General features: G+C 38.6%; 8 protein-coding genes and 2 long non-coding RNA genes across 16 annotated transcripts in view; 5 read left to right on the top strand and 5 right to left on the bottom strand.

Annotated features, from left to right (window-relative positions):
* LOC124349337 (WSC domain-containing protein 1-like) overlaps positions 1–1,644 on the bottom strand; it is a 2,820-nt gene extending 1,176 nt beyond the window's left edge. Inside the window, exons 1-4 of the mRNA XM_046799817.1 lie at positions 1,130–1,644; positions 417–527; positions 132–274; positions 1–69 (exon numbers count right to left, since the gene is read on the bottom strand). The exon at positions 1–69 is cut by the window's left edge and continues 138 nt beyond it. Coding sequence (XP_046655773.1) covers positions 1–69; positions 132–274; positions 417–527; positions 1,130–1,308 — 502 coding nt within the window. The 5' untranslated portion in view covers positions 1,309–1,644. The remainder of the gene's footprint in view (positions 70–131; positions 275–416; positions 528–1,129) is intronic.
* A 1,516-nt stretch (positions 1,645–3,160) lies between these two features.
* Positions 3,161–7,268, top strand: LOC124349347 (aldehyde dehydrogenase 1A1-like). Its single transcript, XM_046799835.1, has 18 exons — positions 3,161–3,320; positions 3,409–3,513; positions 3,637–3,738; positions 3,811–3,937; positions 4,005–4,043; positions 4,107–4,169; positions 4,244–4,260; positions 4,348–4,458; positions 4,533–4,646; positions 4,712–4,814; positions 4,892–4,957; positions 5,014–5,132; positions 5,192–5,356; positions 5,424–5,502; positions 5,575–5,653; positions 5,718–5,792; positions 5,861–5,988; positions 7,198–7,268. Exons 1-17 carry the CDS (start codon positions 3,288–3,290, stop codon positions 5,931–5,933), a joined length of 1,470 nt encoding a protein of 489 aa, XP_046655791.1. The 5' UTR covers positions 3,161–3,287; the 3' UTR covers positions 5,934–5,988; positions 7,198–7,268.
* Positions 7,269–60,777: 53,509 nt separating this feature from the next.
* On the bottom strand, positions 60,778–61,121 carry LOC124348621. Its single transcript, XR_006920064.1, has 3 exons — positions 61,044–61,121; positions 60,888–60,935; positions 60,778–60,808 (listed from the first exon to the last, which is right to left on the bottom strand). It is a non-coding gene; the product is annotated as an uncharacterized LOC124348621 (long non-coding RNA).
* Positions 61,122–61,544: 423 nt separating this feature from the next.
* On the top strand, positions 61,545–65,760 carry LOC124348692 (putative Dol-P-Glc:Glc(2)Man(9)GlcNAc(2)-PP-Dol alpha-1,2-glucosyltransferase). Its single transcript, XM_046798966.1, has 6 exons — positions 61,545–61,721; positions 61,791–61,979; positions 62,052–62,217; positions 62,278–62,385; positions 65,539–65,569; positions 65,637–65,760. The coding sequence occupies exons 1-6, from the start codon at positions 61,545–61,547 to the stop codon at positions 65,758–65,760; spliced, it is 795 nt and encodes a 264-aa protein (XP_046654922.1).
* An 18,048-nt stretch (positions 65,761–83,808) lies between these two features.
* Positions 83,809–85,109, top strand: LOC124348377. Of its 7 annotated transcripts, none has more exons than XR_006919960.1 (6): positions 83,809–83,977; positions 84,253–84,306; positions 84,364–84,411; positions 84,534–84,609; positions 84,664–84,777; positions 84,843–85,109. XR_006919960.1 is itself a non-coding variant. In XM_046798576.1 (6 exons), exons 1-6 carry the CDS (start codon positions 83,914–83,916, stop codon positions 84,896–84,898), a joined length of 411 nt encoding a protein of 136 aa, XP_046654532.1. In that variant the 5' UTR covers positions 83,809–83,913; the 3' UTR covers positions 84,899–85,109. The 7 variants fall into 7 exon arrangements, 3 of the variants coding, with proteins under 3 accessions (XP_046654532.1, XP_046654531.1, XP_046654530.1); XR_006919959.1 differs by having other exon boundaries at positions 84,364–84,444; positions 84,667–84,777; XR_006919958.1 differs by having other exon boundaries at positions 84,364–84,444.
* A 1,903-nt stretch (positions 85,110–87,012) lies between these two features.
* On the top strand, positions 87,013–89,520 carry LOC124348376 (magnesium transporter NIPA3-like). Its single transcript, XM_046798572.1, has 10 exons — positions 87,013–87,255; positions 87,324–87,446; positions 87,530–87,559; positions 87,684–87,775; positions 87,863–87,883; positions 87,985–88,009; positions 88,086–88,169; positions 88,253–88,301; positions 88,803–89,004; positions 89,065–89,520. The coding sequence occupies exons 1-10, from the start codon at positions 87,186–87,188 to the stop codon at positions 89,326–89,328; spliced, it is 960 nt and encodes a 319-aa protein (XP_046654528.1). The 5' UTR covers positions 87,013–87,185; the 3' UTR covers positions 89,329–89,520.
* Positions 89,521–90,885: 1,365 nt separating this feature from the next.
* Positions 90,886–91,515, bottom strand: LOC124348604. The gene is made up of 3 exons (XR_006920061.1): positions 91,358–91,515; positions 91,171–91,290; positions 90,886–91,098 (listed from the first exon to the last, which is right to left on the bottom strand). It is a non-coding gene; the product is annotated as an uncharacterized LOC124348604 (long non-coding RNA).
* A 384-nt stretch (positions 91,516–91,899) lies between these two features.
* LOC124351063 (staphylococcal nuclease domain-containing protein 1-like) lies at positions 91,900–96,152 on the top strand. The gene is made up of 17 exons (XM_046801828.1): positions 91,900–92,040; positions 92,175–92,341; positions 92,475–92,547; positions 92,609–92,754; positions 92,816–93,150; positions 93,225–93,392; positions 93,450–93,614; positions 93,669–93,793; positions 93,878–94,078; positions 94,160–94,343; positions 94,404–94,711; positions 94,780–95,150; positions 95,223–95,296; positions 95,361–95,498; positions 95,578–95,676; positions 95,736–95,852; positions 95,918–96,152. The coding sequence occupies exons 2-17, from the start codon at positions 92,224–92,226 to the stop codon at positions 96,035–96,037; spliced, it is 2,742 nt and encodes a 913-aa protein (XP_046657784.1). The 5' UTR covers positions 91,900–92,040; positions 92,175–92,223; the 3' UTR covers positions 96,038–96,152.
* A 454-nt stretch (positions 96,153–96,606) lies between these two features.
* Positions 96,607–106,840, bottom strand: LOC124351128 (neuronal PAS domain-containing protein 2-like). Its single transcript, XM_046801888.1, has 12 exons — positions 106,224–106,840; positions 102,984–103,150; positions 102,517–102,581; positions 101,296–101,388; positions 100,754–100,844; positions 100,341–100,508; positions 99,952–100,242; positions 99,724–99,868; positions 99,530–99,632; positions 99,047–99,453; positions 98,384–98,859; positions 96,607–98,301 (listed from the first exon to the last, which is right to left on the bottom strand). The coding sequence occupies exons 1-12, from the start codon at positions 106,241–106,243 to the stop codon at positions 98,264–98,266; spliced, it is 2,064 nt and encodes a 687-aa protein (XP_046657844.1). The 5' UTR covers positions 106,244–106,840; the 3' UTR covers positions 96,607–98,263.
* Positions 106,841–112,096: 5,256 nt separating this feature from the next.
* On the bottom strand, positions 112,097–121,109 carry LOC124351135 (transient-receptor-potential-like protein). Its single transcript, XM_046801894.1, has 24 exons — positions 121,072–121,109; positions 120,270–120,330; positions 119,877–119,998; positions 118,731–118,842; positions 118,583–118,660; positions 118,459–118,515; positions 118,149–118,291; positions 117,807–118,008; positions 117,455–117,640; positions 116,985–117,074; positions 116,764–116,908; positions 116,545–116,697; positions 116,155–116,410; positions 115,934–116,002; positions 115,795–115,859; positions 115,426–115,549; positions 115,160–115,355; positions 114,856–114,871; positions 114,615–114,778; positions 114,351–114,411; positions 114,131–114,283; positions 113,779–114,037; positions 113,131–113,703; positions 112,097–112,871 (listed from the first exon to the last, which is right to left on the bottom strand). Exons 2-24 carry the CDS (start codon positions 120,327–120,329, stop codon positions 112,364–112,366), a joined length of 3,792 nt encoding a protein of 1,263 aa, XP_046657850.1. The 5' UTR covers position 120,330; positions 121,072–121,109; the 3' UTR covers positions 112,097–112,363.
* Positions 121,110–143,315: the final 22,206 nt, after the last annotated feature.

Here is a 143,315-nt window from a genome sequence, read left to right as displayed (position 1 = left end):
CACCGGAATCGTGAGTTTTCTGCGCAACTGTCACGCCAGCGTTCCAGTCTGCAAGCTCACCCCAAAAACCTGGTCGATAGAGAAATCAATTTCATTAGGAATTCCGCTTTTGCGTTATGCACATTACGTACCGTGAAGATAAAGATTGGCATCTTTGTATATACTTCCGGTATAAATCCCCGAGGCTGCTTCAATTAGACCGCGGACCCAAGTGTTTCCACTACCGGGAAAACTAGCGAGAGCCACCGGTGGTAAACTGTTTGTCATCGTCCGTCTATTGAGTAAAAATTAAAATGTTATACTTAATCATATAGCAATTAGAAAAAGCTCCAGGGGTTTTTAATTTTTAAATGGTGCTCAATTCGCAAAAAGTCTTCTCTAATTAGATAAAGAGGGAACATTTTAAAAATGTATACCTGATGGTGAAGTTGGAACAATCCGGTGTGTTTGGCCAAGGTCGACGAATAAAACGTTTCGCTGGGCTGAATCTCAGTTGACGTAACTTTCGGTTGTTAACGACGGTCTTTCTACATCAAGAGAATCAGAGAGTAAAACCGGAAAGTAAATATATGATAGGCAGGTAAATGCTAGACGGTTAATAATGAATGTACTAAGGACCCAAGACATTTCCCCCCCTCGGATGAATGTTGATCCTCTGCAGATTAATGAGGTCATTACGGGTTCTATTCAGCTACTCGTCTACAGAAAGTTACTGAAGCGTTATTTAGCTCCCCCGTCACAGTTCTTTGTCATTGTTCATTCATTAGGCGTCTTTATAAAACAACAACAACAAAGCGCAGTTCATGATGAACTTTGCCGAGTTCAATGTCACCGAAAAGATTTTGTTTTCTAGTCCAAACTCGTTCGTCAGTCAGCTCTGGTTTATCAAAAGTTGCGTACCCATTGGTAGAAGTTTATGTCTATAATATCCCACCATCATTGCATTGTACTATGTAACATATATGCGCTATCATTTACAGAAGATAACAAAAAAATCTCCTTTCAATCGTTCCCGAGCTGAAATCTGGCTGAAATCAATCCAGAAAAATTGTTTACACAAACATCTATAGCACTTGGCAGCCGTAAACTGAACAACGAAACTTGAAACTGTTGGAAGCATTCCATATACTTATAATTGATGCCGGTGTTTTCCGTTTTGTCGGTAGTCTGGTTGGGGTTTAATGATGCCACCGACGAGAAAACAGTATCGCCGAAGAAGACTGTTGTGTTCACGAGAATCATTAGCGTAGAGAACAGAAACAACGCGATCAAAAACCTCCTAAACGATCGCAAATGGTACTGCAGCATTTTTCCAATCTTTATTACGCACTTCGCTATTCGCCTTCTTCACTGCACGGCTTCTGCCTCAAGTCTGAAAGTCCTTTTTATAAAATCGAGTGTAAACTTTATATAGCGGCCCCAAATTACTGGAGAATTACAGGGATTACCGTTATTGCCAGTTACACATCACGAATCACGGACTCGACGTTGTTAGTGTTGACTTGCATTTCTAATAGCGATGGCGCTCCCTACTTGCAATTGCTCTCACGAATCACACTCACTAGCGCGCCTAACTAGCTATAATAATTAATAATAATCTTGGGTCGATATTTTGAGAGAGCGTTGGAAGCTACCTTGTTTGATGATGTAATTTTTTCTCTATTAGGTATCACTAATTTCTTTTTCTTTGACTGAATTAATTGTTTATTTACTTATTTTGTATTTTTTAAATAAATGTAATGTTAGCGTTGTCTCCAAGTACAAACAGATGTTCCTGCTGTACATACTTTCGCATTCATTATATTACTTCCTGACAGCATGTTTCCGGAATGATGGGGACCATTAAAACTGGTTCCAGGAAAAGTAGTCTGTCATCTTCATCTATACTGAAACCAAGAAATGCGGGATTGAAAAAAAAGATAGGCTAATTACTTTCTACGGCGGTAGGTATTGTTTCATTTCGTATATGCGTAATTAAAGAAATTTGGAGAAAAGTAAAAGGAAAAGTTGTGTTTTCCTTATTTGTCTAGTCTGAACATACAGTCACGCTTGTTAATTTCTTGAGCAGGCAAATTGCTCTATGTGTTTTTATTTCAAATTGACGGAAGGTATACTAAGAATCAAACTACTCCCCCATTTTTTAATCCCTTTTTCACCTTTTCTTTCTCTCATTCTTTTCCTTAAAAGGTGAAAAAGGGATTAAAAAATGGGGGAGTAGTTTGATTCTTAGTATACCTTCCGTCAATTTGAAATAAAAACACATAGAGCAATTTGCCTGCTCAAGAAATTAACAAGCGTGACTGTATATGTTCCCCATTGAACAAGTCACACCGCAACAGCACCTATAAATTATTCACAACGACAGTTTGATACGTCTATGGCGACATCGTCAATGATGATAATTTATCACGTGAATTCGTGCAAAATACGTATCTAAAAAAAAAACTACAGCTCTGTATCTACTCCAATCTCCAACTACAGTACCAACCTTGATTGTTATCGTATTTCAAATCAAATCCAGAAACATTGGGCGACCTTAAGGTTTTCAATGCAAAACTACAGATCTCCTCGTGCTTTAGCTAGTCTACGCTAGTCTACTATCCTTCGTAACATGTTCTATTTTTTTCTTCTTGTCCAATTCTAGGGGGATACCCGGTCTGCGCTCGTCTGCGCTGGTCAGCTGGATAACTGCCAAATTAAATATCCGCAGTAGGCCTTGAAATAGGACAGTATGTCCAAATTAGAATAGGAACAACGTTTTGGATGAAGTCGAAATTAAGACGAGGAAAAATAGGAAAATGTTTTTTTCCCCTTATTTTAGACTACCCCGAAAAGGTTAAATTTATCCACAAAGGCTTTTCTCCTGTTGGAATTCGTCTCACATTTGACCATTGGAAATAATTTAATGATAAAAGTAGCGAAAACGTAGCTGATACGTTAAATATAAAATGTCGCTATTTCTACGTTGTTTCTAAATGTAAATGAATATTTTGACTAAAATGCTTTGAAGGACATCGATTGATCGATAGAGAATATCAGTATCCATAGCCATATCTGTTATTTAATATTTGCATAACCCGCCTAACGACAGACAACGCAAACTGTATGAACAAGGACAACTTCATTTCCCGCCTTAGCGTTGACACGCCTTAAAACTCTGCCGGGTAGAATATAGATTATATACACAGCTTCAGCTTGGCAACACGTCTCAGTCTCGATTCTCTCGCCAGACAGAATTGTAGCCTTCAACTTAAACTCGTCTTCTTGCATCCCCCACGTTTGAAAAAATGACTGCTAAACCCGAAATTAAATTCACACAGGTAATAATCACTTGTCTGGTTTCACTTGAAAACAAACAAACAACCTAATAAAAATTGTACTTTTATTTTGTTTCCATACCAACCCAAGTTGTTCATCGATGGCAAGTTTGTTGATTCGGTTAGTGGCAAGAAGTTTGCTGTTATCAATCCATCGACTGGCAAGAAGTTGTGCGACGTAGCTGAAGGCGATAAAGTATATACCGCTACTTTTTATTATCTCCACATTTTTGTTTGTGAAGCAGTTTTGTTTGTATATTGGAGAAGATATGTATTTGATTGCAAACTAAAAATATTTCACGTGATTATCACCACACAGGCTGACGTAGATATCGCCGTTGAGGCAGCTCGACGAGCATTCAAATTTGGTTCGACATGGCGTACTATGGATGCTTCGAATCGTGGCCGTCTCATCAACAAGGTGACATATTAGATATTGCCTGAAAGTGACCTCAGTCCTCAGTTCCAGTAAGGCTTTCATTGAACTATACAGCTAGCGGATCTCATTGAACGAGATGCCGATTATCTGGCTGCCCTGGAAACTCTTAATAATGGAAAACCATTGGCCGAAGCTCAATTTGATATGGTCTGTGCAGTCAACTGTCTTCGTTATTACGCCGGTAATTTCAAAATTTTTTAAATAAAGTAAACTTTAATCTATTAATTTAATTTAAATTAAATGCAAAGGATGGAGCGATAAGATTCACGGGCAAACGATTCCTGCAGGTAATATTTCTTGTCCATTTGTGGTCAACATTGATTAACTCACTTGCATTTCTGAATGCTAAGATGGCAGCATCTTCGTCGTGACGCGTAAGGAACCTGTTGGAGTCGTCGGCCAGATCATCCCATGTATGAAAGTTTATTTTATATTGCCATATACAATAACGGAATTAGTACATTAATTCTTTCGTTTTCCTAAATAGGGAACTACCCAGTGTTGGTAAATATATAACTATTTATGTTGTGCCACATAATTCATATTGTTAATTGTAAAAAAAAAAAAAAATCTTTCTTCGACATCCTAAAGATGTGTGCATGGAAGTTCGGACCGGCGTTAGCTGCTGGGTGCACAGTTGTCCTCAAACCCGCTGAGCAGACCCCATTAACTGCTCTCTATTTGGCTCACTTATCGATTGAGGTTGGTTTGAAACCTATAAATTAAGCTATATTTACGATTATTTAATAAGGCAAATTTACGCTCAACCATCATAGGCCGGTTTTCCCACAGGTGTGATCAACGTTGTCAATGGTTTCGGTGAAACGGCCGGGGCGGCTTTAGCTAATCACCAACATATCCAAAAGATTGCTTTCACTGGTTCAACTCAGGTATAACAATACCTCGTGTGTATTCCTACCTCTAGAGTAGCCTATGTCTAACAAATGTATTTAAGGTGGGAAAAATAATCATGGAGACCGCAGCCAAATCCAACTTGAAGCGAGTCAGCTTAGAACTAGGAGGAAAAAGTCCTATCGTTGTTTTTCCCGATGTCGATTGTAAGAAATTTAAATGTTAAGACATTTTTTTCAATTTTAATATAAAAGTCCTATTTCTCGATGCCTGCTGACTATAGTGGATGAAGCTGTCACCATTTGTTATAATGCAATTTTCGCCAATATGGGACAATGCTGTTGCGCAGGTTGGTCAAATTTTTAGGTTTATTTAAAATATCTTTAACGCACGCTATCAATGTAGGTTCGCGTACGTTTGTTCACGAGGACATTTATGCTGAATTTGTCAAGAAAGCTACCGCTATGGCCGCTGCACGCAAAGTTGGCAATCCTTTTGACGAGGGAGTAGAACAAGGACCTCAGGTTAATAAGCCAACTTTTCACTATTGTAACATCTATACGTGGAATTGTACCGTATGCAGGTTAGCGAAGAGCAATATAATAAAATTCTTGAGCTGCTCGATTCTGGCAAGAAAGAAGGAGCGTCGGTCACGTGCGGTGGTAATAAATGGGGAACCGAAGGGTTTTTCGTTGAACCCACTGTTTTTGCAGATGTGACAGATAACATGCGTATAGCAAGAGAGGAGGTACGTAAGCACGTTTTAATGTTTCGTAATATTGTACGTAATTATTAATAATTTTTTTTGAATTCAGATTTTCGGCCCCGTTCAGACTATTTTCAAATTTCGCACAATGGAGGAGTTAATCGAGCGCGCTAATGACACATGTTACGGTAATAATATTTGTATTTTTTTCCTGTTGATTAAGGCCTTTATGACAACATTTTTCGCGTTTTTTTTTTCAGGTCTTGCTGCTGGTGTACTAACTAAGGATATCAATACGGCCCTTACATTCGCCCAGGCGGTTGAAGCTGGTTCTGTTTGGTAATCGATCTGCGATATATTTTTCGAGCTTCATATTTATGACATCACATTTTTTTGGAAACAGGGTTAATTGTTATGACGCCACCATGCCTCAGACACCATTTGGCGGTTTCAAAATGTCTGGCCAAGGCAGGGAATTGTACGTATTTGTTTTCGACGTTGACTTAACATGCAATTCATAAAATAAAATAAATTTATTATTTGTAGGGGTGAAGAGGGACTGCATCACTACTTGGAAGTCAAGACCATTACCATTGCTGTCCCCCAAAAGAACTCATAAAAGTTCAAATATTATGATGAGCTGTTACAATCCATCGTTAGAACTTTTGTAGAAATCAAATATATTTGAATGAAATTGTTCATGCTCTTATTACCTCATGCTTAAATCGACTAAAATAGGTTAAAAATAATCACATTGCATCAAGAAGAAAGAAAATATGTGGTAAACTGACCAATGTGTAAGTATCAACGGGATTCATTTATAATATTTCGGGTTTTGTTTTTTTTTGCAATTCGCGACCAACATCGTAACCAGTCGCGAAAAACAACAGGGATATTGCCAAACTTCCCACAAGAAAATAGTAAACAGACCATCGGCGTGTGATGAGCGACAAAGGAGTTTTTACTAGACATGCACTGTCGAGTATTAAGCAACGTCGAGCTCTGACGGATGTGTCACAAATGGTCAGTCAACGATTTATAGGTTCAACGTCACTCGCTTTATCGCATGGAGTTTCCCAGACTAAGCGAGACAGAGAAAAAAAAATCTCATACTAAGTGGAAATTTATCGCAGCGAGACACTCTTGCTTCCCTTTAGTGGTGTTAGTGATGCGACGGTGTCGAAAACGGCGATAACCCTCTCTGGCTCGAATGACAAGTTTGACGAAAAAATAAGCGCTGCATAGACGCAACGAGGGAAAAAACGATTGCTGATAACATTTTTAGGAATTGTAATGTAATCTATGGGATTGGGAATGAAAATGTAAATATGGCAAGCGTAATTTCTCGACAGTTGTTGCCAGTCATATTCTAATTTAATGTGGATACAGTGGTGGTTCAAGAGTACAATGCAACGCGGGTTACGCGGCGTCAACTTATAAGCTAACCAGACTTATCTGAATGATTGAACCATAATATGATATGTATTGAACCGGGACAAGAGTAATTTGGCCCTCCGTCACACAAATTTGCAATTTACTGAACCCTTTGAATGTTATTTGGGCATTGAGGAGCATTAGGGCAAAAAAGTGTAGAGTCCCTACATTCCGAGTCCTCTATATAAAACTGTATAACCGCTGATGACTTTCTGGTTTTCTCGACATTTGATTCTGCTATCTTTCGCTTGTCACGGTGCATGTCCTATTGGAATGGTTCCAAGGACCAGTTTTATTCGAAGCCTCCAGGTATACACTTTAAAATCATAATATACTTTAGCTGAAATAATTAAATTTTAAATTTTATAATAGGTTAGTGGATTTAGAGGGATTTGGAGCCCATAATGGATTGCCCTGTCTTCAGTATGGACTGGTATGGAATTCGGGAACTAGTAGGACACATATATTTTCATGAGAGCGAGAGAGAATAAAGAGTAAAGTAGTCTTACTTATTATATTATTCCGTTTCTTTATTTCTTCCCTGAGAAACCCACAAATGCATTGAAAGTCTCGAAAAACACAGTTTCCTTTTGTCCCTTGGAGCCATTGCGGTCAACTTTTTATCGTTTCTTTTCAAAATTAGAAAAAAAAAATTCTGGATTAAGTATTTTTTTTGTTTACTTTCTGCGGAAGGAGCATACGTACAGTCCGTTTTAATTTAGTATGATTAACAAGTTGAGTCACCATTCATTGGAAATCGTGCAAAACTATTGAAATTTATAATTTTGGTACACCTTATTAGCTTTATTGCCTCGATTGATTGTATAATTTCCTTTTATTTCTATTCCAATGAAAAGAGAGAAACTGGAGGATAAATCTCATGAAGATGAACCGGCTGTAGGCCTATATCTATCTGGAAGTCCTTGTACCCGCTTATTTGACCCACTTTAAAGGAGTAGACTTGGGAGTAGACTCTTCCAAGTGATAAAAACGGCGGCAGTACTATCGTTCGTCCGTGTGTGAACGACGGGGAAAACGGAACACTTTCGTTTTCACCTAGCTTCTAGTTTTACGTTATCGACATGTTCCGGCAGAAATACTTGATCCACAACAGGCTGGATCTTAGTCCCTTGATGATACGCTGTGCTCTTGATATGATTATTCCTGGACATAGCCTACGTAAGTTACGGCCACTCAACGTACGTTCGCCCCTGCAAGTGTTGGGGCATGGACTACTTAAGCTAGAGGACGGGTCTCTCGTCCTATCCCGCCGTGTTATAGCTTGTCGGGTGGATTTTTAATCATAATTTTTGAAGAAGGGTCAATCGATAGAGATTTAAAAAGCTATTATAAGTCTCCAATGCACATTTCTTGTGAATATATTAAATTAAAAGATATTTGCGTTTGAATTTTGAGAGGACGGGAGAGGTGTTCGTTGGTTGTCTCCACCTAGCGCCAAGAATTCTAAACTCTTCCATGGTTTTTAGAAAGAAAACAAACAGAATCCATATAATCACCAGAGAATCACAGATAGCAGACGCATCTAATCATACCAAACCAAACCAAAACCAGAGAATCACAGAGTGGTCAACCAACAATCACCGCTAGGCGGCGACAACCAACGAACACCTACGTCAATTTCTAATTAAAATATCACCGAAATTAAATAATTCCCGCATAGGGATAATTTAATAGACTCTAGCTCATTTTTGAAGCTCGATTCATTAAATTAAAAAAAAAAAAATGGTAGCCGACATAGGATTTGTCGAAGAGACCCGTCCTCTAGCTTAAGTAGTCCATGGTTGGGGAAGCTTCCACCCACCCAACATAGCCAGAAGGCATTCTGTGCCTATTACACAGCATTGCCACTTTTGAAAGTGGATAGCCAAGGAACGATTCGAATTCTTATCTTAGCAATTTTTACGAAGTAATGTGATAAAGTATATAAATAAAATAATAGTAATGTAGATAAAGTAAAGTAATAAGATTGGCAGCTTAGTTGGTGGAGCGGTAGATTCCTAAAAGAGTGGTATTAGGTTCAAATCTGTGTAAGTCATTATCCATTTTTCAAAATTTTTCCTTGTTTTTTCTATATTTTTAAAGCGAAGTAGATGGAATGCCTAGATTCTGTAAAAAATGCGAGTTTTTTCACATTTTTAAAAACAAAATCTGAATTTGTTTTCTTTGGCAAGGACTTAGAAGGAAAAATTTTGAAAAATGGATAAAGATTTACACAGATTTGAACCTAATACTAATTCCAGACAGCCTGTCTGGTTTTATTCAGAATTTTTTTTTGGGGGAAGACATAACCAGTGGCTAAATAAGCCTATATGACCAAAAGTTAAACATAGTTTCCCGCAATGTGGGTAGGTGGCTTTCAAAATAAAATCGCTGTTCGGATTTTTTTGGACCATACTGTACAGTTACAACGCTTGTTAATTTCTTGAGCAGGCAAATTGCTCTATGTGTTTTTATTTCAAATTGACGGAAGGTATACTTATAATCTTACTATTTCCCCTTTTTGAATCCCTTTTCGCCTTTTCTAATCAGGAGGGTAAAAATTGAAAGGGTAGAATAAGGGAAGAGAAGAAGAGAAAGAAAAGGTAATTAAAAGCAATGTATAGCTTTCTAATTATTGATTGGCAAAAAAAGTTCTGTTTGAACTTTCCGATTTCTCAAAAATAGCATTAGTACAGGAACTCAACGCCGCGACGACGAGGCGTGAGTTGTCTTGGTTACGAAAGTTTGTCTGATCGGTAAAGTTACTTCGTTTGTTTTAACTCACCAGAAATTGATAATAATGATGATGATATGGTGTAATACAAATATCGTTGATTTCAATTCTCGTTTCTATTTCTTTACTAGTTGCACTAACTTAAAATACAACTTGAACACAAAACAAACGAAGTAACTTTGCCAATCAGACGATTTTTCGTAACGTTTTAATGTAGATTAGGTTTTTTTCTGAATATTCTCTTGTATAGGTCCTAGAGGGCGCTCTGTTGGCGCCTTTTCTGCGTTGGACTTTCAGGCATGTCGGACATTCGTTTTAATGTAGTTTTTTTCTGTATATTCTCTTGCTTATGCCTGGTAGAGGGTGCTTTTATGGTGCCATGCAGGCATGGGTTTTAATTTAGATTTAGATTTTTTTTCGGAAAATATTCCCATGCATAGGTTCTTTTTCGTTCTTTTTTCATATAAATGGTTGTGCATTCAGAAATGTTGGCCATCTGTTTTTATGTTGATTTTGTAGAAAACATTTCTGACAAGGCTGATAATAAGTTGATTCTGTTTGTTTTACAAATCATATCAATAGTGGTTGCTGATTGTAGTAGGGGTTGCTCGCAAGAAATCTTAGGAATTTTAACTTACTTGAATTTCGTCACCAAGGACTATGAAAAAAGAAGTAACGAGGCATTGTTCGACTATTTAAAAAAGTCTTATTTCTGTTTAACACAAGAATGAAGTAGCAAACTTGCAGAGTTTTGTTTTTCGGAACATACAAGGTTAACAAAACAAGGTTGAATGTTTTCAATTTTTCTAAATTTTGTAATGTGCTGGGAAACGTTTTTTCGTAGGCATTTTCACTCATACATTTGTTTCTTGATTTCTGGTTCTTCTTTGATTTCTTCTTTGTCGGTCGTCTCCTCCATATTTCTATTTTCCTGGAAACTGTTTTGGCTGCCGCCGACGTCTCCCATGAATTTATTGTAGAGGGTAGAGGATTGTAATAAGAACTAAATGTGAATTGAAATCAATGTATCTTTTAAATTTATGAGATTTTTGATTAAATCTTACCTCTACGTTGGATTCTTGCTCATCGACGAACAGGAATTCCCCTTCATAATTGCTGATTGGATTGACCCGTGTTATCCGGTTGATGACTGGTTCTTTGGATTTATGGCTTTGGAAAAAACTTTAGTTTGTGGAACAGCGTATCGCCTTTAATGGTCATCGCTACCTGAAAATAATTGAGACAGTGGTAAAGATAAATGCAGGCTGTGTAAATGGTTTTAAACAAAACAACTTGCTTGTTTGGTCTCGTTTTTGATTACATAGTCTTGTTGGATGTTATCGTAGCCGGTTTCTGCGTCAGATCCAACGGTGTCGGGGCAATTCACTAGTTGTCCGATGATATCTAAGGAAAAGATGTACATGTTAAGTACGTTATTTTGTTATCTTAGTATCTAATGTTGTTTGGATACTTACTTAAAAACGTTTGTTGGCTTCCGTCTTCCAAACGGTTGCTAGTCTGGTGTACTCCATATGTCAGGGATGTTTATCGTTGGACGGATATTTATAATCTTCTGTAATGTAAAAAAAAAACAATATTATGTGAGATATGTGCAAATAGATATTTAAAGTTTTCAATTACTTACTTTATCATCAAAGTTGAAATTGATCCACTATTGGTCGTTGTATTCCAAAATGATCTTGAAATCCATATTCGGTGGTTGGATTAGCTGAAAATCGTAGATGGCGTCAATCTGTGAAGAAGAAAAAAAATCGAATTTTGTGGTTTAAAATGAATTAAATAAATGGGTTTTTTACATAAAGATATTTTGCCCAATCGTTGGCCTATTTGGCATAGCAGACTCCTAAGCTTTTCTTGGTTTCGTCTTTCAAAACCATCCACAGACTGGTAGTTTTTTTCCCAGTGAGGTTTTTGATAAGGGACGAAATGTATATCACACGTCCGATAAATGTTATTCCATAAATTACAACAAAATTGAATAATTATAATTATATTGAATTCACCAACAAAAACAGTATTATCGACATGTAAGATGACACTTAATTTTCGCTGTAGGTTTAAATTTCATCCAGTTTCACCATCGGGATTTTGCTGTTCGTAAAGGTTGACGGGATGGGTCGTATGGATTTCGACATTTCAATACAGAAGACAGCAGCGATTTTTAAGGAAAGAAGTTGCTCTGTGCTTGACGCTTGTCCTGTGATAAAGAATGACCCAGTCACTAATTCCCAATTGTAGTTTCTATATCGCTGCGGTGTTCGTTTGTGTTTGAGGAATCCAGGTGCCAGTGGGTCCTTTATGGTTTCTTCCCTAGAAAAAGGAAAACGTTTGTTTTCTTCCCAAACGATTAGTAAGTGGCATGAGGTCGTCGTGAGAAGCGATGGTTCTGAAAAGCGGTTTGGAATCTGGACCGTTGTTCATAAGAGTCAAATGTTGTTTTCCTTTTTGTTATTTTCTGGGAAGGGTCAAGGTCAGTGATTGATCGGTAATAGCGGTATTTCTATTTATTTTTCTTCTTCATAAAATGCGAAAAGCGAAAACGTTTATTTTATGTCTAAACGATGATTAATAAATTACATTGGGCCGTCGTAAGAAGCGATGGTTCTGAAAAGCGGTTTGAAATCTGGGCTGTTGTGTATGAGTCATAAAGTGTATTCCTTGTTTTTTTTTCTGGGAAGGGCTAAGGTCTTGGATTGACTGGTAAAAGAGTAATTTTAGATTTTGTTTTCATCTGTAAAATGTGCGTCTTGATTTCTCGTGAAATGACGTTAATGGCGTGTGACTTGGTATTTCTTTTGAAGTGAAAGAGAACGTTGATTTTTATAATTTTTGTAATGGTATATAAAAATGTCACTATTGTTCCACTTACGCAGAAATCTAGAGATAATGGAGCGCTCCGGTCATTTGATGGAGCCGGGGGATTCTTTTAGCAAATTACAGAGAGTCGACTTAATTTTTAACAACGTTCGCCCAGGAACGAAAAGGTAAGTTTTGAAAATGTCTTTGCTATTGTCTTTTAAGTGTTTGGTTTATCATTTTTTTCAGCTTGCGCATGCGCGTTTAACCTTAAAGTGGTTTTTTAATAATGAATACGGCGTCCTTTTCCTTAACACATCTTGGGTGGACAGATCAGGAGTAGAATTTTGAGGACATATGGAGGATGAGGCGTCCCACCACTTTCACCAGTTACTGGAGGTAAACAAATTTTATCATTCATGTTTGTTTCAGATTTAATGTTTTTAACAAGCTCAACCAGATTTACAGTTTGACTGATGTTAGCGTGTATTATGTTTTGTACGACGAAAGTCGTATTTTGACTCTTCGGAATGTCACTTTTGACGGAGACAGCCAGGAATGTGTTCTTTTTTTTCTATGTTTGCATGTTTTGTATATACTTTTTTAGATTACGGCAGTTGAGAACAGCGGACATGTGGTCCTTTCCTTCTTTGCGCTATGATTATACCACGGTTCCTTTGGCAGTAGAGGTTAAAAAGATATATCGCGATTAGCCATAGGTATTTTTGTTTCTATTATGTTTGTTTGTTTTTTAAATAAAATGTTTTATTTTCTTATTATTTTGGGTTATAGAGAAAGAATCTATGAAATTGATCTCGCACGAGACCAAGATTTTATTAGTTTTTCGAGAATTCATTTTTTTTAATTATTTTTTTAATTATGTTGTTCCTTTTTAGGTTTTGGTGGTAGATCGAATACGCGATTGACCAAATTGGTATCGCTGAAATTTTGCAGCAATACCAGACGGTTGTCAGTTTGAAAGGAGTTCGTGTTACAGGAAGCTGATCTCTTGGGTTACAGTTGTTCTGACACAATTTTAACGGTAATTAAACGCTTTTTTTCTTGTTTGCCGTGTTCATTATTAATTTTTCTTTTTGTAATTTCTGTAAGATTGGTGAAAACTGCCCCAAGATTGTGTTGCACGATGTGACGGAAGAGTTGATCCGAATGAAAAACCAGTGTTATGATGACGCACTCACTGAATATGTGTGAACAAGCGTGAATTTCATGTTTTTTTTTTGTTGCGTGTATTTTTATCTATTTTTGAAATCCCCATGCATAGGTCTGACAGAGGGCGGTTTTTTTTAAATTAATGGTTGCGCATTCAGACAAGTTGTCCAGCTGGTAAAATATTGATTCTGAAGAATACATTTCTTATAAGGCTAAGAAATATGTTGGTTTTACAAAACAGATCAAGATAGTTGCTGATCGTATTAGTAATCGTGTATCGTGATGATCAAATTAACGGGTAACTCTCACATTTGTTATTACTTATTTTGAAGATTTAGTTTTCTTGTTTGATTTAATAGAGATTAAGAGGAACAAGTGTTCTTGTTTGTATCCATCGTTTTCGTATTTTGCAGTGTTTTTTTAAATTCGGATCAAACGTGAAAATAGCATAAGACATTCTTTGCAGTTGATCTTAAGTTAATGTTTTGCTTCCTCAAAATATCCTAGTCTGGTATGTGGTATGTGTTTTTAATTTAAATAAAAAAACAAATAAATAAATTAATTTTTAAAAAGCAACTTTCCCTATTGTTCGCAAGAAATCGTTTGAAAGTGATTTTTGTTTTCGTGTTTTTGGTCAAAAAGGACTATGAAAAAAGAAGTAGGCCTAAAGGGACATTTTTCGACTATAAAAAAAATTGTTTTATTCTGTGTAACCCACTAATAAATTAACGAACTTCAAGAGTTTTGTTATTACGAATCATACAAAGTTAAAAAAAGGGGGGATATTTGAAATTCTTCTAAATTTGAGAATGGGCTGGGAAACGTTTTTTGTAGGAATTTTCACTCGCAAATTTATTTCTTGTTTACTGGTTCTTCTTTGATTTCTTCTTTGTCGGTCACCTCCTCAATTTTTCTTTTTCCCTACAAACTGTTTTATTTGTTAAGAAATGATCTTTAATTGTAATTTGCGCTTTGATTTTATTCCTGTGGTGAATCAAGAGCATTTTCTTAAACGTTCCTGTTCTGTCCAAAAATGGGTAAGTCTTATTTGTTTTTTTTTTGTTTTGTTTTATTTTTTTTTGTGGGGGGGGGGGGGGGTCAACTGGAGTTTTTTACATGTGAAGTACTTTGTCACCACCAAAAAGCCTTGAATCGTCTGAAATGAAAAATAGACGCAACGTTTAGTGAGTTACGTCGGAAGCTGTGAAAGGAGCTAGAAAGTTTAAACAAAACTGATCTTCAAGAAGACGGTGCACAAATACGAGATTATCACAGCGACAATTAAAACAATTCCAAGTGTGATGTACAGCTTAGTTTTTTTCGTTTGTTGAATGGATGCTATTTTGCGATGATGAATGTGGTTGCGAATCTTGCGGACGATTTGGTAAACTGGATTGTGTAATTGAAGAAACTAAAACTTTTTCTACTACTTTGTGGAAAACGCTGTTTTGAATACGACGACCGTAACCATTACAAAGATAACTCGAATCATTTCCGGTTAATAGAAAGAGTAAATGTTGATGATCAACTTATTTCGAAGTGTTAGAGAAAACTGAAGAAACTGGAATGATTTAGGTGAGTGTTACCCCTCCCCCAATATCTAAATGATTCCGAGAATTCCGATCACCGTCGGACAATTTTATTTGTTTTAAGAAATTTGAAGAAAAAAGTTAATGTGCTTGAAATATTTCCGTCTTCTATTTCGGCTAGTGGCACTGGATCTTCTATGAATGGTCGATAGACTTGATATTTATTTCAGAAAATAGCATAACTGTTTTTCTCGTTTTTTATTGTAAAAGAATACAAAAAAGAAGTAAAGAAACATTTTCAGATTAAATTTAAAATTTTTTAAAGAATGAACAAGTTCTTCATCATCACTCATTCGATGATCTTGCTGCATCCAGACGTTTAATGGTTTGCAATTGGATTTTCCGTAAGCGTGTCATTTCTCGTTGGAAATAACTTCTCATGGTGTATTTGGTGTGGTTCTCTTCAATTTTTTTCCATCAGAAATAATACCTTTATCGTTCTTACTCTAGATAGTATGAGATATAACCATCCGGTATTTCCTAATTTGTCTTTTGGTGCTAGCGGTCCCAGTGTAATAGCATCTCTGGAGATGCCTTGCATTTTGTGCCCCGTTAAAACTAAGGAAAGGACGCAGGAGAATTGGAACACTTTGGTTTTCGATTGGAATGACGCATTGACATTGCATTGACTGATTTCGCTCTTCGTATAACGAGAAAACACCCTTTTTGCAAATCGCAAAATAAGGAAACGTTGGTCTACGCTGTATTTTTATTTTTAAACAAGAGACACTCGACGTCTGACAAACACACGGAAGTAGCTTTTTTCACAGTCGGGAGCAATTCTAGAGTCAGTGTTGCCGACGGTTTCATAATTGACGGTTCGGATAAAATCAAGGGCTGATTTTATCCGAATTCGGACGTTGAGGGTCCATTCTAACTTCGATGCCCAATGCTGCGTGCATCCTTCGATGAGCATAGCCGCTACACTAGGAGAAGCACATATAACGGTGGCGGCAACCAAATGCCAACGCTGCGTGAAATCCTTGAAGCATTTGATGATTCGGGATTTTCTCGTTCCACCCGATCCAGCCAAAAACATCCGCAGGTAACGATTAGTTAGAAGTAAACCATCTAAAAACGAGTCAAGTTTCTTGATTTCCGATGTTATACTTGAATTCTTTTCGCTATCCGCCAGTTGGTTGGTGAAATGAATGTGCTGTAACATCGCTGCGCCCATTAAGAGGAAGGCGTTGTGCTGTTCTTTGTTAAGCGACCATACCTGCGATTGGCCCTGCAGACTGGGGAAATTAGAGTCTTGGAGCTTTGGTTCGGTGCAATCGTAAAAAATGTCCTTGTGGAGATGGTCGTCCAGTTCATTTTGCAAATACTCCAGACGAAGATCGACGTGGGTATCTAATAATGCATTTATTTTTACATTACGTAATTTAATTTTGGGCTAAATTGGACGAACAAAAATATATTTAAACTTACCCATCGGTTTGTCCAAATTAGTGTTCACGTTGGGTTTCTGTCCTCGATCGAGAAACTAAGGCTTGCTCGCCCAGGCAAGACGAATTTCTATTTACTTTTCGATGGCAATTGCTGCACGGCTAGGTGAGAGCGTAGTGAGTAGTATCGAAGTGAGTTGTTGTCGGAGGCCAGGTTCTAGTAGGTAGATCCATCGGGTTGTCTTTTTAAAAAGATTCAAGTGCTTGAATGAAGGAATCGTCAGTTAGCACTTGAGCAGCCTCCACCTTGTTGTCGTCCGCTTCATTAAAGTCAATTACGCTGACTTCCTCTTCGTTCATATCAAGGGTTTCCTTTTCTTCTCGAACCATGTCTTCAATGTCAGGCTTACTTAATTCTAATGACTCGCTATCTGACGTCAAAAGGCGGAAACTTTCGTTATTTTAAATACTTTCTATCGTTACTTTCGTCGATTCGTCGGCATGCAGTGTCTTTTTCTGGCGTTGGTAAGCGCCCCACCACGTTTTGCCAACAGCAACCAAATCCTTTTATTCTCGAAACGGAATAAACATAGTAAAACTCCTTTTCGTACTATTCTCTACGCTCTTGTCTTTCTTTTGGAAGAAGATCATTGCTGTCTTCGATGCTCTTGAGATCTGGGAGTCTTTTCGCTAAATATTTGGGCCAGCATGCGTCCATTCTTTCTCTGTGGCCTTCGGTATCGTGTTGTGGATGGTCAGTAAATATTTACGAATGATTCGTGCCGAATTTGATTCATCTTCGCTGTTAGAATCATAGTTTCAGTGTCACATTGCCTGGTTTTTCCTTCAATTTGCATGATTCTTGTTTTTTGGGTAGAAGACCACAAATTCATCTTTTCAATTTGTGAATTTTCTTTTCATCTGAAAACATAAATTGAATTAAATGAATTGAATAATCATATATCGTAGCTTTGGCTTCTCCATACCGTGTGATGTTTGCGTAAATAGTTTCTTTTTCCAAGTACGCGATGGCTTGGGTGGAACCAATGGTGTCCTCATTCGTCGAAGCTCGAATAGCTGAAAGTAACTTCCCTAGACCCAGAGAACATTCTGATCTAAGAGGAGTGGCATTTTCGGTTTTTGATGAATTTTCCCCGTTTTGGTCTCCTCGTTCGTAGGTTTCTTTGTCTTCAATCTGTCGTAGCCAAGCTGGAGAGCTGCACGAACTTTTTTGGTGATGGTCAAGTTTTTTTTTACATATTTTACCAAACAAAATTTTCTGTTCGTACTCTCTTCCGCACGATCGCATGATTCCACTGCCGTTTCTGATAAAATGTCAAATTTTTTATTTGGAAAGGATTCACATTTTAAAACAAATTTGATATCTTCCTTGAATGAACGTCTCGATATTTGCAGCTAACTTTTTCGTTAATTTGTCAACATGGAGATACTTTGTTTTGATTTTTTCCTCTGTTTCCTGCTATTATAAAAAAACGTTCCAGTAAATTGATATTTTCTTATAATGTTATGAAACAAACTTACAGGGTCCGTTTATATTAGGCCTATTGGATGGATGACATAATTACTGCTAGGTGTTGTTGATTATCGGATAACAAAGCACTATTCAACTGGTACTCTATTTTTCGATGTCCATATAACCAAATGAGCATGTGCGTGTGCAGAGTAAGGCGATATTGCTCCTCGACGATACGTAGTCAAGCTTGGGGAACCCCCAAAAGACTCCCGTGCTTGTATGGTTTTCCTTTCTTAAAACACTAGCCAATAATATCTTCAATAATAATATCAAGAACCTGTTGGAAATGTAACGCTGCTACCAAAGGGTGATCGGACAGGATCTTAAAACGTTTTGTTTCCAATGGTATCGCATTGGCATGTGGAATGGCTTCTTCTGGATCAAGGCAAACCACCTAACTCTGTATGATTTGGCGTCATTTGGACTTATAGTTAGCAAAATGTGGGCTTTACCGTTTTTCGCATAAACTGCATACACTTGTTGTCTATTGCGCTGCGCTGCAGCTTGAGAATGTTGAATCGTTGGATTCGCTATTTTTTTATCCGTTAAAACTGAAGATGCAAGACCATTTACAATTTTGAGAGGACGCGGCGCACTTTGCCCTATTCTTTTCCTTTTAATGCACTCAATTTGATATTTAACTGATTTTCTCATGTCTTCCTTTGATACTTTGAATAAGCTACAGCTTGAGGCATAACGCTTCCGTCCTTGTCCACTATTCGCGAGGGTAATTTTGCCCTAACCATAGCTTTGTTGTAAGATGTGTTCGGTATATGTAATCTTACAGAGGCAAAACAAAATTAATTTTCTGAAATTTCCTCCTTCTAAGATTGGCGTAAAATGCAACGAGTCTTTTCTTGGAGATTGGAATTTTTCTGGTTTAACCAAATCCTCCTCGCCGAAAATGGGAATAAATCTGGATAACGAATTTTAAGATAATTGGGATCGGAATCTGAGACTAAATCTTCAGCCGCTCTTATGACGAACGTTTGTGACATAGTTGATGGTTTTTTCGGCAATGCATCGAACATTTCTTCGTGTACGAATTCCCCGTTATCTTTTTCTCTAATTGTAACAGTACACGAAATCATCGTCGAACTGATTTCTTCGTGAGCTGATCTCCCCCGTAGTAGCTATTCTTTTCTTATTCTTTTTTGCTTCGGAATCCACTTCATTTACTTTTTCATGTTTGTCATTATCAAGAAAATAAACTTCTGGTGAAACAGTATTTTTTGGAAGTACCCGAAATGACCGTTCGTCAAAACGCACTTTTTTCATAAACTCGTTATCGACATCGTTCCAAAACTGATAAAGTTGTTTCATTTTTACGGGTTTGATAATATAATCGGTTTTAGTTGCAGCTATTTTCCCCTTGTTCAAAGAAGAGCATCGTTTGTGAACGGAGACTCGAACTTTGACAAGGACTCGAACAGGACTTGGGTCTGGAATGATGGGAATTGTTTTAGTTACAAACGCCGTGTATAGCCTGTTTTAATATACGTAACCTTTCAACCAACTACCTAGCTTAGGGCCTGGACGTTGCACCAAAGTTTTATATTCTTCCGTACGATTGCACTGGTCTTTTAACTTAAAGAACCAAAAGACATTTTACGCAGATCAGGCGAAAGCTCCACAACCCAGTTTCTATTAGCAATAGAAAATTTTTGTAATTTTCCTCTTTTTAATCTCTACAAACAAGATCTATGATTTTGGTCGCAACAATACATCTTGGGGATACATCGACAGTTTTCGGGAGAAGCACATCTTGTCAAATGGCGCAACACACAGTTTGGGGAAAGAAGAACATTTTTAAATTGTAACTGACCAGGAAACATTTCCGAAACATCATATTGCTTGATAAGTGATGGATGTAGTTTATCATTCGATTTCCCAATCCCATATGGTGCTTTTAGCAGCGTGTACATTTTTTTTGGAAACTGACCAACTGACAACAATTTCGTTATTGAAATGTTTGTAAACTGATAGCATACTGCGCAAGTAACGACTTCTTCGTGATATTTCCTGAAAATATCACTAGTTATTTCAGACAACTTCTCGTCTGAATCTGGCATACCTTTTTCATCTAGTTCTAACAGTTCTTTATCAGTATAAAAAATATCAGAATTGCTTTTTCTTTTCCCTAATGTACACATTCATTTTTTTCTTTTGAAATTTGTTGAGACCTATGTAGCTAACTATCAATATCTCCTTTCCTGATTATTACTCCTTTACTTCGATAAAATACTCTTTCAATCCTCATTCTATTATCAGGCTTCCGATTGGTCATATGCCCTCCAAATCTAACAGTCTTCTCTGTTTTTTCTAAACCCATTTTCAATTTGACCACAACCTGAAATTCCGGTTTTTTCAATGCAGAAAACTATGCTTCAATTCACAACTGCTCCAATCAGCACCTATGTCTGTTAACGACACTTTTTGTTTTTCTATTTTTTTGTATCAATTGAAATAACACTAGAACTTAATTTATAGAATTTTTCTACAGTTCCGTATTCGATAATCTTGTCACTAGTCGATGACCATCAATCATTACCTTTTATAGAAAATTGACGCCTCATTTCACTATCACGATCAATTTCAAAAATAATATTCTTATACAAAGATGTATCACAACTACAACTTCCTACAGATGTTAAGGGTGCAAGCGGCTTAAATTTAGTATTACTTTATTCCCCATACCAACGAATTCCATTTTTTTTATTCACTGCTCCTAACAAAAATTTTCTCACTGTGCTACCATTTTCACTAGATTTCCCTTTAACAATTTCGTTCGATACTTCTTCATCCGAAAAACTAATTTCGTTAAAAATGTCTTTGTTGGGTGGCATTTTCCAATATCAATTTAAAACACTGCGTTCGCAACCAATAGAACAAACAAACACTAAAATATATAAAAATAAAAACGATGGAAAACCTTTACTTCAGCAAATAGCACTGAATACTTTCAATCAAAAATAATAACTACGAGCGCCAACATTCCACAATTTTCCCAAAATCGTATTAGGATAGCACATTATTTCCCTCATTGAAAAACTTTAAAAATTTCAAAATAATCGAACGTAATCCAAGACTTATTACACTTAGAAATTTCCAAGAATAAATATAAAAGTCGAAAGTTTCTAGGAAAAACTGTCATACAGACATATAAGAAAGTCCCTTAATATTCTCGTTGGCGAAATTTAAACCAAAGAAAATAAAAATAAATTAAGAAAATCGAACAAAAAAAATTATCTTACTATTTATTAGAATTTACTTTACTTGAAATTTAAGAAAAAACACCCTTTATTCATGTGACATTATCAGATACACGCCATTATTCTTCAAAACATTCATCATCATCATTAGCGTCATTTATTTTTTTTAACGAACAAAATCAATACAAAATCAATTACAGAATAATACATTCATAAACAATCATAAATTTCTCGATATGCACTGTTCCTCATATACCGATGAAAATATTTTACCTTTGAAAAGGTACAAAACGAAACAACTTGTCATTTTGATTTCTAAACCTGCCTCCCTCAGCAATACGTACAACATCAAAAATCATTTTGTGTACACAAATAAACCGTACCTCATCTACACCTATTACAAAATGAAAAACGACAGTTCGTCTTGATTAATTAAGTATGATTCACCAAACAAATTATTGTTTCCAAACATCTCATTCGTATACAACACATATTTTTAATAATAGGGTTCTTCAAAATAAATAAAGTACTGCTTCTAATTCCTACATACTGCTTGGGGTACATATCTACTTATATACCCAATTTCTGCGCAACCTGTAAAACTTTTAAAAAAATCAGGGAAAATATTACTTAACAACAGGATCGATGCACAAATACTACGTTATCATCAATTTTAACTTCACTGAACTATTATCAAACACAACTGAACTTATCAACAACAGCAGTTTTTTCATGTTAATTTCTTTAATAATCATGTATTTAAGGAAAGTGATGTATAGCAAACTGAGAAAACTTGAAGAAAAAATAAAAAAAAAACAGAACTCGAAATTTAAAAAAACTGTGAATTTTTGGTCAAAATTGGAAACCTTAAAAACTTTTACAACCTGTAATAATGTTTCCAGAAAAAGTTTACATAGTAATTGTCATGACAAAATAGCGTTGCAACATGAACAACATGAACAAACATACCAATTCCATCTTCAATTCTCCTATATCAAACAACAATTTAAGAAACACTATCACACTTAAAGCAACATTAAGTGTAGTTATTCTTCATCTGAATGACTGGTTCCATTAACGTTGATCTTCATGGCATGAAACCCTAAATGAGTAAAACTATTACAGAGTAGTACTTTACAGATTTTTTTTCCAAAAATATCCTGCCATCCATTTAAAATAAGTAAATGTTATTACCAACAGTTGACTTAAATATTTTCCAATTCAAATTAAATATTTTTCAATTCCTACTACATTTTCCCTATAAAAAAAAACAAATGATGTAACAATATCACAGTAAACTAACTTCCATGTTCATGTTCAATTATTCTTTATTCGTTACATCAATGAGTTTTTACCATTAGCGTGAACTGACAGGACATAAACACTAAGAGAAACTGTTTCAGATTGTACCAATACAAGAATATCTTTTCACCTATTAATTTTGTAAATATAAAAAACAATTTTAAGAAACCATCTAAGTTAAATTAAACTAAACAAGTATTCTTTAGTTCAACGATTGCTAACATTCTCACCAAAAGTTAACGTAAGCACTCCACATCAAATTCTCAGATTGGTTGGTGAGCTTAGTGTTGTTGTTGATAACTATTCAAACTTTATTAATTATTTACTGACTTTCAAGCAGGTTAATGATCTTTAATTTCCAAAAAAAACTCAATATATTGGCAATGGCAGCAAACATACAGCATACTATTACGGCCTTCAAAAACTAGTTTGCAGAAATTCATGAGAGCCATCTAGTGAAAAAAAAATTATTATTTAAACTCATCATTTTCTCGTACTCCACACTTTCATCAATTACCCTAAGTTAATGGCTAATCAAATATAACTGAAACTGTGATGTTGCACTCCGTTATTAAACCCTCTACAAACTAGTATTAATTCAAATTTCTAAAACTCACCCATTAAAAAACGTACAAAATAAGAATGAAACCCTCCTCGATTTTCGACGTTCTCGTTATACCTGGAATGACTTGGCAATGTCGCCCCCCTCCTCTTGTAGCATAGAGACGGCAGTTGGACTTTGTACTCGGACGAGTGAATACATTCCGTTTCTCTCATCTTAATTCCCCTATTCATTTCACTTCATTCCAATACCTCTGAGAGGACGGAGCTTCTGCTTGAGCGACGTTTGCAAGTCATTTTCATAAACCGATTCCTGGAAAAAAAAATAAAAAAAAATAAGGAATAAATATAAAATACTTCCACCTAAATACTTACTTAATGCGCTGAAATCTGCCCTCATCCGGTTTAGCTGATGGGTGCTGATCTGGGTTTGGTTCCGTCGGGGCCTGCGAGGCAGCGGCTGACTTGTTTCTGATACTCGGGTCCACCGGTGTTGATTGAAAAACTGGATACTAGAGTTCAAACACCACCGCCAAACATACAATGGCCTCAATTGGCTCGAGTGGCGTTAACATAAAAATTATCCGTGCTCATCAAATTTTTACACATGACGGAAAAGAAAACACCGACCCCAGCAATCATGCAGGTTAAATAACTCTGCAATTTTAGCTGAGTGCTGTGCTGGTCCGAGTCGACCGCCAGGATCCAGAAAGCATTCAGAATCTTAAGAAGGGTGGAGAAACAACGGCCAACATTATACGGCATACCATCCCCGGTCAGTCCGCGATGAAAATCAAACACGACGAACGCCAGCTCCTCGCATCCACTCATCACGTTCGCGTTCGCCATCAAGTTGGCCTGGTTGTTAAAAGTCTGTTAAAAAAAAAAAATTTAGGGGGCTTATTCTTAGGCAATGCTTGCCCTTGAGAAAGAGAGTAGAGGAGAGCCAACATCTTCGACCGAGAAACCCCCCCCCAAAAAAAGAAAAAAGGCAAAATAAGAAACTAAATCAAATTAAAATAAATCAAAATTATGATGCTTGTGGCTCTTTCGACGGCCACGTCGAAGAAACGACGATTTATTTTCCGCGGTGTTGGCGAAGCTTCCGTCGCCTCACTCGTTCCAGGCTGTGGCGAGTCCTCCGCGATTTTATTCATGTTTTCCAGTGCTATTATTGTTTCCATCTAAAAATCATTAAACATACGCTGTGAACCAACGCTGTGAACACCACAAGAAAACGACAAATTTTTTTTTCCAAACACCACCGCCAAACATACAAAATACCTGGCCTCAATTGCCTCGAGTGGCGTTGGCATAGAGACCACCTGTCATGGTCAATTGTTTAACCATGCCCGAAAAGAAAGCAACGAAACCAGCAATGATGAACGTGAAAAAACTCTGCCATTTCAGCATTGTCTTATGCTTGTCTGAGTCTACCAGGATGCAGGCAGCAATAGCAATCTTAAAAATAGTGGAGACAAAACTGCCAACATTCATGGCCATACCCATCCCGGTCAGTTGGCGATCAAAATCGAGCATGATGAACAAGAGCCCCTCGAAACCACCAATCACGTCCGATGAGACCAGCAGGTTGGCCTGGGTGTTGAATGTCTGTTTAAAAAAAAAAATATATTAATATTACATAATAGGGGTTACATAGGGGTTGTAGAGGGCAGGGTAATAAGGAGAGGGGAGGTCCCACACACGTAAACACACAAACACCACTTACTTTGCTTCCGCGGCGTACGCTGCCTCTGCTGGAGTGGTGAGAGACGGAGCTTGTCCTTGAGCGAGTTTTGCGAGTGCATTTTGTCAGTCTCATCATTTGATTCCTGGAAAAAAAAATAAATAAATAAGGAATAAATATAAAATCCTATCACTTAAATACTTACTTAATGCGCTGAAATCTGCCCTCATCCGGTTTAGCTGATGGGTGCTGATCTGGGTTTGGTTCCGCCGGGGCCTGCGAGCGGCTGACTTGTTTCGGATACTCGGGTCCACCGGCGGTGTTGGCGAAGCTTCCGTCGCCTCACTCGTTCCAGGCTGTGGCGAGTCCTCCGCGATTTCATTCATGTTTTCCAGTGCTATTATTGTTTCCATCTAAATATACAGAGCAGGCGAAAATAAATATAGACTGTGCGGTCGCATCTAAAAAAGAGAAAAAATGTTGGATCTTTTTTTTTCTTTTTTTTACGCTTATGGCAAACAACCAACTATGGAAGCATGGTCTTCATATGGAATTGGAATTAGTCGAGCTTTTAGACATTGTTGAGGTATTTATTACAAATTTTTCGTTTAAATTCTTGGTAATGTACCAAGTGCTGTCCTACTACTACGTGACCAATGTACTATATTTCTCTACTTCCCAAACACCCAGGGTTATGAAGAGTGCCCTGATGAAATATTCGTAGAGGGGGCTGATTTTGAAAATTAGAAAATTATCCTTTACCAAGAAATATCACAGCTTTGAAAGAGTGGAAGAAAAAGGATTGTATTGCAAGGACCATAGTTTAGTATACAACAAAAACGTCAAAAAGATTGAATGAGTTTATGGAAATAATTCGAGAAAAGCATTATTTGACAAAACATTTTTTCTTCCTTGGGTCTCATTAACTGTCGAACCTCATACAATACTTACGGCGTGCCGCAGACAATTAACATTTACTCCATAGAGAATTTCTGTCACTTGACTACAAGACAGGATACCACATCATGACTCACGTCACAAATATCGAAACCATGTACAGTAGGCACCAAAAGTATCTGGAAACCCGAGGGAACCTAAATATGGAAAAACGCACATTTCGCAATTCGAAAAAGTACTAAAATTTTCATTCGATCCAAATGAAATTTTTGAGTAGGTTTTCTCGGGTGCCAGGAACAACTCTTAATTTTTTTAGAACTACGATTAACGGGAAGGGTGGGATTTTTTCAAAAACAATAGTATTCGGACAGTAGAGAGGCCCATATGGAAAGGGGCTTACTTTGAGCTCGAATTGGCTCACTTGTAAGTGATGAAGAAGCGCAACGGTCTTAAAAAATATCTCCGTTTCCTCTATGGCACCCATGAATCAAGATTTTTTCAATAATTAGTTATCGTTTTAAATCTACCCTTAAAATTGATTTTGTAACGAACTCCGTGTCTGAGAGCAATGCACTGCTGCCGGTCTACGGAATTATCGACTTCTCACCACGTCCCTACTAACCATTTTGTATGAGAAAAACAGGGGGGGGGAGTAAATAGTTCCCAAAATTAACCAGGAAAGTCAGTCTAGACGTAACATTTTTCGGTGAAAAGAGTAATACAAAAACAAGAAAACTCCATAGAAGAGCCCCCACCCCACAACGTCTCTAAAATGCGGTTGTGCTCTTTTCCACTTCTAAAATGCGATTCTCAGTCCTTTCATTACATTTCAGCAATCCATATTGAACCTCAAATAAGGATAAAAAAGAGGCATGGTCCCGAGAAGGCAGTGCTGTATGGGAGGCTATCGTAGGCTGTAGTATGAGGCTACGTTGCCCCAGGCTATGAAAAGCTTGACCAGGAAATCCATATTAAACAACACGAAGGGTACGTTGAAATCTGCGTATGTCTACTCCACAAAGGTCTTTATGGACTGAAACAATCGTCACGACTGGGGTTTCAAAAACTCTAAAGCTCTCATCAAGTTGAACTTCAAGCAGAATGAAGCTGACCCATGTGTATTCAATCGGAACACAGAAAGTGCATTTATGATTCTTGCGGTGTGGCTCGATGTGCTGTTACAAATTTAATTGTCAGTTTTCACTACTATTTTGTTCTTCTCACTGTTGTTGGTTTTGGGAGTCATTCCTTTTACACGGCGATTCAATTCTGTAGGTAGGTCACCAAGAAAACAGCTAAAGTGAGAGGCACTTTTTCTAATTTTTTTTTCTCTCGTGTGGAGGCACATTACTGCCGCCCACTCTACTGAAAAGCCATAAATTTTTTTTCCGACTGTCGAAAAAGGGTTAAGGGAAAGGAAATGTTTCATATTTGTTGGCTACTATTTGTGAAGAGTTTATACAACTGATTGAAAACGCTGCATTGAAGTTTATTTTAAACCAATTGAAAAATATAAATCCTGATCCTTTGTAGTCGATTCAACACCGACATGTCTCACAAAGATCAACTAATTTTCGTCTTTCACTATGTGTAAAAACAGGACTACTATTGAACGTTTTTTTTTTCTTCATACCAATGTCCGGTCATACAGAAACGTTGATGGAAATCTAGTAATGGAAAAGCTTGAAAAACACGCAATGAATAGGGTTACTGTCGTGGAGAGTCTTATGATAATGCATGTGGTTCATTTTGTGGTCATTCTTTAAATCTTCATAAGTTTGGGCGGCTGAAAGCAACTAATGTATTTTTTAATTCAAGAAATCAGCAATTTTTTTCACTTCTTCACATAGCTGGAAAATGTTGTTAAACATGTAGGAAAAAAACTAAAAATTTGAAAATGTCTTCCTGTGACCAGATGATGCGCTCGTGTGGATGCCGTTCAAGCCATCTCAGAAGGCCGGATATCGGCATTATATCAAGGTACTTGGCGAAATCAATGTTGATCCAACGAAAGGTTAGTCAGAGAAAAGAAGCAAAAATTTTGTCAAATAGGATGAGCTTGTTGAAAACCCCTGTCATGACCATTTTCTAACAGACAGTATGAAAGTGGTTCAATAAGACGAGAAAAAATTAGTACCCCGTCGACATTGATCATGTGAAATTTATTCATTTTAACCATTCTCTTGGAAAAAAAGAAAAAAAATCAACATTTTTAATAGATTCGTTGATTAATAATAAATTAAAAATTACGATTGGTAGAGCAAGTGAAGTCATGGTTGTTTGAAATGAAGGAGAGCATTAACTAACTTTGTTTTGACCTATCTATTTGTTTATTTATTTGCGATGATTTCCGCAAAAAAAAACCAAAACGGTCTCTTTGAGTGACGAATCGCAATTCGCTTGTTAAAACAAAACCAAACTAGCCAGATTCTAAATTCGTATTATCCAGAAAGGCTGACCAGAACATTTTCCGTTCAGTTGACAATTCACGACGGTCGAACTTTGAAAATGTGGATTCGTTGAACCAATGCCATAGCTTTTAAATGGCTTGGATAGGGACCCTAAGAAGTGGATTTAAACGCCACTGCCCCTCTGGTAGAGTGCACTAAAAAAATAGGAGTGTCAATGCCAGCTTCCTTCAGTTTACCCTTAATCCATTGCCCTACTGTAGGACTCTTAACTGGATTATGTGGGATGTTAAAACGATAAAAAGCTGTTTTGCGTTATGCGGTTTCCGGAGACCACTGGTTCTCTCTATGTGTGATTACAAACAGATAAGTGGGCGAATAGCTTTGTTTTGGCTCCACTGGCACAGTGACAAACGAATAAGTGCGCCGAAACGCTGGGATTATTTTTGGGTTCCCAGATCAAAATAAACGTTGGGACCAGCAAACTTAATCGTGTCTGTCGGGATAGACGCAATCTCTGTACATCTTAGTAAGGCTAACAGTGTGACCAATTTTTTGCTAGCTGAAAGAGAGACAGGGTATTTCGTGCCGTTATGTATAAATGAGAAAGGACTATTGATGGATGGATGGATGAAGTAGGAGGCTTGGCTTGGAATATACCCTTCATCAGTCGGATGACTAAGGGGTGTTTACCAATTTCTTTGCGGTTGTCAATTCCAATGTTAGGAGTAGAAGAGAGCATGGATCTGGATACATTTACAGAGCGGCTTTCGACGAGACAGCTACCGATAGCCTCCAGGCGACTAGCCGTATTGAGCGGCAGATCTTGTTCCGGGAAGAACATTTGAGGAACATCCACCACCAACTCCAGCAGGATCGGGAACCACGACTTGGTCATTCCATCCCAACTCGAATTTTTCCGTCAATATGGCCATAATTTACTGCTTAAAGTAATAAAGTTAGTTAAAATTGTGATTTTTAGATGGGCTCAGTATGACTATTTTTATTACAGGTATCATTAATCCATTTGATTCAGCAGAAGAATTAAGGTGCCCCATATTTCAGTTAACACTTTAAGATGTCGTTTGGGAGATGGTGGTATTTATGGTCGACGACCAGCTAAAAAAAAGTATTTGACTGATGTGCGGAAGGCGGAATGGTTGCGTTTTGCACAAGAGCATATTCATTACACAATTGAATTTTGGAGAAAAGTCATTTGGCCTGACGAAAAAAACATTTTCTACCGATGGTTATAATGCTCAATGGGTTCATCGTTTACCAGGTGGTAGACATGAACCTTCAAATCTTTCCCGTAGTAGACACAGTACCCGAAACACGATTTATGTGTGGGATGTGCGACTTCTCATAGGCCTGGTGTATTACACAGGACCCGTGGTAAACATGCACAGTTACATGGACATTTTAACTGATCAAATGGTTCAATTCGCCAGAGATACTTTTCCTCTTCCTGACAACGAGGACCCATTACTAAAATGGAAACAATATAGTTGTTTTATGCATGATGGGTTCCGTTAGAATTTAATTTTTTTCAAGTTTTTGGTGCCTTATTCTTTTACTAAGATGCCTAGCCCACACTGCGATAATCGTCCGAGATTTGTTTTCCGGCGAGGCGTTTCTTCAACACCAAATTTGGTGGCCTTTATTTAGTCCTGACCTCAACCCAATTAAGAATTTTTGGGGGTGGATGGTTAATTACGATGGGAAATATTGAAACTGATACTGAAGAGCATTTATGGAACTGGGTTACACAATGCTGGGAAGAAATGAGAGAAGAGAGGGCTTATTGGGAACGTTTGATAAACTCAATGTCTAATAGATTGGCTCGTGTACGGGAACTTGAGGGAGATATGACAAAATTTTAAACCTTACTTCCCTGACTTCGCGTTTTCGTTCTTATTTATTGATAACCACAAATGAAAAATTATAAAAGACAAGTAGTTGCGCAAACCGTAATTAAGACGCTAAAAGGGTGTGGTAAATAAATTGGTGGGAAGCGGAGAATAAAGAAGAAGAGAAAGAAAAGGCGAAAAAGGGATTTAAAAAAGAGGAATAGTTCGATTTTTAGTATACCTTTCGAGAAAAACGGCACTCGACTCACGAGATTCCTCTTAAACTCAGTACCTCACTTGTGTCTCTACGTAATTCTGCTAAGGAATATATACTCTTAAACAGTCACCTAAATCACAGTTGAGCTTTGTTAAATATTCTAGCAATAGTTTTTTTACTAATCAATCCCTAAACAACTTCAATTTTTTTCTTGTTTAGTTCGGACCTCGCTTGTCCAGTTCTTAGGCTCTCAGTTTCGTTTTCCCATTTTTCTACTACGTCTGCTTTCTGCTACGTCAACTAAATTTCTTTTCGAGAGTTATCTACGGAGTTAAACCATGGTAAGTACAGTAGAATTTGTTAAATACTAAAAAATTCAACTTTTAACTTATTTTTGAAAATAGCAAACTGCCACCTTCGTTGGTAGCGCCATGCAATTGGTACTTCCATCTTAGCAAAATTTATGGCGTAGTACACGTCGTAGCGACAGTGCGTGAGGTTGTCAGGAGCAAAGTCCGATTAGGGGCTGATGGGCGACACGGCAGTTGAGTTGGCCAGGAATGTGGTGGTATTACTACTCCAGCAGCCAAGCTGACATGGTTGAGCGTGGGAAATTTTATCGTAGCATTCCTCTCAACTCGACCTGTCTGCCGTCTCTACCAAGACAACCGCTGCAATACCAGAGTTGCCCGTAGCGATGTCATGGTCGTCGTTGGCTGTTTGTTGACTGATCAGGGGCGATGTTGTCGAACAATTGCTGGATCTGAACTGCAAGAGCGGCCACAGCTCCCCAGAACACCCGCGAACCACCACCCAACGTGCAACGTCTACTGACGTGTCGCTTCCCGTAGCGATGTCGTCGTCGTCGGCCTCGTCGAGACTAATCAGATACTGTTCAAAGGCGACGTCACAGATGACCCGCTGAATCTTCGCAGGTATAGCGGCCACAGCTTCCACGAACTACCACTCGTAGATGCACCATTCACTGATGTTCCCTTGCCTGGAAGGGTACAAGTACGGGTAGGGGCCGGTACAAGGCACCGTGATAAGCCGGAAAACTTGAATTTACACGGGACTCATGTCCAGCAAGACTCGCACAAACAATGCGCGTCTATTTTTTGAAATTCTATAGTGTATAGTTATGACATCTGAATCTTTTAAAATATGAAACCAGATAGCCATTAGTAGGTTGATGCTGATGAAACACTAAGTGTGAAAAAAATAAACTGGAAATGACTACTAGTAACAATTACCAGTGATGGTCGATGGTAACGGATGAGGGGCCGTGCGGTGGCCCTGTGTACTGCGAAGAGAGTCGTATGGGTTTGTGTACACTGTTTCTGTAAAGAGCAAAACGTTCCATCCCAGTAGCCACTTCTTGTCGAGCAACGACACACATGTGCAGCAATCAAATGGAAAATCTGAATAAAAGGCTTAACAGTTGTTAATGAAATCCGCGTACGCGACAACAATTTCATTATGGGTTAATTTCAAACCTTCAAGTTGTTCATGAAGTTATTTCAAAAAAATTCTCGTCTGAATCTGGCATACCTTTTTCATCTAGTTCTAACAGTTCTTTATCAGTATGAAAAAATCAGAATTGCTCTTTCTTTTCCCTAATGTACACATTCAATTTCTTTTTCTTTTTAAATTTTTTAAGGCCTATGTAGCTAACTATCAACCTCTCCTTTCCCGATTATTACTCCTTTCCTTCGATAAAATACTCTTTCAATCCTCATTCTATTATCAGGCTTCCGATTGGTCATATGCCCTCCAAATCTAACAGTCTTCTCTGTTTTTTCTAACCTTTTTCAATTTGATCACAACTTGAAATTCTGGTTTTTTCAATGCAGAAAACGAAGTGATGACTAGAAATTTCTCCAACATCAATAGTATCTTCAATTAATCTATAAAAAATCGATAACAACAGTTACAGATTGAATGAATCGACAAAAAATAACTACTGGGAAAAGATCCCAATTCAACATTTCCCACTTAAGTTTCACGTGATGAAATTAAACCATCAACATTATTTACCGGTTATTTACTCTGATAATTTCCCCCAAAAAATTAAAAAAGCCGAATTTATTTTAACCCGTCTTTTTAGAAACTACCTCTTTCAAGATAACAATCTTCTTCTGATGCTTTTCAATTTGTAAAATTTCCAAATTCGAAGGGTTTTCAGAATCCTGTGACGATTGTCCTCTTGACCTCTTCCTAACAATTTACTTCTAATCTCTTGAACTGCAGTAGTTAATCGTTGTCGCACCCGCTTCACGAATGCTACTTTTTCAGGTGGTTTCTCCCCAACTGATGGATCTTTATCTGTTGAACTAATAACTTCAATATCAAAGCATTGTTCCTCGTCTTCATCAACACTACTCTTTTGAGCTAAAAGTTATTTTGTTTCCTCGAAAAGGTTATGACCAACACTTTCCAACGATGCACAAACTAATTTTTCACTTTCATTTTGAGCGGTATCACTTTCATCACAACTTCTCCATTCAGCACCTATGTCTGTTAACGACAGTTTTTGTTTTTCTATTATTTTGTATCAATTGAAATAACACTAGAACTTGATTTATAGAATATTTATACAGTTCCGTATTCGATAATCTTGTCACTAGTCTATGGCCATCCATCATTAACTTCGATAGAAAATTGACGCCTCATTTCACTATCACGATCAATTTCAAAACTAATATTCTTATAAACAGGTGTATCACAACTACAACTTCCTACAGATGTTAAGGGTGCAAGCGGCTTCAATTTAGTATTGTAACGGATGTCTCCCGCATATCATATAGATCCGCTGACCCATGTATCAGTAACGGCTAGATCAATAGCCTTTAGTCAAATAGCATAACACGTGACGGAAGCATGCAGAACAGACCCAAACAAGAAGTGTCAGATAGTTCCGTCAGATAGGACATAAAAGAACATCCAAGCCGGGCAACCGGGATCAGTCTATTGTATCGCATCACGTTGTATACTTCATCTGTCACTCTCGTTACAGTATTACTTTATTCCCCATACCAACGACTTCCTTTGTTTTATTCACTGCTCCTAACAAAAATTTTCTCACTGTGCTACCATTTTTACTAGATTTCCCTTTAACAATTTCGTGCGATACTTCTTCATCCGAAAAACTAATTTCTTTAAAAATGTCTTTGTTGGGTGGCATTTTCCAATATCAATTTAAAACACTGCGTTCGCAACCAATAGATCAAACAAACACTAAAATATACAAAAATAAAAGTGATAGAAAACCTTTACTTCAGCAAATAGCAATGAACACTTCCTATCAAAAATAATAACTACGAGCGCAAACATTCCACAATTTTCCCAAAATCGTATTAGGATAACACATTATCTCCCTCATTGAAGAACTTAAAAGTTTCAAAATAATCGAACGTAATTCTAGACTTGTTACACTTAGAAATTTCCAGGAATAAAAATAAAAGTCGAAAGTTTCTAGGAAAAACTGTCATACAAAGATATACAAGTAAGTCCCTTAATATTCTCGTTGGAGAAATTTTAAACCAAATAAAATAAAATAAATTAAGAAAATCGAACAAAAAAATTATCTTAATTTAAAATTTAAGAAAAAAATATCACACTTGTATGTGATAAACCATATAAACAAAAAAACAACACCCTTTTTTCATGTGACATTATCACATATACGCCATTATTCTTCAAAACATTCATCATCATCATTAGCGTCATTTAGTTTTTTTAACGAACAAAGTCAATAAAAAATCAATTACAGAATAATACATTCATAATTAATCATACATTTAACGATATGCACTGTTTCTCATATACCGATGAAAATATTTTGCCTTTTAAAAGGTACAAGTCGAAACAACGTGTCATTTTGATTTCTTAAACTGCCTCCCTCAGCAATACGCATGTGATGATGGGTCTATCACAAGGAAAGAGTCAACACGAGAGGTGCGGCTAAAAGTGTATTAAGAGTCAGGAACAACCACGACGACAACTGTAACACGATTACAAACAACAAGCAAGTGACCGTACAAGCGAGACCCCAAATGGATCGAATGTTCGGTTTATATACGGGGCGACGGGCGATGGCTTGTCTGATGGTAGCCATGCCTGTTAAAGCAATTAAGAAGATGCATATGGTAAACGCATCAACAAGTGTGAGAACTTGTCAATGGCTTTGCCATATGTTGTGAATTAACATTACACGCACAACATCAAAAATCATTTTGTGTACACAAATAAACCTTACCTCATCTACACCTATTACAAAACGAAAAACGACAGTTCGTCTTGATTAATTAAGTATGATTCACCAAACAAATTATTGTTTCCAAACATCTCATTCGTATACTACACATATTTTTAATAATAAGGTTCTTCAAAATAAATAAAGTACTGCTTCTAATTCCTACATACTACTTGGGGTACATATCTACTTATATACCCAATTCCTGCGCAACCTGTGAAACTTTTAAAAATTTAAAATCAGGGAAAATATTACTTAACAACAGGATCGATGCACAAATACTACGTTATCATCAATTTTAACTTCACTGAACTATTATCAAACACAACTGAACTTATCAACAACAGCAGTTTTTTCATGTTAATTTCTTTAATAATCATGTATTTATGGAAAGTGATGTATAGCAAACTGAGAAAACTTGAAGAAAAAATTAAAAAAAACAGAACTCGAAATTTAAAAAAACTGTGAATTTTTGGTCAAAATTGGAAACCTTAAAAACTTTTACAACCTGTACTAATGTTTCCAGAAAAAGTTTACATAGTAATTGTCATGACAAAATAGCGTTGCAACATGAACAACATGAACAAACATACCAATTCCATCTTCAATTCTCCTATATCAAACAACAATTTAAGAAACACTATCACACTTAAAGCAACATTAAGTGTAGTTATTCTTCATCTGAATGACTGGTTCCATTAACGTTGATCTTCATGGCATGAAACCCTAAATGAGTAAAACTATTACAGAGTAGTACTTTACAGATTTTTTTTTCCAAAAATATCCTGCCATCCATTTAAAATAAGTAAATGTTATTACCAACAGTTGACTTAAATATTTTCCAATTCAAATTAAATATTTTTCAATTCCTACTACATTTTCCCTATAAAAAAAAACAAATGATGTAACAATATCACAGTAAACTAACTTCCATGTTCATGTTCAATCATTCTTTATTCGTTACATCAATGAGTTTTTACCATTAGCGTGAACTGACAGGACATAAACACTAAGAGAAACTGTTTCAGATTGTACCAATACAAGAATATCTTTTCACCTATTAATTTTGTAAATATAAAAAACAATTTTAAGAAACCATCTAAGTTAAATTAAACTAAACAAGTATTCTTTAGCTCAACGATTGCTAACATTCTCACCAAAAGTTAACGTAAGCACTCCACATCAAATTCTCAGATTGGTTGGTGAGCTTAGTGTTGTTGTTGATAACTATTCAAACTTTATTAATTATTTACTGACTTTCAAGCAGGTTAATGATCTTTAATTTCCAAAAAAAACTCAATATATTGGCAATGGCAGCAAACATACAGCATACTATTACGGCCTTCAAAAACTAGTTTGCAGAAATTCATGAGAGCCATCTAGTGAAAAAAAAATTATTATTTAAACTCATCATTTTCTCGTACTCCACACTTTCATCAATTACCCTAAGTTAATGGCTAATCAAATATAACTGAAACTGTGATGTTGCACTCCGTTATTAAACCCTCTACAAACTAGTATTAATTCAAATTTCTAAAACTCACCCATTAAAAAACGTACAAAATAAGAATGAAACCCTCCTCGATTTTCGACGTTCTCGTTATACCTGGAATGACTTGGCAATGTCGCCCCCCTCCTCTTGTAGCATAGAGACGGCAGTTGGACTTTGTACTCGGACGAGTGAATACATTCCGTTTCTCTCATCTTAATTCCCCTATTCATTTCACTTCATTCCAATACCTCTGAGAGGACGGAGCTTCTGCTTGAGCGACGTTTGCAAGTCATTTTCATAAACCGATTCCTGGAAAAAAAAATAAAAAAAAATAAGGAATAAATATAAAATACTTCCACCTAAATACTTACTTAATGCGCTGAAATCTGCCCTCATCCGGTTTAGCTGATGGGTGCTGATCTGGGTTTGGTTCCGTCGGGGCCTGCGAGGCAGCGGCTGACTTGTTTCTGATACTCGGGTCCACCGGTGTTGATTGAAAAACTGGATACTAGAGTTCAAACACCACCGCCAAACATACAATGGCCTCAATTGGCTCGAGTGGCGTTAACATAAAAATTATCCGTGCTCATCAAATTTTTACACATGACGGAAAAGAAAACACCGACCCCAGCAATCATGCAGGTTAAATAACTCTGCAATTTTAGCTGAGTGCTGTGCTGGTCCGAGTCGACCGCCAGGATCCAGAAAGCATTCAGAATCTTAAGAAGGGTGGAGAAACAACGGCCAACATTATACGGCATACCATCCCCGGTCAGTCCGCGATGAAAATCAAACACGACGAACGCCAGCTCCTCGCATCCACTCATCACGTTCGCGTTCGCCATCAAGTTGGCCTGGTTGTTAAAAGTCTGTTAAAAAAAAAAAATTTAGGGGGCTTATTCTTAGGCAATGCTTGCCCTTGAGAAAGAGAGTAGAGGAGAGCCAACATCTTCGACCGAGAAACCCCCCCCCCCAAAAAAGAAAAAAGGCAAAATAAGAAACTAAATCAAATTAAAATAAATCAAAATTATGATGCTTGTGGCTCTTTCGACGGCCACGTCGAAGAAACGACGATTTATTTTCCGCGGTGTTGGCGAAGCTTCCGTCGCCTCACTCGTTCCAGGCTGTGGCGAGTCCTCCGCGATTTTATTCATGTTTTCCAGTGCTATTATTGTTTCCATCTAAAAATCATTAAACATACGCTGTGAACCAACGCTGTGAATTGGTCTATAAGCCAATCAACTATAAGCCGGGATTCAGCTCCGGGTTGAACTCCAGGTTCAGCTCCGGGTTGAGCTCCGGGTTCAGCTACGGGTTCAGCTCCGGGTTGAGCTACAGGTTTAGCTCTGGTTGGAGCTCCGCTTTGAGCTCCGGATTCAGCAACGGGTAGATTTGCGGGTTGAGCGACGGGTCCACGTCCCGGAAAGAATTCGCCTGTCCTGGTCAATTCTTTGACCCCCCCGGCAAAGCAACTAACCATGGCGGCGCTGATGAGGGTTAGCCAACTTTGCCATTTTAGCATGGTCCTATGCTTGTCAGAGTTAGTTCCTAGGATCCAGCAAGAGTTGGCGATCTTCAGAAGTGTGGAAATGAACAGGCCAACATTTGCGGCCATGCCCATTCCGGTCAGTGCGTGGTTAAAGGCGAAAATAATGCTCCCAAAACCGTCAATCAGGTCCGATGAGGTCAGCAGATTTGCCTGGGTATTAAATGTCTGTTTAAAAAAATATTAATGGGGGTAATGGTTCCCACACGCGTAAACCATTCGTGCACCATTGTCGCAATAGATGACGAACGAATCTTTTCCCGGCAACGGGAGCAACGGGTCCAGCATTGGGTCCATAAGCGAGTCCATCAGCGTTGGGAGCAGCGGGTGAGCCCTTTTTCGGAGCCGTTCGCGCTCCTGTTGGCGCTCTTCTTGGTGGTGCTGTTGGCGTTCGTGAACCGCCTCGAATTGGAGATTGCGCCTGCGCTGTAGTCGTCGGACCTGCGCATTCCCCGAATGGCAATGATTTTTCCCGTCATGTAAGTCTTGTCAATTAGGCGACTAGTTTCCGTCAGACATTTCGTTCGGGTGGTGGTGAGGGAGCAAGGGAGTTCTAAATAAATAAAACAAAAATCATTTAAATTACTTCTCTCAAAATAATTTTTTTAAATTAAAAAATACAATAATAAATAAAAGCAACAATTAAAAACTCTAAAACCTCACCAAATTAGGTAAGGGCAAGGGGACAGAAGAGAGAAAAATTTAGTTGAGACTTGTACGAAACCTTATTAAGGGTATTCTTCTTTAGAAACGAAAAAATGAAATAAATATGGCCGTCGCAAATCTGGTGTGACGGTGGCAAATCTGGATTGACTGTCCTTCATTTGGCTACAGGTCGTGACACGTAGTCGAAAAAGTCTCCCTCCCAGTTGTTGCATTTTTTATTTTTCCTGGTTAATGAGTCCAACAGAAGGACTAATGTGATAGTAATCTCAATGTGGGATCCCCTTCACATTATCCCAATGTTGAATCCCTCCCACATTATAACAATGTGGAAAAGCACTCAGCTTTCTCACATCAAGGGTACTATTCCATATGGCGGTTGCCATGTTACACTGCATCCCCTCCATCCAGTGTAACGCCTCAGACCCCCTGTATTTCTTCCCCCTCCTCCTTTTATCGACCATCCATGCATCGGTACTCTACTCCTCAGTTTGTTTCTTTTTATACTTAATATTCGGTACCTGACTGCAAACACTGGCACTACGCGTTACTACATGAAATTGTTGAGACTCGGCCAGAGGAGGCTGCACGACTAGCAGCGGCCTGTTTCAATTAAGTCAAGCTTAGGACGGGGCTTGAAATGATCCCGCAAGACGTTTTCGAGGGGGGAGTGAATTGGACCACCATGAGGAATGAATTCGCGCCACGGCACCAAAGTATCAAATGTTCGTTAGTCATCGTGTGGGTGAGATACAAGCCCTCACGGAGCTAGAAGAGTGGCGCTTCATTCCTGGCCGACAAAATTCAGCAGACTAGGCGTCGTGGTCTACTCAAGTAGTTGTCAGGCTAGAAGGAAATTATATGGAGTTGGTTGGAAGAAACCAGAAAGAAAGCTAAGCCGAATAAATCAATAGGCCCCAAAGAGGGAAATTCCTGCTTTAACGGAATCGCAGGTGTTGTCGCTGTCTTCAGTCATTGAGGAAGACGGAATCCTCCAACTTAGTGGCATAATTGGACGGAAAAAACTTTTTTACAAGTAGTTGCATCCACCCATCCTTTCGACATCTCATGAACGATCAAGATCGTTCGCCTTTTCCATCGAGTGCTAAATCACGTTAGATCGGATTATATGCTTAGTTTCATTTGAAAACACTTCTGGATTCCGCGCGAATGGCAGATGGTGAAGAAGATCCGGCGAACGTGTGGATTGTCCCATTCACATGGATGGCATGTGATTTTTTTTGCTGATGGAAGTTTTACTTTCAAGAAATCGTACCGTAAAAAGATGAGCCATGCTTTTTACGTGTATGGTGACACGCGCCATTTATCTGGAACTGGTGACCAGCCTTTTATCCGACTTCTGTCTTTTCATTTTGCAACCCTGGCTTATATGACCAGCCACGTGTTTTCCACACCGACCATGGCACCAACTTCGTCGGAGACGAGCGGGAACTCCAAGATGGTGGCAGAACTTTATGAAGATACATATCTGGTGGTCATAAAATACATCCAAGACCACTGCATGGAGTGGAAATTCCAACCTCACAGGATGCAGCATTAAATGCAAGGCTCATGAAGTTTTCATCGAATCCACCAAACAGGCTCTCTACGCATCAGTCTCGTAGACTAGACAGAAAACACATCGAAATATTCGATGGCAAACTACCAACAATGGAAGCTTGATCTCTACATGGAATTTGAATTAGTCGAGCTTTTAGACATTGTTGAGGTATTTATTACAAATTTTTCGTTTAAATTCTTAGTAATGTACCAAATGCTGTCCTACTACTAGGTGACCAATGTTCTATATTTCTCTACTTTTCAAACACCCAGGGTTATGAAGAGTGCCCTGATGAAATATTCGCAGAGGGAGCTGATTTTGAAAATGAGAAAATTATCTACCAAGAAAAATCACAGCTTTGAAAGAGTGGAAGAAAAAGGATTGTATTGCAAGGACCATAGTTTAGTATACAAACAACATAGAACGTCAAAAATGTTGAATGAGTTTATGGAAATAATTCGAGAAAAGCATTATTTCACAAAGCATTTTTTCTTCATTGGGTCTCATTAATTGTCGAACCTCATACAATACTTACGGCGTGCCGCAGACAAGAAACATCCATTGAGAATATCTGTCTCTTGACTACAAGACAGGATACTACATCATGACTCACGTCACAAATATCGAAACCATGTACAGTAGGCGCCAAAAGTATCTGGAAACCTAAGGGAACCTAAATATGGAAAAACGCACTTTTCGCAATTTGAAAAAGTTCTAAAATTTTCATTCGATCCAAATGAAATTTATGCGTAGGTTTCTCTGGTGCCAGGAACAACTCTGAATTTTTTTAGAATTTTGAACTAACGGGAAGGGTGGGATTTTTTCTAAGACAATAGTATTCGGACAGTAGAGAGGCCCATATGGAAAGGGGCTTACTTTGAGCTCGAATTCTGGCTCACTGGTAAGTAATGAAGAAACGCCAACGGTCTTAAAAAATATCTGCGTTTCCTCTATGGCACCCATGAGTCAAGATTTTTTCAATAATTAGTTATCGTTTTAAATCTACCCTTAAAATTGATTTTGTAACGAACTCCGTTTCTGAGAGCAATGCACTGCTGCCGGTCTACGGAATTATCGATTGGCGGTGATTTAGGACTAAGCGAAATAGGACAAGTAGAAATAGGACTACGTTTTAGGACTAAGTAGAAATAGGACTGGTCGAAATAGGACTACTTTTTGCAACTGATTGTTGTCAGTCCTATTTCTCCTTACGAGCAGTCCTATTCCTACCATACACTAGTCCTATTTCTACCTGTCCTATTTCAACAGATAAGATATCTGGCATCCTTGTCGGATTTGCTAGAAGTCGATTAAAACGAAAATCCGGCACCGTTCATATACTATTCAGCCTATGAAACTATGTTAGTAATAGTCCAGTTCGTTTTTCATTTGTAACTTGTACATTTCCAAACTTTTTTAACTTTTTTTTCATGAAAAGGTTGAATGCAATCATGTTAATAAAGCCCATTTGTTAGAAATATCAATTTGAAATGCAATTTAAGGTTTATTTTGAAATAAGATATTTCAAGGGGATTTATCTCGCGCTTACTCTGGGACTCACCCCCCTTCATGCTCGCTCTCCCCTTTGAACATCCGTCTATTGAATAATTCTAATGGTTGAATCGAATAATAATCTATAATAACCCAGAATGCGCAAAATTATAAAAAGAACTTTTGAGGTTACGCATCTTTTATTCGAAATTTTAATTTCAAATTCAAATTACATACAATTACAATACAAATTACAACAATTTAATCTTTTGTTGTTGACTTGTCGTCTTCTTCATGTGTCGAACATACTTCAACAGTGCTGTTGCATAAATTAATGAATGAAGGGCTGCATAAATCGATTGTTGACTGTCCGGCAGGGCTGCACAAATCAACAATGTGCCCGCTTTGGTTAGTAGATGAGGGGAGGTGAATATGAGACGAGGTGGTAGAATTTGAGGTACTGGTCCATCCTTCCATGTCGGTGGTTTTTATTTAAAAAAAAATGAAATTTAAAAATTTATACCTTTGTTTGTTTCATCCGCAAGTACGTTAACTGGGCCGCCCACTTCGTTGTATAAACGCTTGTTGATCGTGGACTCCTCCTCGTCCCTCTTCCTTTTTCGTTGTTCCACTTAACATTGCAAATTAAAGGAGGAAATGAAAAAAAAGTAGGAAAAAATAATCTAATAGAAAAAAAAACTCAAATTGACTTACTTAAAATGGAGTCTACTACTCCTGCAAAAGGCTCCAATGGCGTCGAAGCTGCAGCAGGTACATCGTCAAAAAACATTGGGATTTCTTCCAGTGAGAGATTAAGTTGGTTCGACATATTTCCTTGGAGTATTTGCCGTAACTAATCTTGTTACAATTCCGCTTTCCATAAGTAAACTATTTTTAATTTAGAAAACTGCCGCTATGTGTGTTTGCTGATTGCTGCCATTGCTGATTTGAGAGGAAGGAAATAAAGTGTTCAAATGGTAATTTGCTATCCATTACCATAGATATTGACTTATATAATGCAATATGTGATCGATTGATATAACAGTACCTGAGGCTGTTGTAATTTAAAATTTTCGAAATTTAACTTTCATTTATCTCACCTTGACCGAGAATCGAACTTCGATCCTCAAACCATTGGCATGATAGAACGGCTTGCTAACCATTATATCACCGTTGACATTATAAAATAAGGAAAAGATGGTGCCGTATGGTATGGCCCAGGTAAACCCCCCTTCTCTTACCCCTCTCCCATGGGTACGTGCAATCCCCCCCCCGTCCGACCCCCCTTCTGGCCGGCTTGGGCTGCGCGTCAGTCCCGTAAAACTCGAAACTTTTAACACAATATCTTATTTCCAAATAAACCTTAAATTGCATTTCAAATTGATATTTCTAACAAATGGGCTTTATTAACATGATTGCATTCAACCTTTTCATGAAAAAAAAATTAAAAAAGTTTTGAAATGTACAAGTTACAAATGAAAAACGAACTGGACTATTACTAACATAGTTTCATTGGCTATATAGTATATGAACGGTGCCGGATCTTCATTTTAATCGACTTCTAGCAAATCCGACAAGGATGCCAGATATCTTATCTGTTGAAATAAGACAGGTAGAAATAGGACCAGTGGATGGTAGGAATAGGACTGCTCGTAAGGAGAAAAAGGACTGGCAATAATCAGTTGCAAAATGTAGTCCTATTTCGACCAGTCCTAATTGGACTAGTCCTAAAACGTAGTCCTATTTCTACTAGTCCTATTTCGTTTCAGTCCTATTTCACCGACTACCAAATTATCGACTCCTCCCCACGTCCCTACTAACCCTTTTGTATTAGAAAAACGGGGGGGCGAGAGTACAAAGTTCCGTAAACTAACCAGGAAAGTCAGTCTAGACGTAACATTTTTCGGTGAAAAGAGCAATACAAAAACAAGAAAACTCCATAGAAGAGCCCCCACCCCACAACGTCTCGAAAATGCGGTTGTGCTCTTTTCCACTTCTACAAATGCGATTCTCAGTCCTACAATTACATTTCAGCAATCCATGTTGAACCTCAAATAAGGAGAAAAAAAGAGGCATGGTCCCGAGAAGGCAGTGGCCGGCAGCCCTGATAGACCCCCCCCCCCCTTCCCCACACACGAAAACATCGTTGTTCAGCATGACCTGCATGAAGTTCCCCAACTGAAAAGTAACACATTTTTAGTACTTACGGCCCTTGGGTATTCTATATCAAGAGCCAGACAGCTACACAGAAGCAATGAGCCGCATAATGGAAAGAGGGCATTGATTCTAAACTTAAATCTCTTAAAGCCAATAAAACATGGGTAATCGTTAACTATCCCCATCGCGTTTCGCCAACCCAGTAGGTGGCAGTACAAGGCAAAGAGAAATACAGAGTCGATTACAACGAGACATATGCCCCTGTTCTCCGTCACGACTCATTAAGAGTCATCCTAGCCCTCACAGCTTCGCGAAACCTCTACCTTTTACAAATCGATGTCCAAACCGCTTTTCTGTATGGGAGCTGGACCAGGAAATCCATATAAAGCAATCAGAAGGCTACGTTGCCCCAGGCTATGAAAACTGCGAATGTCTACTCCACAAAGGTCTTTATGGACTGAAACAATCGTCACGACTGGGGTTTCAAAAACTCTAAAGCTCTCATCAAGTTGAACTTCAAGCAGAATGAAGCTGACCCATTTGTATTTAATCGGAACACAGAAAATGCATTTATGATTCTTGCGGTGTGACTCGCTGTGCTGTTACAAAATTAATTGTCAGTTTTCACTACTGTTTTGTTCTTCTCACTGTTGTTGGTTTTGCAAGTCATTCCTTTTACACGGTGATTCAATTCCGTAGGTAGGTCATAAAGAAAACAGCGAAAGTGTAAGGCACTTTTTCTGATTTTTTTTCTCTCGTGTGGAGGCACATTACTGCCGCCCACCCTACTGAAAAGCCGTAAATTTTTTTGTCCCGACGTTCAAAAAAAAAAGGTTAAAGAAAGGGAAATGTTTCATATTTGTCGGCTACTATTTGTGAAGAGTTTATACAACTGATTGAAAACGCTGCATTAAAGTTTATTTTAAACCAATTGAAAAAAGATAAATCCTAATCCTTTGTAGTCGATTCAACACCGACATGTCTCACAAAGATCAACTCATTCTCATCTTTCACTATGTGTAAAAACAGGACTAATATTGAACGTTTTTTTTTTGCTTCATACCAATGTCCGGTCATACAGAAACGTTGATGGTAAATCTAGTAATGGAAAAGCTTGAAAAACACGCGATGAATAGGGTGACTGCCGTGGACAGTCTTACGATAATGCATGTGGTTCATTTTGTGGTCATTCTTTAAATCTTCATAAGTTTGGGCGGCTGAAAGCAACTTATGTATTTTTTAATTCAAGAAATCAGCAATTTTTTTCACTTCTTCACATAGCTGGAAAATGTTGTTAATTATGTAGGAAAAAAAAAATTTTGAAAATGTCTTACTGTGACCAGATGATGCGCTCGTGTGAATGCCGTTCAAGCCATCTCAGAAGGCCGCATATCGACATTATATCAAGGCGAAACCAATGTTGATCCAACGAAAGGCTAGTCAGAGAAAAGAAGCAAAAAGTTTGTAAAATAGGATGAGCTTGTTGAAAACCCCTGTCATGACCATTGTCTAACACACAGTATGGAAGTGGTTCAATAAGACGAGAAAAATTTAGTACTCCGTCGACATTGATCATGTGAAATTTATTCATTTAACCATTCTCTTGGGGAAAAAAAATTAACATTTTTAATAGATTCGTTGATTAATAATAAATTAAAAATTAGGATTTGTAGAGCAAGCGAAGTCATGGTTGTTTGAAATGAAGGAGAGCATCAACTAGCTATGTTTTGACCTATCTATTTGTTTATTTATTTGCGATGATTTCCGCAAAATAAAAAAAACCAAAACGGTCTCTTTGACTGACGAATCGCTTGTTTAAACAAAACCAAACTAGCCAGATTCTGAATTCGTATTATCCAGAAAGGCTCACCAGAACATTTTTCGTTCAGTTGACGATTCACGACGGTAGAACTTAGAAAATATTGATTCGTTGAACCAATGCCATAGCTTTATAATGGCTTGGATAGGGACCCCAAGAAGTGGATTTAAACGCCACTGTCCCTCTGGTAGAGTGCGCTAAAAAAATAGGAGTGTCAATGCCAGCTTCCTTCAGTTTACCCTTAATCCATCGCCCTACTGTAGGACTCTTAACTGGATTATGTGGGATGTTAAAACGATAAAAAGCTGTTTTGCGTTATGCGGTTTCCGGAGACCACTGGTTCTCTCTATGTGTGATTACAAACAGATAAGTGGGCGAATAGCTTTGTTTTGGCTTCACTGGCACAGTGACAAATGCATAAGTGCGCCGAAACGCTGGGATTATTTTTGGGTTCCCAGATCAAAGTAAACGTTAGGACCGGCGAACTCAATCGTGTCTGTCGGGATAGACGCAATCTCTGCACATCTTAGTAAAGCCAACAGTGTGACCAATTTTTTTGCTAGCTGAAAGAGAGACAGGGTATTTCGTGCCGTAATGTGTAAATGAGAAAGGACTATTGATGGATTCCTTTTTCTGCTTTACTTTGAAGTAGGAGACTTTGCTTGGAATATAATAATAATAATAATAATAATATATTCGATTTATATAGCGCCCTTTACATAAAATGATCAAAGGCGCTTGGAAGTCATGGGTAAGGTATATATCATGGGTCATGGGTATGGTATATACCCTTCATCAGTCGGATGACTAAGGGGTGTTTATCAATTTTTTTTGCGATTGTCGATTCCAATGTTAGGAGTAGAAGAGAGCATGGATCTGAATACATTTACAGAGCGGCTTTCGACGAGACAGCTCTCGATAGCCTCCAGGCGACTAGCCGTATGGAGCGGCAGATCTTGTTACGGGAAGAACATTTGAGGAACATCCACCACCAACTCCAGCAGGATCGGGACCCACGACTTGGTCATTCCATCCCAACTCGAATTTTTTCGTCGATATGGCCATAATTTACTGCTTGTAATAAAGTTAGTTAAAATTGTGATTTTTAGGTGGGCTCAGTATGACCATTTTTATTACAGGTATCATTAATCCATTTGATTCAGCAGAAGTATTAAGAGAGACGGCTCATATGCCCCATATTTCAGTTAACACTTTAAGATGTCGTTTGGGAGATGATGGTATTAATGGTCGACGACCAGCTAAAAAAAGTATTTGACTGATGTGCGGAAGGTGGAACGGTTGCGTTTCGCATAAGAGCACATTCATTACACAATTGAATTTAGGAGAAAAGTCATTTGACCTGAAGAAAAAAACATTTTCTACCGATGGTTATAACGCTCAATGGGTTCATCGTTTACCAGGTGGTAGAAAAGAACCTTCAAATCTTTCCCGTAGTAGACACAGTACCCGAAACACGATTAATGCGTGGGGATGTGCGACTTATCATGGGCCTGGTGTATTACACAGGACCCGTGGTAAACATGACAGTTACATGGACATTTTAACTGATCAAATGGTTCAATTCGCCAGAGATACTTTTCCTCTTCCTGACATCGAGGACCCATTACTAAAATCGCAACAATATATATTTTTATGCATGATGGGTTCCGTTAAAATTAAATTTTTTTTCAAGTTTTTGAAGGCTTACTCTTTTACTAAGATGCCTAGCCCACACTGTGATAATCGTCCAAAATTGGTTTGCCGGCGAGGCGTTTCTTCAACACCAAATTTGGTGGCCTTCATTTAGTCCTGACCTCAACCCAATTGAGAATTTTTGGGGGTGGATGGTTAATCGGTTGGAAAATATTGAAGCTGATACTGAAGAGCATTTGTGGGACTGGGTTAAACAATGCTGGGAAGAAATGAGAGAATAGAGGGCTTATTGGGAGCGTTTGATAGACTCAATGCCAAATAAATTGTCTCATGTACGGGAACTTGAGGGAGATATGACAAAATATTAAACCTTACTTCCCTGACTTCAAGTTTTCGTTCTTATTTATTGATAACCAGAAATGAAAAATTCTAAAAGACAAGTAGTTGCGCAAACCGTAATTAAGAAGCTAAAAGGGTGTGGGAAATTGGGTGGGAAGTGGAGAATAAAGAAAAAGAAGAAGAGAAAGAAAAGGCGAGAAAGGGATTAAAAAAGGGGCAATAGTTCGATTTTTAGTATACCTTCAATCAACTTAAAATAGAACTATATAGAGCTGTTTGGCTGCTAAAGAAACTTGCAGGCATGACTGTATAGAGCTGTTTGGGGTTGTCTTTTAATAAATCGATGATTTGTCAACACAGTCTGCTGAGAGAGCCAATCCGAGAGCCGAGAGGAGTCGGGAATTCGAATATGAAGGGCGCGGAGAAAATTCGAGAAAAAAGGCACTCGACTTAAAACATTCCTCTTAAACTCAGTACCTCACTTGTTTCTCTACGTAATTCTGCTAAGGAATATTAACTCTTAAACAGTCATCTAAATCACAGTTGAGCTTTGTTAAATATTCCAGTAATAGTTTTTGTTACTAATCAATCCCTAATAATAACTTCAATTTTTTTTCTTGATAACTTCGAACCTCGCTTGTCCGGTTCTTAGGCTCTCAGTTTCGTTTTCCCATTTTTCTACTACGTCTGCGTTCTGTTACGTCAACTAAATTTCTTTTCGAAAGTTATCTACGGAGTTAAGCCATGTACAGTAGAATTAGTTAAATACTAAAAAATTCAACTTTTAACTTATTTTTGAAAATAGCAAACTGCCACCTTCGTTGGGTAGCGCCATGCAATTGGTACTTCCATTTTAGCAAAATTTTTGGCGTAGTACACGTCGTAGCGACAGTGTGTGAGGTTGTCAGGAGCAAAGTCCGATTAGGGGCTGATGGGCGACACGACAGTTGAGTTGGCCAGGAATGTGGTGGTATTACTACTCCAGCAGCCAACTGGCATGGTTGAGCGTGGGAAAAATTATCGTAGCATTCCTTCCAACTCGACCTGTCTGCCGTCTCTACCAAGACAACCGCTGCAATACCAGAGTTGCCCGTAGCGATGTCATCGTCGTCGTTGGCTGTTTGTTGACTGATCAGGGGCGATGTCGTCGAACAATTGCTGGATCTCCACTGCCAGAGTGGCCACTGCTCCTCAGAACACCCGCGAACCACCACCCACCAATGCAACGTCCACTGGCGTGTCGCTTCCCGTAGCGATGTCGTCGTCGTCGGCCTCGTCGAGACTAATCAGATGCTGTTCAAAGGCGACGTCACCGATCATCCGCTGAATCTTCGCAGGTATAGCGGTCATAGCTCCCACGAACTACCACTTGTCAGTGCACCATTCACTGATGTTCCCTTGCCTGGAAGGGTACAAGTACGGGTAGGGGCCGGTACAAGGCACCGTGATAAGCCGGGAAACTTGAATTTACACGGGACTCATGTCCAGCAAGACTCGCACAAACAATGCGCGTCAATTTTTTGAAATTCTACAGTGTATAGTTATGACATCTGAATCTTTTAAAATATGAAACCAGATAGCCATTAGTAGGTTGATGCTGATTAAACACTAAGTGTGAAAAAAATAAACTGGCAATGACTACTAGCAACAATTACCAGTGATGGTCGATGGTAACGGATGAGGGGCCGTGCGGTGGCCCTGTGTACTGCGAAGGGAGTCGTATGGGTTTGTGTACACTGTTTCTGTAAAGAGCAAAACGTTCCATCCCAGTAGCCACTTCTTGTCGAGCAAAGACACACATGTGCAGCAATCGAATGGAAATCTGAATAAAAGGCTTAACAGTTGTTTAAGCCTTTTATTCAGATGAATAAGGAAAACAGAGGAAAGTCCTTACCCACAATATTTATTTTGTTGTTTGATCATTCGGATTCATTTTGTTTTGAATGAAATTTTTGTAATTTAGTTATTACTTTGAAAATACCATAAGCATCTCCCGAAATCACTGCCCCTTAACTATATTAATTTATTACCCTAAGATGTCGTTATGTGTATTTACGTATTGTGTTTTATGCCAGCCGCTAGAGGGCCAAGGTGGGACCTGGGAGTCCGACTAAGCAAAGTGAAGTACACTTATTTTAGATATACCGAGACGAGAGGGCTGTTTAGAGGGAGCTTTGATTATCTGGCCTCCCCTCGCGATATTTATAATTGGGAATATATTTTGTTTGAACCCGTCTTTCCTTATTATATTTATTCAAAGTAGTAACTGGTAAGGGGAGGGGAAATAAGGAAAAAAGAGGTGGGAAAGAAAGAGTAACGCCGAGTGACTTGCAGGCTGCAGGCTCTATGTAAAGTCCAGCAGTCGACATTTTGCCCCCTCCCCCTACTTAGAAGACGAATTCGACTGCGCTGCTCCTTTCGGTGAGCTGCGGAAGATTTGCCTTACTTAGCGGTATGGGCGGTATGGTTCAAATTCTGAAGGGGGAGAACTACTGGTAAATGCTTCCGGAGAACTTACTGGCAGTATAGCCATTGAACAGCAGCAATGTCCATAGGCTTAATTATTGACTCAGTGATTTGGAACGACAACATTTTTGGTGGACCAAAAATCACACACAAAATATTACAAGAAACTGAAATATCAATTATGTTTAGCTTACATTTTGGATGCCTTCCGGGCTTCTGCTTGGATATTCAGCAGTTCCCTTAACACCTTCTGAGCCTGGAATTCAGGTTGGTAGATTGGCTCAACCTCTTCCGCCGCTTGCTTCCGTTTCGTTGACTCTTCCCTCCGTTTCAAGGCTTCTAGCCTATTTTCTTCATTTCTGGCATCTTGAATTTCCTTTAGCTTTGCAGCCACTTCCTTTGCTGTTTTTCCCAGCTCTTGTTGCTGTGCCCTTAATATTTTTTTCTTATATATTCTTATCTATTCTTCTTCTATTCTTTCTCTTGGTTTTTCCTCTGTCTTTTTATCTTCATTGCTTGCCTCTCATTGCTCCTCTGCTTTTCTTTTTCGACTATTTTCCTCTTCCTCCTTCTCTTCTATGAGGTGGAAGGCGGCTCACATCAGCGTCATCAACTTGTGACATGAGCCCTTCTAACTCTTCTTCTTCTGTGATTGGCTTGATCTTTCAGAGCATTACACACCTTTTCGGGAGTAAAAAACAAAAATTTGACACCTATCGAAAACATTACAATAAAGATTTGTTATTGCAACATTCAATTAGACAATAACAATCGAAGATAACACTGCCATGACGAGTATTGAAGTAAATAATTGCATCAAATTTGCTTCGCTCTCAAGTATGTCGCTCATTGCTTTCACCTTATTAATTGAAACCAAAATTTAAAAAAAAAATCTTTAATTAAAATAAATAATTATTTGAATTACTCAAGATTGCTGAGATAATTCATCTGGTCAACGATCAAAGCATTCAAAGGGGATACAACAAGTGTAACACCTTGTTGAAGCAATTCTGGTATGAAAAGAAGCAGACTTTCCTCACCGGTAGGCATGACTGCCAGACAATCTTTACCAGCCAATACAGCATCAATCACTTCATATTTCTAAATACTAAGAAATGGATAACGGTAACTAATCTTAATTTATTCTTTAAAAAATGTGAGAGCCAAGAATCGACGGATAACACATCATCATCGTCATGCATTACTGAAGATGCTGCAGCATCATCTTCCATAAAGATACTGTTAACCAAAAAAAATTTCACAATGACTAGAGAAATCTGTTGTTTGCTAGCAAAGAACTTACCCACTATCTTCATTTTCAACAATTGAGTTTGGTACTACATTTAAGGACATCTTCTTCTCAAGTAGTAGATTTAATAGTAACGAAGCAGGCTCGTGTTTCTCCAATGTCGAAGGGAACATTGGATAAGCGTATAGATTCATTTTCTTCTCCATAGTAAAAGCAACTTGCAGGTGACTGCACTTCATAAGTTTTGCAATCGGTGAAACATCTATAAAGAATCGAATAAGAATAAGGAGAAAACAAAAATACTTTCAAAACACTGACAGACACAGGTATAACGCCTCATCGTGTAACAATCGTAATCTGATCAGAAAATCACACAGAAAACAAAAAGAAAACAAATTTAAATTGCATTTACATTTCGTTTTCTTTTTCGCACCGTTGGTTTGGTGTTGTAAGGATTCCGCCAGGCTCATAGCATGTAAAAAGGGACACTTGACTTTCTAAAGTCACCCTCGCTATTGAAAAGAGTCAAGGCCAAGAGTAACCGACACAAACTAGACCCATAACTTCCAGAACAGTTTAAACCTTATGCCTTTCTAAAAATGCCCCTTTGTTCATGAAAAAGCCAAGGCCAAAAGCTGACGCTACTAAAAATGCGCCCCATTCTTCAACATTTCAAAATGTAATAAATAGAACTAGCAAGTAAAAAGAAGCAGTGACGTTCGCAGTCGTTACAGTCAGTCCGGCAGTTCAGTTACGCCAGTTCATCCCGTCTAAACTGTTCTTCCTCTGCACTACTTGATTCTACCCTATCTGAAATTCTCTCACTGACCAGACTCTTCCTTACATCTTATCTCCACTCTCCTCAACTGTATTTGACCAGACGTACCATCGATTGTCCAGCATTCTCGTATAGTGTAATCATGCGGTAAATACAAGTCTTTAGTAGAATCTTCTTTTATATTTTTATTCTTATGTTAGTAATTTACGCCATCACGCAGCGTAAGTTATTACATTGGTGGCAGCGATCTATCTGAACTCGTGTGTCTTATTTTTCATATATGTTTGCAACTGTGTACCATCACGTCAGGTGCGGTCTCCAATAATTTATTATTGGATGTAAAACTCACAGCCATCGACGTTTATGTATTTTTGGTCCCAGAACCCTCGTGTGGTGGGTACCGAATGAGTAAGATACGAGTCTTACGTCATTCGAAGCGGCTGTCGAAGGTTTAGCGATCGTACCAGGAACACGGCGTGGATCTTGGCAGTCGAGAAGGGATTGATCACGAGAATTTTTCTGGCTTTCAGAAAAAATTCAAACGAGTCAATCAAAAATATTTCTTATTGATTATGTCAAAAAGAAAGTAAAAAATTTAAAACAAACCCTCCAATAATTAAGAAACGGGAATAATGTGCAAAACATATATGTCGTATAGCAGTTCTGTTGGTCTTCGGCCGACTCTGCCTATTTATTTTTTAATTAAAACATAGCAGTCTTGTTGGTTTTCCGCCGACTCTGCCTTTTTTCCTTTTTTCCATAAAACATAGCAGTTTTGTTGGTACTCAGCCGACTCTGCCCCTTTTTCTTTTATATAACAAATAGCAGTTTTGTCGGTATTCAGCCGACTCTGCCGCTTAAATTTATTACAATTATTCATGGCAGTTTTGTTGGTCTTCAGCCGACTCTGTCTACAATTTCATTAATTAAATCGATCCACCGAGCGTCTCAGAGTAAAATTTTGATGAATAGACTTTTTAAATCTGGTTAATGATTTTAACCACACAATCAGAAAAGGTCAACAACCGAATGGAAGGAGTAACTATCGACACTCCTAAGGAGAAATTAGGAACGCCAGGCTTTTTGAAAAGTATAGGGTCGATTTTTAGTAAATTATCGCCTAAACAATTTAAAAGAGCACCAAAATTGCCCCAACCAACTGACGCCATCCAAGTGGACCGCTCGCAACCCTCTTCTGAAGAGGAAGAGGACGAGGAGGAAGAAGAGGAGGAAGACGAGGAGGAAGAAGAGGAGGAGGACGAAAACAGAAAGAATTTAAATAATCGTTCTTCTGAGGAACAAAGAGAAGACTGGGCACAAACGAAAGGGAAAGCGTTGGCTAGAACGCCTATTCAACCGAAACGACTATATCCAAATCTAGAAGAAGTAGAGGAAGACGAACAAAGATTAGGAGCTGATTTAAGAGCTGATTCAGAGGACGGTGACGACGAATCTGTTGACGAAGCTGGACCAAGCAAACCAGTCAGAAGAAATCGCAATCTGCGTGTCAAAGGACAACCACCGACTCGTGTCAGTACACGTATTAGAGGCGAGCCTCCAGCACCACTAGAGAACGAACATATTGAAATAAATGTACTTGTTAATCAAACAGAAACTGTCATTAACGAGCAAGACAATTTGTCAAAAATCAACGAATTGAGCAGTGCAAAATCGTCAGACAGCGAATCTGACGAAGAGGAAATAACGGTAAACAGAAAGAATCTTACAAAAAGAGTAAAACAGAAAGAGAAAGTGGAGACTAGGCCTACAAGCGATTCCGAAGAAGAGCAAGTAACGGTAAAAATAACAAATCCGAGGAAAAAGGTTGAACAAAAAGGGAAAGTAGAAGAAAATAAAAAGACTAAAGTAAGGTCAATAACCCCCGACCGTTTGAGGGAAACAAATACTTTTCGAAAGGTTGAACAAAAAGGGAAAGTAGAAGCAAATAAAAAGACTAAAGTAAGGCCAATAACCCCCGACCGTTTGAGTGAAACGAACCCTTTGAGAGATATTGAATTGTGGGAAACAACAACAACCTTTCCGAAAATGAAAGAAGAAGATGAAACAGTTATCATTAAAAGAAAGTCAGTAACATCACATCAGAGTCATTTTGACAAAATGTATCGATATTTAAGAAATGCAGGGGTCCCAAAAGAAGAAGCGAAGCACGGGGCCTTAATGGCATCAGAGCCACTAAACGATGAAGCCCTTTGCGACAGCGAAGTCGAATCGGAAGAAACCATTTTAGCTAAAGATTGTCGAGTAAAATCAAACCAGAGTTATTATAACAGTCAGAAGCTTTTACAGAATCAACAGCAAATGACTATATCGCTGTTGGCCCAAGTGCCCGCTTTTAACGGAATGGGGTCGACAAAATTTGAAGATTGGATAAAACATTTCGAAAGAGTTATTGACACTTCTGAGTTTGAGGAGGGTAAAAAAATTAAACTGTTGTATTCAAAGCTTTTTGGGTCCGCAGAAGACTGCATAACGACTTTTCAATTATGCTACCCAAAAGAAGCAAAGTCTTTTACGAAGGTAAAGCAATGTCTACATGAGCGTTTTCACGGTGGAGACAGCCGAAAAATGTATTTAACAGAATATAATAACTGTACTCGTAACCCAGGAGAGTCCATCAGAGACTATGCGTGTCGTATACAGAAACTTTATTCGTTTGCTTATCCAACAAAAGCAGGGAAATCCGTAGATCTCGAGATGAGAGAATTAATGATAATGGACAGATTTTTAGACGGGCTCAAATCAAATCTCCGGGAACGTATGAGTTTCAAGGAATTTAAAAGTTTAAAAGATTTAATAAAGGCTACGGAAAACTGTGCTGCTATATTAAACGAAGCGAAACTGGAGAAAAGAAATGTAGAATTTATTAATGCTATATCTACCAACCCCAATTCTCAAGCTTTGTCGGAATCGAAAAAAGAAGCGGAGGTATGGAAAATAGCCTTTGAAAAGAACCAAAAGTTATTAAGCGACCTTCTACAACAAAAGAAAGAGAAAAAGCTGAAAAAACGGGACGAAGGATTTATTAATGCTGTGTCCACCAACACTAATGTTAAATTCAGTAGTGAAAGGCGACTTTGTTATTCTTGTCGTCAACGGGGCCATGAAATCAAAGACTGTCCTGACAGAATATTCATGTAGTGACATAACAAAAAACAAAACAAAACAAAAAATATATATATATAAAAAATAAAAATAAAATCAATCAATCAATCAATCAATCAATCAATCAATCAATCAATCAATCAATCAATCAATCAATCAAAATCAAAAGAAAGAATCCATTGCTGGGTGTTGTTTGTGCTAAATACGTTTTGCACATTTTTTTCTGCATAGGCGCTACGTGCCAATTGCACTTGTTTGTTTTTTCTTTGCTGGGTGTCTAGGGGAATTCAAACAAGCTAAGTGTTTTGGTAATTAAATAAGATGTAAGTGATCTGAGATTTAAGCTACGTGCTCAAGCAATTTAATTACCCCTTTTTTTCATTTTATCTATAATCTAAAACTTATCAGGGTATTATTTTATCATTTATGAGGAAGTGCAATTGTTGACGAACAAGTTAAATGAGATTCACAAAATTTCAAATGATATAATTACAAATCCTCATCAATTCGGAAATATACTGAAATACAGCTTAAAAATCTATTCTCCCTATACTCTCCTCGTTAATTCTCATTTGAAATCTGACGACAAGTCAGAGGCAAAGGAAGAGTTTGATTAGCTTCAAAAATTTTAACTGTCAGAATCGACCTCCTTGCCATTTACTTTTTCCCGTTTTTTACTCCTTTCCGCTCGCATCGCCACTAATTAACCCTCCACTTTTTTTCCGCGCTTTCCGCAGCAGTGGATAAATGCGTTATTTTACTACCCGGTGGCTATTTTAAGAAATGTGGAAACACGTGATCAAGAGCCCTGGGCCTCGCTCGTTCTAGGAAGAGCGAAAGTGATGGATACATCACAAGCTCTCAACGGGGCTGGAAATTATTTTTTATCCAAAGAACTAATAAAAATAAAAATGGAGGATTGTCAATGAATGTCAATGAACTAAAACGATTTATTTTAATCAATCGCCATATGACAAGTCAGAGGCGAAGAAAATTTTTTTTTTTTACTTTCAATTTCAATTTTTATTTTTAACATGCGCCATCTGACGACAAGTCAGAGGCGAAGAAAATTTTGTTTACTTTCAATCTCTATTTTTTATTGTTAACATACGCCATCTGACGACAAGTCAGAGGCGAAGAAAATTTTTTTGTAAACAAACTTTCAATTTTTATTTCTTTCCCACATGCGCCATCTGACGACAAATCAGAGGCGAGGAAAGTTTTGTAATAAACTTCAAATTTTTATTTTTTCAAAAAAGCAACAAATGCCATCTGACGACAAGTCAGAGGCAATGAAAGCTTTATTCAAATTTTCAAAACAAAGAAACGAAAAACAAGCTTAATTTTACAAAGTAGAAATCCTTTTCGACACTGGGAAGGACGGCAAACTGACGAACACGGCGTCAGAACTTAAACTACAATATCGCTGGTTCACTCACATCCCCACTCGGAGCGTGAGTGGAGTAACCAGAGTCCGATCCCCTCAAGGTCTCCACCAAAAGGTTTCTGGGTTAACTTCCGCAGAAGCCCGCGACACAAGAACGGATCAGAGGCACTGGCCTTGCCACTCGCTCACGAAGGGGAGAGAGATCACCATGGATCTGAGCTTACGAGCTGATATATTTAGGGATCAAGCCTTTTATCGGTTAATGCTTATAACCAGACCGGACGGGGTGGAATCTCTACCACACACTTCCTGCTTTAAAAAATTTAAAATATTAACTCGCAACTTACGGCCAACAGGGTAAACACTGTTGATAAATCCAATACCTCAAGGTAAACAAACTACCTACCAAAAGAGAATGAAACAAAAAAACAAATTAAGAAACTGAATACAAGCTTAAGTAAAAAAGATAGGCAAAAGAAACTCCCGAAAGAGATAAAATTCAAAGGCGGTGGGAAGAAAAACAAACAAAAATGATGAAACTATAAAATGAGAAAGTAAACACAAATTCACAACACGATCAACAGATCAGTAGCAGACGACGTCTTGAAACATTAAAAAATGAAGCTCTGCCTACCAGATAACAATAATACGTGCCTAAATCCGTTTTTCGTGAATATCTCACGAACGACTGGAAATACGGCCAAAATAATGGAAAACTCGCCCAAAGGGTCCCGTTTTTCGATTTTGAACGGGATAAAACCTGTTTCGTCCAGAACGTATGACGCGTTCAGAAGAAAAAACTATTTTTTGAAATTTCTCCATTATCTCGTTGCTTATGTTAAAACGCGATTTTCGCGAAACAATTTTGTGTACTAGGAAAATTGTGAAAATTACTACACACGCTCAATTATCATTCCCGAACAGAACAAACATTGTCTGGTTCGAATGAGAGTGTGCGTGCAGGAGTTATTTACAAAAAATTCCGAAAAAATTTGAATTTAGCGCGGGTTGAGAGAATAGTAAGCTTAGAAGCCTCTGCCCACCACGTACCAATTATACGTGCAGGAATCGGTTTTTCGTGAATATCTCACGAACGACTAAAAATACGGCAAAAATAATGGAAAACTCGCCCAAAGGGTTCGATTTTAAGTTTCTGAACGGGACGAACTCGGTTTGGTCCAGATCGTATGACGCGTTCGGAAGAAAAAACGATTTTTTGAAATTTTCCTTGTATCTCATTGCTTATGTTAAAACGCGATTTTCGCGAAACAATTTTGTGTGCTAGGAAAATTGTGAAAAATTCTGCACTCACTCAATTATCATTCCCGAACAGAACAAACATTGTCTCGTGCAGATAAGAGAGTGCGTGCGGGAGTTTTTTACAAAAAATTCCAAAAATTTGAATTGAGCGCTGATCAGGAATAAGGGAAGCTCTGAAGCTCTGCCCACCACTGGAAAACATATACGTTAGAACGGAGAAATCTGTTTTTCTCGTGAATAACTCACGAACGGCTGAACGCTACGAGGAAACAAAATGAAAACCAAAGGGCTCGCAGCAGCCACACCTGCGCCAGTTATCATCATGCCACTTGCCGATACATATTCATCCCGATCAACAGCCGCAGAACAATCAACTGAACCACCACGAAGAAAGAAACCGAGACAACCACGTTAACCACGCCCACAATACGGCCCAGACGGCGAGGCTTTCATCCCAAGAAGACCAAGACCTCAATAAAAAATATCCACATGACATTGTATAATTTTGCAATAGTGCTCCCTTTTAATATCATTAGAATTTTTTTCTTTTACTCTTTTTCCAATCCTTTCATTACGACACGTTCTCTCTTCCCTGTTATGTGAAGAGTAAGGTCTAGCTTGTGGAAGTTAAGGCCATGCAAAAAGCGAGTCTACATTCAATACCCAATTAAAAGGCTAGAACTACATAATGATTTCCAAAAAGAATGCCTGCTATATGGTTCAACTTGGGAGCACGAAACTGACGAAGTCTACAGTCATGGGAAATTGTATCCATGACATCGTGTCCCTAGTCGTAAGCAAGGAATCACATTCAATTGATGTTCAAAAAATTCGGAAGCCAAGATTAATTGTTGCGGGACGCAACAAAAGGGGAGGGGGAGTGATGTAAGGATTCCGCCAGGCTCATAGCATGTAAAAAGGGACACTTGACTTTCTAAAGTCACCCTCGCTATTGAAAAGAGTCAAGGCCAAGAGTAACCGACACAAACTAGACCCATAACTTCCAGAACAGTTTAAACCTTATGCCTTTCTAAAAATGCCCCTTTGTTCATGAAAAAGCCAAGGCCAAAAGCTGACGCTACTAAAAATGCGCCCCATTCTTCAACATTTCAAAATGTAATAAATAGAACTAGCAAGTAAAAAGAAGCAGTGACGTTCGCAGTCGTTACAGTCAGTCCGGCAGTTCAGTTACGCCAGTTCATCCCGTCTAAACTGTTCTTCCTCTGCACTACTTGATTCTACCCTATCTGAAATTCTCTCACTGACCAGACTCTTCCTTACATCTTATCTCCACTCTCCTCAACTGTATTTGACCAGACGTACCATCGATTGTCCAGCATTCTCGTATAGTGTAATCATGCGGTAAATACAAGTCTTTAGTAGAATCTTCTTTTATATTTTTATTCTTATGTTAGTAATTTACGCCATCACGCAGCGTAAGTTATTACAGTGTTTTTGTTTGTTTTGGACAAGGAGTGCCAAAAGAAGGAGCCCACTCCTCTCCCCCCATCACACACACACACAATGGAAAAATGAAAAAAAAAAACATAAGAGAAAAAAAGAGAAAGCAGCTAACAAGTAAAAATAAATGCAAACAAAAAAGGAAATTTGAAGAATTTGAAAGAATTCAAATGAATTTAGGAAGAAAGATGAGCTTTTAGCTATAAAGTTTGAACTCTAAGATTAAAAGTGAAGAATTAATTAAATAAACAATCGTTAATGTCAATTTCTTCCATGGTCATCGATCGTCCTCCTTTTGGTGCTGGATATAGCCCTCTATGTGTTCTTGATAAAGATTCTATTAAAAAAAATACTTAATGAACCATTAGTTAAAAAATCAAAAGAAAATATTATAATAACCATTTAACATGGTGGTTAGGTAGCCATGTACTGTTGGCGTTACTTGTTGAATTAATTCTTTCTCCCTAGTTTCTTCTATTGCCAATACAAATTCTTCACCAGTAAAAAATGTATTACATGGTACTGTTGCAAAACCAAACCCTGTCTTTTTCAACTGTAAACCATCACAAAAAAAAACAATGGAATTCCTTGGAATTCCAAATTTTTCAGCATCAAGAATGAAATTAGCCTAAATAATTAATAAAACAATAAAAGTAACATTTCTTAATTGCAATAAATAGATTACGTACAAAGTGGAATGGACTAATACAAAAGTTGGCCGGATGTATCACTAAAATTGTTAATCGAGAGCCAGGATAATACTTAGATATCACGACATCTAGTAGGTTGGCAATTGGCTGATTTGGCGATTTATTGCAGCACTTATGCATTTCGGATATAGCACTTCGCGCATCGGCATGGGCATCAAACGTTGCGACAAATTTTTGTCGAAATTCAAAATTGATCAGTTGTTGGTTATCCAAACTAAAGAAAAATCAAATGAAAAGTCGATAATGCGAATTAAATAACCTACCCAGGAAAAACGTGAAAAAACTTACTATTTATAGTAGAACCCCTCAGCTCTGAAGCGATGGAAAGTATCCAATGTTTTCCCTTTCGTGTGTCTTCCAACGACGAATAAGTATTCGTGTGGGATTACACTAATCGGATCCATGTTGCTGAATTTAATTTCCTTCGTCGGTTTTTCGAGATGTTTTCGAATTGTTTTACCACCACACTTAGGACATTTCCCAATATAAATATTTGTACAATTGGCAAAACATAAAGAACACGTCATAACCGAAGGTGGATACATCAAATAAAAGTTAGTTTTTGATGCAACTTGTTCAAGTAATTTTTTCTTTGATTGATTTTGTTGCAGAGAATAGTGTTGTTCTATCAAAGAAGTGGCGACCTCACCTTTTGATAACATTTGAGGAATTATTATTGAACTGGAATTGTTGTCCAGCCATGTCACAAAATTAGTAAAACACTCATTGTCATCTAAATTCACCGCCATTTTTAGTTAAATGAAACTACCGACACGTTGCAAAAGTGACGAAACTAGAACACACACTAGTCCTTGGTCAACTGCTCAGTAAAGGCATGGCCTACTCCAGTAACGGCCTAGAGGCTGGCTATCCCTGGATTGCCGAATAGATCCAGCTTAATGTAACTATCACTTATTGTAACCCCCTGGACGTTGCAAACACACACTAAACACACTTGAACCGATGAACGAATAGAGTTTCCAAGATGCGTTTGCTGTAGTGAAACACCCAGCAAATGGCTGCAATGCTGTTAACAGAAACAGGGAAATAGAGGGGGGAAAATAATAGCAATAACTAAGTAAATGAAACCTACTGGCTAACTTGACTCATGGGCTGGCTGGCTGCACGTAGAATGTCTTTCAAACCAAGTGCTGCAACTGTCTTGCTCTCATCCAGTCCTTTGCCACGAGGTTCTTGACGAAACTCTGGCATGTCAGGGTAGAGATGAGATTTCAAGCGGTGAATTTGGGTCTTCAGCTCCTATAGTGTTGAATTTGGGTCAACCTAAAAGAAGAAATACATTTGGTCAATGGTCATTCTAGTGGCAGAGTGCCATACATGTCTGCCACCTAACTCAACTTACCGTTAAAGTTGCCAGCTGTTTTCCCCCTGAAGTACTTAAAATGCCAATCTAAAAGTGAACCCAAAATGAAATGTTATTAGTAAATTTTTAGGTTAATTCAAAATACAAAGCTAGTATTGATAACCAAACTAAATCGACGAGTTATATGATACACACCTCCATTTTGATTTTCGTTTAGTCGAATATCGCTTCTCACGATTCAGAACGAAGCCGACAGAAGATATATAGCAAGTTTTACAACTGAAATTAAAGTTGTCAAGCGAGTGAAGCCTGTGGGCAATTTCAGCTTTTTTAACTAAAAACATATTTTTAATATTTTAAATCTAAAAACATAATGTTTTTCATTATGTTTTTTAAATTAATGCCGGCTAGAAAAAAAGCTAGAAATACTAGTCTGTAATACTCCACACAGTTTTCGTTCACTTGTGACGTTTCCGTGTGTTAAAGTTAAAAATTTTTAACTTGGTTTCAGCAACCTCTTGTGGATTTTATGTTTTATCGGCTATCAGTGGTTACAGCTTACAAGAATAGTCCCTCACGATAAATTTTTTTACAAAAACGTTTTTGAACTTCTGCTGAACTGACTGAACAGATTATATTATTAATATTGCCACAAATTAAAAAAAAACGTCGTTCTTTTAAAATAGAAGAAGAAAAATGAGTGACAAGATAAATAGATTAACTGTTTCTGTGCTGGTTTGTGTATCAGCTGTGTATTTCGCTGCGCTGTTGGTGGTATCCAGTCAAATTAACAAGATTCAACCTGTCCCTTATCTTGACGAGATCTATCATGTGCCACAAGCCCAAGAATATTGCCAAGGAAACTTTTCACATGTAGGGTTTTATATTGTATTCTGATATTTTGTCAACAAATTATCTAACAAAAAATTATTGTTTATGCAGTGGGATAACAGGATTACTACTTTGCCTGGATTGTATCTGATCTCGGTTGGTGTCATTACACCATTATCTAGCTGGTTTAGTAAAAATTTGTGTGAAACACATCACCTACGACTAACCAATGTTGTTCTCAGTTTGAGCAATTTTGTGCTGAACGTTTGGTTGACCAAAAAAATCCATCGAGACTCTGGGGTAAGCTAAAGTGTGTTACCTTGTTTGTTTTTTTAAGTAGAAAGTGCATTGTATTTTCTTTCTGAAATCCAGAAACACGATACATGGAAAGGCATGGCATCAGCACTAAATGTAGCCCTCTTCCCACCTCTTTTCTTTTTTTCATTTCTGTACTACACTGATGTAGCTGCGTCGTTCCTAGTTTTTCTCATGTACGGTCTTCACATGTACGGAAAGAATGCATTAGCGGCTGTTGCTGGTATGGATTTCCAAGTCGTAAATTTAATCGTCTTTGTTAATTTTCACATTTGTCGTGCAGGAATCGCAGCCGTGCTGGTGAGACAAACGTCTATCGTCTGCGTAATCCTTGTAGCTGTTGGATGCTTCTATTTAAGTTTGCAAAAGCTACTGTTGTCAACCAAAGATCGTAAATTCCACATTCTTTCAAGTTGGCATCAAGTTCAAGTAAATAAGAATATGAATAGAATTTTAATTGGAACCATTTTTAAATATTGAATGTTACATTCTAGGTCATTTTGAAAAAGTTTTTAAATTTGAATCCCCCCCAAAAAAAAATTCATACATACGGTACATACATCATCATCGGTACATCATCATTCCATTGTATCTCTTTGGTGCATTTGCAACCTACCGAACGATGTCTACGAGTAAGAGTTTCATATTTGCTTTGGCATTCATTGTCTGTTGTTTTGTCGCTCTGGTGCCTCAACGACTCCTAGAGATTCGCTATTTCTTCATCCCTTTTTTGTTTGTAAGATTGCATATCCGACCCAGTTCTTGGATGGCTTTGTTTTTCAAATTCTCAATGTATATCGCCATTACGATGACATAATCGTGTGCCTCATCGTATAACCATTACAGACAGTTTGTAAACGTCCCCTGTCTTTTTATACGAACCAGCTATTTTTGTTCATGGCGGATTATGGAGAATTGACTGGTCTCACGATAAATTATTTGTTGCAGTACTTCTCCCTTCATTTCCTACCCATTCTTAGTTATTTGATGCTATGGTTTTCTTAGTTATCGGGTGATTTAATAATTTAAATTAAATACATTTCTAGTTAGATCTTTTTTCCGAAATTTCATAGCCCCAATAAAAATCATTTCATGTTTTGTAAAAGGCCTACAATAAGCCTACAATAAGGCTCCGATGCCTGGGCCCCGATACACAGTCCGTATGTCAAACGTCGAAAAATAGGGCCTGTTAATCGTATTTTCGCACAATTTCACCAATATATCTGCTTTTAAAGTAATATTTATTCGTGAAACGACAAGTATATGTTTAATTTGGGCCAAAGACATTCATACCAGTGGTATGAAAGTCCACTGCCACTTGCCTGAATTCCAAATCCTTTCAGGCCAGTGGAGCTAGTAAACATATGTCCGTCTCTACATTAGCTCAACCACACTACTCTAGGGTTGCGATTATCATTGATCAGTGGGCAGTCGCGTGTTGGCGAAGTTGGTTGAAAGGGGGAGGGGCAACTCCGTGAGGGACTTTGGGTCCGAATAATTTAATATTCAGAAAGGCCGACATGGCTTGAGACACTCCCTAAATCGCATTTCATACGTAGAATGACATCTTCACCATCCGTTAATGTGAAAATCCTTTCGCGGGCAAACTCCTTGGTGAAACTTCGCATTTCCGACAACAACGTGCTACCTTTGACAGGAATCAAGCAGGGGGCATGCAGGCTCGCTGTCATCAGCGGATTACGACTGAGTTGTACACTCATTTCTCGGAGACAACAGGGAAAATTTCTATGGAAACAATCTTACCAAAATTCAATCAGCGAGACTGTGGCGTGTTTCGGCAACCCCTCTTCCACTACCGCTGTACACCAGCCAGTCAGCCGTATCAGTTGGAGGTCTTGGCTGAAGTTGCAGACGTAGACGAGGGAAGACTTTCCTACGCGAGGTGTCGTCAGAGGGGGAGGAGTGTCATCAGACAATTCAGTGTAATCAATCAACTTGCAAATTGAAGCGTGATCCTGGACTTGTTGGTGGAAAAACAACTAAAAAAAGAAAAAAAATGTTACTGACGTATTAAAGCACAGCAAACGGTAGCGGTTTATCTTTACTGTCGCATCGTCAGAAGAGTCTGTCAACGTATGTTGGTGGGATTCAGGTCTCAGTTTCTGTTCCAAAATTTTGTGAATGATAACCTATATTTGCATAGTTCACCTATTGACTATGCGAGTTAAATTTTAAACTGACATTTATGCTGGCTACCTGTAACAAGACCATAATTTGGTTTTCTTTCTATTTTTAAGGCTAAAGTGGGGTGCTGTGAGCAACTGATCGAGAAGGAGGAATTTCGAAAAAAAATCGGAGAGCTCGAGAAAGAGCTCTCTAAGCCCATGGTGGTCAAAATCACAGCGTAGTTGCATCAAGACTGCCCAAGTTTTATATTTATCGTTTATTATCTCCACAGTTGATACTTTATATCTATTCTAGTTTAAGAAAGAGTTCTTACTTTACTATATGGCCAGTCACAATTGAAATGTTCCTAACATTCTTAAGAGATGTATTGCTAGTTCTTACTGCCCTCTTCCACTTGAATCATCAGATTATTTAAGAAACCGATAGGAAGAGAAAAAAAGGGAAGAAATACGTAAAAAATTAAATTTAAGTCTTAATTAGGCCTAAAATACATGATTTTAGCATACTCTATGATATCAATCACTGAAGAAAATAAGCAAGACAAAAGTCCTAATAAGAAAATGAAAAAAAACATAAGGTTTGAAATACGTTCTATTATCCTTCTTATCCACATGAAAGAACCCATCAACGTCGCCAAAACTGCATTAAGAACCAGGCATGACAATAACGATGCAGCAATGTCATGCCCCTTTGAAGTCATTTTCCCATTTTGGCAGTCGAAAACGATTTTTGCCATTGCACCGAGAAACTTAGCCACAATTTCACAGAACATCCCGCTGACAGGAATGTTAAGAAGTGACACACGTGATTGTTTCTGAATGAAAAAGGTGAATTTTTGAACCCGTTTAAACCTAATTTTAAACAACATTGAAAGATACTTCCAGCAGGTTCATTTCCTTTTTCAGCGTCATCATTATTTACATCTTATGATTGTTTCTGGATAAAAATATGTGAATTTTTGAACCCATTTAAACCTTATATTAAACAGAATTGAGAATTGAAACTTTCAACAGATTGATTTCCTTTATCAGTGTCATCATTCTTGAAATCTTCCTTTGGAATCAGCGTCAAGGATTCAAAATGTTGTACTCCTAAGAAAAAAATGCATTTTAAACCTAAATTAAAACATAACTAAAAAATCATTTACAGCAGATCCATTTCCTGAAACATTGGAGCTACCATCGATGTCTCCAATTTGGGGTAGGTCAGTAGGCCTATTTAAATTTTCCATTTCTATCAATTTCAAGTAGCATTAATAATGAAAGATTATACAAAATGAGATTTAAAACTTAGAATTTCTTCAGTAGGCCTATGTTTTACAAGACAGAAACGAAACGAAGAACGTCACAAGAGCATACAATATTTTTATTTAAAAATTCCACATTTTACACAACAGAAGTTGCTCTAGCGTTGGAATATTCTCACAAGTAAATTGTTTTGTGTTACACAATTCTTGTTTACATCTTTTATAACAAAATTTCTATGTTCCCATAGGCATGGCATCATTCATCGTGATGTTAAGCCAGACAACATGCTTCAGTCAGATAAATGCCATGTTAAATCGACTGATTTTGGTTCGAGTCGCGTACATATTGACAGAGGTAACGTGCGGGTTTAGTTGGAAAAGATATTTCTTTATATAAGTCGTGCGAGTCTTACTCATTTTTAAAATTGAGTTGAATACGTTAAAAAAGTTCAATCGGTTACTACCGTGTTCCAAAATATTCTGAATTTATGATGATTATATCACTAAGTAATCCAGAAATAGCCAGGTCTTTTTCAATCATGCTTCCATCTATAAAATCGTAGAAGATTTTCGACATTGCTCCAAAAGCTTTGGTTGCATATCCTATGGCGATAAAGTTCACTGTATATTCATTGTTTCCTCGAGTGCCTTTTTCTACTGTATAAAGAAAAAACAAATATTTTTATGGCTCAATTACTTTTCATCCGACTTTCACTTACTTCATTTTTGCGTTCGTGAAGTGGTATATTAATTGCTCTTTCATTTAATGAATTCTTCGGCGTCCATACTGCTGATTCCCTCTGTTGAAAAGTAAGTATATCATCATAAAGGTATGTATCCAAAATTTGATGAAAAATTATGCTCTCTTCAATGTCCATGTTTCTCCAAATGATGATAAACAAATTGAAATGAAAATATATCGAAGACAAAAATGAATGGAAAGCAAAGTGTGAGTTCAGATGCAACTACGTAAAGCATGTATGTTTAAGGCTGCAGAAAAGAAAGAAACAACAACTATTCGATAGAAACCGGTACGAAAACCAAAGAAAAAGCGCAAAATTTTTGTTATAAAAAAACTCTTTGTCTTCGCTCTCTTTTGCTACTCATTTTCTATGAGCTCTGGGTTTTTTAAGGAAAAGCGGTTAAGAAGAATCGTCTACAGTAAGGGCAAACCCTTGCTCTGAGACAAAAGCCAATTGCAAACCTCTTCTGCGGTAATTGCGCTACATACTCTCCGTAAAAATTATATTCGCAGCAATCGATCCCTCAAAAAAGCTGGACGTCCCAGCTATATGTTGCATAGCATCAAATGACCCATTCTGTGTCGAGAAAGTGGAGCGGTATTAAGGTGGAGAAAGGGAATTAAGAGTTCATTCGTAAATTGAAAGAGAGGCAAGTTCTCCCATATTTCGTGAAGACTAATCGACGGGATGCGACTAGGGACCCTAGGACAGGACGTTGCTGCATCAGTTGTATGGATTTGCGTTAGGGTCTGTATCTTACAAAAAACACGATAGTCCGTTGACTGCCGGAGAGCGTGAATCTTCCATCCGAGAAGGCTAGATGCTCACTGTTTCTTTTACCTTGAACGGCTTGCAAAAGTTGGAGGAACCACTAACTACTGCAATTTTCCGCATCCGGATTACTACGCCTTTGGAGACGAAGAGGAGAAAGCCGTCAATATCACGGATGAAAATCAAATAACGTCATTTCACTCGTTTTCCCGATTAAAATTTTTTTATTTATTTCTAATTTCTAATTTTGTTTTCCTTGATTTCATTTCCTGTAATTATCCGGCTACGTTACAGACGATACGTATTATTCAAAAGGTCTTTCACGACTTTGCATTCGAAAACGATGTAGTAAAACTCGAGGTACGCTGAAAGGATTTTTTCATCGTTGAATTTCAATTTTTCGTCCAACTATGCTGATAAACTAATGGCAATGAGCTGCAGGTAAGATCAGCTTACTTAATGGTGTGGTGGTCGTCACTAGGAAGAGGTCTCGTAAGCCAAATTACTTTATGACAGTTTTTTCTAGTTCTGCACATCTATGGCTCTTTTTCTCCAACATTCATCCAGGCTGTCCCCGAGTCGCGGTCTGAAATCAAACGGCACCTTTGCCAAGGGCGGCTGCAAAATCATTGATTTCACCTGTGTCTTGCACCCTTGACCTAGCATCACAAGGCCGAAGACATGTGAAAGTCCATTAAAGGAAATGTTCATGCACTTTGTGAGAAATTTGCAAGGTAATCCGTGTTGGGGTAAATTATCAACGGTTCAAGGTAACGGTGAACGACTTTCCGACACTTACCTGGTCTACACGAAGAGAGTGACAGTGTCTGGTGAAAGTCGATGCGTGATAGTGTTCTGTATTAATTTCGCTATCAAGACATCCCCACCCACCCCCTACCCTTGTCGCTGCCCTTTCAAGTTGAAATTCCTTGTACAAGGTCGCATTTGTGACAAATATTCAACAAGTCACTGTAATCCTTTTCTTCGTAAATGACCTTTTCAAGATTCACATATTATTCTTCTTCCATCCACGGGCTTCACCGCCAGTCATCACCAAACAGTTATCCGATTACGGGTTCCCTTTTTGGGAGAAGAAATCGGCTAGTCTAATCTCAAGCGTGGAATGTTCGACAGTTAGACCATAGGTCGTGACAAAGTGGTGTAATGATTATTTTGTTATTTTCAGTTACAACTCATTTTTAAAATTTGGTTTTTAATGGAAGGTAGAGGGTGGCATTCGGTGGCAACTATTTAATTTGGAATCCAGATTTCCAAGTATCTGTACAACACTCGACGAGTGAGCCGAGTTCAGACAAGCAGGCGCGGTATTGCAGCAACCGAGGATCCACTCTATCAATTGTTACCAACACAGCCAGGGAGTTTGAAGAATCCTGTGAACGTGCTTTTGCATGTCAGTGCACCTAGCCAAAAGAGTGACGTGGACGAAATTTTTTTCAGTCGCGTAATTTCGAGTGAACGTTCGCACGTAACGGAACGGAAAAACCCGAAAATATTTGCATAATGAAGGTTATTTAGCGGTCTTGTCATGAAATCTAGATTAGCTTTTAACTGGACCCAATTGGCATTCCTTTTGAGTGAGTAATCGTTTGCCGAAATCCCTGTGAAATATTTATTAACCCCATCCAATGGCTTAAATTTGTATCGTTAAATTTCACCCAAGTTGGTGGGGAAGGGGTTGAAGGTTTGCTCCGCCACGAATAACCAACATTAAATGTAAATGCTTCCTAAACGAAGATAAAAACTTATATAGTAATAGGCAACGAGTATCAATCTGAGTAATGTTAAAGTTCACAATGTGGTGGATCCATCAGTGGCAGTGTAATCAAAATGTATGCATTCTCGAAGTATGTAAAGGAGAAGTCACTGGTGAGACATCCGGTTAAACAATAGACAGATGCCTTTACCTAATCGCAGTTTGAGCAATCCTCTGTACTTCATATTCACTTCTCTGATTTTCCGCGTTGTTCAAGTATCTGAGTTTCCTTACACTTAAGGCCCAAAAGAAATACTCTACAGCCTGACGCTAACGAAGGCTGATCACACCGACTACATTTATAAAAACCAATTCTGCTCTGATCTACGTGACCGTAAACGCGACAAAATAGAGTCGAGAAGTCCCAAAGCCACCAACCTACTCCTCGGTGGGTGCTCCTTCAAACAAACGAATTTAAATGGAACGAAACTTAAGGGATACCTTTCAGATTACTGAAATGTATTTGTGCCAATTGAGCGATACATGTTTTCGGGTTTACGCAAATAAAATAATTTCATGTAATGTATTCAAAAGATTCAGAAACGCAACTCGTGATTGGTTTGAATATGATAATCCACATCTACAATATAAAAAACAGGTAAAACAGACCAATGTTAACTTTTGATGATATTTGATGTCTTGGCAGATGGGCTCGACTGAAAAAAAATTAATGAAACCTTCAATATTCCAGAGACAAATGAAAAGCCTTCTAACAAAAACAAACGTATTATGATAGTGCTAACCCTGTCAATTTTGGATACTACAGTGATCACCCTGTAGAAGTGAGTTGCGAGTTACCCCTTTCAAATTTTACAAAGCAGGAAGGGAGTGGTATCAATTCCACCCCGTCCGGTAAGGTTGCAACCACACAACCGAAAAAAGTGCTTGGTCCCCATTATTATCCTGAGACGCTCGAAAGTGGCATTGCATTTTCCCCCAATCTCGAAAAGTTAGAATTGGGTCTACGCTTCACCATTTTTTTTTTGTCATTGGGGGGCGTTCTCGTGGTCGCGGTCATTGCTTCCCCCACGCGGGATCCTTTATGCCCAACCCCCCCCCCCCACTTCCTCCGATTCCACTTATAGCTACTTTGTCCGTGCCATCAATGGTCCCTATTCATCGTTCACAAGCGTAATTCACATAATTCACATAGAAACACGGGTCCAGGGGCAGACATCTAGGTTGTTTCTCCTACTTCTTCACGCCTCTCTCTTCACCGTATGCAACATAAAACTTGTATCACAGTCGTGATCGTAACACATTTCGCTGTCATGGAATTATTTGAAATTAGAACATGGAGTTTGGGAATTATTGGCATGGTGCCTCTTTATTTCGACTGGTGCAATAAAAAAGCTCCTTCTCGTCTTCCGCTACCCCACGGCAAGTTCGTTTCCCACAGGCGAACCGCGGAAGAAAAGGGGTAACAAAACACTTTTTATAAGAAAAGGGGGCGCCAATTATCATCAAGCCTGCGTCTAAATCTCAGCGAACAGTTCCACCGATGCGAAACTCCGATTTCGTCTATATTCCAAACACCAGACATCAGAAGCCGAGATAATCATCCTATAAGCCACCCTAAAGGCAAAGAGAACATTTTGTTTTAGCGAGCGCTAGGTGGCTTATAGGATGAAGCCCGGCATGGCCGAAAAACGAAGTTATTTTTAGAATTTTTTTCCTAAATTTCAATCGTTGATACTCGTTAAGAAAACGCCCCCCATTTAAACTGAAGGAATTTCAAAAGGCCTTCCAAAAAAGGAAAAAATTGAGACCGACAAATATAAGTCAATCAAGTTCAACTTGGTGAGCCGATCCGCTCCCGAATTGCGTGTCGAAACGAGGTCGAAACGAGGGTCCTCTTTGGCTGAATCGAGAATTGGACGGGCTCACAATTAGAATCTAGTTGTAGACTTTGAGCTACCGTTGATAAATTCCACCGATCGAAAGTCGGTCTTGACCATTTAACATAAAAACGCGCTATGTGTCCAAAAGAAAAACCATAACAGGAAAAGAGAATAGATTTGACATACTGGGATCCTTTAAAATGGAATAACGACCACCTAAAGATGAACGAGGGTGGCTGAAATCGCGATAAAATTGGCGTTGATCGTGACCACCTTTAGATCCGGACGCGCGAGGGGCTCCCGCGTTTTCGAGAGCGTTCAGAGTTGTCACCTGCTCGACCAGGGCCTGGGTGAACTTCGGACCGAAGAGGTGTTCCCCACCCGTTGGCAGGACAGCCTTGTCGTCTAGTAGCCCAATATTCTGTGGGTAGATTTGAGCCAGAATGTTGCGGCGTCGCGCGCTCTTGATGTCGTGGTACACCACCGCCCAGAGCTCAGAGCTGTTTTGACCGCCTTGGCGTCGGCTCGAGATTTCTTCTTCTTCTTGAGTCGACTTGCTAGAAACATGATGGGCTTGACTAAGTTAAGGATTCTTAAAGGTTTGGTTTCTGTATATCTTCTCGATTGGGTCGATGTTGGCCTTAGCTGCCGAAGATGACTTAATTGCCTTCAGCCGGATGTAGAATGCCTCATCTAGATTGGGGTTGATCAGCAGGTCGGCGTTCTTATTTAGTTTGGGTCTTAAGGCCTCTCTAGCACTTTTCGCTCAAGTGTCATGTAAGCCTGATACAACCCAGCCGGCCAAACTAGCTGACTTTTCACTTGAGAGACGAAATTTCTTTACGTCTCCCCTTCTTGATGAATCGGAGCCTGAACTACTAGAACTTGAGCTAGAATCGCTTGACTGTTCGGGATCCGACATGATGTTTGCACAACGAGAGCGAAAAGAGATCTGATGTGTTTGAGAGGGAGATCCGCCCACCTGAGCGCCATCTCTCACCTATCCCACGTTTTTGTTGTTCTTTCGTTTGCTGAGAAGCAGCTGAAATATAGAGGTCGCACACAGTCAATGTCGAACAAATTTACCGACAATTATGAAAACCTGCAAAAACCTGAAACATAGTCATATGATGCTTGCTTAGTAGGCCTAGAGTATGGGTTGATCACACTCGTAGACCCGATATATTCCGGATAAAGTTACGGAAATCGTGCATTATTATCCACGAAATCAGACTTTAGGAATAAATATAACCGATTTTGGGTTTTCGGTAATTTTAATTGACTTAATCACCGTTTTCCAAATTTCGGTACCTAGGCTATTGTCTCAATTGTCGTTGATACTATACTATCGATAATCGGTTTAATAATTTAAAAACAATATACGTATCAAAAAGTTCTTCATACTAATGAAATTTTGCTAAGAACATATTAATAATATAATTTAAATTCAGAAGTAATTCACCAAAATAAGTTAAAAGTAACAAATTAATCAATATTTGACGTTGTAAAGTATTTGACGTTGTAATTTCCAGAAATTTCTCAAAATTTCTCAGAAATCTGAGATTTCTACCTTTTTCTTCCTTTTTCTCAGGACTGCACATCGAGAAAAAGAGTGGGTAACCCCTTGTTCATCGTGTCCCCCACTGGACCACGCGAGTCCTGACCAGGGCACTCACTAGATAGCTTCCAGTTGCCGTCGGCTCCCGGTAAGGGCGCCTCTGAAGTTGTTCCGTTTCCCCCCTGCGGTCTCAATCGGCCTCGGAGATTTAGTTTGGGCGTATATCCCAGGCTACTCACTATGGCAAGCACTCATCACCAAGGATCCTGTCTCTTCTGTACACACCAAAACGAAATCCGTCGGAAGAAACAAAATTTGATTTTTCCATGTCGAGTTATACAATGGGACACGGAGTTGGCTGTCGGCCAAAATGTTGTTCCGTTTTAGCGGTGGCGTAGAAGAACTTCTTGCAGAAAATGGCGAATTCTACAAGCACGTCCAAACCAGAGATAATGAGATGGCTTACTCTTTCTAAAGTCCAGCAGTCGGCATTGCCCCCTCCCCCTACTGAGAAGACGAATTCGACTGCGCTGCTCCTTTCGGCGAGCTCAGGAAGCTTTGCCTTACTTGGCGGTAGGGGCGATCCTCAAGGGGGAGAACTACTGGGAAATGCTTCCCTAACCGCCCTAATCTCAAGTTCTTTCTTGAAAAGCCGCGCGATGGAAATCCATAATAGCGGCTAAAAATGAAAAAAGTCCCATCACCGAAATTCAATGGTGCTAGATGAACACTCGATAAGTTGTTGGCTTAATATATTGTTAGCAAGCTCTTTAATTCAATAATTATTGCAATCAATAGCAATCTTGAAATTAGAAATTTCTTTCTCTGCCCTAAGAATTATTGAGCATTATAAGCTTCCTAAGTATAGTACATTAGTTGGTGGCACAGCAGACAAATACTGGCTTGTAAATCTAAAGTTCTGGGTTCGACTTCCGAAAAACCAAATATGATTTGACAACAGAATTGAAACAGTCTTAAGAAAGCAAATGAGTTACGAAATGTGAAGGAGGCTAATATCACATTATGAGATTAAATCCTATACTATAAAAGAATAAGCGTTTTGGGAGGAGGAGTTTACTATGTGCTCACGCGCTGATTGGTCGCCGGAGTTTCTACCTGTTTTGGGTTCTTTACCCTCAAGGGAAAATCCTCGAGTTGCAGCAGGGGAGGCTGAGTCGCTGAAGGGGGGGATCGAGCTAGGGAAGAAAATGTAGCGAAGTTGAACACGGAAATTCGTTCGTTTTTTTACTTACGATAGTTCTTAAGCGAAAATGACGTTTGTAAAAAATGAACTTCATATTTGACGCTAAGGGAAATGTGTTTAAGAAATAATAAAGACTAAAATCGGCTTACTAAAATATAAATAACGAGACGGCAGTATGTGAATCTCACTCACCACGGTTAGAGCTACGGCAAAGTATGTAAAGGGTGGCAGAAAAAGAATAATTTGAAATTGTTTTCCTCATAAGGAAAAAGTTGAAATTAAATCAGCATTTAATTCAAAGTTTCTTATGGAACTTAGAATTAAAAAGGAGAATAGGCCCGCTGGCCCGTTTTCAAGGAGAAAGAAAATCGCTTAAATTTGTTAAAAGCGGGTCTTCTATGTCGAGTCTAATACTATGGCTACTATATCTAATTCATCGCGAAAAATATTGTTCCCTCTAATTAATTATAAAACCGGGGAATTAACGGATAATAATAAAAATAAAAGACAGAAGAAAACGAATTTGATTCACGGTCAAACACAATGCAATTGACTCAATTGCCACTCGGAAAAACGTGAGTGACGAGTAACAATTCAATACCAGTCTTAAAATGAATAAAACCGGAGAATTAAAGTATAAGAAAAAAAATACAGAAGAAAACGAATTTGATGATCAAACACAATGCAGTTGAATCAATTGCTACTCGGAAAAACGTGAGTGACGGGTAACTAATGTAACAGATGGTTACGGAGGGTAAAGATGATTAAGTAGAGATGACGATTCGTTGGGATGATGCACTTTGTATTAGAGTACTAACATTGACAGTACATACAATAATACTGGAGATACAAAGGTGTACGAATGCGTGCGCGAACTCTGCTGGAGTTGCGCTTATATACCTACGAATGTGTGCAGGTTATAACTGGCGACTTTCTATAATATTAGAAAGTCTAAGATCTTACAGCCTAGACACGCGATCATGTCGTTAACAATGAATTAGATATCAGTCCCGAGGCTGCGCTCGTTCTTGATACTAATAGCCTTATGGCGATTGCTCCCATTACATTCCTTCCCTTTTTAAAGAAGAATGAAAACTATATGATAGGGGTAACAACAGAATATTTTTTTTTTTTTTTTTAATTTTGCCCATAGTTTTCCTTTACCAGAAGAATATGCATCTAAATTTTTACTACAATTATACTACACATAGATATATGGTTGTTAGGGTGCATCTTCTACTTCCTTCCCTTTTTAAAGAAGAAACTGCTTCCAGGTGAAGATCAGTTGTTGTTCGTCGTTAAATCCTGCAACATGTCCGTTACGCCGGCTAGTTGGTTCTTGATGTCGCCAGAAATTTTAATGGAGAAAAAAAGCTCCAAGTGGACAGTGGGCTTTTTGTGGCTCTTTCGGCTTTTGAGGGTCATAACTTTTGGGGAAAGTTAGAAGATAGGCATCGTGTGCTCTTCCTGGAAGGTTTCGATGCTGCCGAACCGGGGATGCTGTATCCGGCTTGTCGGCATCATTTCAGTGCGGTGCACGTTAATGATTTTTATTATAAGAAAGAATTTTACAATTTTGTATGCATAATATGATTTAATTGTTAGTTGTTTGTTAGTAGAATTAGTAGAACGGAAGAATACATCTGTAAAGAGAATGTAATTCTTATTGTGGTAAACGTATTGTTTTTCGAAAATTATGAGTATGAGGAGTAGGGATTATGTTAGAGTTAGGTGCTGTAGGATTCTTTCTTGGCCTACCCCTTCTTCGTTTTATCATACCCTGAGGCTCCTCAGGTAACACTACTGGGGTTGTTATCTCATTTGTTTCTGTTGGTGCTGTTTGAATTACGTTTTCGACAGTGGTTTCGGTGTTTTGTTGTGCTCCTGTGTTGGCACCATATATAGGTTCAATTGCGTCATTTGCGTTGGCTATAGTAGGTTGGTGGCCAGCAGTTGCATTATTTTCATTGTTCTCAGGATCTTTTGTTGATGATTTTGCAGTATTTTCTCTTTTTCCGGCGTTGTAGGTGTTGTAGTGGTTGGTTTTTCGTTGTCGGTGTTTGAGTTCTCGTTCTCGGTGTCTGAATTTTCGTTGTTAAATGTTGTTTCACCTCTCCACTTTCGCATTCTGTTTACGTGTACAACTACCGGATACGTATCGTTTTGGTGGCGTATTAAATAGTTTAGGTTAGACAGTTTTTCAATGACTACATATGGTCCGTTCCATCTCATTTTGAATTTACCTTTTTGAGCTTTTAATATCTTTAAAAGCACTACGTCGTTTGGCTCGAAAGAACATTCTTGGAGGTTACGGTCGTAGTAATGCTTTTGTCGCGCTTGTGCAACGATTAAATTCGCTTTTGCCAACTCGATGGCTTCTTGCCATTGTTGAGCGTAGACGTTATTTTGATCTTCCAAGTATCTGTTCCTTAAAGGGGGCCTTAAATCCGTTGGTTCAATGGCATCTCTGCCTTTGAGTAGAAAAAAGGGTGTGTCTCCTGTACTGGAATGAGGCGTCGTGTTGTAAGCTGCGACGATATATCCGAGGTGTTCGTCCCATTCTCGAGGATTGTTATGCGTGTGGGTGGTTAGCATGTTTCCTAGAGTTTGGTTGAACCTCTCGACTGCTCCGTCGGTTTGAGGGTGGTAGGATGTAGTCCTGAGTTGTTTGGTTCCTAACTGTTTACATAGCTCAGCCATTGTTTCGGATTGGAAGTTTGAACCTTGGTCCGTTAAAATTTGAGCTGGAATGCCTTCTTTTGTAATTACATGTTTTATGAACTTTTTTACTATAGTCTGTGCAGTGGTTTCTTTTAATGGGAAAGCAATTACATATCTGGTGACGTATTCCATCAGAACCAGAATGTATTTGTTTCCTCTGTAGCTTTCTGTCACAGGTCCCACAATGTCCATTGCTACTCGTTGCCAGAGGTACTCGGCAACTGGGAAAGGCTGGAGGGGGGCTTTACATGCTTTAGCAGCTTTTCTTTTTGCACAGATTAAGCAGTTGGTTACATGAATTCTGACATCCCTAGCCATTTTAGGCCAAAAGTATTTATTTCGGATATTTGCTAGCGTCTTCTCAATACCCATGTGAGCTGCTAGTTTATGGTCGTGGTATCTTACCATAATTTCTTTCTGGAATTCCATCGGCACGACTATCTTCTCTCGTGATGTGGCCCACAAGCCACTTGGTAATATTTTAAAGGAATCTTCTTCCCCGAAGTGGTCCGGGCGCTCTTTTCCGGTTTGTTTTTCCATGAGCATTTTGCAAAATTTGTCTTCTTGTTGTGCAATGATCCAGTCGTCGACGAAGAATTTAGGGGTAACGATAGCGTAGACAGGACACCTACTTAATGCATCTGCATTTTGGTGTAGCTTTCCAGGTCTATAGTGTATTTCCATATCGAACTGTTGAAGATAGAGAGACCAACGAGCGAGTCTTCCCGTAGGTTCTCTTTTACCCATTAAATATTTTAGAGAAGCGTGATCAGTCACAATAGTGAAAGTTGTTCCAAAAAGGTATGGAAAAAATGTTTTCACCGTGTGGTAAATTGCGTACGCTTCTTTTTCCGTCGTGCACCATTTTATTTGTAGATCGTTTAGATGTTTTGACGTATATGCAATTGGATGCTCTTTTGAGTCCATGATGGACTCTTGTACAGACTCTGGTTCACTGGGGGCACTCGGCATTTGTGATAAAATTCCGCCTACGCCGTAGCCGCACGCATCCGTATGAATGATGAAAGGTTTCGCGAAGTTTGGATACGCGAGCACGGGCGCTGAGCAGAGGAGCTCCTTTATCTTGTCGAACGCTGTCTGTGCCGCAGTTCCCCATTGCCATTGCACTTTGCTGCGTGTGAGCTGGGTGAGTGCATGGACGATGTCTGCAAATTGTTCGATGAATTTCCTGTAATACCCTGCAATTCCTAAAAACGATCGTATATGTTCCATTTTCTTGGGGAGGGGAAAGTCGCGAACGGCTTTTACTTTAGCCGGATCGACTTTCACACCTTCTTCTGAAACTATGTGTCCCAAATATTCCACTTCGCTTTTGGCAAATTTACATTTTTGTATTTTAATTTTCAAGCCAGCATCTAGTAATAAAGTAAAAACTTGTTCCAGATGGTAGATATGGTCTTGAATATTTTTGCTGAACACAATAATGTCGTCGATGTATACCATGACAAATTTGTTAATGATAGAACGTAAGATGATTTCCATTGCACGTTGAAACGAACTGGGTGCGTTGCATAGTCCGAATGGCATGCGCGCGTACTGAAAATGACCGAATTCGCATGAGAAGGCAGTTTTGAATTTGTCTTCGTCTGCGATTTCTATTTGCCAGTATCCACTGAAAAGATCGAGTGTGGTAAACAGTTTCGCTCCGTGCAGTAAATGAAGGATGTCCTCGATGAGTGGTAACGGGTAGCGATCTTTGATTGTTACGCTGTTGAGATTTCTGAAGTCGTTGCAAACTCGGAGTTCTCCAGATTTCTTCTTTACCATTAACAATTGTGCACGATAGGGGCTGGTACTTCTTTCGATAATGCCGTGTTTTTCCATTTCATTTAACTGTTTTTCAAGGAAAGGGCGTAGGGCGAAGGGGGTTTTAAATGGGCGCATCGATACTGCGGTACCGTTTGTTGGTATTGTGTGTTTTAATACATTTGTTTTACCTAGCTCTGTTAATTTACTTGCAAAAATTGACATGAATTTTACTAACACTCCTAAAAATTTATTTCTAACAGGGAGGTCTTTAATGTGTTTTATATCAAAATCTATGCGCGGCTGGTCTACTATACGATATAGAGGGAATGTTTTCTTTTTCAATTGATTAAGTTTAATTATTTTAACAGTTTCGTTTGTGCCTAATCGCATTTCTTTTTTAGTTACGTCTAATGTTATGTTATGTAAATGCAAAAAATCTATTCCCAAAATACAACCTTCTTCTAGTTTTGGTAATACGTAAAAAGTGTGGTGCACATTACATTCGGGGGACAGGTGTAATAACAATTGAAAAATTCCTGTAACGGGCATACTCTCTCCTGATGCACTTTGAAAAATTCTTTTTGTGGTACATGCAAATTCATTTAATACTGCTGCGTCTGGGATTATGGCAAGATATTCATCTGAAATAAAACTAGCAGCCGCGCCAGTGTCTATTAGGGCAAAAGTTTTTAAATGACTAAAAGCTACGGGTACACGCAAAAGGCTATATGATTTGTGTTTAAAATTTATTTCTCTTGTTTTCGGAACTTCCTGGGGTCCCTGGTGCGACATTCTGAAGCGTAATGTCCTATTCCTTCACAACGGTAACATCTAACCTGTGATTTATCTCTGGGGGGTTTGTTTCCGTCTTCCTTTGGTGTAGGGGGGCGTCTGAAAGGGCTTTTGGATCGGTCACGATTTCTCTGATCGTCTTGTGGTTTATCCCGTTGTCCGCTTGAACTTCGGTAGTTGCCGCTGTTAGATCGTTGACGGTTGTGTTGTTGGTTGTCTGTATTGTGGTATTGTTTTTGTTGTTGGTCTTTCCATTGGACTGAACTGGAATTTGAGTTGTTGTACTGGCGTTGTGATGTTCTGCTTCTGGAGTCGTCTCCCATGTAGTTTACGGATGATTCAGTTGTGTTTGATTTGTCACCTAAGAAATTTATGCTGTTAAGTCTCTTTTCTAGTTCCTCTAATTTCTTTTGTTGCTGTTGCATTATTGTGACTGTTAACAGATCCACGTTGGGGTTTTGCTGCGTCGGAGTGGAGGATGCTTGTGGTTCTAATGCCAATTGCTTAAACATCATAGATTCGGCCATAATAGCTGCTTCTTGTGCTTGTTTCCATGTGACATTGGAAGAAGGGAGTCGTTGGAAAATGAGTTCGCGAATGGGTTTAATTGCGCCTTTAAGAAGTATTTGAACTAATTTATCGTTTTTTAATGAATCTAATTCTGGGTCAGCGTTTTGAGGGTTGCGACCGTCGTTGTAAATGGCGTTGTATAGGGCGTTAATTTTATCTATGAAATTTCTTATTGGTACGTTTGGGGTTTGTTGTAAGTTTTCTAATTTAATTATCTGCTTATCTCTGTCGGCGGGATGCTTGAAGTGATCCTTTAAAGCTTGCTTCCAAGCCGTGTATTCTTCATCAGGAGCCTGTATTAGTCGTTGCGTATGCCATTTTAAGGCTGGTCCGCGTAGTCGTGATGCTAAGTTTGTTTTTTTTATTTCTGCTGACCATTTGTGTATGGTAGCTATGGAGTCAGCCTCTGATAACCAAGAAGAAATATATTGGTCTGTTGCCGTTCCGCTGAAAAGTGGTATTGCTTGTATGTCGTCTCGGCGATTCAATGCCGTGATGAGGTCGTTTAAAGCGGTGTTTGCCATGTTGTCGATGTCGTCTGGTAGTGGTTGCTCGTTCAATAGGACGTTGAGGGTAGGTGATGGTGATTGTTGATTTGATACGTTATGAGCTTCAGCGGAGGAGATTGAAGGTAAATCGACGTCTAATTGGTCTTGATAACCTTGAATGACGTTTTGTAATTTTATGTGCTCTTGTTGTATATCGGCTAATGTTGTGTTTAATGTAATTAGTTGAAGTGAAAGTGTTCTAGTTTCGTTTTTTTCGATTTGGAGTGCTTGCTCTACCTGGTGTAATTTGTTTACTCGAGTTTCTAGTTCTTCAATTTGGTTTTCTTGAAAGGTAGCTTGTTTCTGGTAGTTGGAATTGGAAATTTGGAGTTGTGTGTTTGATTGTTTTAATGTAATGATGTCGTTTTCTAGGGTGAAAGTATAATTTGTGGCGGCTGTTTGGTTTTCTCCTGTTAGTTGGTTTTGAAGTCGTTCAGACTGTTGTGTAAGTAAGGATATTTGTTCGTTGAGAGTACTATTTTTTATTTTAATTGTTTCACAAAAGCTATTTGTAGTATCGAGTTCTGATTTAGTTGTGTTAAACAGTTGTAAGAGTTCTTTGTGTGAAATCTGTATATCTTTTAATTCTTTATTTGTATCAATGAGTTGGAGTTTGGTATTTCCTAAGTCAGAGATAGTAGTTTGGAGTTGTTGGAGTAGGTTCTTATGAGCTTTTTCTAATGTAGAGTGGTCTGAAGATTTTAATTGGATTTCGTTTTTGCTAACGGCTAATTCTGATTGTATGTTTTGATATTGTTGAAGGATTTCTTTGTGAGCTTTTTCTAGTTGCTGTGTTTCTTTTTGGAGGTCAGTTATTTGCGCTTGAAGGATAATTACTGTGCTGGAGGTGTCTTGTAGTTCTGAGTTTCTTTTTGTTAATTGCAGTTGGAGTTTTTGTAGTTCCGCTTGAAGGGTTTGTTCTTGATTAGTTTTAGATTGGTTTGAATTTCTAAGTACTTTGATATCTGCCTGAAGTGATTTATTTTCTGTTGTAAATTTTAAGAGATCGGTTTCTAATTGAGTTGCGGCCCTGGTTTTGAGTTCTAAGGCTGAGATTAAATTCCTGTTTTCTGATATTGTGACCTGGAGCTGTGAATCGAGATTAGTTTTTTGGATTTCAGACGTTCGAAATGCAGATTCTGCTGCTACCTGGTACGTCTGAGAACGATACTCTAGGCGGTTTATTTCTAATTCGGCAGTATGTAATTTTTTTGTTAGTTTTCTTTGTTCTTTTTCTTTTGATTTGATTTCAGTATTTAACTTTTTTCTATATTTTTTCGAAGTAGTTTCGGCTGCTTTTATTTTGGCTTCTGCTAACGTTGAGAGGGATTCGGCTAAAGCTGTTTGGTAGGTGTTGAATTCTAAGATTAGTCTGTTTCTTTTTTCGGTTGGATAGATGTCTTGCGAATAATACTGTGATATTGTAGTTCTATCCGAGTCTGATTGTGGGCTATCAGCACTACGGGAGCGTTTAAATGGTAGCGGGCTGGGTTGATTTCTCAAGGGAGTTGGAGGTCTTATTATACGTGGACGTACTGCTAGAGGGAGATTTGTTCGAACGATTGATAGATCCGGGTAGGTGGTAGGGATTGGAAAAGTTATGGCAGAGTATTGAGGAGGGGATTCGATGGAAGGTATCGGGTGGAAAGATATTTCTTGCAAATTGGGATATGCGGTTGGGCTACTAACTGTATGGGGTTCGTGGTCAGGGTAGGTAATGGCTCTGATTTCGTTCTCTCTGGGAGCGGATGCCCCGTGAGGGTCAACTGGGTCAAAATGAGATGGTATATCTGACATTGACTTACTACTATGTGTAGCTAATCCCGCTGTGGGAGCAGCTGGACGTAGGTGGTGATGAATGAAGAGTTGTGTGGTTGTCCGGAAGAGATGATGGGTCGTATAGCAAGGTCGCCAATTGTAACAGATGGTTACGGAGGGTAAAGATGATTAAGTAGAGATGACGATTCGTTGGGATGATGCACTTTGTATTAGAGTACTAACATTGACAGTACATACAATAATACTGGAGATACAAAGGTGTACGAATGCGTGCGCGAACTCTGCTGGAGTTGCGCTTATATACCTACGAATGTGTGCAGGTTATAACTGGCGACTTTCTATAATATTAGAAAGTCTAAGATCTTACAGCCTAGACACGCGATCATGTCGTTAACAATGAATTAGATATCAGTCCCGAGGCTGCGCTCGTTCTTGATACTAATAGCCTTATGGCGATTGCTCCCATTACACTAATCAAAAGACAACAATAGCTACCAGTCTTAAATTAAACTGTTTGATTACGCATCCGAGACTAACACAGACCAAAATTTCGGGGAAAAGACGAATACCTCTAACACTAATATTAAGCGAGGGGCAGACAGAATATCAGGCGACGAATCGACGGGCAGGCAACGAATATTGGGTAATAAATAAACTACGGACAAGAAATGAACAGGCTAATCAAGATATCACGCAATTCAAATAAATTGCAAATAAAAAAGTCTGTACAACTTAAAACGAATAAAAGTGATCAAAAAACGGAAATGGCCTATCAAGAAGAAAATTAACTGGCAAGTGGCAACAAGGTGACAATAAGTTTGCCAGGCAAGATGTCAACAGGGGGAAAAAATTTAAATCACTCTGAATCAAAATAAAACATCAATAAAATCAATTGTAACTAAAAAATCTTCGCAACTTAAAATGAATAAATGAAAAAGGTGACCAAAAAACGAAAAAGGTCTAGCAAGAAGAAAACTAACAAGGCAACAATGAAATTGACTGGCAAGATGTCAACAGGAGAGAAAAATATAAAAAAAATGGCCAAGCAAGCACGGAAATTTGTTAATTTTTTAAATTTACGACAGCTATCAAGTGAAAACGACATTTGTAAAAAATGAACTTCATGGTTAAAACCAAGAGGAATATGTTCATGAAATAATAAATACGGGAATCGGCCATCTAACTTATAATTAACCAAACGACAATGTGTGAAATTCACTCATGTTGATTTGAGCTAGGCAAAATATATAAAGGGTCATGGTGATAAAAATAATTGAACCGCTCTATTTCTATTGTAATACGCTTATTTGACTGAGAAATAGGGCCCCTATGAATGCTTATAAAATTAGTCCTATTTCGTATGGTTCTATAGGACTGTCTATAGTAAAAAGAAATTTACCTGGCAAAAGGAGAATGACAAGGAGACGATAAGTCGGATAAGATTTACGGGCAAGATGTAAAATGGGGGGGGGAGGAAATAATTAAATCACTATGATTCAAAATAAAAAATATTCAGCAATTCCAAAATTGCAACATCGACGACTCTGTAAAAAAAAAACTAACTGCCACTAACTTTTCCGATACAAGCGGAAGCGGAACGGATGTCGCGAGCCTCTCTCGCGGCCGCGGGGGTGCCCCTCCGAGGCCCCCACCCCCGCGGGCTTGAGTCACGCTGGAGATCCTCGCGGCTAAAGAGTGGAGCCCGCGCCAAAAGTTGCAACATTGACCACTCCATAAATAAAAACAAATAACTGCCACTAACTTTGGTTAGGATAGGTAAGGTTAGGTAATGCTATTGTTAGGTTAGGTTAGGTTAGATTAGGTTAGGTTACGAAGTGTAGTAGCTCCGGAACAACCATCACGGCGAAGCCGTGAACAGAAAATTTAGGATCATCACGGTGAAGCCGGGAAATTCACATTCTGTATCATCACGGCGAAGCCGTGAAATTCTTATTCGGGATCATCACGGTGGAACCGTGAAATTCAAATTCGCAATCAGCACGGCGGAGCCGTGAAAATCGGTAAAAGGTTAGGTTAATATAAGTTATGGGTATATTTTCGAAGTAAACGACGGGAAAAGTAAAAGTCCAAATCGCTTACGAAAAACACGAATCCACGTTGCCTTGGAAAATCATTTACGCACCAAATTCTTATGTTTCCGTTGCGTTAGCTTACAACAACGCCAACTTACCCCGTAGGTGGGGCAAGTTGGCAGACTTTTTTTCAGTTTTTCTCAATTTCACAATTTCGTGTAAATGAACATTGTAAACAAATACGATCAATTCATAGAAAATTGAAATCTGAATCTGATTCATTCATTCAATTTGCAAAACGTTTTCATCACTACGTTCTGTTTCCTGCTCGGCTGCTCGCCAATCGTCCGCCATTGTTCGTGGCAGTTTGTGGCTTCGGCGCTTCGCGTCCCATGAGAAATCTGAGAATTTAGCACGAGAAATGTCGTTTACGATAGAAAAAGAAGTTGTGGTGTATATTGTGTTCAATTTTGGTTTGATTGAAGGTGAAAATCATAGATTTTCAACTTTTGAAGTTAACACAAAGAGGCTTTCAGAGTGGGAAAAATGGATTCCTTAACCTGATTCTCAGCTATCTGTGGTCGGTATTTTGATGCTGATGATATTATTAAAGGGAGAGAAATAGGTGGAATTTTCCAGCCATTCAAGAAATGGACCCTTAAAGACCTTGCTGTACCCAAACACTTTCTATGTAATATATTTTGCAAATGTTAATTTGAAAACTGGTATGTTGCTGAAATAACTGACAACTTTTACGTAGGCAAACCTGTTGATCCTCTTGCTGAATCTCTTGATTGTTCTCAAGCCAAGAAAGGTAATTTTCTAATATAATTAAAACATGAACCCCAATCTAACTATTATTATTTTACAGGTGGGCCCAAGATACATATCCCATTCGCTGATTGCAACAAAGAAAATCATAAAGCTCTTGCTTCACAATCTTCTAATAATGGTAAATGTATTTCAAGATTTAATGCCATCATATTGTTGCATACATCTTTCAAAGGCATACTAAAAGGAATACCAAAATTGTTATCATAGGTGGGACCTCTAAACGGATTCCATTATCTGAGCACTGGAAATCGGCAGCCTCTCATTTCCAAAGCTTCAAACAATGGTACTTGAAACAAAGGTTTTAATTGAAAATATATGTTGACATTCTCAATTCCAGCAGGTACACTCATCAATTTAACTAGTCCCCATAAACACTTTAAGATGATTAATAGCATTAATCAAATGGACCAAAATGTGAATGTTATCAATAATTTGTTAAGGGCAGCTCAAGGTAAATCATTGTGGAAGTTTTAAAATATAGATTGTAATTTAATTAGTCTTATTCATTTATTCAAGGTGAGACCAGTGTGACACTTCATGACCTTGGAGTCAACAATTTCCTGTTCCTCTGAGAGACTAGCTTCGACTGATTCTGAAGCAACAGATGCTTGTTTTAGTCAAGAGTCCCTTTCAGGTGATCCCAAGACCCTTCAAATCAACAATTATCCAAATGAAGACTACATGAAATCCTACTTCTATTGTTTAAACCTTTGTGGTCTGTTATAACATTCTATATTGTCCAAATGGCAAATGAACAATAAATTACGACTTCTCCTGTTTTAACCTTTGTTTCCCATTCCATCACATCCCATTTTATCCAAATGAAAAAGACTCGGCGATTGATGAAGAGAGAAAGAAATCATAAATAAAAAAATCGACAATTTTCTTACCTTTTTTTATTAAAAGCAACATTCAGTTAATAATAAAACAATAAAAAACAGACAGAAAGCAGTTGAACAAAATTACAAAAACTTTTCAATAACACTTACGACAAAAATTACTTAAGATTTAGGACGACTTGCATAGAATTATCAATTATATACCAAAAGTCCAAAACAGAAGGAAAACATTAAAAACAATACTCGTCTGCAACACCCTTCGTAGCCACGGTGCAGTACAGCAGTTTATCCGCTAGAGGCACTACAATCGATACGGGAGCTCGGGGTCAGTAGGGATAGGGCTAAAAGGATAGTCGAGGATAGTACATGCGAAACCAGTCTTCTTTATCTATGGTTGGATTCTTCGAGCGATCAAGAACACACCTTGTCTCTTTTTCTGCTGTAATGCACAAATTATCTCGTTCCGACGACTTTAAGTTTGCATTTAACGAGCTTTCACTCGTTACATAATTTTAAGTTAATTTAAACGACCAGCACAGTAATTTAAATGAAAAAACGCGCATTAAATTTGTGAAAAAGCGCAAAACTTTAAAATTTTATTGAAGGCTTCCTGTTCACAATTTAAAAAATCCTTTGATGCAATGTTTCTTCGTGACAAGAAGAACACGCGATAAAAAATGAAGCAAATCTAATTATTATTGCGACGAAAAAATTCGAAACTCGGCGGAATAACCCACTAGTGTTTTTTCAATAAAGTTGGCTAACGTCCGAAGTTGCCAGTTCTTTGGACGTTGACGATTGAACGGTTGAGCCACAGATAAAGACCACTGGTTTATTCTCTCCATAAGAGAATTAACATGTGCAACTGTCGCCAACATTCTTGCTACCCTTCCTCCGATTTCTCCAATCTTGGACTACTTGTCCTGCCCTCTAGTGTACGTTTTCATCTCTACACTCTGCTTACTTCTATTAAATTGCAATGATTCAATTGATTTCTCTGCTTTTGTAATTAGCTAATGTCAAAATTTAATACAATTTGACTTCTTAATAAAAATTTTTAAGGCAAAATTACCTAAAACTATTAAACTCCAGCAAAGAATTTTACCAAGACAGAAGGAAAACAATCTTCGTCTGCAAAACCCTTCGTAGCCTCGGTGCAGTACAGTACTTTGTCCGCTAGAGGCACTACAAGCACTCCAAGAACTCGGGGTCAGTAGGGATAGGGCTAAAAGGATAGCACAGCATCAACCAGTGGTCTTTATCTATGGTTGAGCGGGTTGACGTCCAATTTTTTTATTTTGGACGTCAACCGTCCAATCGTCAACGTCCATTCGTCCAAGTCGAACTGGCAACTTTGGACGTTAGCCAATTCTATTGTTTCTGCAGATACGTTAAATAAGCGTCAACTACAGTAATTAAGTATTATTTTTCAGCTTAAATTATTTTAAATAAATAGGCGAAAATAGAAAAAAAAGAAGTGAGCAAGTCGAGACTCGAACCTTCATACTCTAGAACCGTAAGTAAAGGTCGCAAAAATCGTTCTGCAGGCCAAGGGAAAATCTCTTTATGGAGTTGACAGACCAGACCTCCCCCTTAATGGCTCTTCGTTGGATTGTTCTTGCGCTCCTGCCCTCTAGCGGCTGAAGGACGAACGACCGTTATTCGTTGTTTTAACTTGTCCGTCGGAGAAGTTAATTTATAATGTAATTGATATGTGTTATTCTTTGTACGTATAAAAACAAGGTTTAATTGATCAAAACTAATTTAATAATCAATATATAATTAGAATCAACGAGGCATTAACGAGTTAACGTAACGTCTTGTCAGTTGTGTTGAGTTGAGCAGACGATCGAGTTCACAACAAAGGCATGTGCACGCTAGGCGTAAGGCTATCTGTGGGGTCTTTTATGTTTCAAGAAATCTTTGTTGAGTCAGGTTTCAAACTGATTTCCTTCAAAAAATGTGAAGATAAAATCTTTCCGGCACCCCTTATCACTGCATATTAAGAATTTGGTTATCAATGATGGAGACCAGCACACGAGATTTTTTTATTGGATTAAGTCTAGCAGTTTTGTCTTGCTTTTTTATAGGTAAACAGCTATAATTATTGTGAATCAATATACATCATGTTCCCTTTTTTCATTTTTGTGTTGAGCAGGTTCCAGTTTTATCATTAAAAAACTTGGATTGCTTAGGCTTCGTGGTTCTACATCTACTCCAGCTGCTGATGGAGGTTTTGGATACCTACAAGATTGGGTTTGGTGGACAGGACTTATCACAAGTACAATTTAATTTATGATTTATTTGACAAGTTGACTAAAAAATAATATTTAATTTTAAAAAATGTTTGCTTCCTGATGAAAGTGGGAATCGGGGAGGCCAGTAATTTTGCAGGTTGGTTTTATAATGCTGTTACTAAGAATTACATGTTATTTTGCTGAAATAACTATAGCAACTAACATGTAGGTCTACTCCAGTTATATTCTTTACTAATTTTTTCATTTCTGTGCATGATAAGCTTATGCTTTTGCTCCGGCTGCCCTTGTTACTCCTCTCGGAGCTCTCTCAATTCTTGTCTCTGCTGTATTAGCACCAAAATTTCTGAATGAGGTAAAAAAAAAAAAATAAGCAAAACAGTATATTTTTAATACATAGAGTTGTGTGATTGTAACATTTACAATCTTTTCCTGAGGACAGAAGTTGAATATTCTAGGCAAGGTAGGCATATTACATATTGCATATTTATGAGGTTTAAATTTAATAGTATGGTGGTATATATTAATCTCAGAAATAATCTTGTTCTGTACATTTCTTTGCAGATAGGATGTATGCTTTGCATTTTGGGTTTGTAATATTTCTCTATATGACTAATCGAAATTGAGCATTTGATCAACCCATAAAACTGCTATATCACATGTAGGATCCAGTATTATTGTTATTCATGCTCCTAAAGAAGGTGATGTAAATTCCATTCAAGAGCTCAATAAAAAAATTTTTGAATCAGGTAAAAGAGTAATATTCTTTTATACTTTCAATGTAGGATTTGAAATTTTACCTAAAATCCTGATTTACCTTTTTCTCAAATAGGTTTTGCTTACTACATATTAGTGGTGGCGACACTCGCAATATATTCCATGTAATATCTTTATTACTTTACTAAACAAGCAATTCGCGGCTCTTCCGAGTTCCGACCCGCAAAGTGGTCCAAACTCGCCGTTTAAGATAATTCAATTTTAAGAACAAAACGGGCAATTTAGAAACATTGAATCAAGTCATGAAGTCAAAGTCTTGTCTAGCATTGCAAGGCACCTCGATGATCGGAATTAAATTTCTTGTAATTTTAGATTTTCGAGAAAGAAAAACAGGGTCGTAGTACAAAAAGCTATTATTAGTGTAAAATTGCCTCTCCCTCTGTCAAAATCCCAAAATGGATTTCTTTGGTTTACCGGAGATATGAGCGTTTTCGCATAGAGCTGCCAATGATGGTTTTTTTTTAACGATTGGTGTAAAGGAAATCGGTTTAAAAAAAACGCAAAAAGTTGTACCTTCATAACGGTGGTAGTTTTGAACCACTTGAGTCGCGTTTGCTTGTTTTAAAAAGTTAAATCTAATTTTTTTTTTTTTTTTCGTGCAATAGCAAATTCATCGTGCCTCGCTATGGGAAAAAAAATGTTGCTGTATACATATTCATTTGTTCCAGTATAGGCTCGTTGTCAGTAATGTGCTGTAAAGGTCTAGGCCTTTGCATTCGTGAAAGCATGTCAAGCCCAGAACGTTCAGCTCTTAACAAACAGTTTTTCCTATTTCTTATTCCGCTTGTAATTTGCATCGTCGTTCAGGTATCAATTTCTTCTAATCCTTTTTTACTTACTAATTTAATTCACAATTCTTTCTGATAGATGAACTACCTGAATAAGGCCTTGGATTCCTTTAGTTCGAATTTAGTCAATCCTGTTCACTATATTTTCTTTACCAGTTTTGTTATCTTAGCTTCATCAATTTTGTTTCAAGAATGGCACCATATTGCGGGTGTCGATGTGTTTGCTACATTAATTGGTCTCACCGTCGTCATCATTGCATTGTTCCTAATAAGTTCTTTTAACGATTCACAAATTACTCTATCGGAGATATATTCTTCTTCTTCGAGAAAATATCTGAATTAAGGTATTAAGCTTTTGAATACGCCAATCAAATTATCATGTAGGTACTATATTTTATTTGTAATAGTATTAACTTCTATAAACTATGTGAATGAGAAAGTTTCTACACTCTGCTTAAGCCTGATTGTGAAAAATATATTGATTGTTACATAATGATGCATGCATCCTATTGAAATACAGCATTCGAAGCACAAATTTTACGAGGCAAATTGTTTTGAATCGTTTTTAATAGCAAAAAATTATAAATTTTGAGTAATTCATTCTTTCGATAGAATCCAGTCACCCAACCATAGTTTTCTGGTGTATAAAATAACATACGTTGCGAAATATTTCACTTTATTATTTTTTGCATGTAATTAGCCGCCGAAAGTGTGGACGGGCGACAGCGCAAAAATAGCGGACGGATCAGAGATGAGCGTCAGCATAACGGACTTTCTACTCACCCAACCAGTCGGCAGTCGCCGCAATTGTTTTTCATGTTACGTCCAGTTATAATTAAATTCAGTTCAATGCACGATAGGTAGCGTTAAATATTTATTTTAAATCTCAAGATATTTATTGTTTTTCTTTACGTTAAATACAAAATGAAAACTTTGCAAAATTTCAATTCAACATATCAACGGTGCGTAGCACTATGACGGAATCGCAGTAGTAAAAAGGCGCTTAAGTATCGTACTATAGTAATTTGTATCACTAGTAAAATTGAAAATGGCTACAGTGCATCACTAGTAAAACGTATCTCAAATAATACCGTTCGGTAGAAAATCAAAATTTTCTAAATAATTTATTTATTTCATACCAACAAATCGTCAATAGTAAATTGTTTCATAATTCTTTTTCAAAATTTCGTGTGAAAAGGGAAAGTGATACAGTAGTATTTTGTAGTATAACGACAACGTCTCGTTAGTAACAGGCATCAACAGTAACACCCCCTATGATCCAGTATGATATTCACGGCTTCGCCGTGATGATCCCGAATGTAAATTTCACGGCTTCGCCGTGGATGATACCGAATTTAATTTCACGGCTTCGCCGTGGATAATAATAAAATTATGTTCACGGCTTCGCCGTGATTGATAATAACTTGGCGTTCACGGCTTCGCCGTGGATGATAATAATATGATGTTCACGGCTTCGCCGTGATTGTGATTCGGGAATTACCAATTTTATAACCTAACCTAACCTAACCAAACCTAACCTAACCTAACCTAACCTAACCTAACCTAACCTAACCTAACCTGATGTTACTTGTGAACAGAAATACTAGTGAGACAATTTATCAATGCAACGAAGTTCTTATGATACAAGAACCACAAGAACTTCGTTCTTATGAGACATTTTACTTAAAGAACTAGTTATTAATGGGTACTGTTTCGAGTTACTAAACAATGAAATTATTAGTGATATATTTTACTAATGAAACACTTTACTTTCAACACTATATATTTATGAGCAAAAAAAAAAAAAGCTGTTATTTATGGCCACCTTTACTAGTGCGATTCCGTCACTGTGAGATGCACCCCATATCAGTAGAAACTGATAATATGCATAAAACCGGATTTGGATGGCTGCCTAAAAATTTACGACAATTTGCAGGGATTGCTCGATATGTTGTTTTTGTTGGCAACGTCGGATGTCATTTCCAACTCGGTGATTGTGATCATCATCTTCTTCCGGATGCGCTGAATTTCGGTTTTCAACTTGGTTTCCGCATGGACAAGACGAGAGTTCAACTGGTCGATTTCGATATAGACATTTGCCGACATTTGCTTCCTTTCAAAATCGTTTGGGAGTGAATAAGTGACTCGAATGGAATTACTTCAGCGCTAAAGCTGATATAATTACTTGATAGACTCGAGCTCTTCCTCCTTATCGGTAAGTCGGTGTTCCATATCGAGATGGCTTGGTTCATCTTAGCTGATGCAATTACATGCGTTGAACGCGATGTTCTTCGGCTTTGCGAGCCTGAATGTTATATTAAAAAGGAATTGTTAATCAAATTACCCAAATCATTTGATGTCGGTATATGTACAGCCTCTGAATTTCTTTGTATGTGAAAGCCAACTCTTCACGTTCGTTTTCTAGACTGCGATATTCAATTTCTAACTCATGGAATCTGCTGTTGAGTTCAGAGTACTGGCTCTTCGGCTCAGCGTTCTCATCTAGTAAAAAAGGAAAAATTGTCAGAAAATAACAAGTGAAACTCGGAAAATATGAATTTACCACCCAATTTGCTACGAAATTTTATGTTAAAAGACAGATTGTAAGATCAACAAGCAGTCGAGAGTTTTTTTTTTTTTTTTAAATCTATGATCGAACATTAACATTAAAGAAGACAAGACAAGCTTGAAGTGACAGGCTGTGTCCTGAATGAATGATGATTACGATTTCAAATCCAATCTATGTTTATGTTTGATGGTTGATGGTTTGCGAGCCTTCCGTCGCCGCCGCCGTAGACTTTTTGGCGCTGCTGAATGATTAGGTATAACTCCTATCTGTATTTTATGTAGTTCGAAATCCGTGGAGGCTCGCTTGCCACGTCTCAATCTTCGTCTCAATCCTGAAATTTTCTCCCCCAATCTGTTTTCCCATTGGTTGTTTTTTCTTACAGAAAACTAAAATCTGTAGAATTAGTAAAGGTAGCTTGCCATAAGTGCTATTTCAAGCAGTCTCGAACTGTGTTGTCAAGTCCATTTCCTGGATCTCTTTCTCGAGGTATGAACATATGGTCGTGTGAAAGCGTGTTTTTTTTATATTGAATCAATTCGTTATTATTTAAGTAGTAAGGCGTATTAAAATTTTCACGAGGAAATATGAGCTCTATTAATTAAATGTATTACTCATTCTAGTTATTCTGTTTGACCCTGTCCTCCTCCTCGACGATCCTCGTGCTTCACAATGAGTTCGCAACAGCAACCGGCTCTGCAAGAAAAACAACCCCCTCAATATTTCAAAGGAATTGTGAAATTGGTATTGTCTGGAGATTCTGTGATCATTCGTGGACAGCCAAAAGGAGGTAAATGATGGATTTATTTTCCTGGTTATTTTCTTTCACAAATTTGATGCAATCTGTCATAGTGTGATTTTGTTGTTTTTATACCATGTTTGTTTTCTTTTGTTACAAATATAATTGCTATTATCATCTATAGGACCACCACCTGAGAGGCAACTGAATTTGTCTGGAATTAATGCTCCTAGATCAGGAAGGAGAGCTGGAGGGAGGTTAGTAAATGCATGCCAAAACCTGAATGATGAACTTCTTCTATTCTGTTGATATTTTTAGTGCTGAAGAAACCAAGGATGAACCATTTGCTTGGGAAGCAAGAGAATTTTTACGAAAGAAACTAGTTGGCAAGGAAGTTGTGTTCACTATTGAATACAAGGTTCCGTCATCTGGTCGAGAGTATGGTTTCCTTTATCTTGGAAAAGGTAGCAGTTATTTTACCTAGGGGTTGAAGTGAGGTGAAAGATAACATTGATTGTTCTGCAGATGCTGCTTCTGGAGAAAATGTCATCGAGTCCTTGGTTACTGAAGGCTTGGTTACTGTTCGTCAAGAGGGAATCAGAGGCTCCACAGAGTTAGCCCATTTAGCTGAACTTGAAAGTGCTGCCAAAGCTGCAGGTAAAGGAAAATGGGCTTCCACTGGCTTGCAAGAGCATGTTCGAGATATTAAGTGGGTAGCCGAGAATCCTAGGCAACTTGTTGACAAGTTCAAAGGGAAGCCAGTTCAAGCTGTTGTTGAACATGTTCGAGATGGATCGACAATTCGGGCCTTTTTACTTCCTGACTTCTATCACATCACATTGATGGTTTCTGGAATTAGAGTAAGACTATAAATTTTATGAATCTTAATTTTTGTTATTGATAATTTTTTGTGTTGTTATATCTGTGTATTAAGTGTCCAGGATTCAAGCTAGATTCCGAAGGCAAACCAGACCCAGCCGCAACGGAACCCCTGGCTGAAGAAGCGAAATTCTTTACCGAAACCAGACTTCTTCAGCGAGACGTTCAGATCGTTCTCGAATCAGTTAATAACAACAACTTTGTTGGCAGCGTTATCCATCCGGTAATTGTTTATTAATAAATAACAAAAACATGTTGAATGCAACTTTCGTCTTGTTAGAATGGAAACATCGCCGAACTCTTATTGCGTGATGGGTTTGCCCGTTGCGTTGACTGGTCGATTGCTTTAGTGACGGGAGGCGCAGAAAAGCTTCGTGCTGCTGAAAAAGCAGCTAAGGAGAAGAAGTTGCGTATTTGGAAGGATTACGTGTCTTCAGCCCCACAAGTAGGTTTTCTCACTGTGGTGTGTATCATTCGTTTACTAAATATTGCATTGTAGTTGAGCGCTAAAGAAAAGCAGTTCAATGGCAAAGTTGTTGAAATCGTGAACGCTGATGCCTTTATGGTAAAACTACACGATGGCTCGACTCGAAAGATCTTTTTGGCAAGCATTCGTCCGCCAAGGTTTGTTTGGTTACTTACAAACTCGCGAAGAAATTTGAGTTAATACTCAAATATAATATAATTGAGGAATATACTCGATTTTAGGCTTGAAGAGAAAGGCGAAGAGAAGGGTGAGAAAAAGAAAGGATTCCGACCTCTTTACGATATTCCTTGGTTGTATGAAGCACGTGAATTCCTTCGAAAGAAGCTGATCGATAAACGCGTAGACATCACAGTCGATTACGTACAACCCGCAAGCGCCAACTATCCAGAAAAAACATGCTGTACTGTCCTGATTGGAGGAGCGTAAGTAGTTTTACTTTTTTTTATGTTAAAAAAAATCTCGTCCATCTCTACATGCAAATGATAACACAAATGTCATTGTAGCAATGTTGCCGAAGCACTAGTGTCCAAAGGATATGCCACGGTCATTCGTTACAGGCAAGACGACGATCAGCGATCATCTCGCTATGACGAATTGCTTGCTGCTGAAATGAAGGCTTCTAAGACTTCGAAAGGAGTGCACGATAAGAAAGAAGCTCCGACGCACCGCGTAGCTGATTTATCAGGGGTAAGGTTTATTAGTAGTATTCTTCGTTAGCGCTTGATTTTATGAATTACTTTTGCATAGGATCTTGCCAAATCGAAGCAATTTTTACCATTCTTGCAAAGAGCTGGTCGTTCGGAAGCCGTTGTTGAATTTGTTGCCTCTGGATCTCGTCTTCGGCTGTACATTCCACGTGAGACATGCCTCATCACTTTTCTTCTCGCTGGCATCAGCTGTCCTCGAGGTACTCGTCCCAATCTTAACGGTGCTCCTGGAGTCCAAGATGGTGAACCTTTTGGAGATGCAGCACTCGTCTTTACCAAGGAACATTGCCTACAACGAGAAGTTGAAATCGAGGTTGAAAGCATGGATAAAGGTGGAAATTTCATTGGGTATGTTTCCTTTTAAAAACCATAGTTTGCTTGTAGTTCCTTGTCTAATGCATTGGTTTTTTTATTAGATGGCTCTGGTTAGATAACCAAAATTACTCTGTGAAGTTAGTCGAAGAAGGGCTTGCCAGTGTTCATTTCACGGCTGAGCGTTCAGTGCATTATCGAGCAATGCAGGTAGCCGAAGAGAACGCTAAAGCAAGGAAATTGAAAATTTGGGCGAATTACGTTGAAAAAGAAGTGAAGGCCGTGCCTGAAGAGGAATTCGCAGCTGAAAGAAAAACAAACTACCAAGCTGTTGTTATAACGGAAGTAACTCCAGAACTGCGATTCTATGTTCAAAAAGTGGACCAAGGACAGGCATTGGAACAATTGATGAATCAACTTAGGCAAGAACTCAACACTAACCCTCCCCTTGCAGGCGCTTATGTTCCCAAGAAAGGTGGGTTTTTTACTCCCTATTGAATATTGTAATGTATTATTTCAAATTATAAATTTTTTACCCATCACATAGGTGACATTTGTGCTGCTAAATTCTCTGATGGAGAATGGTACCGTGCTCGCGTAGAGAAAGTTGCTGGAAACCAGGTTTGAAGAAAAAAGAAATCAAACTTTATGTATGGTTTTTAAATTTTATTTGGTCTGAATTTAGGTTCATTTGCTCTACATCGACTACGGAAACCGCGAAATTACCACTGCGGTGAAGTGTGTGAGCATTCCTGCTGTCTATGCGGGACCAGCAGCCTTTGCTCATGAGTACAGTCTGGCATGTACCGCGCTCCCGAAAGACGTAATTTTCTTTCTTGGCATTTTATTTAATTTTTGATTTCTCTCGCGCATTATATTTATGTTTCGGTTTTGATTTATAGCCGGAGGACATTCAAGAAGTTGTAACTGCTTTTGGCGAAGACACCAATGGTCGGCAGTTGTTGTTGAACGTGGAATACAAAGGAGCTAACGGGGACTGTGTAAGTGAAAATAATAACGTCTATGTTAATGTAATAATTCAAAATTGTGTGGTCGACAGGTCACTTTGCTTACCAACGAAACAGATGCTTCTCAACGCAAAGACATAGCTCGTGAGCTTATCTCTGATGGATTACTGTGCGCCGAACCGCGACGTGAAAAGCGACTCCTTAAATTGGTGAGAAATTGATTTATTATTCTATCAACAACCTTCACTATTGATTTTGTTTTTGTCATTTTCAGGTGAACGATTACATTGCGGCTCAAGACGCTGCTAAGAAACGTCACTTGAACATTTGGCGATATGGTGACATCACTGAAGATGATGCCAACGAATTTGGTTTGGGGAAACGCAAAATCTAAATCAGTGTGTTTCACATTTCCCAACCTCATTCCACTTGATTGGCGAAGGGAATAATTGTTTGAAATTTCTTGCTGATTTTATTCAGTAAAAAAATATCAAATTTATCTACTATCATTTTCTGCTATTGTTTTGATTTTTTTTCCTCAAAAATGCATTTATTATTATTTTTTTTTTTCCTGGTCAAGCATATCACGCTCGGAAGGTTTTTTATTACCTACCGTGACATTTTGTAAGACATGCTGGGGCAGCCCTCCCTACTTTGTTGGGAATTAAAGGTTTGTTATTACAGATCAAATTTGTTAGTAGGGGTTGTGGTGCGTCAATGAAATAAACGCGAAATTAATTTCGTCTTAATTTTATTTTTTGAATATACAAGCAACAGTTTTATTTTTATTCATTTAACTGCTCTTATCTATTCCATAGCTTGATGTAAATAGCCCGTTTTAATTGTTTTGATTGAATTTACTAACGTTACAGGTTCACTTTTGGATTTCTTCTAAAAGTAGGACATTTACCAGGAAACGTTGGAGATTTTGTCTCCAATGGAAACCAATGAATAAACAAGAAAAAGATAACAAAACTTTATTCTTTCACGGGGGGGCAAATAACAACACAATCGTGAGAAAAGTGAAAAAAAAAATCACACATGAGCGTACACTTGTGGGAATGTACACCCAGACATTTAATATAGAATAACGCTTTTGACGACAAATGGTGGGTGACGTTTCTACCGCTTATCTCTCGAGTTAAAAAAAGCTTCTCCCGTGCGTTTCTCTCATAGTTCTATTTAACTAATCCCATCGTAGATCACTGCCGCGACGTGTACTGATGTGACAGCATTATTTTTTTTTTCAACAAAAGTGTAGCAAATGCCGAGTAATTTGGTTTATGAAATCCTTAAGGAAAAAAAAAGGAAAAAAAAACAAAAGAGTAACCGACACATTGGACTATCTAACGACAACGAAGGTGTCAGACTGAAACACGAAAACACCGGAGCGGTCTAAAAAAAATTAATCTTTGTTAAGCCTCGCAATTCAGCACAAATGAAATACTTGTTGATCTAACACCATCGTCTTAGATTATATGAGCGATGAAGCTTCACGTACCTGTTTCATGATTTTTTTTTTATTATCGTTTGTGTCTACCAGCTGAATTATATGGCTCGCAGTGCGTTGAGCAATAGACCTCACTGCATATGTGCACATTTTCGGTATTTTTTTTAGTAGAACTGGTATGATATAATAGATTCAATTTCGTACAGCTAATATAGTTACTTCCCAAATTGTTTCTAACAGTTGACCATTGAATTTTTCCCGTAGCAGTGATTCTGCTTGAGCAAAACGATGGGAATTAGGGCTTATGTACATAAAATAAAGGGTTTTAAAATGCGATTTTTTGCTAAATAGAAACAAAATACGATATTTGCACTTAACCGTTTGCCGAGCCAGAGGTTTTTTCAGCACAGACAATAGGCCTAGAGGGACGAAGAGAAATAGAATCTGGCAGCCGACAGTGGGAATATCAGTTTGACCGGAACTCAAACTCGACAGCATAACATCAACACACACGACCGTTACAATAAAAGAACGAAACGATTCTTTTTTCTTCCTCAAAGTGTTTCATAGTCTGCATGCAATTCACAGGTCTGCTTCTACTGATCGGGAGCAGAACGGAAATGAAAGAAATTTTGAACCAAATCGGTTAAAAAAGTGAGCGAATTGCGAGACGAAATCAATGGTAAGATAGCACCATCCCTCACTACGAGCCGTCATCGATACACAGAAACCCCCTCCCCTCCCCCCTGCAGCCACCGCTTTATCGTGCGATTTAACTAACCCGAGATCAATGCAACAACACATCAACAGCATGAGTGGAAATCGAGAGACGTTGGTGAGAGGAACACCAGGCAATGCTTTTTTTCTTTTAATGTGTGGATTCCATGACAACACCGTCATACCCAATCGACCTTCAAACGACACGTTGCTGAAACTGGACATTTCAAAAGCAAACGGCCGAATTTTAGCTGTTGACGAGACTTCAAACTCTGTCGAAACCAACGAATGAACACGATTTTCCCCCGTATAAATGATACGTATGAATTAAAACAGCTTATTAGAAGTCAACAGTCTCCTGGACTTCGTTGGCATCATACCGTAGTCAGAGTGAATCTTTTTCATCTAAATGCCGTTCACTGGCTATTTGTTTCTAGTGAAATCCATTACAAATCACGGACTACTAGTTCCAGTGTTCACTTTCAATTCACCTAGGAAATAGGAAGACGAAAAAATATACATATTAAAAGACAAATTACAAAATAATGACATCTATAACAAATACTGTAATACCAGGAAAATAATGTTGGTCCGTTCCGGCGATCTCCGACTGTTTGTACAAATGCTTGTCCGAGTCCAAGTAGGACAATATTAAATTCTCCTTTCGATTTTTGGGGGACATCTTCTGAGGCCAAATGATGTATCCGTTGAGATAGTTGTTTCTATTCGATTCGTTGGGTGAGCTACGTTCCGGAATAGAGATTTTCAGAACTTCCTCTGGATGTTGTTGGTAGGGAACTTGAACAACCGAACAGGAGGACGGCGGATTCAGCGTAGAGCGAATTGAATCTACATTATCACTTGGTGATGACTGAAGTGAATGAGCTTGCACATTATTCACAGGTGTCAAGGGCTGCTGATGACTGAGTGATTCGTTATGCTGGATGACGACGCTCTGACTATTAGGAGCCGATTCCCATTGATGATCAATTGAAACCACCAGCGATCCCGGTGCGCCAATACAATCGACTGGATCCACTTCTGGAGATCTGTTGAAATGAGCGATTATTTCAAAGGTTGGCAATGGCATATGAGACCAGTCTTTAAATTAAACAGTATGTACATATTCGGGATTTCTATTTTTACAAAAAATAAATCAAAAAATAAATCAAAAAATTCGTCGACTCCCCCTATCAGTCCGTTATTTTATTATTTTATCTAGAAGGCTCTGCTTACTTGCTGACTTCTTGAATGTTGACGACGCCGTTAGATGTCGTCGTGATCGATGACACTTCTGTTGGTCGCCATGGGAAAGGTATGGGTGCAAATGGGTATGGGACAGCAACTAAATTAGGAATTTCCGTGTGAGATGATACAATCGAATGAGGAGTGACAGACTGGCAACGCTCTTCAAAAGTAGACGAGGCCGTTGACGATCCCGATGGAGAGTACTGAAGTTCAGAGGCGGGTGAAATACACAAACTGGACTGTCCATTGGGCATGAGACCGGATCTCGAAAGACCAGAGACCCTAGCCCCGTTCGCAAGGCAGCCATTAGACGGCGCGGAAGGCGCTTTGCCCAAGGATGCCCGAACACAGCGAGAAAGTGGTTCTTGAGTAGAAGCTGCTGCAACCGGTTCGATCTGCTCAACAAATAATGGTCGAGTCAAAGCTTGTTGAATTGATAATTTTGTTTTTTGTTTCTCTTGCGAGACTCACCGCATTGGTTGGTGATGACGTGATCGCCGGTGTAACATTTCCTATGTTAAGTTTATCCAGCATGGCTCTCATTTCCTGCATCTCCTTCATACCTTGTTCTTCGCTGTAGGGAAAAAATAAATAATTCAAAAGTCAACCTCACCCATCAATAATAAGCCCCATAACAATCGACAACAATGTCACAACACACATACTCGATGAGTGAGTTGATGCAGAAGAAGCTGATAATTTCTTTGGTGTTCTCATCGTACTGGATGAAACCCCGCGATCGGAGGAAGATCAAACGACCCGTACTGGTTTTGAGCCGATAGGTCACCATTCCCTCGCTTCGATCCAACACTGGACAAAACAAAAGACGTATCGTCAAATTATAAGGTTCCACATACGACTCCTGAAGGAAATTGAGAGCGAGTGGGACTTACTCAGCTTTTGAGCTTTGAGAGTGTACTCCAAATCTTCTTTGAAAACATAATCATAGGCAGACATGCCCGTCACCTCGCCGCTCAGGTATCCGGCAATGACGGCGATGCGGTGATCCGTTTGGATAATGGTGCCAGTGGTTGTGTGCTGAGTAACATATTCGTCCTGAACAGCTTGCATGATGGTCAAGGGAGGTAATGTGTTGGGGGTTTGAAGAATGCGCACCAAGCCGATAAAAAGAGGCTCGCTGTAGTCGTTGTGTTGTTGAATAGTTGCCACAGATCTATCACTACCTGAAACGGAAAAAAAACAAAAAACAAACCAAATGATTAATATGCACTTGAGCCTTTTAGACATCATAGCCATTATTATTGATGCTTTGTTTTCTCACTTTTGTCAGCCCATTCGCGTCTTCGACGGGGACCTCGGAAAGTGCCCGAGACGCTGACACGCTCGTAGACGGTCGGCTCGCCCCGACTCAGCTGTCGTCCGGCCAGATGACATTCGAACGAGTAGACTTGGCCATCTAGAGAATCTGAAGCATCCGGATTGGCAGCCACTGCAATTGACAATAACCAAGAAATGAAATAAAAGACACAACACAACAACACAAGGCAAGCCAAAAATGAAAGTTCAATGAAATTCGATGACATTAGCAAAAAGATATTGCCGATAAACTCTGAAAAAAGCAATCGCAAGAATGTGGAAACTATACGACGATATCATTTCCGTAATGCAATCATGAACTGGTATAATGAAGTTTAGCCAACTTCCGATTCTACAAGACTCGTTGACACAAGTTACCTTGTTTGGCGAAATCACTTAACCGCTTTTCGATTGCTTCTTGGTCTGCCTGGTGAACAAAACAGGACAACTGGTAGCCCATCATATCAACCTAAATGGCAAAAAAAGAAAAGAATAAGGAAGGTCAGGGTGAAAATAAAAATAAATAATATCTTTCACATTAAATTGGGTTTTCAAAGAATGCGAAAATCATGAAAGGGCTCTTGAATGCCTTGTCCTTCAGCCTCCTACATTCTATGAGAAATATTCCCAAATTACGATTCCTTTGTTTCAATTTTCAACCACTCATTGATCTGGCACTCGTCGTTTTCAATTTGGGCTTTTAGACTACAAGGTGCATGAGCGATGACGACTGATTAGCTCCAACAAGGTCAATGTTAACCACTGTAACATTGAACAGGTCGTGCCAATGCAGTTGGGATTTATAGTTGAAATAACAATCAAATACGTTTCTATTTTTTGTTTGTTATTTTCAAGCTCAAGCTTGTTATTATTTAACAAATAGCCAGAACAAAAGACACTGTTAGCTTGAGGTAGTTTACCTGCGCATGACCGAGCAATTTCTCCACTCGATCCGTCACGTAGATGATCTTTCCAGAACAGCAAGAAACGACGAGCAAGAAGGAATCCAATTTCTGCATGAAAAGCAAACAAAAACGGCATTAAAACGTAGAACATACTTTTTTAAAAAATAGTTATGTCAGCGACGGTGTAGATTTTTTAACTGACTATTTAGAATTTGAGCAAATGTCTCGTTTTTGCCATACAAGACAAAAAATCAATCGTCTGATTTCCGAGGGCTGAAACAAAAAAAAAAAAATAAAATACTGGCCAGCACGTATCTGGTTTCCACCATCGTATGAGATAAATCCCTATTTCGTTGTCGATGCTTAGTGCCGGCCTAGGTATTCGCCTGACAACCAACTTGAAGCCAACGCTCTATCTATTATGCATTCGCCTCCGTTTAGAGAGAGCCATACGAGCGTCTCCGTTATGTAACGCAGCTTTACGTTAACCTGCAGTTGTATTCAAATAAGTAGCTGGAAAAGAGAAAAACAACAGGGGAGGTGTACAAGCAAGTTCACCAAGAGTTTCTCTTTTAATCTCTCTAGCGTAACTCGAAATGGAGGTTCGGTTCCCCTACAAGATTTCCTGCCCACAAGTGTCGCCTGACTGAGAAAGGAAAATTCTTTCGACTCATTGCCAAAAACTAAAGCGAGGGGGCTACCTTTTTCCATGGACATTTAAAAATAGGCAATCGACCGGTCTGCGTGTAGTCTTGGCTGCAGGGCTAAGGAAACCAAGAAAACAAATTTTCGTTTCCCCCCTCTGAAAAGTCGTAAAAAATCCTCCCCTATTGGAATCTCTCTCTCATAGTATAAATATATACTGTACCCATACAGTATATATAGGAAAAAAGAAGAAGAAAAAAACTTGAGGCTTTACGGTCAACTGGCCGCAACAGGCTGGAAGCAAATGCCTGTAGGCCTTGGTATTTTCTGTTCTTTCTTATTTTTCTTATTTCTTTTTGTTTCTTTTCTTTCTTTTTCCCAAGCTCCTTGTCTCAAAAGTCGTGTGCAAGACAACGGAACGAGTCGATCGAGCGAGCAGAGAGTACCACCCCTGGACCAAAGTCCGTTTTCCTTATACTGGAAAAACAAACCCATCATTAGGAATGACAGTGGGCTCGACCTCATTACGATAGCAGGGAAAACGTAGATTACATTCGAAACCAGTTTAGGACCCAAGAAAATCCGACTCACCTCCAAGATTGTATGACCAGCAAGAGCGTTCCATCGGTTGTATGGTTTGACCCGTAAATCCACATCTGTGACGTCGAAAAAAAAGGCGAAAGTTAGAGAGAAAGCAACAAAATAATCCCGACAGTTGATTATTCAGAATGCAAACATTCTGTGCACGAGCCGAAAATTGGACAAAACACACGTTTTGACTACTCTCGGTTCTTTTATCATTTGGCAGAGCAATCGGCTGTTTCGCCTTGCACAACGTAGAAGAGGAGGAGGGCCTTTTTCACTTGCCAATTTCGTGACATTCAGTGAAAAGCCAAAAGAAAGAAAAAACGAAACGCATTTTTTGGCCACAAGATGGGCGCATTCCAGACCCAACAGACTGATGACAATATTGGCTTGAGAGCGACACTGGAGCGAAGAAGAATTCGTTCACGACGAGTTGGGAGCGAGCAGTGCAAGAGAATCAAATCAAATCTTACTCTGATGTATTCGTAAGAAATTGGCCGAGAGACGGAGCGTGCTGGTCTTGTCCAGTTTCCTAGGGGCGGCCGCCGCTGACGGCACCAGACTATAAAGCTCCGAGATGTAGGCATTGAGCTTGTCACGCCGCTGCTTTTCCGCCCGATTCCGCATCTCCCGGCTCGAACTGCGTATAAATAAAAGAGCAACACCATTAAAAAATAATCGGTCTCACTCAATGAGCACAAGTCCTTGCCAACCAACGAGGAAATGAAAAAGAAAAAAAGAAAAAAACAAGGTCTCTCTCACTCTATATACATCGAAATCAAATAATAAAAACAAGAATTAACCAACGGCACACACAGCCCCCTTAAAATTAGTTGTGATTACCTGAAATTACCCCAATTTCTCAACAACAAAAAACACGAGGAAGTCTAAGGCCGGAATGAATGTAGATTTGCTTGGTTTGTGTATTCATCATCCACAGCGGAAGTCCCGCCACAGGAGGGGGTCTTTGCCCTACATACGTAACTATTACTCGGTGTAGGGCCCGCCAGAGTCCGCCGATTTCGGAACGTGGGAGGAAAAGAGACTCGACCCGCCAACATTCTGCGGCATACAAAATCAACGAGACAATTGGGAGCGCAAATTAAATGCAGACATTGATCGTCCATTGCCAACTGAATTGGGTGGATCGCATAGCAACCAGCCGGTTTATTTTTCGAAAAAAAAAAAATAAAACTTTGAAAAATGGGCTATCTTGATTTTGTTGACTTCTTTCAAACTTTCATTTCTTATCAGACAATAAGATAATTCCCATGCAGTCACGGACTGGCGTAAACACAAACACCAAAGTGGTTGTCCTGTACTGTCAACATATGAAACACGCCGGACACACTGTAAACCGCACAACGTTATCCAATCCTCGTAACAGTCGTGATAGAATAGGAAAAACGGCCGCGTAACCTCACGGAAAAACAAAGTCATCGTCCGCCCACTTATCGCTTACCTCATTCCTGTTACAACTCGAAATAGCTCTTACCGGGGTCTCGCTTATGCCGCCCATAGAAAAACAAAACAACAAAAAATATACCATTACGAATTTCCTACGGGCGAAAAACATGAAAAACATATCGCGCGGTCTGTGTAATGAGGCACCGTGCCAAAAAATGTGCCACCATTGGCAAAGAAAGAAGAGACGGAATAACCTAATGGTCTACGGTGAAATAGCTCGAGGGCAACTACAATCGATATCGGAAGAAAACGGATCCCCAGGATCGATAGCCACCCAATCTCTCGGTGAATGTTGGGAGGGTTCAACTCTTAGCAACGTCCATCCATCAGAGACTTAAGCTGCTGTTGCTGCTGCTGGGCTGGCTGTGGCGACGGCTTCACTTTGTTTCAAAACGCACTTGGCTCCTACAAACAAATCAATATCCAGCATTTCCATCGAGTACAAACGGGGGAGCCAGGTATACATAAAGACTCTTTATTAGCGATGGCAACATTGCATTGCATTTTCATTTTGGCTTCACATAACTGGCCGGTTAATCAAATCTCGATTCTCCGTAGTCAACTTGAACAAGAAGATGCTTATGCGAAACGTTGCATTAGGCTCTTTGACGTAACTCGATGACGTCACAGGTAGAATATTGATCCGGAAAAGCAAAGCCAGAAAAGGCGACCCACACACATTTTCTCTCTGCGTGTGCGGGAAGGAAGCTAGAAGCAAAAGAGAGAGAGAGAGGAGAGGGAGAGAGAGAGAGAGAGAGAGAAGCCCAATAAACAAGGGAAGCAATCATTTACTCATCGTCACACTAGAGTTTCCTTTTTGCTGACGCAAGTCCTACTACTCGAAAGAAAAGTTTGAACTTTGGATCCTAAGAGTCTCCAGTTCCATTTCTTAACATTTTGTTGTCAAATTACAAGAGACGCACAGACAGAGAGACAGAGAGAGAGAGAGAGAGAGAAACAAGTAAGTGCCGGTTGTGCGAGGAAAGTACCGGCCATGTCATTTGGCATGTCAGACTTCTTATCGAAAGGATTAAGTAAATATCGACAGTAGCAAACATCCACGTGATGGTAAACGAACGGATCATTCTAAACAATGAAACGGGATTACGTGCGTCAGTCAGTCAGTCTCTCTGCGTGTGTGTGTGTGTGTTGCAGCGATTCTTTTTGGCACAACGAGGAAGTTGTCAATCGGACTCACGCGCACATTGGCTTCCATTACGTCACACGCAGTGCGCCGTAGCCATGCACAAAGTAGCCTCCCCCCCACCGATTTTTCCGACAAAATGGAGCCGAGAGGAACCTAGTGGCAGAATGCCATCAAGCTTTTGTTTATTTTCAGTTCGCCTCTCTGTCATGTTTCCCTCGACCGATATAGACCACCGTCAAATAAAACAACAACAACCAACTTTTAAAGTTGTTGTACGCACAGGAATTCCCCAATCTGCGTGATATTAACTGTAGTTTAGCTGTATTCCTATTTTTCCCTCTTATTTTAATCTTCACGTGATACAAACGACCTATCCCATCTGCGGTGCGGTGATATAATTTCGTCTTATCCAAGAGCCTGGCAGGGCAAGTCATACGATTCACACGTAACAATCGACTGAATAAGTCACAAACAAAAAAAGCTGGGTTATAAAGTCTATCGAACAAAAAAAAACAGCTATGCTGTAATCGAGGAGAAAAGGCATCATCATCAAATATAATAAAGCTTTGATAGCACGAAACATTCCACCCCGAAATGTTGGTAGGCAGATAGAGAGAGAGAGAGAGAGAAGGAGGGAGAAAGTGGCGTTCAAGGACGAAACCACGGCCTCCCCTTCGTCAATTATTCCCCTCCGCCTCAGGGTCGTCCTCTTTTCTCTCTCTTTCTCTCTTTCTACTATGCACCACCAATGTGTGTGTGTGTTACTCAGCTCTACTTTGACGTTTCTTCAACCGTGAATCTAGTGGGGCTACAAAGGTTACGACTTGTTATGTCACTGGAAAAATTCTTCCGTCTCTCTCTCTCTCTTTCTTGCTTTTGTTTTCTTTTTTCACACGGGAGAAAAACCAAGGAGATTATTCCGTGCGTTTGAGATGCTGTTTAGTAGCTACGTGCTTTAAGAGCCGCTGCTGACAACAAAATACTTAACATCCTTACGACAGAAATATAGGCTGCTGCCAAATCTTGGTTGGAGACAACCATAGTACAAACAGAAAAGATGAAAAATCATGATAAGGCTGGTAATTAGGTTTGATTTTACCTTGGTAATGTTTCACTCATTTTGTTAAATTCTCAGTACGTTTCCAATCGTTTTGTCACTAAAGATGCTTTCCGTAAGGCCACAATCGATGGCACGTAATAATGACCTAATCATGTCCGTCACGAGGTCAGGTTTGCTGCAACGTTGTGGCCTCCATCACATTTCCACATTATGTAACGGCATGTACACACACTCGTTGAGGTATGCCCAAAGTTTACACCGTCGAATTTGGTGATTTTCTACAAGACGAAGTCTAGGCGACTGGGGGGGAAAAAAACTGGCAAAGAAGAAGGCGAACTGACGGCACGACCACGCACACAGAAAAACAGACTACTCGACCATTAGAGGCGTTGTTGCTACTGCTGCTTTTTTCACAAGGTTTGACACTGCGCCATCTTTGATTGTAATTCAAAGCCAGCGACTAATATTTTCTCTGCTTTCCCTGTGAACGGGGTGAAACACTGAATCAGTTTCTCGAAACAAAACCAACACTGGAATTATGTCGACACTGCAAACAGAACGTGCAGCCCGTTCTTTCGACGCACAACTCTCGAACGTTTGTGACCTTGTGAAGATTGGTCTTGGACATGAGCCAGCAGAGAGGCAGACTGCGTTACTCTCCAATACTCATACCGCCTCTGACGGGTAAATCTGGCAACTTTCTATAACAACACCACCTGGCGAGTGACAAAAGAGTCAGATTGCTCGATTTATCATTTAAGACCAACCAATTTTTTTTTTAAAGAGATGAATCGAAAAGACTTCGCAACCGACTAAATTAATAATAATATCTAAATCGAAATTCTTATCGATTGTGATTAAAAATTAAGGGATGTTAGCGCCTTTCAAGGAATAGTAGCCTCACATTTTTAGATTGCTTAGGGGAAAAAGTTAGCTAGGGGAGTTAATTTGATTATTCGTAAAACGGAGAAAAGGTTAGAGCTTCAGTCATAAATGAGAATTGTATCTATGAATTATCTGATATATTTTATGAGTTAGTAGATTAGAAGTTATGGTGGTACTTACTACTCAGGCAAGTTAGTATAGTATTTGGTAATTCTTTTCATTGATTAGGTTAGGTTACCACCACTACCTTTTCGGGGTGCATTTCTTTTACCTTTTTCATTTTTTAAAAATTTCATTATCATTTTTTTTTTAACTTTTCACAATCCGTATGTTTTCTTAATGCGTTATCTTTATAAAGTTGTGTTCCATTAAATCAGTCTTCTTTTCAATGAATAAAAAGTCTCACGAGGCGGACACCGTGACCTTCACTACATTTTGTAGCACCACACATAGTCACAACTCACAAGTTAAGCTATCCAATTTACAACGACTTAAATATATTTTACAATTTTAAATTATATGTGATCTGATGTGTTATTGCCGGGGTTAACCATTAAGCTTGTTTTCTGGTTGAGATTGAAATAGCGATGCTGTGATGTATATGTCTGGTGAAGAGCGGACACAGCCGTTTATGAACGACTTGTTATGTCCTATCTTCGTAGGGAGGCCTATTTAGCATCTGATATGCTGTTTAAATTCGAGATAAACAACCAAGTTTATGAAATACTAGAACTTATTCTGAATTAACGGAATCTCGAGTGCCCCCCCCCCCCCCAAAAAAAAAAAAATAATAAAAAAATAATTAAATCAAAAAATCAACGTTGGTTCGAAATTAGAAACACTTGGGGGACGACTGATTTTTCTTGATTCCACATTGTTCCTAAATTGACGCGTTGTGCTTCAGCGTTGTTGGCTTCTGCCCCACATACGACATAGCCCATAATTTCTCTTAAATATGTTGCGCTTGTTTTTCTTTCCTGGTACGACTACAAATCCAGCCTTCTCCAATACCAATCAGGGAAACAAATTCCCATTGGAAACAAGACGACGGACCAGCAGGGACCAGTAAATATCACTTGGGCAACGCCAACAAAGCAAGAGGAGCTAGGCTCTCTCTCTCTTTCCTACACTTGCAGTGTATAGGCTTCGTTGAAACCTTAAGAAATCTATCGTTCTTATTTCCTATCGTCGTTCTCCTTCCCCCTTCGATTAGAGAGAAAACCGAGCGAGGGCGACATGTGAGACGGCTATTTGGTGAAATTCTGAGCAGCGAGCAGGGAATTTTTTCTACTCAAAGTCAAGGACAAGCTCCATCTCGCTTTGTTTGGGAAAATTCAGTACAGTAATCGAAAGAGCAAAGGAACGCGTACTTAAACACATTTACTTCTTGATTTTTTTTTTTTTTTTTTTTTTTTTAGTCAAATTATTTATTGACTTATTTTTCTTTGAGTTCCAAACAGACAGAAATCAAGAGCGTTGTTATGGTTTTCGGTACAGATTCTTCGGATGATAATTCAATTCTTCATCCGGTCAGTAGGATTGAAACCGAAGCGGCTCTTTCGCTTTGGGGTAGAGAGAAACTAGGATTCCATCCTTGTCGCCCGAAGGAGTGATTGATTCATAGTGTATTCAGCTGGCCGGGCGATAGGGGCGCCATTCACTGGCCATACAATAGCAATAAGAAAAGAACCACAAAGTCTACTCCGCTATGAAACTCGCAGCAGTGTGAAGTAGCCCTTAAGTGCTCTATATAACATGAATCAATCTTGCCTTTGTCTTTTCATTATTTGTTGTGAAAATCTAGAATTTTATTCGCCGAACAAATGGCTGCGCTAATTTTTCGGCTTTATCAGCGAGCTGCGTATATTAACGACTGCGATAACTATAATGGTCACAAACAGTCGTCAAGTAAGATTTTGTCCAATGAAATGAGGGATGGCGCAATAACCTTCCTCAGACCTTCCTTGTCGTCCATGTTTTCAGAAAAAAAATTCCCAACTGAACTAGGACAGCTGGTCCAGCACGTATCGTAGAGAACAGAAGACGGTATACTATAACATGACCGCGATCAAATATGAACGATAACCGAGCAACATTACATACTAACTTGACAACATATTCAAGGAAACTTTCAGGCCAGATGAAATGATACCAAATAGACAGCTCCGGCATCACAAAGTAACAACCAATGCGTACAAACTTATCAAGACCACAGCAACAGTAATCCTGTTACTTAATGATTATGTTTTTTAAGAATTATCGAAATTTTGGGTTCTCCGGCTGCTTGGTTATTTCCATTTTATAACCATACAATCTCATATTCTGACCGCATCTAGACCCCTTTCATCAGCATGCTGACTTGTTTAGTGAAATCTGTAGATAAATGAGTAGCTAATAATCTCATTGATGAGTGTTACAACACTTTAATAGGCAAGCTTAGTGTCATCCTCGCCCATCTTTATTTTACTTTTAAAGGTGCACCTTGATATATCCATCACATTAGGCTTGCTTTTAGGTTATTGCGGTATTTTTATTTTGGCATTTTTTTTTTCAAGATCTTTTTTTCAGTTCTTCATTGGAAAGACCAAGTGTTTTCCCTTCCAATCTTTCTTTTATATCCTTTTTTCCCGATCAGTCAGTTATACTTATTATAACTGCTTGTAACTGCTCGCAGCTCTTTTACAAAGGTTTTTGATTTCGAGCATTTGAAACTGGTATTTTTTGTTCTTTCCCCCGTGATGCTATAGGCTCTTTTAGCTGGGCAAGTAAGCCACATTCGATTGAAAGTGCATAGATGTACAGAAAAACAGATGTGGTAGAAATTTAAATAAAAGAAATTTCTATCGAATAAATACTTTATTTGTGAAGTCTTTCCATCCGGTCTTCTGTAGTAATAAGTTTTTTGCATCATACATTATTTTTGTTCTACATCTTGGGGATCTCTTTCAGACACAGAGTTCAGTTATCTTTTATTAGCCTAGATTCCGTCCCACATAAAATTATTAATATCCTCGTGAGTCGTGACGCATTCTTGTCTTTGTATGTTTTCCTTTACCGGTAAAAGACAGAAGATAACGTGAATATTGACAGGCTCACCAGGCTGGCCTTTTTTGTCTAACAAGTCTAAACTCTTGCTTGTCGGATTCGTACATTTTAAATAGGCCTAGAAAAAAAAAATAAGGAAATATTTAAGTTAAGCTGTGATTTGGATTCATTCTTAGCAGGTGTTTTAAATTTTCCATACTTTTTTTTAAAGATTTGTGAAATCTAAAGAAAAAAAAATGATTCGATTCGATGACTTCAAGTCCTCCTTTTGTCCAAGTTCTTACCTTAATCATTGAGTAAATATGCAATCTATTTGACTGTTTACTGTTATGAACACAAGCTAGATTTTTTCTTTGCTTAAAAAATATATTTTTATTTAAAAAAACAGAACCTTCGAATTTGTAAAAATGTTAAAGTAAATTGGCGATTTAAAAAAAAACTAACATTTACGAAAATTAAAATAAAGTCCTATTCTAATAAATTCGGATCTTCATTATATTTTCAAATAGATTTAGACCATCATGTTTTTCGCGGAATTTGAATTTGGCCGAACCTAAATAAGTTAAGTAAGAAATAAAATCAAATAACATTTTTTTATGAGCACACGTAGTACTTCTTTCGTGTTATCATCTATGTACGGCTGTTTCACGACGGGGTTGTGCGTAGTTTAATTTGCCGGAGTGAATCGTGATGCTGGAGCGGAGCCGGACGAAGAGCTAGAAAATGCAGCCGGCCTACATATAGCACCTCCTCTCTCCCATATGGGATGCAACCAAATTGATTGACTAACTTGGCAACGGATTCTTTCTTTTTTCCCCGTACTGCTTTGGATCGTTCATCTTTCTGATGGCTTCTTCCTTTACACAACGCCAGGTCGCGTTGTGTCGTACTTGTAGCTGCTTAGTGAGCCGACTTACTCCCCCCCCCCTCTGCTCCCCTTGTATACAGACTCCAACTGGTCGAAGGATTCGAGGCCGCCGGTCGGTTGATCCCCGCTGCGCTCTTCAAAACATCCGAGAATTGGTGTACAGCGTCCCGCACTCCCGCACTCCCGCTCGGCCAGCGCAGTTAGCAACAAGGGGAAATCAATAACATTAGCTGGCCCGACAAATGTGGCGGCAGACTTGCGTAAGTGCATGAGCGCTTGAAAGATGGATTCGGCCAATTCAAGCATGCGATGACAACACCGGGCCGTCAACACACGATCAAGAGCAGACTCACAAATGTTGTGCGCACAGTCTTCCGTACATCACTCTTCTTTACTCGGAAGTTGAATAAATATATTTGTATAAATATGCCCCGTTTATGGTAAACGAATTTTTTATTGGCATCGGTGGTGCACAAATGTCACATTTCTCAATTTGGAAAAAGTCAAAAGTAGTCTGACCGGATAGCAAATTTTAAAAGTAAAAAACACGTTTGTATTGATTATAGTATCGCCGTCTTTTCAACAAAAACTCAATGTTCTGCGCGATGAATTAATTGAACCAACTTAAATAACATATTCGCGTCACGTGTCCAATCGTCAAGCGCTTAACACGGCCATGTATTTGTCAGTTTTTGTTTAACCTCTTTTTAATTCCAGGTATACTGTAGTTATATTTAAATATTTCACTTTATGAATTGAAATAATAAGCTATACATTTTTTTTTTAGTTGGAAAACTCTTCTATTAGACAAGTTGCATTTGCGCCATACCTATACCTCACCGTCTTATCTCTAATTTAAAAAAACCAATTAATTATGAAATGTTTGCATGCTTTTTATGTGTATCGATTTTAACACTGGGAATCAAAACTCCGCCTAAGGCTGGTGCGTCGACAAAACAGAGCTTTTTAATATAACTGGGTATTAAAATACACGTGTATGTATAGAAGGGGTTTGGGATGAAATGTTCATTCACCGACATATGTTTCTTAAAAGAGTATTATAAGACAATATTTTGTGAGAATTCTAAACTTCTTCACGTCGAATTTAACAAAATAAAACATTATCTTTTTTTCGTATCGTGTATTGTTCAAACCGTCAGAGTACTGATGCTACGCTCATGTTACAGTGATGACATAGCCTCATTTCTCTAGATAAGAATGCCATCTATACTCTACTTGAATATAATTGAATATCATTTTGTTTTCAGACTAGTATTATAGTAAGAATACGTATAGTTTACGGAACAGCTTATTAGTACGGCCAGCCGCCAGCAAGCTACAGAGAATGGAATCGTAAAATGTCACGCGCTACAATCTACTATTAAAACCAGCCTTTGCTGTTTTCACGTTTGACGGTTTTGACGCCGTCAGCGTTAGTCGGTTTCTCAGTCGGATTTGCGGGCCCGTCCTCCGGTTTAGGGGGTGGCTGTTTCCCGATAGGTGCTACTGGTGGATTCTGACTCGGAATCGGCAACTTTCGATCAGCGGCAGCAGCCGCATCAGTTAATGGCGGGTCTGAAGACTGCTGAGCAGTAGGCGCTGTTGAGGACGAAGGGACACCGGATTCTGACGAAAAAGAAGATTTGAAGATACCAGCCGCTGGCGTATCACCGGTCGCAATGATTTCCTTTTTCGATACAGTCGTTGCGTAATCCGCTTCTTGAACTGTGGCTCGACTGCTGGCAACATTGGTAATACCCGATAGCATCAATCCGCTTCCGCCAATGTCTGTTCCCTTCGAGTCCTGCTGTTGGACCTCAGACTTGAGAGAAACTTTGTCTTCAGATAGGGCGACGCCAGTGTTGTTGTGGGAAGGTTTCAATTCCATTCTATAATCATTCAGAGGAAAGGTCAAATCAACGAACTCGAATTAACTTGTAAAAAGATATTAATTTCCAATGATTCCGTTATTATTATATAACACCCAAACAATAAATAGTGAATGTGAAAGTGTGAACGAAATAATCTGAATAATTAAATATGAATGGAATAACGTACAGTAATTTTAGAAGGGATAATTCAGAGAAAATATCGCAATTGGGAAATAGATCAACAACGTAATAATTTTATCGATGTGAGTTTGCTTACTTTGTTAGCAAAGCGCTGATGTTGCGACTGTTACTTGTTGTTACTTCGGTAGTGGGAGTCGACGCCACGTTTGTAGGTTTAAGATCGGGTAATGGCGGGGAAGGCGCTTTCTTGGTGGGCCGAAATTGGATCTTGGCTTCCTGCGCAGCGCTGTCAACATTGGCTGACGGTTTTTTCACGTCGACCTCGTCACGCTTGGACGCTGTCGACGAAGACGTAGCTGCAGCAGCAGCCGCCAACTGATTCGACTGCATGTTCTTCATGGAAAAAGGAAACGGTTCCTTTTTCTTGTCATTTTCTTTGTCGTAATGGCGATCGTTTTGGACTTCTTCTTCCTCTTCTTCTTCATCATCTTCCCTCATCTCTTCGTTGGACATGCTGCGAAGCAGCTCCAGAACGCTGGATCCGGAATCAACAGGTAGAGTGATGTCCGTGCCGGAATATTTGCCATGCTGAGGAGAGGGCTCCGGTGTCGGTGATACAACCGTCAAACGCTGAGCCTCCTCCATGGCCTTGCGCAAGTTCTGAGAGCTCTTAAATGACTCGTTACTCATCGATTTGCCAATCTGAGACCTGTTGATTAAGAAATTATAGAAGATGGTTGATGCTGCACACGGTGTTGACTGTTACATAACTACTACAACTTACAAGGGTTTGATGGTGCGGCCTTTGACGCACGCCACGGCCGGCGATATTCCGGCCGCATTCATGGCTACAGCTACACTCGCCAGTTTTCGGAATTTATCGGCTGCGTTATCCTTTCCTTCTTCGCCGTGATTTGATGAGCCTCGCCCTGACCAGTCATTCGATTCATCTTGATCTTCTTCGTCTAGCCCAGCAACTGACACCACGTGAAAATCGCGCAGCAACCGACGCTCCCAAATTCTCATCTTGCGACCCAGCGCAGCTACACAAAACAATAATAATCAGCCATGAATAGCCTGTGCATGCTAAACTTGTGAAAATGAAATATCTAATGTGATCATTGTTGGTAAAAAACCTTTGGAATTCTTGTTGGCCGAAGAAATATCCATTCCGTTATTTTTGAAGACATCGAGCAGCTCAAATCTCAGCGTTGAAATGTCACCCTTGACTTCGTTGACATCATCTTCCGTCACTTGAGACATTTCTTGTTGTCTGTGCATTGCGGTGACTATCGAGGGAAATTTTTGTGCGAATTATAATTTGAAAGTAATCATCAAAATATTTTATAATGTTACCATAGCGCCAAACGAGTGAACGCATGACGGCAGTGTAACAGTAGTCTCTCTCACGCCGTCCCTAATAAATTCGATACTTTTACTTGTGAACAATTTTGTCAAATTTTGAAATCAGGAATCGTCGTCGTATTAATGAAAACAGCCAAAACAAAAGAAACATACGATTTGTTATCGAAGTGTTATAATTTTTAGGAGGACTCAATCTGATGTAATTATTGCATGATAGCCCTATAATATAGGGTCTAATATCTATACGTAACATACTTTAGTTGAAGTACGACGCAGCTTGCCGGAAGATTTGCTGGTTTTACGACAGAAGAGTCGCATGATCTTTTTGGGTGTCGGTATGAGATTGAAAGGTGGAGGAAGTGTGTGGCCCGTCGAGTCGAAATAGCTCATCCATAACTTTGAACGAGCGAATTTCCATTCTGTTTACATACCGTGAGTCTGGTTAGTATCCAGCAGTTACTACATTTATTTATATACAACAATTAATAATAATTACCTGTATCGGAGTGTTCCTGGAATATTAAAGGATGAATATAAGTTCATAAGTTACTCAAATTTTTCTTGTTGAGAAAGAGAAAGAAAGCAAGAAATTGAGCGAAGTAATAATCTATAAGTCTAGTAAATACCGTTAGGAAAGAACCCGTCCAGTTCGTCGAGTCAAATTAATTAGGTCTACCGAGTGTTTATACTTTTTATAGTTTCAACTGACTTCACAAAAACCGTTAGAAGTAAAACTGATTTACCGAACACTAATTGGTCCAGGTTTATAAAAAAAAGAGCTGAAATTCTTCACAACGTACCGTAATTAACGAATAGGAATTGGACATCATGGCGATGAGTAAGTTCAACAAAACCACCACGTTGATTACGGAGTAAGCTCCGAAAATCAACATGCCCCAGAAACGAGTGTAGCTCTTGACGCCGGCAAGTTCAAAATTGCCCAAGTCTACCAAACCGAAACTGGCCCAGAAAAGGGATTGCGATGACTCGAACAAACTGTGTTAAAAGAAAAAAGCTATCGATACCTGAGGAAATGAAGAAAAATTCACAAAATAAATGACAATACTTAGCAAATCGACGCCACTTGGCACAGGCATCGGCATTTTTGTTCCAGTCCGGTAACCCACCAGGTAATACGAAACATTTTTGCTTCTCCAAATCAGAAAAGTACCAGAGTAACTGATTCAACCCTGCAAATTAACGATCAAATAACAGGAATAATTTTACATCACATAATCTTCTAATAACATATCGTTAGCGCATATGTGTATTTATTTATTGGGCCGTGCTGACCTACGCCTTATTGTTAGCGCTATGCCCATGTTTTAGATCTAATGATGTTTTGATGTTTAGATATTTAATGCAATACTTTATCCTTGGGTATCAGATAAAGTATTTCTTTTTTCTTTTTTAAACAATCGAAGATCATACGAACCACAAGCAAAAGAGAATAAGACCAAGCTGTAGATGAAGAAGAACTTGACGATATCAATAACCATCCTGAAATATGTGAAATACCGGTCAAACATGCAGGACCAAACATAATTGCATTAGAAAATTATGATCTAATTTACCGTCCCAGTGAAATCTGTAGAGGTCCCAAATACGGATTGATTGAGAAGAGATGCACCAACTTCAGTGCACTGAAAACGTCAAATATACCACCGTTAAAAGTTAAAAATTAAAAATCAATGGGCCTAATGCATAGATATCGATAGGTAGGATACCGGTACTATATTGGTCGGGCACGAAAAGAAAATGATCAAAAATTTGATCAAAACGGATCAAACAATACCTGAAGATATTTGCCATGGCACAGACTCCTTCGGCGATTAACTGAGGATCAAACGCGTCCCATTCTTCGCGAGGTATATAAGCTGCTGCCGGATTGTCACGGATTTCATTCTGCTGCTGGATGTAAGCAACCGTTCTGAGTCCCATAGCCAGAAGGTACGATAAATCTCTGCAAACGTCAATCACGTTCCACAGATTTCTTATGTAACGCCCGACACCATTCTTCCACATTTCATGAAGCTCTTCATACACATATCCTAAATTTCCATTAAGTAAAGTTCATAAGGTGTTTAATACAATTCGGGTAATATGCTATCTATTCATTGTACTTGAAATCTGATTGATAGAGCCTTTAAAGTGACAAATTTTTAAAATAAAAATGTAGTTTTACCTATGACGTAAACCGCAACGAAGCATTCGAGGAACGTGGGGCAGTTGCCTCTCTGACGTCTCAGTTGATCCTCCAAATTTTTTCGCATCGTTTCCGTACCCAAAAGCTCGACGACAAGTACGTCAAACCGTTGCGAAACCAAAATTAGCAAAACTGTGGGAATAATCGCGAATTTTGATTGCTCTTAATGGTTTTGCATTGTTTTTAATTATTTCTTACAAAGGAAGAAGAGATAGGAAGATGCATGAATAAGAAATTTCATGAATGGCTTCTGCATAAGCTGAGCATAAGAAGATAACGGAGCAATCATGTATAATCCACAATACAGGGGGAAGAGTAGAGCGACTAATGTGATCTCGGCCAACTACGGACAGGATTAAAAGTTAACTTAAATGTTCATAAAGAATTTTAAAGCACGTTTCATTGCAGAACCAAACCACCTTTTGGAGAGGAGATTTGCGACGGAATCCCGGTAAACCTTCATACCATATGGCAGCCAGTAGCTGCTGGATGTTTGGATGGGCTACAAACTGAGAGGAGGAAAACATAACTTAATTATTTTATGAATTTCTTAACCATGCCAACGGTTAAAAAAAGAAAAATGAAAAAACACATCGCGACAATTTTTATCAAATATATAGATGACGCAACCGGACAGAAACGCGGATGGAAAAAGATATAGGAATTAGGATAGGAATTAGAATATCTTAGAACCCAGCAGGAGAATAACACAAATTAAAAATTAAAAACCAAACAAAAAAAAATTTTAATGGTTATCAAAGTTGACAGACTATTTATGTAACGGACGAAATGTGTTATTTAATTATATGTTATTTAATCGATTAACCGCACACATCATCATCGTTATATACGGACGTGATGTTATGATGCCAGTAATATTTATAATCACCATTTTCTGCTTCTGGTCGATTGCGAGTTCAAGTCGGGTCAGTTTCATCTCTTGAACATTATCAATATCACGTAGAGAACTGCTGTGGCTGTGAGGATCGTGATTTAAGAGAAACGCTAGCTCGCTGGAACTCCGTGTGTGGCTAAGCAAGTCGCATGCAAATTGTTGGCATTGACGCCTTAAATCCTAAAATGCGCAAACAAATATTTGTTCAGTTCTCAACGTCACAAGCCGAAAGCTAATAAAAAAAAAAATTGAAACTGTAGATTTGTAGAAGTTGATTAGCTTGTTCCCTTATTAAAATCAGCGTCACGATATCTTCGATTATCTACCCTAGATTATGCATCATTACCATATATTCCTGACGAAATTCAGTTTCCAAGTAAGCCAATCGTTTTAATTCGACACTGAGTTCAAAGGCACTTAGGATGGGATCGTTGGAAGAAAGAGCAATCAACGAAGGACTCGAAAGTGCTCGATACGCGTTAATCCTTGACATGGAATGGCGCAAAGAGTCTTCCAGAACACCGCGGATGCAATCGCCACAGCCACATCTTATTTGGAAACAAAATAAAGATTAAAAGTTAAAAAATGTGGCATTAAATCATGGAAAAATAATAATTTCATAATTTTAACCTAAAATTTGATTGAACACAATTTTTTACTAAAATGAGAAAAATAACATGAAAATTACTGAACGTCATGTGGGACTGGTATTGTTGCTCCACGGTCCAGCAAAATCTTAAGAATCTCGTAGTTATTACGATGCGCTGCCAGAATAAGAGGGGTAATATCAGGAGTAAAAGAAGAAGTGGTCCGATCTACGTTCTCCCAGCTCTGAAACCAAATAGTAAAGACACCAAAATACAGAAGATTAATAATTTGAATTTTGAGTTTTGGCACGCAAAACGCAACTGATTAGTTTACGTACTTCGTTATATGCTGGTTATTAATAGAAAATTGCTAAAACATACATTTTAAATCGTTAAAAAAATACGACTTACGTATGGATCTCCTTCTTTATGAATGAGCTCCTCGTGTTCCAGAAGAAGCTCCACGGCCTGAAATGAATTTGAAAAACTTTAATTTCAACACTCATTTTTATTGCACTGGTCATTTTTTCTCTACCTCAACGAATTCTTTGTCGATAGCATGAAGCAAAGCATCTCTAGTGGCAATCCCCATCACTACCAATAACTCCACCATCTAGTTTAAAAGGTAAGTAATCGATTAGTTTTTTAAACCTCGATTGGTTTCCTAAAAATGTAATTATAACCTGTAAATTTTCATTATCAATAGCCATAAGGAGAGCCCCTCGTCCTAGAGGATCCACGCAGTTCAAGTTAATGGAATTACCGCAAAGTCCTCGCTTAACTCGGTGGATTATTCTGATACACGAGTATTGAGACAAGTTTCAAATTACAAATACATTACATAACTTATACATCACACACAAATTATAAAATTGAAATTGTTACCGGTACTGTAAATAAGCATAATCATGAATTGAAGTGGTCATTTATAATTATTAAGCAATTAAATCGCATATCATTGATGTAAGTAAGTATAACTGATTAATCCTTATCACAATTATTAATTGTGAAATAAATATCTTGTGATTGCAATCACAGTTATAATTGTGATTATCAACGTAATGTTACGTGCAACGAAAAAAAAAACACAAAAAAACAAAGATTTCTGTCTTGCGACTTGGTATCATCATCGTCCAAGTAAATTCATTCGACGGCGATGTGTTGAGAACGTGGTTGAGAACTAATTAGATTCTTTTAGATATTACTGAAACTTGACATACATACACCCAATATACCAGGGAGATTTTCATGGAATCAAAATATGAATTCTACTTTACATGAGCCCCAATAATTTGTTATAATATTCATAGTGTTTTTTCAAGTCGAGTCCCCTTAGGCTGAAAAGTTTTCCATTCAGATTTTTCACTTTTAGTATTTAAAAAAAATTCATTTGTGGAAGTGATGAAACTATATCTGGTCAGCTAGTTTTTGCCAGACACGACCACTTTTCTGCAAACTCATTTCTCATGGTCTTCTTTCAACGAAAACATAGGAAATGAAATTTGGAGGCAAATTATTTCTAGTTACTGGCAATAACAAATTTTTACGATTTCGTTCCACTTTAATCATTATACGTCAGTTCGAATTAAACGCCAAAAGCATTCCGTTTCCGCAAAATGAGCATTGCGGAATGTCTTAAGAAGGAGAAAAATGTTAAATCAAGTGTGTGTTCGTGATTACCACCAATCATTATCATCGAAGGAAATGGTTTGTCTACATCCATCACATTAGAATTTGCAATGATCCTAATACTTTATTTTCTCCATCAGCCAAAAATTGGTTTTCCGTGCACCATGAATTGAGTTGTTTGATTTTTGATGAACGATTACCTTTTAACAGTAGTGAGATCTCCTCGTTCAACTGCTAGCAGGAATTTTTTTTCCTCGAGTGTCAATGATTTGGGTAGTATAGGCATCTTAAGGTCACGAAAGCTCTCTGTTCGTATACATCCCTGAAAGCCGTTTTCGTAAAAAAAAAGTTATTTTAAGACTGTATACAGTCAGTGTACCATACTTAATTTCTATCTCTGAGAAATAAAAAATGACTTCTCCTTCATAAGAGTTCATTTTGCTAAAAGGCAGAGACAGAAAACAGAAATCGCTCACTGCAGCGCTAACTTAGAACGCTAGGAGACTCGCGGAGAGAATGAGCGGGTAAAAAGTAAAAAGCTCTTTCAATCCAGTTGTGAGTCACTAAAAAAAAAGAGTAAGAAAATCGGAAACCTCTTCGATGTTGCTGAACTGCGGGACGACGTCGTCACCTTTGTTAGGAGGTTTCTCCATTCTTTTCGAACAAAATCCGGAATAATAATAGAAACAAAAAATATTAACGAACAATAATTAAATCCAGGTTTACTTATTTCACTTCAGAAACTGTCAAAAGCATAGGATAAAAATTTCTTAATTGTGTTCATATTTATTAACATATTTTTTAAACAAACGTTCAAATGTAGGCTTAACTGAAGCTTAGGTATGAAAGAGAATAGGTTAACTTTTATGATTTTTTTGCTATCCCCCGTTCTGTTTTTCGCTAATAAATAAATTTTTTCAGCTATTATAGGACATTAGGGCGGATTGAGACAATCATTTTTTCACTAGATTACGCACAAAATTGCGTGCATTACGACTAGATGCAAATCCTAATTACTATTTCCGCAAAAACTAAACTCAAAAATCTATTCTGATTGAGTCACGGACTCGTGGTGAAACGAAGTTTTTACAGTAAAAAAAAAAAAAGTATTTCCATAATTTTTTTTCTAGTGTGAATACAATAATAGATAAATATAAAAGCCATTTCTGAGGCTTAATGAAGTTATCATTTCTGAGATACGGTTTTCATTAATATACAACAGATTTTAATTAGAACTATATTCACTATTGAAAAATCACTTAAAATATTTATAATGTTAAGACTTTATTTTATGTAACTAAAATTATCAAATAAAGTTCTATTGTAAAATTGCGATGGATTCCAATTTCCAAGTATTTATATATGGGTGATTTTATGAAGAAACTTGACGCTCACTTGCATGAAGAAGAATTCGTAACTGACTAGTGAACAGAATTGCTGGATTTCTTATATACAGGGAGAAAGCAAGCGACCTTGGGTATTTAATATTAAACAATCAGATTATGTACACATGCCACTACGAAGTGGGTGAAGGTGTTGGAGTGGGTGGTATCACCCAGGCTTCATTTGTGAGGATTCATGTCCCCAACTAATTGAATTAATGTCCTTATTTAGCTCAACCTGGTGCTAGAGATCCGACGAAGCATCACATATTCATTTCCTGGTTTTGTATAATTTGGGTCTACAGCCCCAAAATAATTTCGCTCTGTCAAGAAGACATTCACACACGCATGCGTCTTCATTCTTCAATCGCGCGCGGAACACTACTAGCGTGCATTTATTTAAATAACACGATAAATTAAATGTGCTGCATTGATATAAGAAACACTTTTTTCAGAGTTTTCTTTGAGTCAACTACAAAAAAAAAAAATACATTCATAGGAACCGGTCAAATCCTGGAACGCATCGGATCCCGGACAGCCTTGATTTTTCTTAAGATTGGATCAAGAAAATTTGGCAAGGGTATATCCACCCGACAAAACTTAAAGTCGACAAGACCTCGACAAAACTCCGACAGAGGTCGATTTTACCCCGACAGTTCCCGAATTTACTCCGACATAATGCGATTTCCCCCCGACTTGATTTCCCACGTGTTTGTTTATTAAATATATCCCTGTAACTTTTGTTTATAACGTCATTTCTATTTGAATGTCATAAATCAAGGCGTTGTTTAAAAAAAAACAGAGGGAATAAATCAAAAATTAATTAACGACGGCGAGAAATTTTGCACAGATCACAAAATTCAATTAATCACAAAAGCAATTAGAAAAAAGTAGTTATCTTAAAACGATAAAACTAACGAAACAATTAAACATCATAATCATACTCCCTATTCCTCATAGTCAACCAGCCAAGATGGGCGCTTAGTTCTTCTAGTACTTGTTGCCAGTATCGCTTGTGGGTTTCTTTTTCTCTTCTCACCTCTTGCATCGATATCTGTTGTCATCTGTGTCTTTCTTGGCCGGCCTCGAGACTTTGGAGCTGATGCCTGGTTGGCGACGGGATCAGAGTTTGTTTGCGTCTTTTTAGGTCGCCCTCTTGCTCTATTTTGTTGGTCATGCTGAAAAGCGGTAGACTTATCAGGGTTTGGCACTCCAGCAGCAGCAGGGTTGAAAGCGAGAACAGGCTCCAACGGCTGAACCATGGTGGCACGCTGCAATAGTTGTGTTGCGCTTTGAGACTCAGTACCCACTGGATGCATGTTAAGCCAAACTGCGTCGTCTGGTAACATAGCGGTTATTGCAGGCTGAAGAGGTGTAAATGAAAAAGGGAAAGTTACTACAAATAAAAGAGCCTAATATGGCGTCGAAAAACGAACCTGTTCCAATGTTGGATGTTTTCTATCGATTGATTGTCGTCTGTTACAGGCAAAGTCCCTTCCCACAGCTGAAGAGCATCTGATTGGAGAACATCGTTGTGAAACGAGAAATTATTATGCCGTTGACCATCGTCTGCTAACGTAATTAATGGCTCAGGATAATCAACGACTGCAAATATAAAAATAATGTGTTTTCGGAGGTGGGAAATTTTTGCCTTTGCTCTAGTAGGCGATATTTACCCTTCCTACGAAAATGAAACAAAGGAGAAATCGCGACAACACCGCGGGGTGGGATGGAAGGGGAGAAATGGGCAAAAATGACAAATCTCATTTTCAATTTGAAATTCATTATATTAAATGAAATTTAAAAAATTTGAAAATGACACTTGTCATAGAACTAACGAAACTCTTTATTTTTCTTTTTTTGGCGTCTTTGTAGGGTTATTTTTTCTCTAATTAAAAAGCGGCAAAGTAGCCACTTTTTAATACGCTTCTACAGCGTGTTTTCAAACTTTTACATCCATTTGTAGATGTCATCCCCTTAGATATAAAAATCTGAAAAAAATTCAGGAAGTAGCCAACCATTATGGCTACTTCCAAAAAAAATTTCAACACCCTCCGTCAAAAACCCGATTTTTTGGGAACGCGGCGAAAATCGGCTTTTTACATAAGCTTTTCTCCGCTGAGCCGCTCTTCTCGCGCGTTTCCAAACTTCTGGTAGGTACTGTAGGTAGAGGTAGTGACATGGTGTATTAGTATGGTGGGGGAACTTATGGTTGGAATCGGCTATCTCGGCTGAACCGGCTGAAGCCATTGGTCGGCTATGATCAGCGCTGCCTGGTGGACAATTGGGTGAACTATGAGCTATAAACGGTTTGAAAATGTTCTAAGTCCGATTGCACTTTGCTTATGTACTTATGAAGCTATAAAATCGTAAAAAACGAGTCAATAACAGTAATTAAGTATTATTTTTCCAGCTTTAATTATTTTTAAATTAATAGAAAAAAAATATGTGTTGAATATAAGAATCGAACTTTGACTCTTTAAAGTCGAAGCTCATTACGCTAACCACTGCGTCAACCGGTTTATGTCTGCCCTCAAAAAAGTTAAATTAATATACTATTTTACAGACGAATTATTTTACAAAAGATAAGTATTTTGGTTCATAGAGGGCACTGACAATAGCCGACCAGCCCTGCAATTGGCTGTTAAGAATTTTTACTTTTGCACTAAGCTCCGCCTCTTGTCCGGAAACTGGCTTCATTCGAGATAGCCGATTCCAACCAAAGTTCCCCCACCATACTAATACACCATGGTAGTGAGAACACCTCTGATTTTTCTCAGATTTTTTTTAAATTTTACGAAGTACTTATGACCCGTTATAAAAGTCGTTAGAAAGACGAGAGGATCTTATGCAAATTAGGCCACTTTGGCCTTTTTTGCAGTTGAACGGCTAGGGCTAGGAAAACGCGACTTAAAAAAAATAGACCTGCGTTAGCTCTGTAGATGTTATTCCAACGAAAAAGTAGTAGTCGAGTAAAAAGTCGTGCGCAGTTTACGACGATGCGCACCACTGCGGCCGATAGCAGAACGAAAATTTTTATTACGCTTGACTCTTAACGTAGGTACAATCCTTTCTTCAAGAATCGTCTGCTTCTCCCAGCCCTCCCCGCTCCCTCCCAGCTCCCTGCTCCTCCAAGCCAAACAGTTTCCCGACATATGGATAGGTGCCTCAAAACAAAAAAATCGCCGTTCGAATTTTTTTGTAGGATACTGTCATGGACTACTGTAACTAAAGAACGGGACTCTTCGCCTATCTCGCCGTGTTAAAACTAGTCGGGTGGGGTTTGTTCAGGAGATAATTACTGGAGAACATCGAAAAAATGCAGTTTTTTTCGCTGATTCCAACTGTGTTTATAAAACTTAGTAAAAAAAAAACTAATTAATAAAGTATTTTAATTTTACTTTCAGGAGTAGGGGTAAAAAGACAAAACACCGGTGCCATCTAGCAACCAAGCACTCTAAGCTCTTAGGAATATACGCTACAAGTTGAAAAATAGTTAGGCAGCTATGTCAGAAGACTAGAGATAAGAGAGTGGTCTCTCTTACTTTACATGTAACTGCTTGCAAACTCAAAGAGCTTAGGGTACCTGGTTCATAGATGGCACCGGTGTTTTGTCTTTTTTCAAATTTTCCGTAAAGTAATTTGCAATATCTCTATAACCGTACATATTAGGTATACGGACATTAGGTAAAACAATACATATTTTTAAATTTCGATTCTGATTCTCCCGGAAAAATTTTTTACATGGCCGACAAAAAAAAAAGCAAATGCCGAAGAGTCCCGTCCTTTAGTTAAAGTAGTCCATGATACTGTACACCAAAACAATAAGCAAAGGGTAAATAATTCTATTAAAATATCAAACGTAATTTCTTACACAATACGGACAGTAAGTTTTTTACGTTCACGAACCTTTTTTTCTCAATCCCAAACCATTTATAGAATTTTGGAGCTGTGCGAGGGTGGTTTCGTTTGTTTTGGGGTAAATCATCTTCCGACCATACCAAGGGCCGACACATGTTTTACTGAAAATAACCACGGAGTCTCTCGCATTGCTCCTATCCAATTGACCGATTTGACAAGTGCCTTTCTAATTCTAGGCATAGGGCTAACTAGATTGTTGATTGGCGACGCTAACTTTCTTGTTGGAAACTATCTATTCGAAATGGCGACGCTTCAAACGTTGTTAACTTATGCTCGAAAACTATTAAGCCACAATGTTATGATTTGATTTGATTTGATTTATTTATAACGCGCATTATCCAAATTAAGTTCTAATGACGCGGAAAGTACAGTCAGGGTAAAAAGTCACAGAAAAAGCATAAGACACATCAATCGAAAAGGTGTTTGAATAAAAGAGAGCGAAACTTGGGGAGTGTGGTGGCATTACGAACAGCAAGAGGGAGTCGGTTCCAGATGGATGGAGCGACCTTTGCAAAAGATCGATCACCAAGATGTGTATGTTATTTTATATATGTATGTATTTTTGTTTATGTTAATGTTATATGAAGAGAGTGTATGTATTATTTTCCGTCAAAAGAGTAGTAAAAGGAAAGCCAAACGTAAAATTTGTTTTTAGATGTTATGTTGCATCTTATTGTTTTGAAGTTTCCATGTTATTTCCCAAAAATCCTGCTAACAAAAATTACGGACAATCATGAAATTAAATGTTTCCCAAACTTCATAGAACAAATATAGCGTGATTCTCTCAAAAAACCTTTTTATTTATTAATAGGTGATTTTATTACTTTGATACCCTTGATCCCTAGAAACACGTTCTTTGTTATGGAAAACGAGGAGATAACTTCACGGAAAGTCAAAGTTTCAAGTTTATTTGTAACAAAAAGGTACAGTACAGCAACTTTACAAGTTGTAAAAGTTGTAAAAGGATTCATCCGATATTTGCGGCTGCATTAGAGAGTCTTCAAATTCAAGAATTTCTGTCTTCCCTGAACAATCCATTGATCGACATTGAAGTTAATGCCCAGTTGACTATTTTGAAAGAAGAAGATTTTCAGTGTAACAAAATTGAAGACATTTTCCCACCAACCCTCGTCGAACTGTTTGAAAAAGTTGAACTGTATTGCAAGCAAACGATAAATGGGGACCACTGATTAACTGCCAAGTTTGTGATGACCTATATTGAACTCGTTGGTTTTTACCACCAGCTTGAACGAGCAGTAAGGACAGGCAATCATCAACTATATGTTTTCTGTTACCCCAGTACGCTAGTTTTTTCTTCGCTTTCAACCACCAAAACTATGCACGTTGGTTGACGAAGTATCACGACAACCTCCTTAACATGGAAGCAAGCCATCCGGGCATAACCAAGCTTTCCGATTCTGGAGCTATTTCCATTAGGAGAACTAAAAAAATCATTCTCTCGGTTTCCTGTTGATATTACCTTGGAGCAAACTATTAATGCGGACGCTGCGAATTCCTCGACAGGTATTTCATTATGACCATAATGTTTATAGATTGAAACTGACTTATTTTATTTCCAGGAATAACCCACTTTACAAATTCAGAGCAAGCTCAACAACGATGGACAATCAGTCGTCATGTTCGTGTGGGACTCATAACCACTTTGCTCGACCATCTTGGATTAAACCGCAAAGAAGATGTATCAAAGGGAGCTTCCCCTCATGGAGTAAAAAAGGACAACGTCCTATTCAACGACAGAACAGAGTACATCAGATGTTGCAAAAATCCGTTCACAAAACAGGAGGAGAGATCGGATGACGGCCAGCACTTATATAACATCTGCTCAGGCAAAGCAGCGTCGAAGGAGACAACTAGTTTTCTACTTAAAGTCCGAGAGAATGGATATACGACAAGAGAAAAGTTCATCGTAAGTTGCATCGGAGATCCGTCTTCGTTCGAAAAGCTCATTACGTAACAGAAAATGTTTACATTCGCCTCCGAATTCATCAAAAAGAAAAGGAATACGGCAGATGGAAAGGTTCGAGAAGTGAAAATGCAACGAGATCTCATGGGACGCATTTTGGAGTATCCGCTCACGCCCGTCCCATTGTCTCTATGTCATAAGGTTGGCTAATGAATAAGACACCGAAAGCCACACTCTTTAAAAAACTTGAGTCCCATGTCACTGATTTCAGCCCTGCTCCTTCATCAGTTGACACATATATAGTTGACGGATTTTACTTCTTGGATCTTTGTGTGGATTTGCCAATGTAGTATGAAAAGATGACACGACACATTCTACACAAACTTTGCCGCACAAGTGCAAAACGAATTGATTAAATTTTTGATCGTTTCATTATGCCTTCAATAAAAGATGCCGAACGGGACCGAAGAAGCAACTCTGAAAGAGACATGTCAATTAAAATTTCGGGACCGAAGCAACAGCACCCTTCAGACTGGTTCAAAGCTTTACGCAACGAGTTTTTCAAAAAAAGAATTATCATAGTATTTGATTGAGTTGTTTCAAGACGACTCAATCTCTCACATCATTGCCGATAAGACGTTGAATGTAACGTTTGAGTCATCTTGCTATTCATTCATCGTCGTGGAGGGAGAAGTCAAGAGAACAGAAGAACCCAGTCTTTTTTGTAATCACGAAGAAGCAGACACGAGAATTATTGGCTATCCTGGCCTCATTTCAACCCCGGCAAAAGTCCTCATTCGAAATTTGAAACATGTCCAAATCATAAGCGGAATCACTTTGTATCTGGAAGTTGGTTTGATAAGCAAAAATACTTTGCGGTAAATTATTAATGTTACTGCCATCAGTGCAAAATTAGGATCCCCGTTGTCTGAAGCCTTTCCTAGCTTTCATGCGTTCACTGGATGTGAGGACTGTCCCGCATTTTCTCGTAAAGGAGAGGTCGGAACTTTTTTACAATTCAAACTATCGTTACTATAATTTTATATTTACAGATCATTTCCCATAAAAAATATTCTTTTTTATTATCTTTTTGGTGTCCTGGAGTTTATTTTAACTCAGTTTCTCATCTACACCATAAAAAACCACCGAAACCGTTTAAAAATAATATAAGTTTCACAAAAAAAAATAGTTTTCACAGATTCAGCACTTTCCTGTATGTATACCTAGATGCATTTCATTATTAAAGCGCTTACTTTATGTATCACATTAATGACAATGGTTTTCCATTGAAGCCCATGATGTGAACTGCAACAGCCGAAGTCAAAATTGAAAGAAAAATTATTTTCATATTTTCATTTTTTATTTTCATATTGAGTTAACAAATAGAACATTAACTGCAAGGAAAACTGTTTTTATTTCCGCGTTTAAGAGTTTACACAATGTAGTAACATTTAAAAAATTTTAAAACGATACATTCCGAATTTGAGCTGTGAGCTTGATCTTTCGCGAATCACGAACAGAGGGAACAAAACCAAGGCACTTTCTTGCACTTCATTGCCGACTGCAGAATATTCTCATATTTTTGGTGGAAATATTTCTGGCACATTTTGCACTGCATCATGACGTGGAATTTTGGTGAAAGAAGTCTCGGTTATCCAAAGTCAGGCATCTGGTAAACACAAGAGATAGGTATGGGAAATTTCTTTTTCGTCTCAAGTTAGAGCGGGGCCTCTTTCCAATGTCAAATCTATAATAGTCGGACTCATTCGTCAAAGAATATTCGACTGATTCAGTATATCTACATACATTTTTTATTATCATTTAGATCTTGAAAAACTTAAAATTTTGGTCTACTTGATCTTGAAAAAACTAGACAGTCTTTGCAAACTGATGTTTTTGCTAGTGACTGTTCTCTGTTGATCCATTTCATAGGGAGGAGTTAGTATAATTTACATATCACTTCCAGTTGTCACTCACACAAAATCCATTCCTACAGACTGATTTGCCCACAGATATCTAAATCAAAAATGAAAGAATTACTTGTGGAAATCAACCGTAAATGTCTGTGTGTCCCTGTCCCCACATGTGAATCGATTTTTCTAAAAAAATATTTGTGCAACTCATCTTATGAGAAATGTGACATTGAGATATTCTCTCCATTGATGATGCTGATAAATGTCAGAGAAAAGGGGAATCTGTTGGTTAAGTTGTCATCAACATTTTTCTGTAACGTCCACAGAAAAAATGTTTCCACTTATCTACATTAAATGTTTCAGGAAGAATATACAGACATAAATTTACCTCATTCCACACTGATTTGTTCTTCCTGATAGGAGAAAATAGCAGGGCGTGACCGGCGTAAATAATAATAATAATAATAATGTAATTTATTTGTATAGCGCCTTTTACACAAGTGATCAAAGGCGCTTTGACTCAGCTGGGAGGAGATTTGAAATACAAGTAAATATATCAGCTTCAGCAAACATACATTGGGGAATTTTTGAACAAATATGTCTTTAATGAGGAACGGAAAGAAGAAAGTGAATCACAGGATTTCACCGAGAGAGGAAGACTGTTTCGAATTCGGGGATCTGAACTCGTAAAGGCACGATCACCAAAAGTTTTTAGTCTGGTTCTTGGTAAAAATAAGTAAAAGGCCTCAGTAGGCCGTGGCGCATAAGGTGAGCAAAGACGACGCAGAAGACTCGACAGATATACAGGACCAGAGCCATTTAAACTGTGATAAGTCAACATTGCAATTTTAAACACAATACGAGATTCAATAGGTAGCCAGTGAAGAGACTTAAGGACTGCCGTAATGGAATCAACATCCTTTACACCATACACAAGACGAGCAGCAGAATTCTGGACTCGCTGAAGTTTCAAAATCCGTTTAGCCGGAAGTCAAACCAGAAGAGACCATAGTCTAGAGTTTACGTTACAAAGGCGTGGACTAGCTGCGCAGCAGAAGACCGAGAGAGATATTTCCGTATGCCAGCAATACGACTGATATGGAAGTAGGATTTCCGATAAACATACATGATCTGATCGTTCATCGTCAGCTGAGAGTCCAAGATAACGCCCAGGTTCTTCACAGATTGAGACGGAGTAATTGCCACGGTACCAGCAATCAGCGGGAGATCAAGTGGCTTGCATTTTCCAGCATCACTATGCACCACCAACGCATCAGTCTTCTCATCGTTTCCTTTGAGACGATTCGACGTCATCCAGAGTATAGATCCACCAATGCGATTTGAGAGTGAAGCGTACGCCAATCGCTGGTGCTGGCCATCCTCAGTTGGTTTGAAAGACTTCACGTACTGAGTGTCATCCGCGTAGTAGTGGTCATTAATATCATGAAGAGTAGCGATGTCGTGCAGTGGGCTATTTTAGAGGTTGAACATGATCGGACCTAAAACTGAGTCAGAAGAGCATCCTTGAGGTCAAGCTTAACAAACCAATCCCCTTTCCTAACGAGAAACCAGACGGTCTCAAAGCTCTCCATATTAAAATGTTCGTACCTAATAAAATGGTTGACGGGCTTTAGATTGACGATGGGCCGAAATCCCCTCGTCTTCTTTGGGATACAGAAAAAATTACAAATGAATCCTACCGAATCTTTCTCAACTGCCGTCATTTCCTTCCTGGGTACAAGGTTTGCCACCTCGAAATCACAAACAGCCTGCATTTCTTCCGACATGACAACATCACGTGGGAACATACGCTGAATTGGTTGAGAAATGAAACTAATCTTAAGGCTATTGGTTACCGTATCTAGCACCCATGGATTGCTGGTGAGTGACCCCCACCGTTCAGAGAAAAGACTCAGTCTAGCACCTATCTCTCCGTTAGAAAAAATTAGGGAAGCAGGGAAAAAACTGAAGCAAGAGAAATTGATGTTCCATACCTTCCTCTGAAGACGCTACGCCCGTGGCCTCTGCCTCTGCCATGGGCTCTCGGTTGAAAATCGTCCTCATAATCACGAGGAGTGGAACTGAATTCTTAAAGAACAGTCCTTCAAAATCAGATATTACGAGTTTAATTTCGTTATTTGGACACACATTTATTTATTTACTTGTAAGTTTAAAGATGAACATGGCAAGCATATCGGGCAAACTGTTGATTCAACAACAAAGGAGACCATAAAAGGGAAGAGATGTAGTGTTGCTGAGAACTCATCAGGTTTCTAATTTAAAAGTTTTTATATTTAACATTGAAAGTAATTTTTTGTGATTATAGATGAAGTCTGTTTACCTAAAAAAAGATCTGTGACTGCCGCTGGCATGGAAATGAGTGCAATGAAAAGTGATACTATAATTCATTCTCATTGTCAGTTTACCATTAAAAGATTTTATTCTTTTAGATCCTATGGTAAGGATTCATCAATCCTTGAACAGTGATGCCAGAGACTAGGATAATGATCAACGTGACAGCCACGATGGGAGCAATGAAAATGACAAAAAAAGTACTATGGCAGTTCTAGCAACGAAGAATCAACCGAAGAATCGAGAAAAATTAACGACTCAGAAGATGAAGAACTAGCCAAGGAGAAAAAGGCAAGCAAGAAAAAGAATTTGATAAGAATAAAAAATTTAAAAACATGGCAAAGGGAAATCAAAATTCTAAAAGGTGCTCATCTTCAACCGCTGCTCATTTCAAAGTTACCTTGAAACACAAGAAAACAAGATCAGATTTGCGACGATCTACCGTGCTACGCGTCGGTGCTTACGACCTGTATCAGTCTCTCATGTCAAATCATTTTAAAGTCGTAGAAGAAATAGAATCTCTCTCTAAGAAGAATAAGAAGCTGAGCCTTAAACTAAAAAAAAATGTGATTGCCTTCAAGCAGCAACAGCTTAGTAATCCTTTTAGCGAACATGAAGAATCCGAAGTGGATACTCCTTCCCTTCTGAAGCGAATGATGAATCGAGCAATCTCGGAAACTTCTAAAAATAAAAAAAAAGGCCACCGTTACAACGAAAGCGTGCTTCTTGATTTCTCACTCAGCATTTGCAACCTCGGTGGACGACACACTTACGAAATCCTATATGATAATATGCTGGGTGTTTTCCCTTCCTCCACTCGCATTCAAGAAACCTGGAGAAATATAATCCATCATGTGTTCCAGGTATGCGTGTTCAAGCGGACATTTAATTTGGAATTTTATTAATTAATCTACTGTCCCCAATTTCTCATTTAGGCGTTATGTGTCTTGAAAAGTTATTAGATATCATGAAAGAAAACAATTACCCCAAGAAGGTGCTCGTTTCTGATGCCACAGAAATAATCCTTAAAAGAGAATACCATCCACGGTACAATTTCATCCTCGGGGAAGCTTACCAGTGAGAGAAACGGGTTTACCAGATCCTGCTGGGAGCGTCGTTAATTCGGCAATAGATATAATCCAATACTTTAAGCTCCATCCAGCTGCACCAGTTCAATTTGTCATCATGGCCCAGCCGATTGGAGATTCTGCACCCCCGGTTAGGATTGGAACTTTTGCGAGCAATAACAAGATGATAATGATAACATCCATCAATCTTCCTGCTTTCGCGAACAATTGCCGAACCAGTAAACATCTGGCATCATAGACTTGGTCACGTCCATAATGCTGCAATAAAAAATGATGGAAGGCTCAGGTGTGGTGGATGGTCTCAAACTCATCAAATCTTCAGACAATAACTTCTGCGAAGGCTCGGATATGGCAAGCATAATCGCCATCCATTCCCTACTATTGCATGGGGACGAGGCAAGCGGGTTGGAGACATCATTCATTCAGATTTAGTCTTCCCAATGATCCAATGATGCACGTCCAACAAATGCAACTAATGCATCTGATGCAACTTGCCTAGCTGAGTTTGGAAAACTTGTGTTGCCTGTGACTTAATATTGAGATAATACATTGTCTTGTTGGCCTTTTCTCCTGTAAGCACAAGTTGATTGTTGCTGTAGAAGAAGCATTTGTTGTCTGTGAAGAGTTCCCTTTTGCCGTAGTGGCACCAATCGAAAATAAGATGACCTCTTTTCTTCCACGTTCAAAACACCAGAAATAAGAAAATCTTGTTCTTTTCCATCGATCTGAGTAATTACAGGTACGTCTCCAACGCCGAGAACCAACATCAGAGACAATCACAAGGATTACGTCAGATAAAGAATATACCGTTATAATTATCTACGTCGACGACGGACTGGTATACAGCAACAGGCTCCATGTCCTTTCGCCTTTACACTTTCATAGCGGTGTCGACTTTTGGGGCAGCAAACGGCAACAATCCACTGTGGGATGAATTGGGAATCCGATTTTGGAACAATCACCATAAACTGCGAGGACGCAAGTGCAACAAGTATAATCGAAGATCATGAAAAACATCAAAGAAGTAAACACATAGCCGTCCACTATTTTTTCGTTCGCGATCAACATCATTCATTTCTCAAACTCTATCCCGTCAAATTCCAAACTGTTCATTTGTTTCCTTGTGAGTAACTCTGATAGCTTTTGTGAATTGTACTGAAAAAAAAAACGAGCAAATAAAATTAGACGAAAATCAATATACCTATGTTGTCCAGGCACTACAATTGTTCCTACTCAAATATCTCACTGGATTGAATTGAACCATGATATGTGTTCTTTGTTTTCGATCTAAAGCTCCGAATGCCGTGTCAGTCTATATTTTATACAATTAAACTATATGTTCTATAAGAGTCTGTTTTTTGGATTTGAACCATGCATAAAGTTTTAAGATTCAGATCCAGGATTCACGGCTCAAAATTCTAACACCGAAGCTACTAACGTCCAGGAAAATTATGATTCAACTATTTTTTGCTATTGCCACTGAAACAGTATAATAATAAAATAGTCAACAGTTGTTAACTGTCAGTAATGCATTACACTCATTGCCTTCGAAAGAGAAATTGTCCAGATATCGCCAGCTCCCGGTGAATTTGTCGTACACTTGCTGGAAAATGTTTCAACCGATGATATTATGGTTTGCTTGATCGATTTGATTTCTTGAGATATGTGGTTCTAGTATTGTTTCATAAAAAATACATAAAAAAATTGCCAAATGTTTGCCTGTTAAATTAAATTTGTGAATTTTTGTTTCTTTAGCAATTTTTTACTTAAATACGTTTTTATATTTTGCAATTCTCATTCTGTAGAGTATCAAATTTGTGGCAAAATCTTAAAGTTGCCATTTAATTCCATTCCAAGATTAAGTTCCATTCTTTTGGCTTACTTGACAACTTTCCTATAGCAGCATTTTTAAGTACTTCCAAAAAGCCAATAGATCTAGTACGTAGCCTGCAACATATTTAATAACTTTGTTTTTATGGGACTGGTGTAGTGGTTACCATTTTGGCTTTAAAAAATATTTTAGCATAATAAACATTTTATATTTTTTATGTCATTCCATTGTGTAGCGCGAGTTGACAACTGGAGGGAGCTAACCTGATGCGTGTTTGTTTATCACATGAAAACCTTTACCGCCTGAACCACTGGATATAATACTAGTTGCTGTTCGACGGCTTATGTTCGAATTTTTATTTTGTCCCTGAGGTATATTTATATACGAAGGTCCTTAACAATATAGGGTGTGGGGTATAGGGGGTAGGGTAGTAGTAGCTAGTAGTGAAATTCAGAGGGTTTAATGTCCATTTAGTTATCCTTTATACGTTTCTTCCCTGAATGACCAATCGTCACCAAATTTTGTACATAATTCTGTCAAAATTTGATACATGGCGTAACGGGGTTTTCATTTGTTTTTATTACTGTTTTAAAAATGTAATTTGCGTATTTGTTACCTAGCTGGTTGCCGAATCCTAGGCAGTGAATTCGCTTTTGTTTGCTTAACCTTCCAACTGTCAGTGCAGTGAGTGCTCAGCAGTGTAAACAAAAAGAAAAAAAGTTTGAATCTTCCCTAGCAAGACAAGTTTTCATGATATGATATTTGATTTGATTTTTATTGTTCTTGTTCGATTTCGTCTTTATTGTTCTATGTTCTACGTTGTTCTTTATTGTTCTACGTGTATTATTTTTGCCTCTTTTTGTTTACTGTTTTTAATAAATGATGATCTTGATTCTAATAAATTTTTTGATCAAGTAAAATTTCTATTCCCCTTTTTTTTAACAGTAAGTCATCAACCAAGAAGTTGAGGAACATTTAAAAAATGTTTGATCATACTCATTTTGAAGCTCTGGGTCATCTCTCTCTTCTTCCCTTGTCCTCTCCACAGTCATCAAGATCGTTTGGCGGTCGTGAAGAGTTACCACCCATCTTCAACTTCCATTTACCTCCGAAAGTTTTATAAGTGTAATTTTTCAAAAGTTACAAATTTAAATTTCCTATATGACTTGATCGAGATTCGAACCCCGATCCATACGAGTGGCAGCCCGGGTTGCTATCCATTATACCAACGTTGTCATTAAGTATAAGGGAAAGCGTGGTCCGGTTGGTGTGTACACCAAACAATGTAACGAAAGACGAAGTAAAGCTATGGTAATATCGCTAGCGACGCTACCATCGGTATCGATTTCGGAACCGATCATAAAACACTTAGGTTATATGCCTGAATTAAGATTTTTTCAGCGGTGGTTTAATTATAAGTTATGTTTAACATATAGTAATAAATGTTGCTAAAACTTAATCTAAACATGAAGTGCGACGTGGGGTGGCGGGGCGAAGCCTCCGCCACACCTAAGTCGCACCACTCATAATATTTTTTATTAACAGATTATTAGTCAATTAGTTATAAATAATCAATTATGAAAGAGAATAAAGGGAAACAGAATTTTCCAAACGTTATAGCATGTATTAATCTACCATAACCTTTATTTTCTGTCTCTTTAATGTTTAAAAAAATTACCGAAGGATATTACCGAAGGAATCTTGTTTTAAACTGTTCTAAAGTGTATATAAAAGTCTGCTAATGCCCCCCCCCCCCCAAAAAAAGCCCTCAAAAACAGCCGTTCTATGATAGAAGCGAATTGTTTAAAAATTAGGGATTATCTATAATAATATAAAAATATCTATACATATATAATAATCTATAACTCTGTGGGTCCAAAGATTCACATGATGAAGACATTTCTTTTTCATCTTCTACAGATAAATCCAAAACGTTTTTTAAATTTTCTTACTTGGTAGGGGATGCATTTGATTCTATTTCCTGTTCTCTCCAAGGTGAATAAATTGGTGAGCAGAAATCGTTATTGTGACTTATCCATGCTTAAGAAAATCTTTCGGATTTTTTTGCACATATTTAGTTCTACATTTTGATTTCATAATTCAATGGAATGTAATATAATATGGAATTTTTGAAAAACTGATCCGCTAATCAATTTAAAAAATTCGATTCAATTTTCATTGTTGAATTGAAATGTTTGGTTGAATGTGACGTCAAGGACGACAAAGTAAAGCTGGTAAAATTCTCACCGAAGATTTATCTTCTACGGCGATACATAATGTGAGGCTTCTTTTTCTGAACTATCTCAGGTGAAAAAGGCAATATATCTACTTATGGAGCATTGCATTTTATAAAAGGGGAGAGGAAAAAATTTAAGCTCAACTTCTGGGCAAAAATGACAAACTATGCCTTCAATAACGGCCATAGTGTGTAAGGCTGCACTTTAAGTGACTACAACTTAAACTTAAGTTAACGAAAATATTACAAAACATGACCGCACATTTATATTACAGTTTGGGATATTTTATGTGTTTAAAAATTTACATTGTACACATACTTGTCTGATGAAAAGATTTCATCATGTCGTTCACGTCGGTGCAATTGCTGGCTTGCAATGCTGCGGCTAGGTGATCATTACTACCAATCAATAGGTGATGACTTTTTCTTCATTTTTCCTCTAGCTTCTTATTGCTTTTTTGTAAAGAAACTCATTTTTTGTTAGCAAATTAAATGTTGAGTAGCACGAGTAGTAGCACGAGACGTAGTAGCACGAGAAGCATATTGACCGTTGACAAGACCGTTGGTCTGCTGTCTGTCTGTCTGTCAGCCCCCCCCCCAACGCCCCCATCGACCTCCAATTGATTCGCTCCTTTCGCCGCCATTTTGTTTTGGCGCGAAAAGTAGGGGTAACGCCGTGATCTTCCACGTTTGGTTTAGGAAAAATTTATTTAGATCTTGTTTTAGACAAAAGATAACCATTTCTATAATATACTAGTTATTACTTATCAAATAGAAACTTCTTTTTGATAAGTAATAACTAGTATATTATAGAATGAGAAAACTGGCACTGTTGAAAAGAGGAAGGAAAACAGTTATAATTCTGTTACATCAGATTTGCGGCAACAGCCGCAAATGGAACCGGGCCAAACCCGAAAAGAATTAGGCTCCACCCACTTTCAAGGGTAAGGTATGGGGAAACCGGTAAAAAGCCGGAAAACGGTTTGCGTTTGATGAATTATTAGAGCAGAACAACAAAAAACACAATTTTAAAAAAAATTAGCTAACAGTTCTAAAAACGGTTTTTTTTAAAAAAAATGATAAAAATCAGTTAGCAGCTTTAATTACAATTAATTTTTAAAGTGGGCAAACATTTGAACTCTTTTTTTCACATAACTCCTCTACTTGTGAAAATATTTTAAAAATTCAAAACGCATTCGAAAGAGAATAATAATAATAATAATAATAATGTAATACATATTTAACGTGCACTTTTACAAATAATATGGACAAAGGCACGGCAATGACTTGGGGAAGAGGAAGCATATACATTTCAGTTTTCAAAAGCAACACGACAGAGATGTGTTTTCAAGGAGGAGCGGAACTGTGCCAACGTTGTAGAGGATCTCACAGAAAAGGGCAATGCGTTCCAGATTGCTGGGCCAGCATATGAGAAGGAGGTGGAGCCATACTTCTTTGTTTTGATTCTTGGTACAACAAGCTCAGGACGGGAGGACAAACGACGAAGAGAACTGGGTGGCTCGTAGCGCGTGACAAGGGAAGTCAAATAGCTTGGTGCAGTACCATTAAGGCAATTAAACATAAGCAACGATATCTTGAAATCAATGCGTTGGCGGACGGGAAGCCAATGAAGGGATTTAAGACACGGAGTGATGTGGTCACGTCTATTGCAGCCAGTCGCGAGTCGAGCAGCCCAGTTTTGGACCTTTTGAAGCACACATAGCTTTGATTCAGGACATCCGACCAGAAGAGAGTTGGTACAGTCAAGAGTAGAGAGAACGAATGCATGGAGCAGTTGAGCCAGGGCAGGTTTCGACAGAAATCTCTTCATCCGGGAAATACGGCTGAGGTGAAATAGAGCCTTCTTCCGGGTGGCCAAAATTTGGGCTTCCATAGATAGCTGAGAGTCAAGCCCAGCACCAAGGTAGTGGACCAAAGTAGACGGGAGAACTGGAGAAGAACCTACCATTAGCGGCATGCTAATAGGCTTTACACGTGATGAGTCGGAGAAAACGAGAAGACAGTCTGTCTTTGCTTCATTCAGCTTCAGTTTGTTTGTCGTCATCCATTCCTTCGTCTCAGCAATGCACCGCGATAACGCAGCAAAAGCAACTTTCTGAAGGGAGCCGTCAGAGTTCGGCACAAAACGAACCATGTGTTGGGTATCATCTGCATAAAAATGAACCGGGACGTCATGTTGATTGGCAATGTCACAAACTGGTGCAGTGTACAGGATGTAAAGAATGGGTCCGAGAACCGATCCTTGAGGAACACCATATCTCAGAGGTTTAGGAGTGGATGAGACACCTCGGAGGCTGACAGATTGACAACGGTCCGACAGATAGGACGAGAACCAAGAAAGCGCAACACCAGTTACCCCGTACCGTACGGAAAGGCGATTCAATAAGGTGGAGTGATCGATAGTGTCAAAGGCAGCACTTTGATCTAGCAACGAAAGTAGCACAGCATCACCAGCATCAACGGCCATTCGCATGTCGTTGACAACTCGAAGGAGTGCCGTTTCTGGAGAATGATGTCGACGATAAGCAGATTGCACCGGAGCGAAGAGGTCGAAATAGTTGAGGTGAGCGGTGAGTTGCTTCACAGCGACACGCTCAACGAGCTTAGACAGAAAAGACAGGTTCGACACTGGCCGGTAATTTGACAGATCGTCGGGACATAAGCTAGGTTTCTTCTCGCAGATAGTGATGGGCCGAAACAGAGAGAAATCACACTTCAGGTTGACAGATTCATCAAGACTTGGAATGGAGACAGTGGAATCTAAGACAGAACGAATAGTCGAGATCTTGGTGTCAAAATAAACGCTGAATCGCTCTACCAAAGATGACAGTGAGTCATGATCCGGGAGTCGCAGTGCAGGCTTCTTAAGGAGAAAAGAGTCGACCAGTTTGAAGAGAGAACGTTTACCAGCAGACTCGGTTATCTTCTGAGTAATGAAAGATGATTTCTTCTCGAAAATCAGTTTCTTTAAAGCTTCCCGGGCGTTAGTAAGGCACTCTCGGTCGATGGTAAGACCCCTAGCACGATATTTGCGTTCCCATCTCCTGAGGCTCCGCCGGCAGGTACGAATCTCTTCACAGTCCCAGGGATTGTCAGGTCTCACCGTAAGACGTTTAGCGATCAGGGGAGCGTGCTTGTCAAGAACCGCCCGGACATCGGTGTTGTATTGGGCAAGTAAACTCGCAGTGTCATTCTCTGGATCGATAAATATTGAAGAGGCAAGAAGATCGGAAACGAAGGCTTCACGGTCAATTGACTTCAGCCTCCTAAACACCACTGTCTTTTGAGGACGCACCAGTCGATGCACTTTAACAAGAGTATGGACAGCAAAATGGTCGCTGATGAGATCAGAGGTGTAGCAATGCATGACAAAGTTATCAGCCAGACGGGAGAGAACCAAATCAAGTAGGCGACCAGAGACGTGAGTCGGTGTAGAGACATGTTCGCACAAGCCGAAGGAATCAAGAGTAGCAAGGAACTTACGACCAATAGAACATGCATTGTCATCGACATGGATATTAAAATCACCAAGAATCAGGAGTTTTCCAGCACCGACAGAGAGAATTTCAAGGTAGTCGGAAAAGTCAGAGAGAAACTTTGGACAGCTCACTGAAGGTGGTCGATAAATAATTGCGATTTTGACAAACACAGTATTTACTGTCAATGATATGGCTAAGTGCTCAAAAAATGGTGACTCAAAAACAATGGGGAGACGGTTGACACAAATAGTTGAACGGTGAATGACAGCAATCCCACCACCTCGTCGACCAACTCTTGGCACATGGATACCAACGTATCCTTCAGGAATGGTATTGGCCAAAATCTCATCTCCATGTTCAGGTGTAAGCCAGGTCTCAGTAATGGCAAGGACATCAAGATCAAAAGTGAGAAGATGGTGGTGGATAACGTCGGGTTTTGAGGCAACTGATCTCGCATTAAGTAGACCAATGGGCAGGAACTTCTTTGATGCTCTCAATCTCTTCACACAAACACCACTCCTGCAGCCACGATAATTACTTGGTGTCAAACTGGAGCCCTTGTCAAGCCTCAGACGTAAAATAGTGGCAGTGGCACTGGGTGACAGCGGAGGTAGGAGAGAGTCACGAAGAGAAAGGAACAACAGACGACATTCTGCCCACGGCATATTGCGAGAACTGACAGTGACAGCCAGCTTAGTAAAGTTAATAATAATTAACAGCAAAAGTCAGCCATCAGGCAGTAGAAAAAGACAGTTACCAGCACACACAAAATTCCGTTCAAAAAAGAGAAGACACACTGTTGTTACACAGAAAAAACTGAAAAATATCGGAAGCCCCGTTAGGACGCAGCCTCTCAGGGCGCAGACCAGCAGACGAAACAGAATCAAATTTTCTATCGAATAGTTGTATTGCCAAATGTTTAATTAATAAGGGGACGAGGCAGAATGAAACTTAAAAAAAACGTATTCAAAAGTGGCCCACGGGAAAGTGTCAAAAATCAAAACTAAAAGACCCGTAACTTTTTAACGGCTGCATATTTTTAAAAATCCTTTGGGGGTTGTTATGCTGTAGTTCTTGACCAACTCTGCAAATTTGAAGAAAATCGGAGGTTTCATCGAGCCACCGATTTTTGGAGTTGGCGCGGATTTACCCACCTATCGCTTTTCCAAATTTTGGCAATCATTTAATGACCCAAACGGCATCACCCACAACTATAATCTACAGGCACACATTATTCATTTTGGTGAAACGGTAGACTCTGGTAACGACGATTTCAAAATTTTTATTCTTAATTAAAATGAATTAGTTTTGAAATGCTAGAATTTCCCCAACAAAATTTGCCCTCAAACGACAACAACGTTGGTGGTCTCGTTGGCGTATTCCTCCGTCAGGTTATTGTTCACTGTCGTAAGTTTACCCTTTCATGTTATCCCTAAAAGAAGATGGAGATTATACCTTTACTCTACTGTCTTTATGCACCGTGTTTTTTGAACTCACGCCGTTAATTCTATCGTTGGACACTGCAGTTTACACAGACTACATTTTTTTCCAAACATGTCTCAAGAACATTCCGAGGCCGAGAGCGTACTCAACCCTATCTCTTCGGATCTTTCGTACTCGTCGTTGCCGTCGTTGAAGATAGAGACGAAAACGCCAACGGTTACGGAGCTGTCGATCGGCTTGTTAACCGTTTCACCTTTATGTGTCGTTTTAACGTTAAGCATCAGCCGTTGAAGCAAACTTCTACCTACGAAATCACTTCTCATCGCTCTACAAGTGCTTTGGGGTCCGTAAACTGGTTTCGACTAACTGTCTGTGCTCCAACGAACAATATAGCTGCCACTCCCAATCGCTTTCCACGTTTTGTGAACTTGAACGACGGTGACGCTAAAATGTTGGAAGTGTCACCTACGAGCGGTACATTCACGAATTGGGGAACAACTTTTAGAGCTGCAAAGAAAAACAGTATGCTTGTGGTTCACTTAAAGTTCCATGTGATACCTTTTGTTAATTTGTATCGTTTTTGGAGAGACAAGAACTTTGCGACGTGAAGTTTAAATTTCCCTGTGGCCGCTTGAACAAGGCCCACAAGGTCGTTTTGTGTCAAATTGCCAGTACTTCCAAGATTTGCTTCGCAGCAACTATAGGGAGTCGTTGAAGTCTCCGTTGTCGACATCCCCTACCAACTCTTGGTGGACGTGGTTGGCTTCCTTTACACGGAAATGATTCCCGCAAGCTATTGCACGACAAGTGGTTTTGAGTCCCTCTGTTTAATGTGCGAGATTGCCAACCATTATTCCAGTGAGAACCTGCTAACATACTGCGAGCGACTCATCATTGCTAGACTAGATTTGTGCAACGCCATGTCTTTGTAGGTTTGGTCGAAATCTGTCAATCTACCGAATTTGAAGAAAGCGTCGATGACGTTTATGACCAACAATTGGGGGCAACATGTGCAAAATGCAGGAGATGGTAGACTTTCTACGCAAAAACTGGATTAGCATTATAAGCAATTATTAGCAACATTATTAAAACATTAAAACATTAAAAAACTGATTGGTTCTTATAAAGTGAAGGAAATAGTATGTGACACCTGATAAATGTGCAACATTTTAAGACATATTACTGTACAAGAAATTAATATGCTGTATTATTTGGTTACATTTGAGATATGAATATCCCCCCTTATGACAAAAAAATTCTTCCCTATATTTTATGGGACCCATCTATTTAATCGTTAGTATTGAATATTTTATTATTTCTTCATATTTAACTTTCAACAGAACTATCTACTGCCGACGCTGTAGCCTCATGAGCTGGCGTAAAATAGTACAGCGATGCCATCGCAAAATATGAATATCAAAACATATCAGTTATATTCTCAATCGGCAACGTTGCCTTTTAAACTATAGACATTTTTAAACTTGCAGCGGTTCCCCAGAGCCAAAAGTCGTATGACATCTCCACTAATGCTCATTTGTAGCGGGGTTGTATTTTGCTTCACATTTTGCTTCATCATGGATGGATTGGTCCACACTCCAAAAGACTCAAACTAGCTCGGCAAATCAAAACTATTATATATTCATCATATAAAAAGTTGATGAACTGTAGCAAATTAGAAAAGGTCTATACTGGGCGGGCTTGAATCACAATCGGTAGTTCGAACCAACCAACCTCCAGAGGTTGACCTAAAATGAAACCCACCCCGTCCGATAGATGATACAGTCATCCATGAAAGTTTCTTTAGCAGGCAAATGGCTGTCTCTGCTTTAAGTTAAATTTGACGGAAGGGATACTACGGTGCCTACCGAACCCCCGGTATTTTACGCCCTTTTCTCTTTTTCTTTCTTTTCTTCTCTTCTTTTACCTACGAAAGAAAAAGAGAAAAAGGTGTAAAATACCAAGGGTAACGTGCACTGTAGTATGCCTTCCGTCAAATTTAACTTAAAGCAGAGAGAGCCATTTGCCTGCTAAAGAAACTTTCACGGATGA

This window comes from Daphnia pulicaria, chromosome 7, assembly GCF_021234035.1.
Source record: "Daphnia pulicaria isolate SC F1-1A chromosome 7, SC_F0-13Bv2, whole genome shotgun sequence".
In the NCBI taxonomy this organism is placed as follows: Eukaryota; Metazoa; Arthropoda; class Branchiopoda; order Diplostraca; family Daphniidae; genus Daphnia; species Daphnia pulicaria.
The sequence above is the reverse complement of the archived record's forward strand: the minus strand, read 5'-3'. Positions and strand labels throughout refer to the sequence as shown.

Bases quoted from the DNA above. Each gene is read 5' to 3' on its own strand.
- LOC124351135 (XM_046801894.1), bottom strand. From the start codon at position 120,329: ATGGAGAAACCTCCTAACAAAGGTGACGACGTCGTCCCGCAGTTCAGC. The intron at 118,292-118,458 runs GTAAGTCGTATT...ATTTGGTTTCAG, and splicing joins ATAAAGAAGGAGATCCATAC to AGCTGGGAGAACGTAGATCG. The intron at 116,003-116,154 runs GTATTGTTTGAT...TGACGTTTTCAG, and splicing joins GCCATGGCAAATATCTTCAG to TGCACTGAAGTTGGTGCATC.
- LOC124348376 (XM_046798572.1), top strand. From the start codon at position 87,186: ATGATGGAGACCAGCACACGAGATTTTTTTATTGGATTAAGTCTAGCA. The intron at 87,560-87,683 runs GTTGGTTTTATA...GTGCATGATAAG, and splicing joins GGAGGCCAGTAATTTTGCAG to CTTATGCTTTTGCTCCGGCT. The intron at 89,005-89,064 runs GTATCAATTTCT...TCTTTCTGATAG, and splicing joins TAATTTGCATCGTCGTTCAG to ATGAACTACCTGAATAAGGC.
- LOC124351128 (XM_046801888.1), bottom strand. From the start codon at position 106,243: ATGAGTGAAACATTACCAAG. The intron at 100,509-100,753 runs GTAACTTGTGTC...TGTCAATTGCAG, and splicing joins AAGTGATTTCGCCAAACAAG to TGGCTGCCAATCCGGATGCT. The intron at 99,869-99,951 runs GTAAGTCCCACT...TGTTTTGTCCAG, and splicing joins TCTCAAAGCTCAAAAGCTGA to TGTTGGATCGAAGCGAGGGA.
- LOC124348377 (XM_046798574.1), top strand. From the start codon at position 83,914: ATGTCGTTTACGATAGAAAAAGAAGTTGTGGTGTATATTGTGTTCAAT. The intron at 83,978-84,252 runs GTGAAAATCATA...ACTTTTACGTAG, and splicing joins CAATTTTGGTTTGATTGAAG to GCAAACCTGTTGATCCTCTT. The intron at 84,304-84,361 runs AAGGTAATTTTC...TTATTATTTTAC, and splicing joins TGATTGTTCTCAAGCCAAGA to AGGTGGGCCCAAGATACATA.
- LOC124348692 (XM_046798966.1), top strand. From the start codon at position 61,545: ATGAGTGACAAGATAAATAGATTAACTGTTTCTGTGCTGGTTTGTGTA. The intron at 61,980-62,051 runs GTAAGCTAAAGT...TCTGAAATCCAG, and splicing joins AAATCCATCGAGACTCTGGG to AAACACGATACATGGAAAGG. The intron at 62,218-62,277 runs GTATGGATTTCC...TTTGTCGTGCAG, and splicing joins TGCATTAGCGGCTGTTGCTG to GAATCGCAGCCGTGCTGGTG.
- LOC124349347 (XM_046799835.1), top strand. From the start codon at position 3,288: ATGACTGCTAAACCCGAAATTAAATTCACACAG. The intron at 4,958-5,013 runs GTTGGTCAAATT...CTATCAATGTAG, and splicing joins GGGACAATGCTGTTGCGCAG to GTTCGCGTACGTTTGTTCAC. The intron at 5,503-5,574 runs GTAATAATATTT...TTTTTTTTTCAG, and splicing joins CGCTAATGACACATGTTACG to GTCTTGCTGCTGGTGTACTA.
- LOC124351063 (XM_046801828.1), top strand. From the start codon at position 92,224: ATGAGTTCGCAACAGCAACCGGCTCTGCAAGAAAAACAACCCCCTCAA. The intron at 92,755-92,815 runs GTAGCAGTTATT...ATTGTTCTGCAG, and splicing joins TTTCCTTTATCTTGGAAAAG to ATGCTGCTTCTGGAGAAAAT. The intron at 93,615-93,668 runs GTAGGTTTTCTC...ATTGCATTGTAG, and splicing joins ACGTGTCTTCAGCCCCACAA to TTGAGCGCTAAAGAAAAGCA.